This window comes from Ranitomeya variabilis, chromosome 1 (genome assembly GCF_051348905.1).
Source record: "Ranitomeya variabilis isolate aRanVar5 chromosome 1, aRanVar5.hap1, whole genome shotgun sequence".
NCBI lineage: Eukaryota > Metazoa > Chordata > Amphibia > Anura > Dendrobatidae > Ranitomeya > Ranitomeya variabilis.
This window is the reverse complement of record NC_135232.1, coordinates 692,577,871-692,704,845: the sequence shown is the minus strand read 5'-3', so window position 1 is coordinate 692,704,845 and position 126,975 is coordinate 692,577,871. Positions and strand designations below refer to the sequence as shown.

The 126,975-nt window shown below is 42.5% G+C and overlaps 1 protein-coding gene across 6 annotated transcripts; it reads right to left on the bottom strand.

Moving 5' to 3' along the window:
- Positions 1–5,320: 5,320 nt before the first annotated feature.
- Positions 5,321–116,399, bottom strand: AKT1 (AKT serine/threonine kinase 1). 6 transcript variants are annotated; one of them, XM_077266441.1, is made up of 14 exons: positions 115,849–116,399; positions 105,656–105,779; positions 52,424–52,481; positions 49,596–49,707; positions 41,272–41,419; positions 39,875–40,006; positions 34,201–34,266; positions 33,462–33,530; positions 31,776–31,901; positions 29,512–29,640; positions 19,162–19,376; positions 18,050–18,137; positions 15,604–15,706; positions 5,321–5,829 (listed from the first exon to the last, which is right to left on the bottom strand). In XM_077266441.1, exons 4-14 carry the CDS (start codon positions 49,694–49,696, stop codon positions 5,750–5,752), a joined length of 1,257 nt encoding a protein of 418 aa, XP_077122556.1. In that variant the 5' UTR covers positions 49,697–49,707; positions 52,424–52,481; positions 105,656–105,779; positions 115,849–116,399; the 3' UTR covers positions 5,321–5,749. The 6 variants fall into 6 exon arrangements, with proteins under 6 accessions (XP_077122556.1, XP_077122531.1, XP_077122523.1 ...); XM_077266416.1 differs by having other exon boundaries at positions 52,424–52,552; positions 116,153–116,383; XM_077266408.1 differs by having other exon boundaries at positions 52,424–52,552; positions 115,849–116,373.
- Positions 116,400–126,975: the final 10,576 nt, after the last annotated feature.

Here is a 126,975-nt window from a genome sequence, read left to right as displayed (position 1 = left end):
CACACACACCTTAATTAAAATTGCTGAATAATCCACATGTTGAATACAAATTTGGCTGAGCACAGTGATCACCTTACAGACACCAGAGACTTTGGGTAAAGCAGTATTTTTTGTTTATTTTATGCATTGAGAGTGGAAACTGCATCATAAGTAAAAATGCTACTGCTGGAAACAAAGTAATGACAGGGCTTTAGCAAATTGATGTCTCATCTGGGGAACTAATTTTCTGCCCCCCTTACTGTCTGCTGCAAAAAAAAAAACAAACTGCCAACCGCATTACATGATTATACAGTAAAAATGGCAAAATTATGATAAAGCAATCTATACCAGGTACATTCATGTGCAAAACACAGGTTCACGTTCTTGTCTTCCTCTTTTACTATAAAATGTAACAATACAAAATGGAAAAACATTACACTTGGAATGGTACTATAAAAAAAATCCTTTTGTTAGTACATTGGTCAATCTTTATATTTTGGTACAATTTTTTTTTGTGTGTGTGTTTTGATCCCTTTCCATAAAATCGACAAACTTAAATCATGAAAAGTAGGCAGGCGTTTGAACCATATATGGGGATACATAGCAAGGTTTGTAATTAAAGTATCAGACCATAAACAAGGTATATAATCGGCCCACAGGAAGCTGTAATAAATCAGAGACCCGTGGGGTCCTTTCACATCACTCATTCATTGTCCATGGGACAGACACAGTCAAGTACAGCGATCTTCAGTCAATGCCATGTACAATGGTGAAGTGGGGAAATTAGTACTTTGCTATTATTCGGAGTTCTCACTGAATCATTTATGGTCTAACCTCTTGGTTGTCCAGGATTATGAAAAGTTGATGAGAAGCAGGCAGGTAAAAATTGCTTTTGGTATGCAAGATGGCACATGCCATCCTTCCTTGGAATCAAGAAATCATAGAAAGCGCATATGGATTTGGAGTATATAAAATCGTTCATTAGCCAAGCCACATTGGCTGGTAAAAAGTGAAGGTCCATTTTTATTACTTCTGATTGGACTGAAGAGCAAGGCCAGTTTTGGGACTCTCTTGTACCAGTGGTTTTGCTGTCCAAAACATAATTATTGTTACAGCCCTATGAAGTTTCCTTCAGCAGAACCTCAAAGTGTGTATTATTTCTAACACCAATCTGATGGTGTGAAAGACGAGGGTTTGTGATCCTTAGGACAGTTTCAATCATCTGACATTGATTGGCCATGTAAGAACTGTGGTCCTCCTTTCCCAAACTGAACAGCCTCATATGCCCATGACTGTAGAGTTTGGGACAGGAAACTCGTGGCCATATGTAAACCATGAAATGTCAAATGAGCAAAATCTCTCTTTTTCTAGCTCAGATTTGACTCTGGCTACAACATTGGAATTAGGACCTTCTAAAGGGCCATGATACAATATGATAGGGATGCCGAAAACAGTAACAGACATGCTTGAGCATTCAGAAATGGTGCAATTGGAAAATTTGTGAAATAAAAAAAAGGTAATGACAGCAGTTAAGCAGTTACCAAGTCATAGCAGTATCTTCATCTCAACTTGAAAGGCCATAAGCCCATTGACAATATAACGGGCCTTTGAAGGATCATTGTTCTTTAATACCCCTATATGACCCCCTTTTTACACCTACACAATGGAAAAAAAAATTACCTGGCAATATATACCAGCGCTGGTGGGGAAAGGTAAAACATTGTTAATATACAGGCTGGTGCCAGTACTAAAATAAAGTGACAACATGGAACACCTCAGGGGAGAGGGCTTCTGACCATGCCACCTGCATCTCTTGATAAAAACAACTTTCCAAACATTCAGCCTACTGCTTAGCAAACTGGGCCAGGGACAATTTATTTAGGGGCAAATCTGAAGGACCTCATTAATAATTTTTCACATAGAGTTAAGAAAAAATGATTCATGGGACCCTGGTCCAGTGGCCACGTGTAGGCCAAAGCTTCTGGATCACAGCCATCTCTTACGTGTCGGCAACCCCAGTGCTCTTCTAATAGACCTGATAGAATACATGAGCTCACGTTGAGCCTAATAAATCAGAAGAGATGCCATGGATGAAGGTAGGAGAAATTTTACAGATCTTTGGTCATGTAGTACAGATGTGGTTAATGGACTAGGGTGCAATGAGACTTTTCGCTTCATTCTTACATAGGGAACTCAACCAAGACCAAAATGTTCTATTAACTAGTAAACAAATATAAAAAGTTTTAAAAATTAAGGTGGCCCTACAAAGTATTAGGAATCAGCAACTATTGTGAAACCACAACTCCCAACACACTGGGCAACCTTTAGGGTTCTAAAGGCAACTGATTTTTGTATTAGAGGTACATAGGGGCAAAGATACAGATTTGAGCGGAGCTGACCAGTCATCTAAAGGTTGCTAGTGATGAGCGAACATGCTCTGATAAGGTGTTATCCGAGCACACTTGGGTGCTGAGTGACTTTGGCATCCTTTAAAATAATGTTCATGTCTCCGCGGCTGCATGACTTGTGGCTGTTAGGCAATCCCGGCATGTGTTGTAGCTGTCGAACAGCCGTGAGACATGCAGTCGCGAGGACTCTAACATATTATTCAAGCACGTTGAGGACACTCTAACATGGTCACGCATCACTAGTTGTGTCCAAACTGCAGATGCCTGGTGTAACAATTTGGGATTCTACCATACCAATACTTTGTTCTCTCAGGAGGTAAGCTAGTGCTGGAGATGTCCAGCAGAAGCTGGTTTCCTTATCCCCATTGAAGAGGAATGTTGAGGTGTTGGCTGGGTACACACAAGATGTAGCGTTTGCTTTAGAAACAATATAAGGCTAGGCTACATCCAGCCATAGACTGAGTGATCATGTTACAAAACAAAAAATGAAGATGGTGGGTTGACTAAACCCATCCAAAAAATGTAATCTGATAACATTGCATTGATCATTTTCACTTGTCTTTGGAGCCACCAAGACGAAAATGACAGTTCTCTGAAGCATCACTAGCACTGGCTGACTTTACATGTAATATATCTGTAAAACTTCTAATAGTGCTACCTTCAAGGCCACAATTACCACGGTCCTTCAGATGGCTGGAGGATAGCTCAGCAAAAATGGTATTCCTTCCCATGACCCATGCCAGCTATGCAGTAAAGCCACGGAGGTTTCCTGGACACTTCCTCCACTTTAAAAAAAAAAAAATTTGCCTTCCAGTTTCTGGCTCTGGGGATCTAGGAGCCGGACTCCTGGGCCAAAAACATAGGTTGGTTTCAGACATCATAAATCTCGGCTCATACTTAGATTGTGATTTACGAGATTGGCCCTGGGTCTCCGGACCCGAACATACATGAGGCAGAGTTTGAGTCAGGATTGAGACCTAGGATTGGTCCAAATTTGGACCACGATTTGTAGATCTACGAAACTGGCTTTATTCTCATTTTTCCCAGCTTCTTGCCTGAAGAATGACAATTCAGGCCAGCGGTATGTATGAGCCACTGACCTAAATAGATGTCATGCTGAAGCCAGAGACAGCTTTACTTCTGCATCATAATAAAAGGGTGGAGAGACTGAAGTTGAACCTATCTGACAGGCTTTAGAGCAGGGCTTGCAAGTGCTGTGCACCTTGCCTATGAAACCGGCCACCTTCCATTCTTGAAGTTTTACGAGCAATTCTACCCTTTTAGGATTGAGAAAAATCCTTTGGTGCAAGTGGCCACTATTTCACTTTTTGATAGGACGCTCTACAGAGGAACTAAACACCGCGTAGGCTGCTGATTGGTTCTCGTACAATAGCTATGCAATTCAGTATAGCAGTTAAAAAACACAAGACTAGGGCATGTTCACGAGTGGCGTTTCAGCAGCATTTTTTTTTTTCCCGGCAGCAAAAACATTTCACAGTACCAGCAAATTGCATGAAATCTCAAATGTAACGCACTTTTTTTTTTTCATATATTTATCTGCAGCATGTCATCTTTTTTCCACTTTTATTTTTACCCTTTCTAATGAATGGGGGGGGGGGGGGAACACACAAAAGTCATGCGTATTTTAGGAAGCGTTTTTTTCCCCCTACTAACACTTTCTACAGCAAAAACCAAAACGCCACTCGTGAACGCATCAACAAAGTCATATCTACCTTGAAATTGCCACCATGCTTTTCCAGGAAAATAAGTGCTATATTCCTTGTGAAACGCTAGTGCCAAAAAATTGAATAAAAAAAAAAAACTAGAACATTTTGTTAATTTACATAGCGCTGAAATATAGATACAAAAAGTTATTTACGGTTTTCTGGACCCTTTTCTTTAAAAAAAAAAAAAATTTGATTTACTTAAAAACATATATTGTCATTAACAATCTAAGAATTTATGTACAAGAAAAAGTGCATAACACTATTCATTGGTCAAGGTGTAGTGTCGCCTCAAAGCTAAAAGAGAAAATTAAAAAATGCCTTCGAGGGGGGGGGGGGGGGGAGAAAAAAAAGTAAGTATGGGCCCCATTTATCAAAACTGTCTAGATGCCTATAGCAAACGATACAGGTGGGGTTCGGTTGCCATAAGCAGTCGACATTTCTCAAATAAGGGACAATTTTATTTATTTTTTTAACTTGTCAGGGATTTACCTTCTACAACAAAACTATATCTTGTTTTTTTCTTTTTTGCCTTTGCTTGAAAATATTGGCTAGAGTGTGGCATTTGCAAGATGCAGATTTGCAAGCCAGCCCCTTTTTTAACCAAGGCATGCTACAATAATAAAAACTCTAGAAGTTACATTTTTCACATTTTACTAAAACCAATTAACCCGATATGTATTGTCATTCTACAGCAAGATAAGAACTCTTGTTTGATGATCGACCTCACTGAGGCTATAATGCTGGTCCGGTTGTTTGGTCTCTTGCTAGTGATGAGCGAGCGTGCTGGGATAAGGTGCTATCAGAGCATGCTCGGGTGCTAACAGAGTGACTTTGGCGTGTTTCGAGTTCCCGCAGCTCTATATCTTATGACTTTGACAGCCGCAACACATGCAGGGATTGCCTAACAAACAGCTAATCCCTGCATGTGTTGTGCCCGCTTCGAGCACGCCTAAGACACTTAGCACCTGCACATGCTCTGATAACACCTTATCCCAGCACGTTCACTCATCACTACTCTTTGACCCTTCACGGTTTAAAAAAAAAAAAAGAAAGATGTAATTACTCAAAACACGTTCACCTTTGTATTATTGCACTATTCGCTATACCTTCTATTACTTCCTAAATACATCCATTTGCCCACACTTTTTCAATAATTAAAACCTAGGAAATAAATAAACCATTGTGGATGGTACAGTGGGACCAGGGAAGTGAGAAGAGTAACTTTATTTTTTTTTTTCCATTTTTTTTTTCCTTTTTTTGTTACGATATGCTTGTTTTTTATCTCTTTTTTTAATTCATTCTCAAAACTTCAGCTGCGTGGCATTGTCCAACGTAATGTATATGAATGTATGTATATAAAAAAATAATACATACATAGAAAAAATAATGGATGGATTTTTTTGTTTTTTTTTTCCAGTTTTTTTTTCTTTGCAAATGTGAACGGTTTTGTTGTTTTTCATACAGACTGACTTCCCCTTCCCCAGACATTCGTCAAACTTCTATTGTGGTCATACAAACATAGTTTGTAATTTATAGGCTATAGAAAGTCCTGTACAAAGTCTGATGAACTTAGTGCCCAAAAATGAAGTCTGTGTGTTGTAATGAACGAAAACAAAAAAGAAGAAAGTGAGACATCTAAGCGTTTCCACTTGCAGAATACGAAAACTGGGGAAAGTGCGGCCTTCTTTCATTGTCAACAAATTCCAGATTTTCATCTGCAAAAGAAACATGACAAAAATTAAACACAATACTAGAAGCTCAATAAACAAAGATGGCATCAATTTGGGAAAAAAAAAACATTTGTTCATCTTTACTGAATTTTATTTTTATACTTCAGATATTAATCTACATAAACAAGTTACACTATCAGCAAAATACACTTTTTATCTTTTGAACTTTTTTTTTTTTTTTTAAATAAAAAAAAACAACAAAAACTAAATTTTGAATTTTAACTTTTTCATTTACTGTACTTGTCATTAACCCCATTACCTGAGGTGGTGGTTTGCATGGTTAATGACCGAGCCAATTTTTACAATTCTGACCACTGTCACTTTATGAGGTAATAGCTCTGGAACGCTTCAATGGATCCCCTTGATTCTGACACTGTTTATTCATGGCATATTGTACTTCATGTTAGTTGTAAAATTTCTTTGATATGACTAGCGATTATTTGTGAAAAAATTTTAATTTGGCGAAAATTTTGAAAAGTCACAATTTTCCAACTTTGAATTTTCATGCCCTTAAAATCACAGAGATATGGCACACAAAATACTTAATAAGTAACATTTCCCACATGTCTACTTTACGTCAGCACAATTTTGGAACCACATTTTTTTGTTAGGAAGTTATAAGGGTTAAAAGTTAACTAGCGATTTCTCATTTTAAACACAATTTATTTTATTTTTTTTTTTATAGGGACCACCTCACATTTGAAGTCACTTTGAGGGGTCTATATGATAGAAAATACCCAAAAGTGACATCATTCTAAAAACGTCACCCTTCAAGGTGCTCAAAACCACATTCAAGATATTTATTAACCCTTCAGGTGCTTCACAGGAATTTTTGTAATGTTTAAAAGGAAAAAAAAATGAACATTTAACTTTTCTTCACAAAACATTTACCATCCAATCAATTTTTTTTCATTTTTTACCAAAGGTAACAGGAGAAATTGGACCCCATAAGTTGTTGTGCAATTAGTCCTGAGTACACGGATACCCCATATGTAGTGGTAAACCACAGTTTGGGTGCATGGCAAAGCTTGGAAGGGAAGGAGCGCCATTTCACTTTTCAATGCAAAATTGGCTGGAATTGAGATCGGACGCCATGATGAAGAGCCCCTGATGTGCCTAAACAGAGGAACCCCCCCCACAAGTAACACCATTTTGGAAACTAGACCCCCCCCAAGGAACTTATCTAGATGTATGGTTAGCACTTTGAAACCCCAAGCGCTTCACAGAAATTTATAACTTAGAGCCGTAAAAATGAAAATCTTTTTTTTTTTCCCACAAAAATGATCTTTTCGCCCCCAATTTTTTATTTTACCAAGTGTAACAGGATAAATTGGACCCCAATAGTTGTTGTGCAATTTTCTTGAGTACGCCGACACCCCATATGTAGGGGAATACTACTTTTGAGGCACAGTGCAAAGCTCAGAAGGGAAGAGGCGCCATATTGGAGTTCAGATTTTGCTGGAATGGTTTGAGGGTGCCATGCCACATTGGCAGAACCTCTGGGGTGCCAGAACAGCAGAAACTCCCCTATATGTGAACTCTTTTTACAAACTACACTCTCAAATGAATTCATCAAGGGGTGCAGTGATCATAATAACACCACATGTGCCTCACAGAATTTTATACCACTGAGCGGTGAAGAAGGAATAAGTTACATTTCTACCACTAAAATGTTGTTTTAGTCCCGAGTTTGTAATTTTTCTAAGGGCTAATAGGATTTTTTTTTTTTTCTTACAACAAACTGAGGTCCATTTTTTTCCTGAGTGTGCCAATACCCTACATGTAATGCCCTACATGTAATGCCCTACATGTAATCAGGAAATATTTTTCAGGCACAGTGCAAAGCTAAGAAACATTTTTACCACAAACATTTTGTTTTAGCCAAAGATTTTACATTTTCACACAAAAAGTGGGTAAAAATGTCACCAAAGTTTGTCCCACAATTTCTACTGAACGTGGCCTATTCAAGTGAATGAGTCTGTGCAATGGACCGTGTGTCTGTGGGCAAAACACGCTGATGAACATTTATTAATGTCAGCCACAAAACAATCCTGCACATGTGCATACCCATAACACACATGGATGTCATCTGTGTAACATGCATCGGCACAGGGGAAGAAGTGTTACAGTAAGCGCTGCTCCCCGGCATTGGGTGCTGAACACACCTCATCATTCTCCCCTGCTCTGCTGGCGATCGGCACGAGCAGGGGAGAATGAGGAGTTACATTTAAGTGATAAGAGCAGGCGGTGGCTGTTGAGACTATTACTCCCATCAACCTATCCCTGCTGCTGCTAATAACAGTGACAGAAGGAACGGCTGCTGGGGGTATTCATCAGCCACCGCCTGCTCTATAAATAAATGAAAAAAAACGGTGTGGGTTCCCCTGTATTTTCTATAACCAGCCAGGCAAAACTCACAGCTGAGGGCTGCAACCCTCAGTTGTCCACTTCAGCAAGGCTGGTTATCAAGAATAGAGGGGTCCCAACGCTGTTGTTTTTTTTTTGTTTGTTTTTTTTAAATACTTTGTCAAAAATGGGGAGAACCCCACACCATTTTTTTTAACCAGCCTTGCTAAAGCTCACAGCTGGGGGCTGGTATTCTCAGGCTGGTAAGGGGCTATGGATATTGACCCCCCAGCCTAAAAATAGCAGCCCGCAACTGCCCAGAAAAGGCACATCTATTAGATGCGCCAATTCTGGTGCTTTGCCCGGCTCTTCCCACTTGCCCTGTAGGGGTGGCAAGTGGGGTTCATATTTGTGGGGTTGATGTCACCTTTGTATTGTCAGGTGACATCAAGCACACGGCTTAGTAATGGAGAGGTAGACCCCTCTCCATTACTAACCCTATAGTTATATGTTAAATACACAGCCAGAATAAAGTCCTTTAATTGAAAAAATTACACAGACTCAATTCAACCATACTTACTGCAATGCCTAATTCATGCGAAGCCCTCAATCTCCTGTAATAAAATAAAAAACAACAATATACCAATACCTGTCCGTCGTCGTGTCCAACGCCGTAATCCATGTCTGGGGGATAATTAGTCAAAATCAGCTGACACTCGGCGGTGATCGCCCGCTCTCCCCCCGTGAGCGCGGCCGATCGGTCATAATATTCCATCCATGAAAAAAATTGGCCCAGGTCACATGAACGGAATATTATGTCTGATGTCAGAAAGGGGTTAAAGCTGAATGATTTTTTTTTTTTTGTATACTTCCCAGTGCCTAGGAAATTGTTCACTGCTGCAGTAAACCTGTGGTGACTGCTTTCCTAAGCAAGGAGTGCAGCGCTTCCAAGCTCTTGGCTATAAAGCTTTCTCTGGAACTCACTGGATCCAGCCAGTTTCAGTGTGTCTGCACTCTTTCTACGCTGCAGAGGTAACGTTACCTCTGCATACTGCACTGGAGAGCAAACAGTTCAGTCAAGTGGCTCAACCAAACCACTGCGCCAAACTGTCAATCATGAAGCACACCGCCTCCAGACAAGCGAGAAGATGGGGATACTAAAAAAAAAAAAAGAAAAAAAAATTAAAATGTAGTGGCACCATAAATGTGGCCCCTTTCAAAATAGATTTGGGGCCCACATAAATTGGACAATCCTTTTAAAGTGCTATTGAATAATGAATGACCCATGAAAGTTTTTAAGTATTTAAAAGGGCTGTCCGGGAATTCGGATAGGCCATCAATGTCTGATCTAGTTGGGGTATGACACAGCATAGCTGAGTCAATGGAATAATGGCCAGGTACTGCACATCCACTTCATATTGATTTGAAAAGGGGGTGTATGTGCAGTACCCTGTTGTGACCCCTTTCCTCTGACAGAGCTGTGCAGCTCTGTATCGGAGCAGATCTGGCCGACACCAGGAACGGCTGCTTGGCGGGGAATGTCTGGTATCACACCACTACCATCAGACATTAATGACAGATTCTAAAAATGGGCCATAATGCTAAACCCTGGACAACCCATTTTCCTCTTTTTTCCCCATTTCTGCACTACAACCAAGCGTTAACAGACCAACATTAAGTGTTTTTTGGCTTCTTGAAGCACCTATCCAGAGATAGTTTAAAAAAAAACAACACCTTACTCACCCTCCCCAGGTCCGGCACTGCAGCCAATCGGTGCACTCCATTGACTCAGAGCTGCAGCACTCACAGATTGACTGTCGTGCTCACAACAGGACGTCAGCTCTGCACACAATAACACATGGAGAGCTGTGGCAGGGACTCTGCTGGACCTCGGGGAGCACGAGTAAAGCAGTTTAGTTTATTTTTAAGATTGAAATCCCCTGTCTCCAAGCAGAGTCTTTGTAAAACGCTTCAGTATACAAACACAAATGTAGATTTGTCCTCCGAACTTCCGAATTTTCCAGAATAAAATTCTCGGCCTGCTCTACGAAAACTTGACAACGTAAGGTCACATGAGGGGAAAATCACCAAACACACGTGTTGTGACAGGCTGCATTCTGCGCTCCGGAGTGGGTGGCATCGTTAGTCTCTACATCTGACACGTTTATCCTGTGAAACATTATGCCGCTTCTTGAAGTCTCGCATCTGGCATCTGGGTCTTAATAACTTTTGATCAAAGACTGAATTTCGTGAATGCCTGGAGTGCGTCAGAAGCAGAGGGACACGAGTGCAAGTTGGCATAAATCGGACACTTACCACCTACTCAGACTGTGGCATAAAAGCTGGAACCAACTGTTCCAGGACCCCTGCCGACATCCATGTTTAACCCAGTGTAGACGCTTGGTTGTGTATGGTAATAGAGCCAACATGAAAGTCTGAGTGCCCTTCAATCACACGAGTAAGCCATGACATTTCCACTTGTCCCGTGCACTTGGGATAATGGGATTGTCACCCTCGGCAAACCATGTAACAGAAAGTTAGTTAACTGGGGACCTAATCTGCATAGTTAGACATTCTCCCAGATTCTAAGAACAAGAAGAAAGGAATTATTAAAAGTAGCCATAGAAATATGAAATACAGGTTACCAATCTAACCATAAATGAGGATAGTTTACAAGTGTTGGCTGTAATTTTTAAGAATTCCTTTGTTTTAAACAAAACTATGGAAATCTTCCCTACCACCGACCTCTACTCAAAGAGGTGGCGGGAACACCTGACCGTGAGTCTCTGAACAATTAATTACGTTTTTGTCCATAGTGATGGGACAGCCATGGCTACTTTTGGAAGACAACAGCCAAATGACATGGTATAACATGGACAAGTCACATAGGATAACTGAACCCAGCAGCAACTGTTTGCCCCCTTAAAAAAAAAAGTTATTGGAGGAAAAAAATAGCCACTTGTCAATCCTAGTAAAGGACTACGGGCTTTAAATCAATGCCACTAAGTGTAAAAATGTGAGTTTAAAGCTCCTGAAATCTAGCAAAAAAAAATAGGTGAGAAACAGCAAAGGAACCCAACAAACCAGACGGAAGCGGTGTATAACTTCTGTCTTTATAGCTTCTGTCTTATTTCCAGCTTACATTGCACCCAGGATGGCTTTGCCAGTGACCAATGGGACAATTTTCCTTTAACTTGGGCTCCTATGGATGCCTCAATTAGAATAGAAAAATTCAAAATAAAAGGAAAAAACTGTTCCCCAGATACTCAACTTCTTGGAGATATATTAAGAAAAAAGTCTCGTCACACAGTCCCATGTTTAGGAAACAAAAGTTTTAGGGTTGTTTTGTTCAATTTTGTTTTTTCAGTCGGCGTTCTCCACTTTCTGCAGTAAATACTGAAGACCTGCTGGTGGCACTGTTGAAATACTTGAAGCCGGATGTGAAACCTCTTCATAACCTCATTAACAGCAGCGGGTCATAAAAGGTCAATTAAAGCAGACATTTCCATAATCTTTAACAACCCCCTTTAAGCAGTAATATAAAAATACTAGCTGTACTACCCGGCTTCGCCCGGGTTAATGACTGCTGTTAGCAAAATAGAATGTGTTAACAAAAATTTATTCTGCACACAAAAACCACAAAACAAATAGATAGAAATGTAATTATTAAAAGGCAAAAACTAAGCAAATAGAAGCATTTCACAACATATATTAGCTTTGTTATACTGAGAATGTCTTTGTTGCCTATATTAACCAATCAGAGCTCAGGTTAATTAACTGTAGCAAAATAGAAGCTGAGCTGTGATTGGTTGCTATTGGCAGCCTGATAAATCCCCAGCCAACAGGAAGCCCTCCCCCCTGGCAGTATATATTAGCTCACACATACACATAATAGACAGGTCATGTGACTGACAGCTGCCGTATTTCCTATATGGTACATTTGTTGCTCTTGTAGTTTGCTTATTAATCAGATTTTTATTTTTGAAGGACAATACCAGACTTGTGTGTGTTTTAGGGCGAGTTTTATGTGTCAAGTTGTGTGTGTTGAGTTTTGTGTGGCGACATGCGTGTAGCAACATTTTGTGTGTTGAGTTGCATGTGACAGGTTAGTGTAGCAAGTTGTGTGCAGCAAGATTTGTGCATGGCGAGTTTTGCGCGTGGCGAGTTTTATGTGTGGTGCATTTTGAGTATGTGCAAGTTTTGTGTGAGGCAACTTTTGCATGTGGTGCAACTTTTGTACATGTGGCAATTTTTCTGTGTGTGCAAGTTTTGCATGAGGTGAGTTTTCCATGAGGTGAGTTTTGCACGTGTGGCGAGTTTTGCGTGAGCCTAGTTTTGCATATGGCGAGTTTTGCATGTAGCGAGTTTTGAGTGGTGACTTTTGTGTTTCGACTTTTATGTGGCGAGGTTGGTGTGTGTGTGTGGTGAAATGTGTGCTGAGGGTGGTATATGTGTTCAAGCACGTGGTAGTGTGTGGCGCATTTTGTGTTTGTGTTCATATCCCCGTGTGTGGTGAGTATCCCATGTCGGGGCCCCACCTTAGCAACTGTACGGTATATACTCTTTGTCGCCATCGCTCTCATTCTTTAAGTCCTCATTGTTCACATCTGGCAGCTGTCAATTTTCCTCCAACACTTTTCCCTTCACTTTTTCCCCATTATGTAGATAGGAGCAAAATTGTTTGGTGAATTGGAACGCGCGGGGTTAAAATTTCACCTCACAACATAGCCTATGACGCTCTCGGGGTCCAGACGTGTGACTGTGCAAAATTTTGTGGCTGTAGCTGCGACGGTACAGATGCCAATCCCGGACATACACACATACATACATACACACATTCAGCTTTATATATTAGATATACCTGTATGTAATCTCCTGTATATAGTATATACCTGTGTGTCATCTCACCTATATATAGTATATATCTGTGTGTCATCTCCTGTATATAGTATATACCTGTATGTCATCTCCTCCTATACATAGCATATACCTGTGTCATCTCCTCCTGTATATACTATATACCTGTAGGTAATCTGCTCCTGTATATAGTATATACCTGTGTGTCATCTCCTCCTGTATATAGTATATACCTGTATGTCATCTCCTCCTGTATGTAGTATGTACCTGTATGTCATCTCCTCCTCTATATAGTATATACCTGTGTGTCATCTCTCCTGTATATAGTATATATCTGTGTGTCATCTCCTCCTGTATATAGTATATACCTGTGTGTCATCTCCCCTGTAAATAGTATATACCTGTGTGTCATCTCCTGTATATAGTATATAGCTGTATGCCATCTCCTCCTGTATTAGCCCTCGTTCACACGTTATTTGGTCAGTATTTTTACCTCAGTATTTGTAAGCTAAAATGGCAGCCTGATAAATCCCCAGCCAACAGTAAGCCCACCCCCTGGCAGTATATATTAGCTCACACATACACATAATAGACTGGTCATGTGACTGACAGCTGCCGGATTCCTATATGGTACATTTGTTGCTCTTGTAGTTTGTCTGCTTATTAATCAGATTTTTATTTTTGAAGGATACCAGACTTGTGTGTGTTTTAGGGCGAGTTTCGTGTGTCAAGTTGTGTGTGTTGAGTTGCGTGTGGCGACATGCATGTAGGGACTTTTGTGAGATGAGTTTTGTGTGGCGACATGCGTGTAGCAACTTTTTGTGTGTCGAGTTGCATGTGACAGGTTAGTGTAGCAAGTTGTGTGCAGCAAGTTTTGCGCATGGCGAGTTTTGCGCGTGGCGAGTTTTATGTGTGGTGCCTTTTGAGTATGTGCAAGTTTTGTGTGAGGCAACTTTTGCATGTGTTGCAACTTTTGTGCATGTGGCAATTTTTCTGCGTGTGGCAATTTTTCTGCGTGTGCAAGTTTTGCGTGTGGCGAGTTTTGCACGTGTGGCGAGTTTTGCATGTGGAGAGTTTTGCGCGTGGCGAGTTTTGAGCGGCGACTTTTGTGTTTCTACTTTTATGTGGCGAGGTTGGTGTATGTGTGGTGAAATGTGCACTGAGGGTGGTATATGTGTTCGAGCACGTGGTAGTGTGTGGCGCATTTTGTGTGTGTGTTCATATCCCCGTGGTGGTGTGATTATCCCATGTTGGGGCCCCACCTTAGCAACTGTACAGTATATACTCTTTGGTGCCATCGCTGTCATTCTTTAAGTCCCCCTTGTTCACATCTGGCAGCTGTTAATTTGCCTCCAACACTTTTCCTTTCATTTTTTCCCCATTATGTAGATAGGGGCAAAATTGTTTGGTGACTTGGAAAGCGCGGGGTTAAAATTTCACCTCACAATATAGCTTTGACGCTCTCAGGGTCCAGACGTGTGACTGTGCAAAATTTTGTGCCTGTAGCTGCGACGCCTCCAACACTTTTCCTTTCACTTTTTCCCCATTATGTAGATAGGGGCAAAATTGTTTGGTGAATTGGAAAGCGCGGGGTTAAAATTTCACCTCACAACATAGCCTATGACGCTCTCGGGGTCCAGACGTGTGACTGTGCAAAATTTTGTGGCTGTAGCTGCTACGGTTCAGATGCCAATCCCGGACATACATACATACATACATACATACACACACACACACATTCAGCTTTATATATTAGATAGACCTCGAACAATAGCCATAACATTAAAACCGATGCAGTGAATTGCGATTATCCTATTGCAATGGCAACAGTCACGGGTTGGGAGAGACTAGGCAGTAAATGAACACTCAGATCTCGGAGTTGATGTTTGAGAATTAGGGTGGGGAACAAAAAAAAACAAAATAGGGACGGCTAAAAACGCTCATGTGACAGCCTGATAAAGTCTGTAAAGTGCTTCAGGATAGGAGGGCGCTATAAGAAGCAAGCATAATAATGAAATCTCTCTTGTGGGGCGAGTACAGTGGCCACTATGTGGTTGAAAGGAATAAGAAGAAGCGGAGAACTGGTAAAAGAGTGATGTGCGTGGGGAAAAAAAGGCTAGCCTTTGATCACTCCACTAAAGAACTGCTGCAGCAACAGAGTGGTGATCCATCTTGATACTCTGGTGCTTGTTGCAGAAGCTTTCGCAGTAAAGTGGACCATGGAGTGATGCAGGCGGCCTGGTCTGGTGAATCACATGTATATGATGAGGACGGCTGGGTGTGACACCAGGGTGCACTATGGAAAACAACAAGTCCGATCCATGGAGGCCGCACTGAGCAACTTCCATGTTGGACACCAGAAAACCTGAAAATGTGCCGTGTGGTATGTGCCATCTTGTCTTGATGATCAGCGCTGTTTCGGCAACGCAAGTAAGACACACAATGTCAGGTTGGTGGTTTTGTATTATCAATGCAGAACACAACCTTTATGCACAGAACTATGCAGCGATCTATGAAGAACAACCCCTCGCACGAGGAGAATAATCAGGCACATACCTTGGTCTGGGGGGGTTATAGTGATCATTTGCGCTGTAAATTCTTCATCAAAATACCGTGTGTCTGTCTCCGATGTAACTTGTGGCTTAAAAGGTGGTACAAGCTTAAAGAAGAAGAAAAAAAAATTGTTAAACAGGTCAATGTACAAAACCAGTGGCTGGAGGGAGTTTAATCGCATGGTAAATACATTAAAGATTAAATTTTTAAAAAACAAACACATAAACCCCCCCCCCACCAGTTTTTTCTAAGTAACAGGTCAATGGTTGTTTTGATTTTAGCAGTGCTAGCCATGTAGTTTAATTAATCAGCCTCTGGGATTAAGAAGATAATCAAATATGAGGAGTAGACGTTAATCCACTGATTGGTTTGGACAGATGGAAGATGCTCTGTCTGTCGCCCCTTAAATGCCACAGATAATACTGACCACGGCATCTAAGGGGGTTTAAACATTTACTCCGCTCCTGCAGTTGCAACTCCGCAGTCATAGCCTTCCCTCGCCTCCCAGATGATTTGTACGTACTACATTCTGCATTATAGATTGCTTGAAGGGGTTAAGTATAGATGATAACTTTCTGAGGGCGTCCAACTGCTAAGACCCGCAGCGATCAATAGAAGAAGGAAATGCTTATCCCCATTCCAGAATGACATGACAAGTTGGATACCCGATGGCCACTCCATACACATTCTCTATGGAGCTCCCGGAAAAAGCATAGCCATGCCTAGCCTTATAGGGAATGACTGGTGCAGCGGTCGAGCTGATCAGTAAGTTTTAACTCCTCCTGTGGACAGATCAAATTACAACTGCCTGTAGAAGTCTATTAAGAGAGGGGAACAATAGAGAAGTGTTTTATTTCACCCCTGTGCTGGATTCACAGCTACACTCCTCTGTAATGCTGTATAATGTCCTCCATGCCTACCCAACTCTACCCACTAGCTCAGAGACAACTAAAAATTAAGAGAGCTGGCATAGGGGGGAGGAAAAAGCGGTCAAAATTCCAAGACACGCCGGTCATACAAAGACCAGATCGTGTTAATAATAATCTTTATTTAAAATAGCGCCAACGTATTATGTACAGCTTATTCTGAAGAGTCACTCGAAAAGAATATCACTTTATTCTCTACAAATTCCCAAATAGGAAACTGGGTTTAATACATTCAACCACTCAATATTAATTACTATTTTAGACATGATACTTTTCTATGCCAGAACGTTGGTTGTTAAAAGACTATACTGTCAGATTACGCATGAATCCTGCAAACAATCTACGATCAAAACCCCAAACATGGCCAGGCATGAGCTTTGCTACAAAAGAAAGTAACACCTTACCGTAAAGCCCTCACAAAGGCAACCTAAAGCCATTTATTCAGCGCTGAACCACAAACCTGAACAGCGCAGTTCTTTAGGAAGCAGTTATTTATAGGCACGACAGCTTGCCGCACACGCCAGCGACCCCCTCCCTCCCTTGCAGGCCTCTTGATGCTGACTGGCAGGACTACAGTTTGCATTGTGTCATAAATTTGGGACATTCTGCACCATCTTGGTTTCTGGAATCCAGTGTGCACAAGCTGCAGGGTCTCCACAGACTGTGCCAGGACGCTCCACCCCCTTGCCAAGCATGTGTGTGCCAACACAGCTGCCATCAGCAGCAACAGCTGTGCTATTCTTCGCTGTGTAGTGGGGGAGCCATTTATAATGGGGGGGGGGAGAGAATTTGTGTGCAGATGATGTACAAACTGTTCTGCTCCTGCTTTCAGGTTATTTTCAATAGTTTTGAATATATATATATATATATTTATTATATATATTTATTTAATTTCCCCTTTTCTTCATATACTATGGGAAGTCCATAAAAATTATATATATATATATATATATATATATATATATATATATATATATATATATATATATATATATATACACACACACACACACACACACACACACACACACACACACACACACACATACATACATACATACATACATACATACATACATACATACATACATACATACATACATACATACATACATACATACACACGCACGCACACACACACATATATATACTGAAGGAGAATAATACAAACAAAGGCCTAGGTATGTTCACGCAGCTTTTTTTGATGTTTAGGGATGGGGGGGAGTAAGTGGTAAGTGCAGTCTATGGGCAGAAAACAGCAACAAAAATTGGTAAGATTTTTGCAGGTTTTTTTTTTTTGTGCCACATTATTTTGATCCCAAAATGGAAAAAGCCTGCAGTAAAAATGGTTAAATAATTAACATGTGGCATTTAATTCAAACAAAAATGCAAGGACAAGAAATAAAACATGCACCATGTTAATGAGATTTTAGAAACTTATTAATTTGGCCGATAATGAAAAAAAAAAAAAAAACACCCACCCTAAAAACGCTAAGCGTGAATAAACATATTGTAATACTTACTTTTTTCTCATATACATCTTGCCATACAATTCCAGCAAAAAATTTGTGTTGCATGATTTCTTTTGCATCGTCAGGTCCGCCACCTAACCTGTACACATTGAAAGGAATGAGATAAAAATAAACAATTGGGTAAAGAAAAAAAAAACAAGCTGAGCAAATAAACGTCTTAAAGGGGTATCAACATCATGAACATCTATGGCATCTCCAAGAGATACAGGTACGACTGACTCCCAGATACCGGACTCGCGCACCCACCACGAGTCCTGTGAGCCCCAGTCACGGATCCTGTCTAGCCACTCAACCCACAGAAGTAAAGTTAAAGGTAACTTTCATTATACAGTAATAATATGTATCAATAGTGTCACTTGTATGACTATTTTTGCTTTAAATGGGGTGCCTTGTGACCCTGACCTTATTTTTAAGGAGGATTTTTTTATTCAAACTATGAGTTTCCTCCAATTGCTGCTGGAACAGTTTTTCTTTTTTTTCTGCGCCCCTCTGTACTAAAGTTATGCTCCCCAGAAATAAAGGTGCAAACTTTCTCTTTCATCCTACTGGGGGTCTACCACAGAACTTGTGGGAGTGGCTGAGGTTTTCATTGGCTGGACAGGTAGAAAAGTAGACGCCCACAGAGCAACACCCAAATTTGCATTATTATTCCCGTGGGAATAACTTTGGAACAGAAGGACACAGACTAAAAAAAAAAACTGTTTCAGAATCAGAGGAGCAGCGGCAATTGGAGGAGGCACTATGTTTAAAGATATAAAAAATCCTTTAAGACTGATTGCAACAGTGCCTTTCTTTAGAAAAGATGCTTTGAATCTGCATATTTATGAAATTGTGACAACTTTTTTTTTTCTTCCAGTTAAGGTAGAATTAGTTTGTAGAGTAATCCTCTCGCTGGTCGAACGTTATATAAACCCTCAGTTTTGTGAAAGCATGGATGAGCTGCAATACCAAAAACAACCTGTACACAAGAGTGGCGCCGTCTCATCTCCTACAATGCGCCGCTCCCTGGTGCCAAACCTATAGAATTCTGCTTATTAACATTGCAGGTCAAACACATGACTTCATAAAAGTGGACATCAAAGGAGAGGTGTTCACTTTCTTACCTTTGTTTTGGGTCTTTCTTCAATAAACCTGAGAGCAGTGATTTTGCTTCAGGTAATAAAGTGCGCGGGAATCTAATTTCCTCCATTAGGATAAGTTCAAAGAGTTTTTCATGGTCCTGGTTGTAAAAGGGGAGTCGGCCACACATCATTTCGTACATGACTACACCTAAACCCCACCAGTCCACTGCTCGGCCATAGTCATTATCTTCTAGTACCTGTTGAACGAGTACATAATGGGTCAAATATTAACCTATGCGCTTAGTTTTTCCTGTAGGTGATACAATGGAATGTATCTGAAAATCATAAGATAGACAAAATATTTTCCAACAACCAGATCAGTACAAGAAGAGTTGTCTCACAAGACACTGAAAGATTCAAAACTTTTAAATAAAAAGATAAGAGATGTCTTGAGTAACTAATGATATTGATTGGGGAACAGATCAGATTTCTGTTAAAGGGGTTTCCTAAAATCACAAGATATTTTATATCCAAATTGCTGATCGCTTGGGTTCTGATATACTCGACCTCTGCTCCATTCATTGTCTATGGTACTACCGTACAGAACTCAACTATTTCCAACAGTCCCAAATACCATCAATTGTGCAGAGGTGGAGCACAGGTAACTTTGCTCCATTCAAGACTGGATGAAAAGCCCTGTTGGGGGTTTGAGCTTAGACCCCCAACAATCACCACGTTATCCCCTTGTGATTTTTTGGAACACGCCTTGAAAACTCCCCCTATAACAGTTCAAACTCCATAGGGACAACTAACATGAAAATTATCAGGACCCAAATGGTTTCTAGATCCCTTAAGTGTCAAGAAGATTTTCATATCTATGTTAGTCATAAGGAAGATCTGTCAGAGTGACGCTTTAATTTTAGAAGGGATGTTATGTTGGAACCCATTAACCTCCCTCCACCCCCAATATTGCACTAATTATTTAACTACGGAAAAACGTCTTCGCGCCGGCTGCTCCCTCTCAGTCAGGAAACAATCTTCACTTCCCGCTCAACTTTTCAAAAGAGACATTTCCATTTTGGGAATAAACCTTTACAGATTGCCACCCTTTAACACACGGATGAGGTTTCGCCTACTCATGAGGCTGCAGGGGCCATCACCACCTGACAATGATGTGAAGTCTACAGATATGAGAGAGTGATGGTGGATGGGTGGGCTTTGGGGTCTGTTACTACAATGCGGAACTCTTGCCCACCTCCAGGGGTGAATGAGTGCCTGAGATTGTAGTAACACAGAGGTGCTCATCGGCGGGGTCTTTATACGCAACATCCTAGGACCTCAACCTTCGGCTGTCCACACGCAACTCGATTTTCTACCAATCTAATGTGTTCCCCCCCACCCAAGTTGGATACAGGTCGTTGGGGGCTGTGTCATATGGACATCATAGAGGGGGTCCTCGGTTTGTCCTCATGGACTCAAGCCATCTGTATCTATTTGTTGAGATGGCAGCCATACAATACTATATCTCTTCTGCAGTGGTCACCATCGGGCTTGCTGCAGCAATTCCATGCAAGATAAGGGGTTTGTTGGGAGGCTTAGGCCATGTTCACACGTTGCCTTCTTTGTGTGTTTTTTTTTTATGCAAATTAAAAGCTACTTTTTAAGGTATAAGCAAAAGCTATCAGATTTCAGGAATCTCATGCACACATTGGATGGTTTTAATTTTCCTGACCAAATTGGAAAACTGCAGCAAATCAAGTCTTTCAGCATTTTTTCACCATAGAAAGCAATGAGGAAGTGCAAAAACGCAACCATGCAATTTTGCTTCTCTTTTTAGTGAATTAAACCAACATTATTAAACGTGTATTGTAGACAAATGACAATCTGCACTAAAAACCTGCTCTTTGTAAGCAGCTTTTTTTTCTACTCGACTTCACTTTGTATGTATGTATATATATATATATATATATATATATATATATATATATATATATACACACACACACACACACACACACACACACACACACACACACACATATATATATACACACACATGCATACACGCATCCACATCATATATACACCATTTTATGTAATAAAATTAATAGCATATAGTATATATGTAAACTGTAAAGTGCTGTGGAATATGTTGGCGCCATATAAAGATTATTATTACATATATACTGTACATACATATATACAGAATATATACAGACACATGCATACACACTATTAATTTTATTACAAGATTGTGAATGGCTTCTAAGTTCACATTACTGTAGTAAGCGCTGCCAACGATCGCCCCTTCTGTTGGAGATTGCACTTCCCGATCACCAGTACATCTCCTCAATGGATCCCTTGATTGATAAGAGTTATAACAACAGCCTTAAAAAGGCTGAAAAGTGATGAATGGGAATAAAGTGGGGACATCTCGTTTCATACGTGGGATCCCAGTAATGCTGGATTTGTTTAGAGGGCACATTGAACTTTACTTTAAGGTGGGGGGGTAGGGTCCGGTAGTGATCTAAAGTCCCGCAGTAAGGATGCGAAAGCCAAAAGCTGGCAGGTATTAGGTTACTCCACGAAGGTCTATTTACAGCAGCTATTGCCGTATGATTCACAGCAAACGACAGCTGGCGCTGCAGCTGCCCCATATATGTACAAGGCTAGCACAGCTGCCGGTCTGCCAGGAGCCAGCCTCATCCTTTACCAGAAAGCTCAGGAGTTCATGATCTCCCGGTTTATAGTCGCATTTATTAGGGATAGAGCAATGCACAAACACAGGGAAACATTCACGGCACCGGACTGATGGAAATAAAAAAGACAGTCTGTCATTGGAAGGAGTACTAATACTTCCTTATTTATGTTCCTGGGAAAACTGGGGTTCCCCAGTATAACCACTATCACCAGTCCCACTTTGTATCTTGCCTAGTCATGCACTGAGCTAGTCCCCATTTCCGTGCCGTAAACCTACAAATCTTGGCCGCTCATTAGTTAAAGAAGAAGGAAGGATAGCTCCAGCTTCTAGTCCACAATTCCAAGGTATAATTAAAATAATAAAGTCTTTATTTCCAGAGTTAAAATAGAATCAAAGCAAAAAATCCTTTTCTTTCTTGGTTGAATCTCAATGTAATAAAGATGGGGGGACATGGGGGAAAAAATGCATAGGATGCCAGACGTGTTTCGGAAGTGCATTCTTAACCTGGTTTGAATCGTGGATCACGCGCTTCTGTGCAGACTAGGCTACATTGAAGGGCGAGCGGGATTTTCACTTTTCATATGCAGCAATACAGGAGTGCCGGGGACATCAGAAAGGACATTTATTATTATTCTTCTCACTTAGCGCTGTTAATTCCTCAGCACTTTCCTGACACTGTCCCCATTGGGGCTCCCAATCTACATTCCCCATTGGTAGGTCTTTGCAGTGGGGAGGAAACCCACGCAAACACGGGGAGAACATACAAACTCCTTGCAGATGTTGTCCTTGGTGGGATTTGAAGCCAGGACTCCCGCGCTGCAAGGCTGCAGTGCTAACCACTGAGCCACCATACTGCCCAGCCAGGCAAATCCAGATCCTTTGCACCACTCGAAGTTTGTAAGGTTCACCTGGCCACAACATGAGAAAAGCATACAATGGTAACAAAACCAGGAATGACCACTTCCTAGAATCCTCCCACAATGAGGGGCTCCCAGAAAATGCCCCAAGCCAAAATAGATGCAATATGAAAAGCTCTTTTTTTTGCAAGAAATACACATCCCCCCCCCCCCCCCCCAAATGGAAGCATAACCAGAACTTCAAGGGGTTCCAGGTGCCTGTGCAGTCAGAAGCTCCACTGCAGTGACTTGGAGACCACTTATACCAAGTACTTTCAACCATCTCGGAGTTGCATTTTCTCTCTATGTTGCTTTCTATTTCCGGGAAAACTCCTTTAAGAGGAACAATCTTCCTCAAAAATGTGATTGTTTTCTACCATCATTCATTCCCTTCACTATCTTACTCTGTCTTTTCAAAACCAGTGACACAATAAACCAGACCCGACAGATGTGCGACCACAGGCTCAGTCGGCCATATCCAAATGCTAGAAAGGGCAGGTCAAGTGGAAGCACGGAATATTCTGCAATCGGGTATTCCCACACATACAGATGGCTACTTTAGTTCAGAGACCAAAATGTCAGCTCACATCTCTCTACTGAACGTTGTCAAATGGAATATCAGGATTTTACAAATTTAAAGGAGTTTCAACAACAATATAGAATATTTGTAGAGTGCAACTCTGATAATTGAGACCCCCTCCAATCCCATGGTAGTTCCCCCCCCCTCCCCCTTACCATCTTGGCAAAGGTGCGACATTCATTGTGTGATAAATGGATATCTTTTATATATGTCATTTGTTGGATATCACTTTGAAGATTGGCATACCCCTTTAAATCTTTAAAGTCTCAAAAGTTTTGATCTCATCAGAAGAATAAGGTTCTGTGAAACCCCCCACCACCTCAAATTTAACCATTCAAATAGCAACTTTCCCCACATAAATCAAAGCAGCGGGGACTAATGATCCACAAGAAAAGGAATTACAATGGTCAAATCACTTTGTGAAATGTATTTCCACTCAGCTATGGAATATATATATATATATTTTTTTTATTTATTATACACATGCTGTATATATACAGTGCCTTGCGAAAGTATTCGGCCCCCTGGAATTTTTCAACCTTTTCCCACATATCATGCTTCAAACATAAAGATACCAAATATAAATTTTTGGTGAAGAATCAACAACAAGTGGAACACAATTGTGAAGTTGAACGAAATTTATTGGTTATTTTTAATTTTTGTGGAAAATCAAAAACTGAAAAGTGGGGCGTGCAATATTATTTGGCCCCTTTAACTTAATACTTAGTTGCGCCACCTTTTGCTGCGATTACAGCTGCAAGTCGCTTGGGGTATGTCTCTATCAGTTTCGTACATCGAAAGACTGAAATTCTTGCCCATTCTTCCTTGGCAAACAGCTCGAGCTCAGTGAGGTTTGATGGAGATCGTTGGTGAACAGCAGTTTTCAGCTCTTTCCACAGATTCTCGATTGCATGGAGGTCTGGACTTTGACTTGGCCATTCTAACACCTGGATACGTTTATTTGTGAACCATTCCATTGTAGATTTTGCTTTATGTCTGGGATCATTGTCTTGTCGCAGGTCTTTTGCAGACTCCAACAGGTTTTCTTCAAGATTGGTCCTGTATTTGGCTCCATCCATCTTCCCATCAATTTTAACCATCTTCCCTGTCCCTGCTGAAGAAAAGCAGGCCCAAACCATGATGCTGCCACCACCATGTTTGACAGTGGGGATGGTGTGTTCAGGGTGATGAGCTGTGTTGCCTTTATGCCAAACATATCATGTGGCATTGTTGCCAAAAAGTTTGATTTTGGTTTCATCTGAGCAGAACACCTTCTTCCACATGTTTGGTGTGTCTCCCAGGTGGCTTGTTGCAAACTTTAAACAACACTTTTTATGGATATCTTTGAGAAATGGCTTTCTTCTTGCCACTCTGCCATAAAGGCCAGATTTGTGCAGTGATCAGTCTTCTCCTTGTTTGAGATGAAAGTTTAGAGGGACGGCCGGGTCTTGGTAGATTTGCAGTGGTATGATACTCCTTCCATTTCAATATGATCGCTTGCACAGTGCTCCTTTGGATGTTTAAAGTTTTGGAAATCATTTTGTATCCAAATCCGGCTTTAAACTTCTCCACAACAGTATCACGGACCTGCCTGTTGTGTTCCTTGGTCTTCATAATGCTCTCTGTGCTTCAAACAGAACCCTGAGACTATCACAGAGCAGGTGCATTTATACGGAGACTTGATTACACACAGGTGGATTATAGTTATCATCATTAGGCATTTAGGACAACATTGGATCATTCAGAGATCCACAATGAACTTCTGGAGTGAGTTTGCTGCACTGAAAGTAAAGGGGCCGAATAATATTGCACGCCCCACTTTTCTGTTTTTGAATTTCCACAAAAATTTTAAACCACCAATACATTTCAGTCAACTTCACAATTGTGTTCCACTTGTTGTTGATTCTTCACCAAAAAATTACATTTGGTATCTTTATGTTTGAAGCATGATATGTGGGAAAAGGTTGAAAAGTTCCAGGGAGCCGAATCCTTTGCAAGGCACTGTACGTATGGGATTACACCTCCATATACAGCAGATAACAGGATCCACCATTCACAATAGATGATGTCACAGCTCACCTACTCTGCCTCCTGTACAATGACTGATAACAGCTCTATGTACAGTAGATAACATTCACAACAAGTGATATCACAGCTCACCTCCTCCTGTACAATGACTGATAACACCTCTATATACAGTAGATAACACAGGATCCACCATTCACAATAGGTGATGTCACAGCTCACCTCCTCTTCCTGTACAATGACTGATAACACCTCTATATACAGTAGATAACACAGGATCCACCATTCACAATAGGTGATGTCACAGCTCACCTCCTCCTCCTGTACAATGACTGATAACACCTGTATATACAGTAGATAACACAGGATCCACCATTCACAATAGGTGACATCACAGCTCACCTCCTCCTCCTGTACAATGACGGATATCACCTCTATATACAGTAGATAACACAGGATCCACCATTCACAATAGGTGATGTCACAGCTCACCTCCTCTTCCTGTACAATGACTGATAACACCTCTATATACAGTAGATAACACAGGATCCACCATTCACAATAGGTGATGTCACAGCTCACCTCCTCCTCCTGTACAATGACAGATAAAACTTCTATATACAGTTGATGACAGGATCCACCCTTCACAATGACTCAGCACCTCTATATACAGTAGATATCAGTCATTGTACAGGAGGAGGAGGTGAGCTGTGACATCGCCTATTGTGAATGGTGGATCCTGTGTTATCTATTGTATAAAGAGGTGTTATCGGTCATTGTACAGGAGGAGGAGGAGGTGAGCTGTGACACTGCCCGTTATAGGTGGATCCTGTGTAATCTATTGTATATAGCAGTGTTATCAAAAGAATCCAACCATTTACAATAGGTGGTCACAGTTAACCTCCTCCCCTCCTGTATGACAGCCAACACCCCTATATACAGTTTATAACATAGGATCTACCATACAGAATAGGTGATGTCACAGCTATAAATAATATGCTTTGTCAGGAGAGATCTGAGTCCCCTACACATCTTTATTGACGAAAAAAAATTAAAAAAAAAAAAAATTTACCACTAAAAATCTCTAATCGTACTGACTTGCAGAATCCTGTTTCATCTCATTTTTACATTACAATGGATGTCGTAAAAAGGAAAGCCCAAAAAACAAATATGAACAAACTTTTTTTTTTTTTGCACCATTTCATCTCACCAGGAGTTTTTTTCTCCTGCCTTTCCATGCACTGTACCATGTAATGTACCGCGTCACAGAACTATAATTCATCCTGCAAAAGAAAAATGCTCCATATGGGGTTAATTGGCCGTTATTAGCCCAGTGCTCGTCACACACACGATGACCATTCGTCTCTTACCCCATGTACGGCCCTCAGCGAGGCTGATCTATACGGGCCCTGTCTGTGGCAATGTGAGCGCGCGGCTCTATCCCCAGCAGACGTGTTAATGCAGCAGAGTCATGTGCCAAACACGGACGATCATCAATCCACAAGGAGCAGCTCCCGACAGCTGTACCCAGGAATGTACAAGAGACGGCACAACAGCTGTCCCCACTATAGTCACGGACACATCAAAGCGGACGGATCGCCAGCTCTGCTGCTGCAACAGATTCCAACCACGACCACCACAACCACCCGGCAACTGCATAAACACCAGAGCAGGACCCACGGCACACAAAGCATGTGAAAAATCTGCCATACCTCATTATACCGCTACAAGGCGCTACATGAAGGGGAATCATCCAGCAGATCACAGAGACACTTTTTTCGGGAGAGGTAAATAGGGGGGCAATTATTTCCCCCTATGACTAGTGATGAGCGAATATACTCGTTACTTGAGATTTCCAGAGCATACTCGGGGTCCTCCCGATTATTTTTTAGTGCTCGGAGATTTCGTTTTTTTCGCCGCAGCTGAATGATTTACATCTGTTGCTTGATTACATGTGGGGATTCCCTAGCAACCAGGCAACCCCCACATGTACTTATGCTGGCTAACAGATGTAAATCATTCAGCTGCGGCGATGAAAACTAAATCTCCGAACACTAAAAAATACTTGGACACCCGAGCATGCTCGAGAAATCTCGAGTAACGAGTATATTCGCTCATCATTACCTATGACCTTTATTTTTTTTTTACTTTTATTGTCATTCTTTGTTGTAAAAGAACAGAGATCTCCAATAATTCACCATTTCAGACACAGCAGCCAATCTAATCAGGTGACATCACCAACTGTGAATGGTGAATACAGTGTTATCTACTGTATATAGAGGTGTTATCACATTGTACAGGAGGAGGAGGTGAGCTGTGATATCACCTAATGTGAATGTTGGATCCTGTGCTATCTAATGTATATAGAGGTGTTATCAGTCATTGTACAGGAGGAGGAGGTGAGCTGTGACATCACCTTTTGTGAATGGTGGATCCTGTGTTATCTACTGTATATAGAGGTGTTATCAGTCATTATACAGGAGGAGGTGAGCTGTGATATCACATATTGTGAATGGTGGATCCTGTGTTATCTACTGTATATAGAGGTGTTATCTGTCATTGTACAGGAGGAGGAGGTGAGCTGTAACATCACCTATTTGGAATGGTGGATCCTGTGTTATCTACTGTATATAGAGGTGTTATCAGTCATTATACAGGAGGAGGAGGTGAGCTGTGATATCACCTATTGTGAATGGTGGATCCTGTGTTATCTACTGTATATAGAAGTGTTATCAGTCATTATACAGGAGGAGGAGGTGAGCTGTGATATCACCTATTGTGAATGGTGGATCCTGTGTTATCTACTGTATATAGAGGTGTTATCAGTCATTATACAGGAGGGGGAGGTGAGCTGTGATATCACCTATTGTGAATGGTGGATCCTGTGTTACCTTATGTATATAGAGGTGTTATCAGTCATTGTACAGGAGGAGGAGGTGAGCTGTGATATCACCTATTGTGAATGGTGGATCCTGTGTTATCTACTGTATATAGAAGTGTTATCAGTCATTATACAGGAGGAGGAGGTGAGCTGTGATATCACCTATTGTGAATGGTGGATCCTGTGTTATCTACTGTATATAGAGGTGTTATCAGTCATTATACAGGAGGAGGAGGTGAGCTGTGACATCACCTATTGTGAATGGTGGTTCATGTGATCTACTGTATATAGAGGTGCTATCAGTCATTGCAATTCTTCCTGTATTTATAATCAGACTTCATCTGTACAGAGCAGAAAGTATGAGTCTAGTATTAGGCTTAGTGGCTACTGTGAACATTGGAAGATTATGCTGAAAAAAAAAAATCTTTGGCCCTGAGGAAGTGGCAGATTGCTATGAAACGCGTCGGCACAATAAAGCTTTCAAGAACATTTCCATCGTGTGTGGTCAGCGAGGATACATTGAGAAACCCGGTCTTCTCCTTCCTTCTTTGTCACAAAAATAAAAAATAGATAGAGATATATAATATTGAAAAAACGACATTAGAAAAAAAATAAAAAAACAAAGCAGATTTACTTTTTCAGTAAAAGGCTGACGATGAGATTACGAACATCCGACAATTTGAAAAAAAAAAAAATCTGATAATTCAGCACAAAAAGTGGAATATAATGTGGAATACAGAAGACCCAGAATTATTACTTCACAGAATATTGTTCCTCGTGCGGTGTCAATGGGTCACAATGGAGAAGTCATGGAGTAGATAAACGTGTGCACAACTAATGAAGGTGCCAGAGTAGGTTCCCACACAGTTCGCATACAGCAAGAAACTCGGCACTAAACTTGCGTGATCAAATGTTGTCCACTGCCGTAGTAAACAAAACGTTTCGGTCTTCCATCAGACCAGGACCAGCGGTGGACACCGCGTCCGCACACACCACTGAGGCACGGCACACTGCATCTTACATGTGTACAGGGCTGCTTACAGGCCCCATCATCTCCACTTCATTTTTGCATGACGTCAAGTCATTTGATCTAGTGATCTTCAACTGTATCTAGTGGTCCACCTGACCTAATAGACACACTTTAATCGGTAACTGAAGAAGGTCTGATCTAAGACTGAAACGTTTGGTTTACTACGGCAGTGGACAACATTAAATTATCGTTTGATCACTTAAGTTGAGTGCCGAGTTTCTTGTTATATGACAATGGAGAAGTCGTTTGAATGTACAAATAACAATGAAATAGACGTACTTCAGGGGCCAGGTATTCCGGTGTGCCACAAAACGTCTTCATAGTCGCCCCGTCCTTTATACCTTCTTTGCACAGGCCAAAATCTGTTATTTTTATGTGTCCGTCTTTGTCCAGCATAAGATTTTCCAACTGGGGGGAGAAAAAAAAATAATTTGAATTTCCGCCAATTATTTATCGTTAATTAATTAAATTTATATTATTATGAATAAATACCCATAACGCCACAATAATACTTGTGCCGGCAGATGTTCTGCCCGTCCTCAGTTCTCGGCACCCCTGGCCGTCACCTTAGGTAACCCAGGCACCGAGTACAGAAGTTTCCAAAACACAATAAGACCAGTTCTCGGACAATGAGAGGCGGAGCAGCGATGGCGGAGGGGTGTATTTATACTGTCGGCAGGTAAGCGGAGCCGCTCCACCAGATCCTCATCACAGATCGTTTTTTACCTTTTTCAGTTTTGTAAACACTCGGTCCGCACCAGTACTAAATATTGGCATCTAGCACTGGGTGTGAAGCCAAGACAGCAACGAAGAAAAAGGTCAGACTTAAAGATGCAGGGATTTACTCTGCTAGGGTGTAACGTGCACTACAAACCATCTGGTTTAGGGCTATAGTGCACAAAGCAAGGCTTAAAGGGGTTATTCCCATTTTCAGAGGTGGATATTGCCAGATAGTACATGTAAAAACAAGCTCTTCTGCAATCTACCGCTTATTAAAATTTGCAGGCATTCTTGATATATTACCATTTTTCTTTTGTGTACAGCTCGTTGCCTTAGAGACCGACCACCACTGCCCTCTTGCTTGTAAGCACTGCACTGAAGCTGACCGGGATAAGGAGGTTAGCAGCGCCATTCAATGCTCTTGGCCAGCTTAAAAAAAGGGATTTCAAGATCAGCAGAAAAGAGCTGGTGAGCACTGTGCATGCTCTGCTGTCTGGCAGCGGTGGTCGGTCTCCATGGCAATGAGCTGTAAATAAACACAAAAAATGTTAATCTCTCAAGAACGGCTGAAAATTTTACCAAGCAGTAAATTACAAAATGGTTTGCATTGACAAGCTCTGACCATATCCATTTATTGAGATGGGAAGAACCCTCTAAAACCAAGCGAAATTTCAGATTCCAAATTCTGCATCAAATCATTTGGTAAAAAATGAACATCAAACCTAAACTGATATCTTTCCGCAGTTATCTTTCCGCAGTTACTTACAGTCTATTGCTCCCTGTTAGCAGCTATGTAAGGACTGAAAACCATCTGACTAGAAGTGGACGTCTATGGGATTAACAACAGGAAATCCCGAAAATCCTGCCCCCAAGGTCACAACCTTCTCTCCAGTTCTGACAGACTCCAGAAACAAACTGTACAGAAGTAAATAATATTAGCAGCGCGTCCTAACCCCAGCAGCTTAGAAGCGAGCGGCGTCTAAGGTTTAGCGCTCCTTAACCTTCCATTATTGAAAGGGGCTTTACAGGACTGGAATATTGACGGCCCATAATTATAATAAGAAAAGGGAGATTGAGGCAGGTCATTGGTATTGCTAATCAAATCCATTTATTTCAATTAACCCCTGGATGAGATATATACATATTCCTATATATATATATATATATATATATATATATATATATATATATATATATACACACACACACACACACACACACACACACACACACACACACACATACATACACGCACACACATAATTTTTATTTATTTATTACATTTTTTCCGCTTTACGGAATGTACCGTAAGTGGTTTTATTAGTTTTATGTCTGCATGTATTGGACATTTACTAGATCAGCAAAACCAATTGGGTGTAATTTTTTTATTCCATTTTCAAACTGGAAACAGGTGGGGAGGGCACGATTAAACCCTTTAGTTTTTTTATTTTTTACACTTCAGTCCTCTTTGGAGACTTACATCTGATGACATGTTCAATACACTTCAGCAACTGCGTCATGGTGGGGCCGGCGGGGGTTGGAACGGTCACGTGAGAGGACTGCTCCACTTACATGCTGCTGTCAGTCTCTCTGGATAAACAGCAGCAATCAGAGTGAGCTCTGATCCCTGCTGTTAAAAGGTAGGTGCTGGCTGTATATCACAGCAGGCTCAGAGTCTAAACCCACCCCATACACCTCAGTATGTCTAGAAAGGGTTAAGCTGAGCTGCAATACCAAAGACAACCCGTGGACAGGGGTGGCGCTGTTTGTGGAAGGCAACAACCATGCTCTTTTAAATCACAGATTGTCCATGACTGAGTTACCTTTAAATCTCTGTAAACTACATTTTTCTCTGAGTGAAGATAATCTAATGCGGAGACGATCTCTGCGCCATAGAACCGCGCTCGATCTTCAGAAAATATACGTTCCCTTGAGAGGTGGAAGAAAAGCTGAAAATATAAGAAGTGAACAGTTAGAATTAAGGCCGCTTGGGGCAACTGAGAATTCAGTAACCTCCATTTATCCCGCTTTATAGCTGTAATGTGCCTGCTGTATTGTGTAGGGAACCTTCAATCAGCGCTTTTCCCTGCAGCTCCCCCAGAGGATGAGTGAAGTATGACACTTGGGATTCTCATCTATGATCTGATCCTAAGTCGGGCGCTTTAACTTTTTATTTCTTTATTTTTTTAAATCAGACGCATTAAGGGTGTCTTTCATCCTGTAATTTAACTTTAAGCGAAGCAATCATCAGAAAATTACCTACCGTTTAAAAATAGAGTTTTTGTGTTACATGTAGTTTTTAAAAAAAGTTGGCAATTTTTCTTTTCATATCACAATTTTATTTAAAAAATAAAAATAAAAAAATAGTAATCTTGCAATTTTCAGACTGACCACTGGGGCTTTTTTTAGTCCCATACATCCCATCCTTTCAGGAACGGTTTTCATCAGACTCATTATCATCAGAGGCAGGATTATGACAACACGTAACACCACTATACACAGCTGACAACAGGTTTGTAACAGTAACAATTGGATATGTCACAGCTCCCCCTGCTCCTCCTCCTTTGTGCTTGTTCATTAGACCCTTCAGTAGAAAATATAGGGTCAAAGTCTGACTATTGCAGCTAATGTACATGGGTCTCCTGAAACAGGAAGTTAAGAGTCTAGAAAAGCCATTTCCGAAAATAATAATAATAAAAAAAAAAAAAAATTACACAAAAATCCTGACACTCTCCACTGGACTGGAAGCAAGGACATCATGTGAACTGACTACTGAAGTCATCGATTGGCTGCAGGGTCAGATGACCAGAGGTCGGGATGTCATCACTACTGTGAGCGGGATGCAGTAAGCATGGCTTTTCTTTGTTCTATTCTAAAAAGGAAGTCTTCCCTTTATTAGGACTTGATAACGGCAGGAAACCTTTCTACTTCCTTTATTTGCTTTGGTCTGTGACTCATTTGGAGGCCCACGCAACTTATGGATAGAGTTCAATAACATTTTCCAATACAAACTGCACGTTATTTAAAAAAATAAAAATCAGATCTTACACCTGATAAGGCTGGTGTGCTTACTCTGAAAATCATTGTAAAAATGTCTGTACAATCGATATATTAAAATGAGCATTTTAGGAGTCCAACTAAAGAGTAAGAGCTCAAAAGTCCAAGTGTATTCCCATGTCTGCCGCCCACCCAGCCTGAGTAATAGCTGCAGCTTGTACTAAGCAGTGCAATTTCAGCAGCAGGGAGGAGGGACATTGAGGAGCTGACAATCAGGCTAGGTGTGGAGAGACAGCTTAAACTTTCAAAAAAACATAATTCAGACATTCTGATAGGAATTTTCAAAGTAAGCACACCAGCATCGTCAGGTCTATATAAGAAAGTTAAGAGCTTGCATTATAAAATCTAGTCTAGTTTGTTACATTGCGTCAGCCTCCTTCAGGGTGGATTGCACTCGGCCTATACAAATGTTCCTAAAAACAACTTCACAAATTAACAGCCCCGTTACGTACCTCTCCTCCGTTTGCATATTCCATAACAAAACATAAGCGATCATGAGTCTGAAATGAATATTTTAATGCCTGGGGAGGGGAAAGAAAAAAAAAAAAAAAAACAACAAAACTTACAATTCATGGATCATGCAACAATTTTAGAATAAACAACATTTACTGCGACTTCATGCAACCTTCTGATGGATCCCTACACCCCCACCCAAGAAAAGTGATAAAACTACTGTAACTTTTTAAAGAGGGAGGTACCAGTAATAGAAGCCCTCATCCCGGTCACCTCACAACTGCCACATATCAGAGTCCCCTTTTCCACAATATGACAAAAGCTTACAAACAAATGAAGATTCAGGAATTTTTTTTTTTTTTTTTAATCCAAGGACCCAATATTCAAATTAAATTAATAATTGCCCTAGATCAGTGATCGCTCAGTGCTTATGAGTCCAGGGGGCGGTCCCATAGAAAGAAGGCTAGTACATCGAGTAGGACCGCCTCCCGGACCCCTAACCAGAGATGGTCAGGTTGCAGATTCCTGGTAAGCCAATTTGCTGCAGAAAAGTGACGGTTGGGATTACCCGCAATAGGCACTCGACCGAGGGACAACGAGCAAGTGCCTTATTTACTTCTACGTGATCTGGAGCCGCAGCCTCCTGTTTCTCTCATTAGAGCAGATAATATAAAAATGCTCCCATCAGCCACTGCGCAGGTTACGTCTTCAGCTCAGGCAACACCATTTTATACTTACGGTTAGGAAAGGATGCCTAGAATTCTGTAAGACGCGGTTTTCCGTCAGTGTATGCGCTACTTCATCCTGATATTTAAAAAATAAATAAATAATAATAAATGTTACTTTCTTTTTTTTTTTTTTTTTTTTTTTTTTAATTCTACCCCCAGAGCGCCTCTATCAGCAAGGGGAACTGTAGCTTAGCCTTGTTCAGGCAGATCTGCTGCAATACCATTTACAGCAGCAGGATCAAAGTGGCGCTCTTGTCATCTGTGGTCCCCACATATATTTTTTTAACATTTTATGAATAATACATTGAGTAAAAATACGAATAGGGTCCCCTCCCCCATCCAATTGAGAGAGGACAAATACAAAGTGGTGCAATGTGATTTTCCAGCCCACATACACTTCCTAACCTGGTGATAATGCCCCCTTTGTGCCACTCCCCCAAAAAATGTTTTTATCAAGTCCAAGGAAACTGAGTTCAACTCCTCCCTCGAAAACACAACAGACCATCGCTAGTGGTGCCACCAACACCGACGTGGTGCTGCTCTATTGCTTCCTCATCTTATTGCCCATGCAGGTTGCAGGGGTCTTGAACTCCTGCATGATTGGCACTAATGTTTGTTTGTTTGTTATTCTTTTTTTTTTTTTTTATGTTGTGACCTTTCGAATTTCGCATTTAGGGCAACTACCCATGTGTCACCCCACTACACCACTGCCTGCACCTCTGAAGGGCTCAGCAGGTCAATAAAAATTAAAGAGACTTTCCATGATTACAACATGGCCGCTTGCTCCCCACCAACATCCATTCCTGGGTAATATATATATATATATATATATTCGTCTAAGGGGCACATCCGTCTGTTTGTTTGTCTGTCTGTCACGGAAATCCCGCGTCGCTGATTGGTCGCAGCCGGCAGGCCGTGACCAATCACCGACGGGCACAGCCCGGCTGAGAATTAGTCCCTCCGTACTTCCGTCCAGTCAGTGCCCGGCGCCCGCTCCATACTCCACTCCAGTCAGCGCTAACACGGGGTTAATGGCAGCGTTAATGGGCCACGTTATGCCAAGGTGTAACGCACTCTGTTAACGCTGCTGTTAACCCTGTGTGACCAACTTTTTACTATTGATGCTGCCTATGCAGCATCAATAGTAAAAACATCTAATGTTAAAAATAATAATAAAAAAAACCCAAAACCTGCTATTCTCGCCTTCCGTCGTCCGCCGATTCGCGCGCGGCTGCCGCCAGCTTCCGTTCCCAGAGATGCATTGCGAAATTAACCCTTAGCGGTCTCGCGAGGTCGCTAAGTCATTTGGGTAATTTCGCAATGCATCTCTGGGAACGGAAGCTGGCGGCAGCCGCGAGCGCATAGGGACAGCTTCGCTGGACGCCGGAGAGTGAGTATATAACAATTTTTTATTTTAATTATTATTTTTTTTTTTTTAACAGGGATATGGTGCCTAAACTGCTATATACTACGTGGGCTGTGTTATATACTGCGTGGGTGCTATATACTACGTGGGCAGTATTATATACTGCGTGGGAAGTGTTATATACTACGTAGCCTGTGTTATATACTGCGTGGCCACTGTTATATAATAATAATAATCTTTATTTTTATATAGCGCTGACATATTCCGAAGCGCTTTACAGACATTATCATCGCTGTCCCCGATGGGGCTCACAATCTAAATTCCCTATCAGTATGTCTTTGGAATGTGGGAGGAAACTGGAATGCCCAGAGGAAACCCACGCAAACACGGAGAGAACATACAAACTCTTTGCAGATGTTGTCCTTGGTGGGATTTGAACCCAGGACTCCAGTGCTGCAAGGCTGCAGTGCTAACCACTAAGCCACCGTGGCGTGGCCTGTTATATACTGCGTGGGCTGTGTTATATACTGCGTGGGCTGTGTTATATACTGCGTGGCCTGTGTTATATACTGCGTGGCCTGTGTTATATACTGCGTGGCCTGTGCTATATACTGCGTGGCCTGTGCTATATACTGCGTGGCCTGTGCTATATACTGCGTGGCCTGTGCTATATACTGCGTGGCCTGTGCTATATACTGCGTGGGCTGTGCTATATACTGCGTGGGCTGTGCTATATACTGCGTGGGCTGTGCTATATACTGCGTGGGCTGTGCTATATACTGCGTGGGCTGTGCTATACACTGCGTGGCCTGTGTTATATACTGCGTGGCCTGTGCTATACATTATGTGGGCTGTGTTATATACTGCGTGGCTGCTATATACTACATGGCTCCTATATACTACGTGGCCTGTGCTATATACTATGTGTGTGCTATATACATACATACATATTCTAGAATACCCGATGCGTTAGAATCGGGCCACCATCGGGTATTCTAGAATATGTATGTATGTATGTACGTAGCGCTGTGAGTGGGGGTTAAATTCCACGCCAATATCGCTGATTGGTCGCGCCTGGCTGGCTGATCAGCGAAGCGTGGTTCAAATCTGGAGCCAATTCGTGGCCAGACTGCGCCTGTCGCTGATTGGTCACGGCCGGCCGGGCATGACTAATGACCGAAGCGGTGTTTAAATACCGCGCCAATATCGCTGATTAGTAGTTCACGGCCGTCCGCGACCAATCACTGAAGAGGTGTTTAAATCCCACGTCTGGACTGCGTCTGTCGCTGATTGGTCACAGGATGACGGGGATTCGGGGTGCAGGATATAGTACAGCCACGTAGTGTATAACACAGCCACGTAGTATGTAGTATATAGCACAGCCACGTAGTATGTAGTATATAGCACAGCCACGTAGTATGTAGTATATAGCACAGCCACGTAGTATGTAGTAAATAGCACAGCCACGTAGTATGTAGTATATAGCACAGCCACGTAGTATGTAGTATATAGCACAGCCACGTAGTATGTAGCAGCCACATAGTATATAGCAGCCACATAGTATATAGCAGCCACATAGTATATAGCAGCCACGTAGTATATAGCAGCCATGTAGTATATAACAGCCACGTAGTATATAGCAGCCACATAGTATATAGCCATAATACACTCTGTGGCTACTCCAGAACCTCATAATACACTCTGCAGCTACTCCAGAACCTCATGATACACTCGGCATGCTACTCTAGAACCTCATAATACAGTCCGCAGCTACTCCCAGAACCATTTCCTGGTGATCACTGCATCCTTCTTTTCATATAGGTATACATACATGTATGTATGTATATTACGGTATTCATTTATATTTTCACTTACATGTTACCATACAGTGGAGTTTCAAGCTGTTCCACCCCTTTCCTCTTTTTTTTCCTGTTTCTTTATGTTGTGTGGATCCTTTGTATTGTATTTTAAAGCATATTTTTATTGTTAATTGTCAAATAACATGAGGTTTTTTTATACTACTTAACAATCATAGTAATGATTTTCTGGTTATTTTTTTTGATGCTCCAAACAATCTGAAGGGGCTTAAAGGGACACTGTCACCCCCTCCAGCCGTTATAAACTAAAAGAGCCACCTTGTGCAGCAGTAATGCTGCATTCTAACAAGGTGGCTCTTTTAGTTTTTGCTTCTGTTATTCCCTCAATAAAGCGTTTTATAATTTTCCCCAAATACCTATCTTTGTACCTGGAGGCAGGTCTGAAGCCTCCTCTGTGAAGCGCCCAACTGCCGTCACTCTTCTCTTCAGGGGCGATGGTCGCCGTCCCCTTCGCGCTGTTTCTTCTTAAATCCAGCGCCTGCGCTGTGCGTGCCTGCCTGGGGCAGGCGCAGTGTTCATTGGCCGTCCTAGCGCTGATGCCGGGTTCCGTTCTGCGCCTGTGCGGGCAGTGCGGCCACCCTGTTGCTGAATCCCCGCCCCGCACTGTGTTATGCATTATGCACAGCGCGGGGCGGCGATTCCTGGGCAGATTCCTGCACAGACCGACGCTGGAAGGCGGGGAACCTGAGGGGGCGTCTGACAAGCGCAGTGCGCATGCCCAGGAATCCCAGCCCCGCACTATGCATAATGCATAACACAGGCGCAGAACGGAACCCGGCATCAGCGATAGGACGGCCAATGAACACTGCGCCTGCCCCAGGCACGCACAGCGCAGGCGCCGGATTTAAGAAGAACAGCGCGCAGGGGGCGGCGACCATCGCCCCAGAAGAGATGAGTGACAGCAGTTGGGCGCTTCACAGAGGAGGCTTCAGACCCGCCTCCAGGTACAAAGATAGGTATTTGGGGAAAATTATAAAACGCTTTATTGAGGGAATAACAGAAGCAAAAACTAAAAGAGCCACCTTGTTAGAATGCAGCATTACTGCTGCACAAGGTGGCTCTTTTAGTTTATAACGGCTGGAGGGGGTGACCGTGTCCCTTTAATTAGATAAAATAGGTATAGGAAGCATAGGAACTGGACTGCAGGGGACTGGAATAAAGTTATTTTCTCTGATGGAACCACCTTCAGACTGTTTGAGATACTACGTGGGCAGTGTTATATACTACGTGGGCAGTGTTATATACTACGTGGGCAGTGTTATATGCTACGTGGGCAGTGTTATATGCTACGTGGGCTGTGTTATATGCTACGTGGGCTGTGTTATATGCTACGTGGGCTGTGTTATATGCTACGTGGGCTGTGTTATATGCTACGTGGGCTGTGTTATATGCTACGTGGGCTGTGTTATATACTACGTGGGCTGTGTTATATACTACGTGGGCTGTGTTATATACTGCGTGGGCTGTGCTATATACTGCGTGGGCTGTGCTATATACTATGTGTGTGCTATACACATACATACATATTCTAGAATACCCGATGTGTTAGAATCGGGCCACCATCTAGTATGTGATAACTGGTGTGGGAGTTTGAGTCAAGCAAATTTTGTGGCTCAACGCATCCCCTTACAGCAGGGGTGGGGAATCTTTTTTCTGCCAAGGGCCATTTGGATATTTATACCATCCTTCGGGGGCCGTACACACTCCGCCCACAAAGTACATCATGACTGTTTCTTACAGTGAAAAAAGGAAGAAAAACCTCCGCACCGCTGTATCTTGGCTAGACTCCGTTTTTTTGAAATCACCCTTTACTGAAAAGCCGGTGTTAAATCCTTTTTATACAACGGGGTGCATCTTACAAGTAATACATAACAGTCCAGGAGAAGTGAAAAAAAGTTGCTCTTACCCGTGTATACAAAAAGTCACAATTTTATTCGGACATAATTACAGCAAAAGCAACGCAAGGTTTGGACCCGTTGAAGTGCTGAGGCACGAAACGGCCGTTGTCCGTATTTTTCTACACTCTCCGTTGCTTTTGCTGTAATTATGTCCGAATAAAATTGTGACTTTTTGTATACACGGGTAAGTGCACTTTTTTTCACTTCTCCTGGACATCATGACTGTGGCACTGGTTTCAGGACGTAATCTTTCATTGCATGCCCATCAGTGTTCGGTAGGGAACACTGCGTATGTGTGCTAACAGAGCAAGAGGAAATTAATGAGCTGGTTGTAATCAAAATGCACCTTCCTGCCCAAGAATGCGGTCCCTGAGAATCTGCTCGGGGGCCTGATAAAAGGTCATCGAGGGCCATTGGGGCCTGAGGTTCCCCACCCCTGCCCTAAGGTGTGAAACCTCACATCTACAAGAATTTTATATCTATAACTTTATATTTATATTTATTTTTATCTTTCCTTTCTAAAATAAGTTTGGTTGAACCTACCTTTGCAACAATTACTTCTTTTTTTAAAATTTTCATCGCGTAATATCTTCCTGTTGCTTTTTCTTTGACTAAAATTACTTTTCCAAAGGTACCTTTTCCCAAAAGCTTCAAATATTCAAATTCATTCATTGTCTGGAGATATAAAAATAAAGACTTTGAGCTCCCCTGGGTTCAGACGTTTGTACTCTGCCGCACACAAATTCATTCGCCACGGAGGAATCATCACTTCAAAGAGGGAAAAAAAAATCATACAAGTATCTACCCAGCATATTAAAAAGGAGTTCCCTGAAATATAAAAATACGGCTGAACTAATAAAGAGCTGGATGTGCTGATGTGTTACAACTGACTCCAAGATCAGCAGTGTTATTGTATTCCTGTGATCCATGCTGTAGCTTCAGCTCCCCCCATCACCAGTCTCTAGGATTGGCTTTATAGATTATTTGTAGGTTTTTTTTGGTCAGTTTAAAATTTTCACCTTCTGAAAACCCCCTTTAAAAGGTTTGTAGCAAGATTGGAAGTTACTTCCCATTGTTCAGGTGCACATCCTCTCCATTCATAGAGGATCCGTGAGCAATGACGTTTCGGGGACTCCCCATTCCATTAAGATAAGTCACATTTTTGGGAGCAGTAGGACCCCCTACGATCAGTAAGTTATCTTCTATTTTATTGATGGACAACCCCTTTGAAATGGTTTACATCCATTTAAACAGTTTAACCTCTTTAAATAAATAGATATTAATATGTATTGAAGAAATATCCTATTCCTTGGACAGGGGGATTCACTATTGATCACGAGGGGGATCCATCCAATCACGGAGATTGGGGATCTGGAGCCAGATTCTGCAGAGGGGCGCACTCTCGGCTGCCGCTCCATTCATGGATTCTGGGACTGGTGAGGAAAGCGGACTGCAGCGCGTCCCAACTTCTGACAGTGCCATAGAGAATGAATGGAGCCAGGGTAGAGCATGTGCACCTCCGTTCCACTCAAGACCAGCGAATCCCAGATCTTGGGTACCAGAGCCCAGATCTCAAAATCACAATGGGTTTTGCCGCTTTGAGGGGAAAAAAAAAAAAAGCAAAAATTAAAAACTGACATTTTAGCAAATATTGCTGACTTGTTCTGCTTTTCAGTTTGTGTATGTTCAGATCCACTAAACTAAAAGGCTGCACTATTATCTACCTGTGAGCCAATCTAACAAGCCCAAACTGCGAGCTGCTGCAGACAGTGACGCCATCAACACGCCTTGTAATTGCTGCGTTGTCTGAAGGACAGGACGTGCAGCTCTCAGACACTCCGCAGAGCGTGCATATGCTGGCTATGTCAAGCTTATTATATAGGTCAGTCACACACAAGCTAAGCAGCACCGTGCGACTACATAGGACGGGTTTAACTCACTACTTTGTGTTTTGATTTTGGAACAGAGACTTCCATTTCCTCTGCACCGGAATTATCACTCGGGGAGCCAGACCGAAAATCCATCATCTCCTCCTCCTGTTTCTTAAGGCTGTCGGCTACTGCCTGGATGGCTTTTATCCATTCTTCTCTGGAAAAAATAAAAACAAAATTCTTTAAAAAGAAAAAATTTTGAGGCAAGGTGATACATTTTGAGCCCAGTAGTCAGCCAGAACCTGAAGCTTACTATACAGTTCGCCATCAATCGGACTAGAGAAATCTCACGCTTACGGCTTTAAGATCCTTTTTGGATAGAGTTTAGTTACCAGTATCCCAAACTCCCCACACCTCGGTTGAAAAAATAAAAGCAAAATCTATAGCTATTGAAGTAATATTTGGTTCATAAGTAGACTCGGACAGCTACCGCAGGTGTCTATGTATTCCGTACGCTTTGTTTTCATGTACTGTGTGCTTCAGGATTTGCGTCATCATCCATTTCTCTCAGTTGGCAATAATCTCTTCAAGCAAACTCTTTTGTGTCTCAACTATCTACATTTACTTTCTGTCTTATAACTGCAGTTAACCTTTCATCTATTGTAAGCACAAAACTCTTCTCACATGTTGTTCACACTACAAACACTGTTGTAACGGTGTAAATCTTTTCTACAAGTATTCAGTCTGCCTTTTCAATCACTGCTGCTTGCCAATAATTCCTGGACTGCAATTCCTTGACTGACTATACATCTACAGTTCTTGTGTGTCTGCACTCCATGGCTCTGTGTCTTTTTGTATTCCTTGTTACATTTGTCTGCTTGTCATCCTGCAAACCCTGCTGTCCTGGTACTTGGTGATCTACATGTCATCTGGCAAGTCCTGCCTGCTGCACCAACTCCTTCAGCTAGGTTTTTCACCTTTACCTATGGCTTAGAGAACAACTCGCCAAACGAACCCCTGACATACCGGTTTACAACCCGTTGCATATATTTTTTGTCAGAAGGTCAGATGCAGGGTTGGTGTTAGGGGCAGCAAACTAGGAATTTGCCTAGGACTCCCCACTGCCCCATGGGCCCCCAGTGGCGTGACGCTCCCTCTCCCATGATTCCCCCTCTGCCTTTGATGCAGTGGGTGCAATGACATAACTTCAATGATCCACACTGTGCCGAGCAGTGGAGCTGCCGAGTCGCAGGGCAAAGAGGTGAGGGGAGTATGTATTTATTTTTGAATCAGTGAGTACGCGGTGGCCACAATACTGGAGTAATAAGGGGTGTGCATTATACTACTGGAGGCTGCGTTAGACTATCAAGGACTATGTAGAGTACATAACACCATGTGTACTATACTGGGTGACTAGAAAGTGTAGGAAGGGGGATAGCCCATGCAGCACCGGGCGACTGTAGTGGTGGTGGGGGGCCCATGCAGCACTGGAGGTGGCGGTGGGAAAAGCCCATGCAGCACTGTGCAACTGTGGGAAGGAGTGGGGGGGGGGTGTATAGCCCTTGCAGCACTGAGTGACTGTGGGGGATAGCATCACGGGGAGATGTTGGTTGTGCAAGGAATATCTATTCGACCACGCAGCACTGGGCAACTGTAGAGGTGGAGGTGGAGAATAGCCCACGCTGCTGGTGGTTGGGGTAGACCATGTAGCAGTCGGTGACTGTAGAGGTGGTGGAGGATAACCCACGCAGCACTGGGCAACTGTAGAGATGATGGGGGATAGACCACGCAGAACTGGGCAACTATAGAGGTGGTAATGGTGGGGGATAGCCGACGCAGCACTGGGCAACTGTAGAGATGGTGGGGGATAGACCACGCAGAACTGGGCAACTATAGAGGTGGTAATGGTGGGGGATAGCCGACGCAGCACTAGGTGACTGTGGAGATGGTGGGGGATAGCCTACACAGCACTGGGTGACTGTAAGGGTACCGTTACACTAAACGATTTACCAACGATCACGACCAGCGATACGACCTGGCCGTAATCGTTGGTAAGTCGTTGTGTGGTCGCTGGAGAGCTGTCACACAGACAGCTCTCCAGCGACCAACGATGCCGAAGTCCCCGGGTAACCAGGGTAAACATCGGGTTACTAAGCGCAGGGCCGCGCTTAGTAACCCGATGTTTACCCTGGTTACAAGCGAACACATCGCTGGATCGGTGTCACACACACCGATCCAGCGATGACAGCGGGAGATCCAGCGACGAAAGAAAGTTTCAAACGATCTGCTACGACGTACGATTCTCAGCGGGGTCCCTGATCGCAGTAGCGTGTCAGACACAGCAAGATCATATGTATATCGCTGGAACGTCACGGATCGTGCCGACGTAGCGACCAAAGTGCCACTGTGAGACGGTACCCTAAAAGTAGTGGTGGATAGTCCATGCGTCACTTGGCAAAGGTGGGGGATAGCCCACGCAGCACTGGAAGACTGTGGAGGTGGGGGTTGGAGAATAGCCCTTGCAGTACTGAGCGACTGGAGGTGGGGAGTATATCCCACATAGCACAGGCAACCGTGGTGCTGGTGGGAGGATTATATAGCCCTCGCAGCAGTGAGTGATGGTGGGCGACTGTGGTCGTGCGGGGGGGAGGGGGGGGGGGGAATAGCCCCTGCATCCCTGGGTGACTGTGGATGTGTTGGTGGAGGGGAGGAAATAGCCCACGCAGCACTATGTAACAGTGGTGGTGATAACGGCGTCGGGTAGGCCATGTGGCAATGGTGCTGGTGGGGGATAGTCCACACAGCATTGGACGACGGTGGTCGGGACGGGCAGTAACCCAACTTACAAGGCAAAGCATGTAGTTCTGATGGATGATGGTCATAATCAAATCCCAGATGCCGTGCTACATGCAACTAAGAAGTTGATGAAGATCTAGATTCTGTCATTTTGCATGTTAGTTGGCTTAAGCAACTGGACCGTTCAGGAGGCTGCTGTAAAAAAGGGCATGACAGAGGTTTCATAGGGATAGTGGCCAATTTCCCGGGCATCAAAAATACTCCCATTAACCTCCTGGAAAGTAGTGCTACCAGACCATGTTATGTGCATGACGTCAGGATCCTAAATTGCTGTGATCGTACAACTCCCAGCATGCCTTGGCTACCACTGGTTGTTCTTTGGGCATGCTGGGAGATCGGAACAGCGCGTCATCGGTTGTTTCTCCGATAATGCTAGATTTCAATCACCTGACCACTACAGCCAATCACAGGCCTGGACATCTGGAAAGCACAGTTTGCACTACTGGAGCAGAGCACCAGAGCAGCCTGACCGACTGGGGGAGAGCATACCACTGATAATCCAGCCCATGAATTACAGAACAACCCCTTGAAACAAGAGCATAACCCATGTACAGATGGCATAAAAAAAAATTTTCTATAGTTAAAATATATATAATACTAGCTGAAGAGCCCGGCGTTGCCTGGGCATAGTAAATATCTGTGGTTAGTTATAGCACCTCATTTCTCTTATTTTCCCATCACGTCTCTCATTTTCCCCATCACATCTCTCATTTTCCCCCTCACATCTCTCATTTTCCCCCTCACATCTCTCATTTTCTCCCTCACACCTCTCATTTTCCCCCTCACTCCTCTTATTTTGCCCCTCACTCCTCTCATTCCCCCCTAACACTTGTCATTTCGACCTCACATCTGTCATTTTCCGATCACTCCACTATTTTCCCTCACACCTCTCATTTTCACCTCAGTATATACATGTTTGTCATCTCCCTTATATATAGTATACACCTGTATGTCATCTCCTGTATATAGTATATACCTGTATGTCATCTCCCCTGTATATAGTATATACCTGCTGTGTGTCATCTCCCCTGTATATAGTATATACCTGTATGTAATCTCCTCCTGTATATAGTATATACCTGTGTGTCATCTCACCTATATATAGTATATATCTGTGTGTCATCTCCTCCTGTATATACTATATACCTGTAGGTAATATGCTCCTGTATATAGTATATACCTGTGTGTCATCTCCTCCTGTATATAGTATATACCTGTATGTCATCTCCACCTGTATGTAGTATGTACCTGTATGTCATCTCCTCCTCTATATAGTATATACCTGTGTCATCTCTCCTGTATATAGTATATATGTGTGTCATCTCCTCCTGTAAATAGTATATACCTGTGTGTCATCTCCTGTATATAGTATATATCTGTATGTCATCTCCTCCTGTATTAGACCTCGTTCACACGTTATTTGGTCAGTATTTTTACCTCAGTATTTGTAAGCTAAATTGGCAGCCTGATAAATCCCCAGCCAACAGTAAGCCCACCCCCTGGCAGTATATATTAGCTCACACATACACATAATAGACTGGTCATGTGACTGACAGCTGCCGGATTCCTATATGGTACATTTGTTGCTCTTGTAGTTTGTCTGCTTATTAATCATATTTTTATTTTTGAAGGATAATACCAGACTTGTGTGTGTTTTAGGGCGAGTTTCGTGTGTCAAGTTGTGTGTGTTGAGTTGCGTGTGGCGACATGCATGTAGCGACTTTTGTGAGATGAGTTTTGTGTGGCGACATGCGTGTAGCAACTTTTTGTGTGTTGAGTTGCATGTGACAGGTTAGTGTAGCAAGTTGTGTGCAGCAAGTTTTGCGCATGGCGAGTTTTGCGCGTGGCGAGTTTTATGTGTGGTGCCTTTTGAGTATGTGCAAGTTTTGTGTGAGGCAACTTTTGCATGTGTTGCAACTTTTGTGCATGTGGCAATTTTTCCGCGTGTGCAAGTTTTGCGTGTGGCGAGTTTTCCATGAGGTGAGTTTTGCACGTGTGGCGAGTTTTGCATGTGGAGAGTTTTGCGCGTGGCGAGTTTTGAGCGGCGACTTTTGTGTTTCGACTTTATGTGGCGAGGTTGGTGTATGTGTGGTGAAATGTGCGCTGAGGGTGGTATATGTGTTCGAGCACGTGGTAGTGTGTGGCGCATTTTGTGTGTGTGTTCATATCCCCGTGGTGGTGTGGTGATTATCCCATGTCGGGGCCCCACCTTAGCAACTGTACAGTATATACTCTTTGGCGCCATCACTCTCATTCTTTAAGTTCCCCTTGTTCACATCTGGCAGCTGTCAATTTGCCTCCAACACTTTTCCTTTCATTTTTTCCCCATTATGTAGATAGGGGCAAAATTGTTTGGTGAATTGGAAAGCACGGGGTTAAAATTTCACCTCACAACATAGCTTTGACGCTCTCGGGGTCCAGACGTGTGACTGTGCAAAATTTTGTGCCTAATTAAACCACAGGAAAATTGGTGGAAAAAGTCCATACATAACTCAGATTAATGCAAAATAGAAAAACTTTTATTGTTAAAAACATACATATAAAAGACCATAAGACAGGGGCATGACTGGAGTGGGCAATGCAACCAAACACATCATAGGTGAAGAACCACACATGCTAAAGGCATATCATAAGCGCAAGTGCGCAGCATAGATTAGATACCGTGACCGCATGTCAGTACAACATACCAGAAGTCTGTGAACCAAGCCACGTGTGGACCTCACACCCTCCCCAAAATTTTGTGCCTGTAGCTGCGACGCCTCCAACACTTTTCCTTTCACTTTTTCCCCATTATGTAGATAGGGGCAAAATTGTTTGGTGAATTGGAAAGTGCGGGGTTAAAATGTCACCTCACAACATAGCCTATGACGCTCTCGGGGTCCAGACGTGTGACTGTGCAAAATTTTGTGGCTGTAGCTGCGACGGTTCAGATGCCAATCCCGGACATACACACATACATACACACATACACACATTCAGCTTTATATATTAGATAATATATGTACATATACACATATATATACACATCTACTATATAATGCTCTAAGGGTCACTTCCGTCTTTCTGTCCTTCTGTCTTTCTTTCTGTCACGGATATTCATTGGTCGCGGTCTCTGTCTGTCATGGAATCCAAGTCGCTGATTGGTCTCGCCAGCTGCCTGACATCGCTGCCGCGACCAATCAGCAACGGCCACAGTCCGATTAGTCCCTCCCTACTCCCCTGCATTCAGTGCCCGGCGCCTGCTCCATACTCCCCCTCCAGTCACCGCTCACACAGGGTTAATGCCGGTGGTAACGGACCGCATTATGCCACAGGTAACACACTCCGTCACCGCCGCTATTAACCCTGTGTGACCAAGTTTTTACTATTGATGCTGACTATGCAGTGTCAATAGTAAAAACATCGAATGTTAAAAATAATTAAAAAAAATAAAAAATCATCATATACTCACCTTTCCCGCTCCTCGCGACGCTCCGGTGACCGCTTCATGCAAGCGGCAGGTTCCGGTGGCAAGGATGGTCTGCGAGAAGGACCTGCCATGACGTCACGGTCATGTGACCGCGATGTCATCACAGGTCCTGCGCGAGAAGGCCCTGCTGTGACGTCACGGTCATGTGACCGCGACACGGTCATGTGACCGCGACGTCATCACAGGGCCTGCGCGAGAAGGAGGCGACAGGACTACAAGGGGCAATATACTACGTCACTGGGCAATATACTACGTCACTGGGCAATATACTGCGTAACTGGGCAATATACTACGTCACTGGGCAATATACTGCGTAACTGGGCAATATACTACGTAACTGGGCAATATACTACATAGCTGGGCAATATACTACTTGACTGGCCAATATGCTACGTGGCTGGGCAATATACTACTTGGGCTGTGCAATATACTATGTTGTGGACATGCATATTCTAGAATACCCGATACGTTAGAATCGGGCCACCATCTAAAATTATATATATATATATATATATATATATATATATATATATATACACACACACACACACTATATTATATAATATATATATATGCATGCTTACATACATACATACATACACACACACAAACACGTTCTACTTATCTGGACAGACTTTTAGGAATTAAACAAGATTCACTAGCTCTCGTGGCTGGTTTTCCTTTTTTGGCTCAAAGTGTCAAACCTAAACGTCTGTATACATTAAATGTGGCTCCTAACATGAAAAAGGTTGATTCTTCAGCAGCAGCCATTCATTTGTATCCGCCGCTTTACGACTACCTGCCATTATTCTCCCTAATTTACACAGGCAGTGAAACTTCAGAGTCAAAAGCATCACACTCCCAACAGGTCTTTAAAAGGACCCGATAGGAGGTCACAGTTTTGCTGATCTCCCCTCCTCCACCACCTTCAATGTCTGCACCATGGAGTGAGGCCGGTCTGAGGTTACACAGACTTCTTAAAAAAAAAAAAGAGCCAAAACACATGAAAAGAATGTATTAAAGGGTTTGAGGATATTCTCCCAAACGAAGTCCGAAACCTCTACTCTCTACAGGGGAACCTTCAGACATCGCATCACCCGGTCCGGAGGTACCCTCGTTCACCGACACACCCAACGTCCTGACTCCAAGGGAGATGGGAATTATAGTAACCTTGGAGCTACCCTTTATATTTCACCAATTTTCCCACCATCAGACGAGGGGTCATGTCATCAGGACAATCCCTTTTCAGAGCACCTGAAAGTCATGGAGAGGTCTTCCCACCTAGGCCGCACTCTACAAACAGTAACATCATGTGAATGACCACCATTCATCGCTACATTGTCAGCCTTCAGCAGGTAAGCGTGCGACCAGATAGACCTTCTCATGGGGTTTATGAGTGGTTCTCCTGGTGATCTGCTGATCATTAGGTCAACTGCAATTTAGAAAAGGGTTTTAACGTTAGCACAACCCCAGGCTACCAGGGAAGGTGGTCATCAATTTCTCCACAATCCCACACCACCAAGGACCTCCTGAAAACACTAGGGATGCAGGCATTAATCTCTCTTGATGGCATCCATGGTAGTCTATACTAGTAGAGATATTAATGACCACTTCACTGGTGATTGTAATCTTTCCGCATCCCCAGATCACCAAGGAAGCCAGATGGCATTAATCTCTCCACTACCCTAGACAAACAGGAAAGGTGGCATTAACCTTACCATACTCCTAGATTATCAGCGAAGCTGGTATTAATGTCTCCAAAATCCAAGAGGAGCAAAAAAGTCAGCAATAACTTCTTTACTGAGATCAGGGCAGCTGGCACTATGCTCATTTCTACCCTAGCCCACCAGGAACTCTGTGGAGTATATCACATGAACATTTAATCATCTGCCTGCAGTTGGAGACCACCATGTTCACTAAAAAGGGGATCTCAGGTTTCCTTTCCAAAAACATCAAATGGGGCGATGGTCATATATGCGCAGTGTTTATACATTCACCAGCACTAAAACATACATGGTCATGTTTTTGCCATCGTGGGCTAAATGTAAAAAAAAAAAAAATCACATACCTCTCCTCAGGAGAATCCACGTGAAACGTCCTCTCTATAACTGTGGTCCACTGGAGGCATCGGATGATGAATGTGTTTGGTTTTGGTCGTTCTGTCTTCATCAATTGACATTCTATCACATGAGAAATATGGGGGAAAGAGAAAAAAAAAAGAAAAGAAAAATGGTTCCTGAGCTTCTTCAAATAATCATTTGTCTTGATTAGACCTGGCAAACAGGAGTAATCAGCAGCAAAACCCGCACCCTTAGCATAAACGCCATCTACAAATTTGTGCGGCAATTAGCTGACAGAAAACTGAAGGGTTAAATATAAAATATATTATTTCCAAATAAATGTGTACTCACTTATGGAGGTCTACATCCTTCCTCTGTAGCTTAAGACAATAAACCAACGGATATATCCCATTATAGGGGAACACCATACTAAATAAGGAGAGGTATACCCTTTTGAAAAAGGAACTGGCCAACCGGACAGAACTTATTATTAATTTCTCATCTCCGTTGTGGAGATATTAGCTTGTAAACTTTAGTTGGAGTTGGAGATTACTTCTCTGGGGTGATTACTTTTTTCTCCCCTGTATGACACTTCATGCTTATGATTGGACAACATCATACAGGGGGGGAAAAAAAGTAACCGCCCCAGAGAAGAAATTCTGCCCTCTCCCCCTTGCAATAGTTAGTGGAAATTAGCATATATATGTAATGCCCGAAAATTCTGCAGGTTAAAAAAAAAATAAATCACAGCAATGGGGAAGGAACAAAGCACATCGCTCCTAAACTAAACGGTCACAAAAATATGCAAGTTGTTTATTAGCGGGTACAAGACGAGGTAATTAATCAGCTCGGGCGTCTGCAGGGGGTACCTTGCTTTGCGCAGTTATCATATGAAATTATTTTATCGTCCCCGATGATCATCATTTTGCTAAACTGAGAGCTTTATGGTGTGCGAACAGTAAAAACAAAACCAGGTTTAATTACCTTGCAGCGGAAGCATCATTAATTACATGTCAAGTTAATTAAAACAAATGCGGGTTAGCAGATGAGAGAAATAAACAAGTTTTAATTTTAGCCCAATGCACTGCATTTATGAAAATGACCAAATATTATTTTGCATGGGTCCGCGTAACGAAGCCGCTACACCTAAAGTGGCTCATGTCAAAATGTACACTAGAAGGATGTAGTCAACACTACCATCGTAAGTTGTGTTGTAATTTTTACAAAAGAACCTCAACCTGACTGCGACTTGTAATGCGCCCGGTAAGCTACGTGTACACTGGGTCTCAGTTTCTCCTCCAAAGTCACCCACCATTATAAAAAAAAACAACAAAAAAAAAAAAACACACCACTCTGGTTTTACATTGGCTGGAATCAAACATTCAACAATCACGGCCCAAGTTCAATGGACGAGACAGGCTATGAAGCCACTCACCCAAACTCAGCAGCCCCATCGACACATGGGACTACAGAGTTCGGGTCAGGAGAGCAATGGCCAGTCTGGACATGGTGGTCCTTATTCTGACTGACAATGTTGGAAATGTGAAACTGGCCTAAGTATGGCCACTGCCAGGCTTTAACTAAGAATTAATGCCGGTAGATGTCAAGGTCTTTAGAGGTACAAATGTCCACCATCCTTGCAGTAGAAATACTCATACAGTACAAAGGGTGGCTATGTGGTGGCTCACACTGTATTTAGGGAGGCTATGTGGGAGCTCACAATGTACATAGGAGGGCTGTGTGCAGGCTGATATGGTATATTGGGGGGATGTCAGCATTCTTAATTCTGCTCAATAATAAGGGATATAATATTAACATAACAATTATAATATGTTAATAATAATGAGCAGCATTAATTTCAGCCTATTTTTCAGCCATCCACAACAGTTATGGTCTTTCATGTGGCCACTCAGAAAAATGAATTGTCCACGCCTGCTCAAGAGCCATTTCTTCTTGTGAATACTCAAGTATATGGTGCTATATGGAGGTACCAAATGACAATCTGTGGTGCTGTATGAACTCATAAGCTAAAAGGAACTCCCCTTCATGTCCTGGCCTTTAGTTGGTGGAAACAAGGCAGCACAAATGCCAACAGATGTGAACCATTGAAAGGTGGTGAGTTTATGCAAGCCAATAAACTCAATCCGAGTCTGGAGACCAAAGCAGTAAAAAAAAAAAGTGGCTTCCACCTAATTATTCCTGCTCCAAGTGATGATTTTGGCATCTTCATTTTTTAGGAAGCACCATGGGCACAACATTACATCTTCCGGAAACCCATTGAAGTGGCACGTCTCCTCTACATACTAGTGGCAGGACTGACTTCGAGACAAACAATATTTCTAGATATTATTCAAACGTTTCCCATCAACTTCCTGCAGGAAATGGAACACATGGTGTAAATAAAAGCAGAAATTCTTAGAATGTTCGTGATGCGGCCAAGAAAAAATAAAAATAAATGGGAATACATGAGATTCATTATGTCAGACTTTCGAGAGTGCTAACAAATGTCCTGACCATAAACAAAAGTAGGAAGCTTATCTGTGGATGTGGAGAAGAAAGAATAGGAGGAAAGCCAAAAGGAAGGAGGTGATATCGACACCAAAAACCTTAACCCACTGCAAAACAACATGGGCCTTCTATGTGGATGCATTAGACCTTCAGGTGACGTCAGACTCTGAAGCAGCAGAGCTAATTTTATGGTTTGGCACCTTGATAACTCATTGAGGTAAGCCAATCTATAAGAGTCCATAGGTCACCAAAAGCGGTGCCAGAATACATGAATAGTTTTCATCTCTCTCTACCAACTGGAATTTATTAAAAGTGCAAATATACTTACTGGCTACGGAGAAATTGTTCAAAGGGGTTTCTAATTGGTCGACATCTTGAGGACGTTCCTTATAACCAATAAAAGTACCGTCAGTCTTGAGGAGAAAGTAACGGGGCCGCCAGGTCTTTATGTACTCACCTAAAAAATAAAAAATAAAAAGACAAGGGTGGTCATGTCAATATCATAGGATTTAGGCACAGACGTCCTTTATTCATAAGTCCCAACATAATCGGCAGAGCAGTACAAAGTCACTCGTGTCCACATTGGGGCTCACGATCTAAATTCCAAATTAATATAGGAATTTGGAGAGTGAGAGGAAACCCGAGTAGACTGAGGAAAGCCACATAAATATTAGCAAGAACATATAAACTCTATGCAGATGTTTGTTTTTGTTGGATTCAAACCCAGGGCCCCAAATATGCATGGAAACTGTGCTAACCAGAAAACCACCAATTGGTCCACTGACCACCACAAGATTATCACCTCTTCTCAACAATATTTTCTGAACAGGCCCATAAGCTATTTACGAAGATCACTGACCACTTTGGGTGGTGCACCTACACAGTCCACAGCAAATATTCATAACCTGGTTGTGCAAACGGACAGTAAAGTGCTCGCCAGTGAGTAAAATCAGACATCGTGAGGCTTTGCCACACCAGACACAGGCTGTCCAAACAGGTCAAGGACATCACTGACAGCAACTATCTTGTTTTACGTCGAATGGTTATCCATTTATAACTGGAAAGGACTTGGGAAATGACCATTGCCGTTGGCATGTAAATAGTCTTCCATTTTCAAAAACCTGTCCCCCCCGGCGATTTCTGCTTTATAAACCATAAAACTTCTTTAAAATTACAAATGGCTCCTTCATCAGTTGCAAAATCACAGCTCCCAGTCAGCCCAGGCGAGTTGTAACTTGGCAGCGTTGCCGAAGAACCAGAAGTTGGAGACCATTTCTAAATGTCTAAGAGTTTTCTATTGCAAATGTTTTCTCTGTGAAGACCCATAAAGCTTTGTATTCTGCAGATTTGGAAGCGAATACCCTTGTCTTTGCAGTAGCCTGACATTCTCACAGGCTAAACTTTAAAGTAAAATCAAGGCAATGAATTGCTGCTGAAAGATCTGATTGGATAAGGTGCAGCAATTGTCCGGTGAGCTCTCTGGAGAACAATACTGTGGTTTGCCTTTACTTCCGAATTTCTTTAGTTCGTCTGGATAAAAGCCTTCATCGGTGGATAAGACAACCAGAACAATGTGAATTGAGCAGATCAGAAGAAGATGCTGGGAAATGCTATGCAAATGATAAAGGGGTGGCATAAGTTAGCATAAAGTGTGACTTCTGTCCTGGTTTAGATTATCGGAAGACTATTTGCCAAGACCCCAAGACTTCCCAACAAGGATGACCACAATTCTCTGACCAAGACTATGGATACTTTGTGATTTCTATCCCCATAAAGCTACCACATGGGACTGGAGACAGGAAATAACTGAATCAATGAAAAGCAATCTTTTCTAATCTGAAAGCCACCAGCTCGTCCCCAATGCTTCCGGCCAACAGCTGATTGGGCAAAGGCATATAGCGATGGTCCAGAAAACAAACCTTACGAACCAGGTTTCAGCACTGCACATACATGTATGATATATTCCTAGGAAAAATTCGAATTCTCTAATTGGGAGTCCAGCCCAAGTGAACTTTACCAATCCCAGGAACGAGTGTCCCAGTCCTGGTAAATACGATGTTGGTGCGCGAAGCCTCATTCCCACCAACCTAACCTAAGGTCAGTCTACAATTTATGCAAAATAAGCACTGGTTTTCATAAGGGATATGTAAGAGACTGAAAAATGTGCCAAGAGTAATTAGCATTCCCTTAAATTTCAGCAAGTAAGTCGTCAGATTCAGAAACCAAGAAAAAAAATTCTATACACACTGAATGCATAATAAACTATAAACCAAACACTACGATGACGGTATATATGCCAATTTATGTATTCTAGTAACACCTTTTGGTGGTTCACTAACTTATTCCACTCTTCAAATGATTCAGGACTAGTCCGGCAGGGCATTGCTACCCCCAGGCTGGCCTTGCCTTAGGCCCTCTAATCATACTTTCCTGGGCACGATATTTTCCAGACAATCCTGATCATGATCGTACCATAAGAAATCTCAGACAAAACATGCAATGTGCCAGCGGTCCCATAACAGTGACTGCATGGAGGCTATCATTCACTCACAGGGAGGAAAAATTGAGGATACAATAGGCAGAACTAAGATTAAAGCACAACTTCCCCCTTGTTAATGGCTGCCCAAACAGTGTTGCCAACTCTCCAAAAATTAAGAGGATGAGAGATGGGTGGGGCGAGAAAACAGGGGATCAAAGACACATTATTGCTATTGCTGTATAGTAAGTGTTTTATCTCACCTTAGTGCTGGATGCACAGCTACACTGCTTGGTAATGTCCTACATGCTGCCGGTGCTTCTGTACATGCGCTGCATAGAGAGAGAAATGAGGAATTCCTGCTCTCCTATGTGTGCTGTATATTGCAGACACTTTAGATGTTAGTCTCCACTCTCAAACTGTTAACCGAAAATTTAAAAAAATGGAGCCAGCAGAGGGGAAGCTGTATCGAGAAATAAAGGCCATAATTTGCCAGGAATCTTCTTTTTGTTCTTGAGGAATAAAACTAAGGGTCACCTGAGATGATGGATATTCTGCATGCAGATGCAGTTGAAAACCTGTAAGTGGCATTGGTGTTCTGTTTATATGTGGCCCATCAAGTGAAAAGAGCTTTAAAAGGAATCTATCAGCAGATTTTTGCTATGGAATCAGAGAGCTCCATACTGTAGGGGTAGAGACCCAGATTCCAGCAATGTCACTTACTAGGCTGCTTGGTAAAGTGTTGATAGAATCCTCATTTTCTCTGTTGTAGATGTAGCAGTGCTCGTAATGCTGAGCTGTGTAGTACCCAGTCCACACCTCTGATTGGCAGCTTCCTGTTTATACTGTGCATGGTCATTCAAGCTATCAATCATTGATGGGTGAGGAGCTAAACAGATAAACTGGACTGTCCTGCGCGCGAGATCCAGTCCTCTAGTGATCATCTCCTGCTGATAAAATACTGATTATATTGAAACTAGAGCACACACAAAAGGGACATCACTAGAGTTAGGCTCTCAGCCCCTACATAATGCTCAGATTAAATAGCAAAAAACGCTGATACAACCCATTAAATAGGTTGTCCCACAACTGCAATTCATCACCTATCCACAGGATAGGTCATGTGTGTCTGATTGCTTGGGGCCCTTACTTTTCTTTTTCGTTACTATGATGTCACCCAGGTAACAAAGTGCCTTATTTCTGGCCATCATATAAACTTATATCCTAGATTGTCTCCCATACCGAGCACACACACAGATAAAGATCCTGCTCCCCAGAAGTAGCAGTGACATGGAGGACATTATACAGCAGGACTAGCAGTGTAGCTGTGATCCTGCACTGGAATGAGATAAAACACTTACCAGAAATAACATTATCTGCTCCTACGTACGCTATTTCTCTGAACCTACTCCCTCTTCCTCCTCTCCCACTGATAATCCGTCACCATCTCTGCCTCAATAAAAAAAAAAAAATGGATGTTACCACTAAATTATTCTATCATACTGTAGAGGGGAACCAGAACTAGTGCCATAACAGACACCGTTCCCTTTGGGATCTTCGGCCTCACTGTGGGAAGTAATTTGCCCCACCAAAATCCATAGAGATTATGTGCACAGTTTGTGTCTCCAACATCAGCTCATCTTCTGATGGACTTTAAGTCCTACTGGGCAGGGGGCAAAGTAGCACCAATTCCCCTGGGCTTCTGGTAGGCCCGTCCAACCCTAAAAAGAGAGAGTCAAGATAAAGTATGGGAAGCATGAATGTGGAGTCTTCCACCATCATCTCATAAGCAAGCCCTTCACGTGATCAGAAGTTCATAGAGTTTGAGGATCTGATAAGAGTCTTTAAGGCCAAAATATGCAACTCCGTATCCGACCCAAAATCCGGCTTCATGGGGCATCTTGATATGAGAAACAGACTGCTCGGCTGGTGATTTAGCGCCCGCTGAGATGACAGTAGGGTGGCACAATAAAGGAAGTCAAACTGCTTCTTCTACAGAGATAAATAATACAGTGTATGTTTTGCAACATCTGATCCTTAAATGCACAGCAAATGTACGATTCCAAGCAGATGTCCAATGTATTATTTCTGCCATTGTCATTTTTCACTGTGACATACGGAGAACTTTTTTGCGTTTCATTTACATTTTGCAAGGCAAGTACTTTATACAACTAAAAGCAATTTGCTAATCTGCGGAACAGATTTAATAAGCAAGAACGGTCCGTCAGAATATTTGCCAAGGAAGAAAAATTAAAACCATTAAAGACGACATCTTTTTAAACTTTTACAGCTCAACTTTTCAGAGGTTTCTGCGTTTACAATCCATGGCAAAAAGCCCCATTTAATTTTTTTTATTATTTTTTTAATTTTGTAGTTTTTCCTTCAATTACAATTTTAAATAAATTCTAAATCAAATGTAAAAAATAATCTTATGCCGCCACTTGAATATTTTTTCATTGTTTTTCATTTAATTACTTGCCTGTCCTAAGGGTCCTATTCATGTACATATTATAAAAAAAAAAAAAAAAAAAAAAAAAAAAAAAAAGGGCTTAGGCCAGAAAGGCCTTCACAATAGACATGACACAGATTACAGAGATGAAAACGTCTTGGAACAATCCAGTCTTTGTTGCGCTGGATCCTTTTTTCTCTCCCCCCCTTTCAGTTTATCTGTAAGTATCCTTCCTGCCGGAGTATCAAATTTATACTTTGTTTTCAGCTTCTTTTTTCCATCCTACTTTTTTTTCTTTCTTAAATCAGGTTTATACATAATAGATTAATAAGAAGTGAGGACAAAAACAGTAAACTAAAATTTTAAATATAAGTATTTACATTTTTAATAAAAAAAAATTTTTGTTTTATTTTGGACACAAGTCAAATCTTGAGGGAAAAAATAATAATTATCTGAAAATTTGTATCAAAAAGTTTTTTTTTCCTTAATACATGTGCCGCAATATTTGTTGTATGCAAAACAAACATTATACGGGGAGGAGAACTCACGTGCAAGGGCTGAACTAATGCATCTTTGTTTTTTTCATGGTAGGAGTCTAGAGAGACACTACTGCCCTCTTGGCATATGAAAAGTTAATCCTACTGAGAATTTAACAAGAATGCATCCCCCCCCTCCCCTCCAACAATGCCTTCCTGAATTGGAGCTGTCTGGCCCTGATAGAGTACCCAACATAAGAAACAGCTGCCACTCCCTGGGAAGCGCACTGAGTAAGTGGAGTATAACGAGCAGTGAGCACCCGCGAAACAAAAGAATATCCATCTTTATTTACCAACTGCTCCTCTCTTGTTGCTGTACCGAGCCATTTAAGAAAAATCAGCGCGCACTTAATATTAGAACAGTTGGAAGAAAACAAAAAACTAAGATTACTAGTGTTTATTCTCGCAATGCAATTTGCATCTATTTTTTTTTTTTAGCAATTCTTCATTTTGTTTTGTGGCTATTTTTCACTTTTTTATACTGTAAGTTCGGATCCAAATTCAAAGTACAGACAGTGTCTAATCTCCCTACAACTGCGGTTATTTCATCCTGAAATAAATATTATATATATATATATATATATATATATATATATATATATATATATATATATATATATATATATATATATATATATATATATATATATATAATCATCATCAAGAACAGACCCACACAAAAAAAGGGTCCGGTTCATTATTGCATTTGTGCTTTATGTCTAGTTTTTGATGTTTTTTTGCTCTCGCACCTTAGATTTTTTAAATTTGCGCCTATACATTTTATATATGTTTTTTGTTTGTTTTTTGTTCCCTTCTATCCCCCCCTCCCAATAGTTGTTATTTTGGGCGAGGTTTAGGGTGTCCAGGTGTTTTGTCTTCATATATTCATTGTTATTCATATATTGCAATTTTTTTTTTAAAGTTACAAAGTTTTTGTAAAAACATATTCCAGTTTCCCCCCCAAAGAGTGATTTTGTGTCTGTCTGGAATTTGTACAACTTTTTGTACAGTACTTAAAAAAAATTTAAAAATACGATGCATGTATTTATTTTGTGACATTCATGAGCTAGGAGTTATCTTCATGCATTTGGCAAATAAATATATATAAAAAAAAAAAAAAAAGGATGAACTTGGCTTTAAGTCCCTTTTTCTTTTTTTTTTCTCTCTTTTTTTTTACATGGAAGTTACTATGCTAATAACATTTATGTAATGGTCCCCAAAATGAAAAAAATATATTTTATCTATAATTAAACTAGTATTCTTTTAAAAGTTTTTGCTTTTTTTATTATTTATTTATTTATTTACAATAGATTTTTTGAGATACCAACTTCTAAAACTTGGCATGAATGGTTAAAAAGAATGAATGGATTGGGAACTGAAGTGTTGCTCCCATTTCTCGATTCAATAAAGTAGTTTTTCTCCACTTTCCTTTCAAGACGGATATAAAATTGGAAATCCAGTTGCCGGTCGCATTAGGCTTTAGACAGCTTGGGAAAAAATAAAAATTATGCAAATGCCATTCCCAATATGCGCACCAAGAGACGGGGACCTCTGCCTGGTCTGTCTATTCACAGTGGTGCAGAAGGGGGCCAGCTCTTTGTTAATTTTTTCTTCTTCTGGACACTCTCTGGATGTGTTCTCAGCCTTTGCCTCCAGCATACAGCTGCGGACGCTCTGGCTGTGCCCTGAATCTCAATGAGCCAGCTTAGACTGCAGTCAAGGGTGCTTCCCAATGGGGAGGTCAAGCCTGAGTCAGCAGACTGTCTGCACCAGACTGGCGCTTTACAGCTTATCCCGGCTCTGTGCCTTTCACGGCCCATATAAGGCAGCCAGTGTCACAACAAGCTAATTCAGCGCCGGGCAAATCCGCTCTCGCGCTTTATTCTCGCTCATTTTCCATGCAGCTGGATAGTGGCCCATTACGTCTCGGGCCCCTGCAGCAGCATGCATGACAATGATTGACACTGCTGGCAACAGGTTAAGAAGAAACGCTTCTGCCTGAAGGACTGCCCCGTCTATTCTGCGCCCGCACCGTTTCTCACGCTCAGACAAAGCTACAATATCCGGCACCTGCTTAATTATCATATCTTCTGAGCAGGTTTTCCTTTCGCTCCCCCCTTTCCTAATGAGACTGATGTTCAATGTACACAGTCCAATTTGTCAAAAAAAAAAAAAGGGGGGGGGGGAACAAAAAAACAAACAAAACAAAAACGAACAAAAAAAGAAACAGGAAAACAAAATTGTAAGATTTAAAAAAGGAGGAGAACGCAAAAAAAAAAAAAAAGAAGAAACCACAACAACCATATCTCGAGGGCATACAGTACTTTTATCAATGAGCGTTCATAAAAAAAAAGGCCATGTTTTTGCAGCAAGAATGAAAACAAACAAAAAAAAGTAGAGGAGAAGTTAAAAAAAAATAGAACAAAAAACGCTGATCAAGGTAAAAGGAGGCTTTCGAGTCATTTTTATTATTTTTTTCCCCTACATGTACAAAATTGCTCCAAAGTCTCCCTTTATCTTGTTTAGAAAGCACTTTTTTTTCTTTTATTTTAAACTTTTTATTTCTTCATCTTTCCAGAAATTGGACACAGTTTAAGAATGCTCTATGGCAAAGTATGCTCACAGGATATGGGCTACGTTGTGTTTTTTTATATATTTAATGTCCATTAACTTTTTTGTGTGCTTTTCTCTATTTTGTAATATTTATTAACTTTTTTTTTCCCACACAAGTGAATGCCTACAAATAGGAGACCTTATTATGGAGCCATACAGAACTTGGGAGAATATCCCCAGAATACAGCGACAGTTGGGCCGCCTATGGTTTATGTCATCTGGAACCATAGGCAACTTTGCGCCACTCAAGCACTTAGCCACCCTGGGATTAGTTGGCTTGCATCTAGACCACCAACCTAGGAAGGGCAGGACTTGGTGCAGGCTTGGTCACTTATTTCCAGCCACCTAAAACATTTCTATAATGAGCCTCCAATACATGAGGGCATTTTCATGATACATTGGAGGACCGTCTCCAAACGATGGATGCACACAGCTGGGGATTGGTACCAAAGTGCCCAAGCCATGAAAACCTCACATCTAAAAGTTCTTCACCTAACAAGTGTCGCTTTTTAACTGCTGTTCCCCTTTAAGACCGATAGTCATCAGAGAATTTCTTCATAAATATAAGCTAAGAAACCGGATTAGAAGCGCCTTATCTCAAAAGAAACTGAAAATAGTAAAATTATTTATAGACAACAGACAGGAGCGCAAGGGCGATTTAGCCCTCAAGTCCCAACAACAGGTCATAATTTGAGGATATTCCATTGAGAGAACATCTAATGCACTGACAAAACCATATGAACCGCACTGAGATAATCCTGAAAATCTGTCCCGTTAGGAGTAAGGCTATGTGCACACGTTGCGGATTAGGCTTAGGAATTTCTGGTGTGGATTCTGCCTCTCCTGGCAGAAAACGCAGCTGTGGATTTGTCGCGTTTTTGCTGCGGTTTTCTTGCGGATTTGCTGTGGTTTTTACCCCTACGGTTTTCTTGCGGATTTGCTGTGGTTTTTACCCCTGCGGTTTTCTTGCGGATTTGCTGCGGTTTTTACCCCTGCGGTTTTCTATAATGGAGTGGGTACAAAAACGCTGCAGATTCACAAAAAAGAAGTGACATGCTACTTCTTTTAAACCGCAGCGTTTCCGCAGTGGATTTTCCACAAAGTGTGCCCAGCATTTTTTTTCTCATTGATTTACATTGTACTGTAAATCAATTGCGGATCTGCAGCGTTTCTGCACCTCAAAAAACGCTGCGGATCTGCAGAGAATCCGCAACGTGTGCACATACCCTAAAACAATTACAATGCCTTGCGAAAGTATTCGGCCCCCTGGAACTTTTCAACCTTTTCCCACATATCAGGCTTCAAACTAAGATGCCAAATGTAAATTTTTGGTAAAGAAACAACACGTGGAACACAATTGTGAAGTTGAACGAAATTTATTGGTTATTTTTAATTTTTGTGGAAATTCAAAAACTGAAAAGTGGGGCGTGCAATATTATTTGGCTTCTTTACTTCCAGTGCAGCAAACTCACTCCAGAAGTTCATTGTGGATCTCTGAATGATCCAATATTGTCCTAAATGCCTAATGATGATAAATATAATCCACCTGTGTGTAATCAAGTCTCCGTATAAATGCACCTGCTCTGTGATAGTCTCAGGGTTCGGTTTGAAGCACAGAGAGCATCATGAAGACCAAGGAACACAACAGGCAGGTCCGTGATACTGTGGTGGAGAAGTTTAAAGCTGGATTTGGATACAAAATGATTTCCAAAACTTTAAACATCCAAAGGAGCACTGTGCAAGCGATCATATTGAAATGGAAGGAGTATCGTACCACTGCAAATCCACCAAGACCCGGCCATCCCTCTAAACTTTCATCTCAAACAAGGAGAAGACTGATCAGAGATGCAGTCAAGAGGCCCATGATCACTCTGGATGAACTGCAGAGATCTACAGCTGAGGTGGGACAGTCTGTCCATAGGACAACAATCAGTCGTACACTGCACAAATCTGGCCTTTATGGAAGAGTGGCAAGAAGAAAGCCATTTTTCAAAGATATCCATAAAAAGTGGAAGAAGGTGCTCTGGTCAGATGAACGATATGTTTGGCGTAAAGGCAACACAGCTCATCACCCTGAACACACCATCCCCACTGTCAAACATGGTGGTGGCAGCATCATGGTTTGGGCCTGCTTTTGTTTAGCAGGGAGAGGGAAGATGGTTAAAAATTGATGGGAAGATGGATGGAGCCAAATACAGGACCATTCTTGAAGAAAACCTGTTGGAGTCTGCAAAAGACCTGAGACTGGGACGGAGATTTGTCTTCCAACAAGACAATGATCCCAAACATAAAGCAAAATCTACAATGGAATGGTTCAAAAATAAACGTATCCAGGTGTTAGAATGGCCAAGTCAAAGTCCAGACCTCAATCCAATCGAGAATCTGTGGAAAGAGCTGAAAACTGCTGTTCACAAACGATCTCCATCAAACCTCACTGAGCTCGAGCTGCTTGCCAAGGAAGAATGGGCAAGAATTTCAGTCTCTCCATGTACAAGACTGATAGACATAGCAAAAGGTGGCGCAACAAAGTATTAAGTTAAAGGGGCCAAATAATATTGCACGCCCCGCTTTTCAGTTTCTGAATTTCCACAAAAATTAAAAATAACCAATAAATTTTGTTCAACTTCACAATTGTGTTCCACTTGTTGTTGATTCTTTACCAAAAATTTACATTTGGTATCTATGTTTGAAGCATGATATGTGGGAAAAGGTTGAAAAGTTCCGGGTGGGGGGGGCAATACTTTCGCAAGGCACTGTATATATATTCATCTGGACAAGCCCTTAAAATCCATGGACCAAGCATGGAGAGCACACTTGTTATAGCCAATGTGCCAGTGCACGTGGCCTATTTTCCACCCCGTCCAACATCTGCAAGAAAAAAAAAAGCCACGGCATGTGCTAGTGTGGTCCGATTTACAGACCGGACGAATGCCATTTACATGTACCAGTCTCATGTGCGGATGAGCACAAAGAGCCAGTCACGTCCAAGTTCAGACAGAAATCCAAGAACTCCGGACAATCATTCTTCCACATGTCCCAAATTGTTGGAATCGGGCTTCAGAGAAAAATAAATTTGAAGGAAGAACAGATATTGGACTGGGGTAAAGTTATTTTCTCTGATGAAGCCCCCTTCAGACTATTTGGGACATGTGGAAGAACGATTGTCTGGAGAAGAAAAGGTGAACGCTACCATGAGTCTGTGTGATGCTACCATGAGTCTGTGTGATGCCAACAGCAAAGCCTCCCGAGACCATTCATGTGTGGGGCCTTCTTATCCAAGTAGGGGACTCACAATTCTGCCTAAGAACATGGCCATGAATAAAGAATGTAATCGAATCACCATCCAACAACTTTTCCTAACCATACAGGAGCAATGTGGCGACCATGCTTTTTCCAACATGATAGTCATCACTTTTGCCTTGTGACATAGTCTCCAAGTGACTCTGTAAACAAAACATTGACATTTTGGGTCCACGGCCAGGAAATTCCCCAGATCTCCATCTCATTAAGAATCTGATGAATGCTCAAAAAAAAAAAAAAAATTGTAATAAACCTTAAGCTCTGAGTAGACAATAATGGTCTCTCATCAGTCAGGATCCAGCCCAGAAGCAGAGCTGCCAGGGGGATGAAGGGCAGAGGTCTAGAGAAGTAAGGGTCAGCGCTGGAATTATTGAGTGTGTTTGTATAAACTTGAAGCATTTGTCAAAAAAAAAAAAAAAACACACTTGTGAAATGCTGAGATTTGCTCTCTTGATGTTTGGACCCTGCCATTGGTTTACATTTTAAGAACATCTATGGATGACATATTATAAGGACTTCCTGTTAAAGGTGGGAGTCCAAGTATAGGTGGTACAAGTGCCCGAGTCACCCCTTTTGTGACAAAAGATACCAGTATTTTTAACAGTAGGGGGGGGGCACCATTGCAGATTTTGCAGTGCAGACTAGTAGCTTCAGATTTTACCTTTGGGTACAAAGCCGGAAAAAGGTAGCTTCAGGTCAACCGGCTAGAGAAAAGATCTGGACTTTTGTTTGGCAGTTAATTTACTAAGTTTTTGGACAATTCTCTAAACCGAAGACTCTTCATCGTAGTAGATATGGTCTTTGACTGGGGCAAATGACAAACACCATGTATAGTACTCAACGCAATGTAAAAATAAAAAACTGTAGGGCAATGCCGCGCCCAACTTCTGCCGGGTCCTTGGTCACAGAAGAGAAAGAAAGTCTTCGTCCTAATGAAATGCAGACAGCATGAGAAACACAAATCACACGACCACTCGAACAAAAGGGTTGTCCCCGAAACATTCATTTTTCATGGTTCTCCCCCTTATTAGGTTAAATAGATTCAGACCCTTATTTGACTCAGTTCAGGTCCTTTGTTCACGGCCAGCAGTCTAGCTCTGCATCAGTGGTTAAGATTTTGGGGAAAAAAAAAAAAAAAGCAAGGGGTGTGCTGAGGGGTACTCAAAAAAGGTGTGAGAACAATCCCCGTACAATATATGAAGCCAGCACTGAGAAGCGCCAACACTTTATACTGCTGGGAGGTCCTGCAATGCAGCTGTGACAAACAGACTGGAGTCAGCACTCCTCGTACAGAAGAAGAGCAGAGGATGCGGAGGGGAACTGTTGGATCTCCTTTAGCACATCAATAAGCTGCAGCAGCTTGTGTGCGTGCCGAGATACTGATAAACAGGGTGTGAATATCTCAACTGCACTGCTAACTCCCAAAGAGCATCCTCGCTTGTCACCCATGAAGCCTCAAGGACCCCAACTGCTCACATAAGTCTGTAGTATCTGCAGGTTTTATCAGCTGCATGGGTGCACATACAATAGAGGACGAGCGGGGCAGGGCCGGACTGGGACTAAAATTCAGCCCTGGCATTTGAAGTTACACAGGCCCACTTGTCACATGGTGACTGTATAATATCTTTGTACACTTGTAGGCAGGGCTGGTTTTAGGCAAAGTGGGGCCCTAGGTAAAGTTTAAAATGGGGCCCCAAATGCTAACATATCGCACATCACACAAAAGCATTTCTGTTGTATTTACGTGCGCTGAGTTCAGGCCGCTAAATGAGTTTGATCGACAATACTGAAGTTGTTCAACGCTTGTTTCCCGGCCTCTTTCCACCAACTGAGGAATAATGATGGGACAGAAAGATCACTAATAGATCACTAACAGATCACCATACAGTATCATGTTATCAGCAGCACATCTACAGTTTACGCTGGCGATGTGCTGCTGAGAACAATGATTTTTGTTCCAGCAAGAACAATCTGAATATGCAGCATTTTACTTGTTTAGTAAAATACACCCCATAGTCCTCCATATATTATATTGTGCACCACAGTCCTCCATATAGTATAATACACTCCCTATAGTCCTCCATATTAAAATACACTGCTCAGTCCTCCACATAGTATAATACACTCCTCACAGTGCTCCATATAGTATAATGCACCGCCATAGTCATCCATGTACTACAATTCACTTCCCATAGTATAATGCACCCCATAGTTCTTCATATAGTATAACGTATTCCCCATAGTCCTCGATACAGTATAATGCAGCCCACATATAGTATAATGCAGCCACCCCACAGAGTATAATGTAACCCCCCATAGAATATAATACAGCCCACCTACCCATAATATATAATGTAGCCCCCCATAGAATATAATGCAGCCCCCCATAGTATATAACACAGCCTCCCCATAGTATATAACACAGCCTCCCCCATAGTATATAATATACCCCCACAATAGTATATAACACAGCCACACAGTACATAACATGGCCTCCCCCATAGAATATAATATATAATATACTCCCTATAGTATATAGCAAAGCCCGCATAGGATATAGCACAAACCGTATAGTATATAGCACAGCCTGCATAACATAGCCCACACAGCAGTATACAGCACAGCCCACGCAGTAGTATACAGCACAGACCAAACAGTAGCATACAGCACAGCCCACAGAGAACTATATACAGCACAGCCCACAGAGCACTATATACAGCACAGCCCACAGAGAACTATATACAGCACAGCCCAGAGTACTATATACAGCACAGCCCACAGAGCACTATATACAGCACAGCCCACAGAGTACTATATACAGCACAGCCCACAGAGTAATATATACAGCACAGCCCACAGAGCACTATATACAGCACAGCCCAGAGTACTATATACAGCACTGCCCACAGAGTAATATATACAGCACAGCCCACAGAGCAATATATACAGCACAGCCCACAGAGCACTATATACAGCACAGCCCAGAGTACTATATACAGCACTGCCCACAGAGTAATATATACAGCACAGCCCACAGAGTACTATATACAGCACAGCCCACAGAGCACTATATACAGCACAGCCCAGAGCACTATATATAGCCCAGCCCACAGAGCACTATATACAGCACAGCCCACAGAGAACTATATACAGCACAGCCCACAGAGAACTATATACAGCACAGCTCACAGAGCACTATATACAGCACAGCCCACAGAGTACTATATACAGCACAGCCCACAGAGCAATATATACAGCACAGCCCACAGAGCAATATATACAGCACAGCCCACAGAGCACTATATACAGCACAGCCCACAGAGAACTATATACAGCACAGCCCAGAGTACTATATACAGCACAGCCCAGAGTACTATATACAGCACAGCCCAGAGTACTATATACAGCACAGCCCACAGAGCACTATATACAGCACAGCCCACAGAGTACTATATACAGCACAGCCCACAGAGCACTATATACAGCACAGCCCAGAGTACTATATACAGCACTGCCCACAGAGTAATATATACAGCACAGCCCACAGAGCAATATATACAGCACAGCCCACAGAGCACTATATACAGCACAGCCCAGAGTACTATATACAGCACTGCCCACAGAGTAATATATACAGCACAGCCCACAGAGTACTATATACAGCACAGCCCACAGAGTACTATATATAGCCCAGCCCACAGAGCACTATATACAGCACAGCCCACAGAGAACTATATACAGCACAGCCCACAGAGAACTATATACAGCACAGCTCACAGAGCACTATATACAGCACAGCCCAGAGTACTATATACAGCACTGCCCACAGAGTAATATATACAGCACAGCCCACAGAGTACTATATACAGCACAGCCCACAGAGAACTATATACAGCACAGCTCACAGAGCACTATATACAGCACAGCCCACAGAGAACTATATACAGCACAGCCCACAGAGTACTATATATAGCCCAGCCCACAGAGCACTATATACAGCACAGCCCACAGAGAACTATATACAGCACAGCCCACAGAGTACTATATACAGCACAGCCCACAGAGCACTATATACAGCACAGCTCACAGAGCACTATATACAGCACAGCCCACAGAGCACCATATACAGCACAGCCCACAGAGAACTATATACAGCACAGCCCACAGAGTACTATATACAGCACAGCCCACAGAGCACTATATACAGCACAGCCCACAGAGCACCATATACAGCACAGCCCACAGAGCAATATATACAGCACAGCCCACAGAGCACTAAATACAGCAGAGCCCACAGAGTAATATATACAGCACAGCCCACAGAGCACAGCCCACAGAGTAATATATACAGCACAGCCCACAGAGTACTATATACAGCAGAGCCCACAGAGCACCATATACAGCACAGCCCACAGAGCACCATATACAGCACAGCCCACAGAGCACCATATACAGCACAGCCCACAGAGCACCATATACAGCACAGCCCACAGAGTACTATATACAGCACAGCCCACAGAGCACTAAATACAGCAGAGCCCACAGAGTAATATATACAGCACAGCCCAGAGCACTATATACAGCACAGCCCACAGAGCACTAAATACAGCAGAGCCCACAGAGTAATATATACAGCACAGCCCAGAGTACTATATACAGCACAGCCCACAGAGCACTATATATAGCACAGCCCACACAGTAGTATACAGCACAGAGCACAGCCCGCATCTCTTCTCTTCCTCCCCCCCCCCCCCGAGAATGGCCCCACACAGTTCAGTAAAAAAACCAAAACTCTACTCACCCCTCTCCTCTTGCCAGCGTTGCTTCCTGGTTCCTGCTCCTGTCTCAGCAGCTGCAGTCTGCCCGGGACACAGCAGGTGCGCGATGATATGACGTCATCGCGCACCCGCAGTGTCAGAGGCAGAGCGGGGAATGATGGGAGAGGGAGCGTCTGTAGACGCTCTCTCCTCCATCATTGCGTTCAACTGTACCAGCGTCTATACGCCGGTATAGTTCAATGCGGGGGCGGGGGGAGGCGGATCGAGCGGCCCACTACTGGCACCGGCCCTTCTGGCATTTGCCAGAAGTGCCCGATGGCCAGTCCGGCCCTGGAGCGGGGCGACAACTAGCAGCTAGAAAATATGCTGCAAGAAGGTGTCCGTCTATTACGTGGACAATCCACTTTATAAGTTACGTAGACCCTCTTGCAAAAATGGAAACTATATGCTCCCCTCCAGCACCAACGTCTTTCCAGCCATGTCAGCGTCAGGTTTGCCAGGCTTTACGTGACATTTTTGTGCCACTTGAGGCCTACAGCTGATCAGAAGCCACTAGTGGGCTGCTGCGCGCTCGCTTCTTCCTCATCTGACTTAGTACTGAACGAACATTTTCATACAAGGTGTTAACCGAGTGTCTGCGGTGTGCCCGAATAATATGTCCGAGTCCCTGTGGCTGCATGTCTGCGCTGCTGAACAGCTGCAACACATGCAGGGATTGCCAAACAAGAAGAAGGTAATCCCCACATGTGTTGCAGTTGTATAACAGCCAAGAGACATGCAGCCGTGGGGAGTTGAACATTTTCACTCTGATAGCACCCGAGCATGATCGGTTAACACCTTATCCGAGCATGTTCGCTCATCACTATCTGACATTCATCCAAGGGAAGTAAGAGAGCAGAAGCCCAATAGCTGCCGACTTATGGTATGGGAGCCCAATGTAATGCAAACACAGACATTGCTGGAATGGCTCCAGTGCAGGAGGTGAAGGAGTTATTTAACTTTTTTTATTTTTATTATTATTTTGCAAGGGAATGCTGCTTCACAAAAAAAAAAAAAGCCTTGTACAGGTTGTGGGAAACAATTATAAAAAGTGGAAATTATGCCATCCTAACTGGACATGCAGGGAAATGCATTAGGCTGCCGTCACTCTAGCAGTATTCGGTCAGTATTTTACCTCAGTATGTGTAAGCCAAAACCAGGAGTGGAACAATTAGAGGAAAAGTATAATAGAAACATATGCACCACTTCTGCATTTATCACCCACTCCTGGTTTTGGCTTACAAATACTGATGGAAAATACTGATCAAATATTGCTAGTGTGACGGCAGCTTTATATATAGGTCCCAAATCTTTCTAAAAAAATAAATAAATAAAAATAGGGGACAACCACGCATAACTTTCCTTATTTTCAGAACTCCTGTAAAAGTTATTCATACACACCCAACTATCCATTCTCCAATCAATGTAGAAAGCAGTGCTAATGTAAAAGGGGTGGAAAGCGGAAGACACAATTAGTAAACTTTCACAGCACTCACAACCAAATGCCACAATCTGCTGGTTGTACCGGACAGGCAGGAACTGAAGGATGGGGGGGAATGTTCCCAGACGGAAGAGATTGAAGGGGACGCCGGGTCAGGTGACAGCTGTGGTGCAGTTGCTAAATATAAAAGGCCGGGATGATGAAGCAGGAACTCAGTTGGCGCCCATATGTAAGAAAAAGAGGACGTGCGATCAGCGGGATGGAGTTGTGGCTGCCAAGACAGGACAGATTACAGAGGGTGACCTAAACACTTTGCCGGTCAAACCCAGAAGTCCGGACATCGCCTATCAAGCAACGGAGGCCTGATTCCGCTCAGAGCGGAGTGCCTGTCGTCCTTGAAAGAAGCACGGGCCGTTACTTCCAGCGCAGGTTGATGGTACAGGGTGTGGGATGGGGCCGTGCTCAGAAAAGGAGATTGTCAGGGTGGCGAGCATCGTTTGCATCACATCTCTAGGATTTTGAAGATGCCGGGACCACGTACCTTATTTAGCTCCTGAATCCGCCCTGTCTGTACCCTTCCCCCAGCCATGGAGCAATCGTATACAATAATACATCAACCAGACTAACAAGGTAATACAAACAGGGATAAAGGAAAATAACAGTCATGCAAATATTCTCACACTAACAGAAGTAAACACTGGGGAGCGGAGGATGGGGAAAAACCAAAGTAGGAGAAACAGGGGAAATAAACACACCCAAAACCTAGCAACAGTCTTAGATAAATCCACCATACACCTCAAACAATTACAGCAAAGCACCATCTCCTAAACCATGCAGCATGAAGCTAACTCTGGCAATGAGTGCTAGCCAGGGCACAGTTTATATACCAGAGGGGAGTGGCTAACAATTAACAGCTGAGAGCCTTAATGCAGGAAAGCTTCCAGGAGCTCTCAACTAAGCAGATTAACCACTGCACTGCTAAAAGGAACCTGCACCGTTTAATATGAAGGTGAAGTGCTTTCAATCAATACAGAAGTAGGAAAAAAAAAAAATCAGACACTGAGGTCTTCTGGCTTCTCTCTGTTGTGGTAAACCTGTGGTAGTAAGGGTGTACATTTGTTTAGGTAGATTTTTCTTCTGTGTTAGTCAAATACATACATAGTGTTGTTTAAAGTACCACTGTCTCCTCATTGTCTGCGTTGTTGTATCTAAGCATCTATTCACACTTGCGCAAATCACCTGTTTATTCACAGCAGTGCAAGACATAGGTGGAACCTGCATCTATTAAAAACATTTATGACATAGCTAGAGGGGAAAAACAACTTTACTAGCTTTATTCTGTTAAATTTTTTTTGGACCAAACACACCAAAAGGTCTTCAACAAAGCCCAGAAAGAAGGTTTGGCATCAATGTATGGTTGAGGGCAGATTAGGCCCTCCTGAATTTTGAGGATTCATCCTTCGTCTATACAGAACATTAATTAGATATCACAAACATTGAATCATGGGACATTTCATTAGAGTCTATTGGGATGATCCACAAGTAATATCTAAGAAGTTAATGATAAGCGCTTGTCTTTTCCTGGACCTTTGGGTCTCGGCTCACAGGAGGAACCTTATCTCTATTGGGCCAGTCTGTGGAGAGAGTTGGGGTATGTCGAGGTAAGCCGGGGTGCTGCTTAGTATATGCAATGATTTCGGATCAAAATGTACAAGAAAGAAAAAGGGACATTACTGGAGGAAAAGTTTTTAAAGTTTAATGCATGTAGTATTTAACAATTTATTTTTTTATTGGTGGGTATGTTCCAAATGTTATAGTAGCCCCATATCTGCTGGCCAACAAAATACTTAGAAATCCATAAATTGCAAAGGCTTCCTAAATCCATTTTTCAGATGTGCACGTCCATACAGACTGTTGACGATGTGACAGGGACCTTTATGACCTTCATGCAGATGGGTGGGATCAGGTGGAAGCTTTTTGTAAGCAAATGGAATCAGAGGGATGAGAGGAATGCGGACACATGTTGGTAACTGGACACAACTAATATCCTTGCATCTAAGAGGCCACGCAGCTGATACCAAGAGCACAGATGCTGTCATGAGGTCAGGGAGTTTAGATCTCGGTGATCTGCTTCCTTGGACGCTTGGTTTTAATTTTACTTCAGGCAGAGATTGCAAATTGGAACCTGGATCGGATCCACAGAGGTCAATAAGAAAATTGTTTAGAACTCGAGCAATGAAGCCAAAATTATACGTACAGGAACCACGGCCAAAAATGGGTCTATGCAACCCAAACTCAAGAAAATGCTCTATACATCAGTACATGGAAGCCTATAGTTCTGTAATATTGACACCACACGGCAAAATCTAAGGTCCCGCATGTGGTAACTAGGAACAGGAGAAGTATCTGTGAGGAGATAAAGTCCCTGCACCATCAGCAGAATACGAGTCCTGTCTATGACGTCAGTGTTCTGACATGTAAGAGAATTATTTTGGGGGAGGGTCTCATGGTCCTTGAAGTGAAGTGAAAGTCCTTTTATATATTTTTCTTCCAATAAATCAATAGTACATATGAAAATAAGGAACTGTGTAATATATATTTATATAGCTTACCAGAGAAATCTGCTTTTCTCTCCTCCAGGACTGATCTTTCAGTCTCAAAAAAAAAAAAAATCTCAAGTCACAGGTAAAATCTGTCTTTAGTGAGTACAGACTTTATTATTACCGAGGTAGATGACAGTCGGTGCTCAAAGTTCTAAGGAGAATTCGCTCCTCCATCCTGCATAGAATTTTAAAACGCACCAACTGTTATCTCCTCTCTCAGTAATAGGTAAATGTCTCATCACTGACTACAGATTTTACCCATTGAGAGTAAAAAGATCAGTCCAGGAGGAGAAAGAAGCAGATTTTTCTTGTAAAATTAAGCAATGTTGTAATATATTTTACAAGTGCTATTAAAAAAAGAAAAAACACACACACACACACACACACACCATTTACTCTTTAAAAGGTCTAGAAGACACAAAATACAGGATCTTTAAAAAAAAGAGGTTATCCAAGAATATTCCTTTCCAGTCTGGGATATAAGATTGTTCTCAAGTTGTTTTTGATGAAGCACATTGTTCCCCAACTTCCTGCTCGCTGGTGGGCGTGCATGCCTGACGACTGACAGTTTGGGCCAGCGGCATGGGTGCACCTTTGGCCCGATCTACGAGAGCTCTCAGGTTGGGAGCAGAGGGGAATTTGCCTCTGTAGTATTGGAGCAGCGGAGGGACTGTAAAGCTGGCTGGATCCAGGGACTAGGCCAACTTTACATCAAATCTTGAAAGCATGCAAAAAAAATATTAAAGCTCAATTGTGCGGGTATTTGGAGTGTCTAGATCATAGCAATTTTTTTTTTGTAATAAAGCCAAAATTGCTACAATTTTGCCATCACAGGCTTGAAAATTCAACTATGATATGGCCTGGTCATACATCCACTGAAAAAAAAAAAAAAAAAGTTGATAAAGTTTCCCATTGGACTTCAAGCGAATTCTCAGTTAATCCATCTTCAGACAACAATAGACGGCACAACACAAAGGGTAGGGAAGGCAAAATGGTTAATGAAACCCATTTACAAATATGATTTTTAGCCCAAAATACATGCATTTAACAATATAATTGCATCAAAAGTGGACAACCACCTTTAAGGGATATTACTGGGTGTCCCAACACTGGCAATTCAGTGAATAAAGTTATGGCCACACCTGTGAGACACCGGCACTATTTATGGTCTTTGGGACTGCGGAGATCACAGTATACGTAGCGTCGCCATCTCCAGTGGTCCCATCCTTCAGAAATAAATAGATAAGGCTCACAAACCAACAAGTATTCTATTTTGTCCCAATAACTGATGGCCACCAGTTAATTCTCAGGATCTTAGTGGGTTTCTTAATGTCGAAACCAATAAACTGGATTTACTCCATGCCTAATTGATGTAAAAGTCTAGATTTTTAGAGCTCGGTATTGTTAGTTTACTGATACACACAGCAAACAGTGCTCCAGGGGCCGGACATACAGGGGTTTCTCACAAAATTAGAATATCATCAAAAGTGACATCCCAAAGGTGAGCAGAAGACCTCAAGGCTAAATCTAGCATCATCGAAATACAGGGGTTGATCTGGCATCTTCTTATCCAGAAAACAGAAGATTTCACATCACCTTAATAAAAGCACAACTTTGTGTTGGTTGTAGTTCATAAAACTCGACGTTACAAGACAATCCTCACACTTTCGTCGTGTCACCATCTGCCAATTCCTAGAAGAGCCACTTGTGAGACTCGTATCTACAGCTGGGGCTCATGTATGAAGTGATCAAATAAGAAAGCTATATAGAGATCAGCCCGGCTGCTAAATAATAGCCCCCAAACAAAACGGGTCAACACCTGTCCCAGCCGCACTACTACGCTGGCTCAGGGGCTACTGAAAATTCTCACCACTTTCCAAACTTTAAGAGGAAAAAAAATAAAAAAAAAATAAAAAAGGGAACCAGAATATATTAATTGCTCCTACAAAAAAAAAATAGAAATTGATGAATACATAAATTTGTGCAGTGCTTAAACCATTGGAGTTTGTGCACCTAGGAATTTGCAAAAGATGCCAAATTTGTGGGTCATGGAAAAAAAAAAAAAAAGCTCCAGTAGAGCTTTAAACAGGGGCTTAAAGTTAAGAATATTTCCTTGCACAATTTACAGATCCGCTCACATTGACAACAGCGGGCAGTCGATAGTCCCGGGGGTCCCTGAAAAGGATGTTTATCCAAAGGCCATAGTTGAAATACACAAAATACCTTTCACTCTGGGAGGACCCATGTGTGATACACAGACCACTCATCAGGTGTAATACAATGCTTCTTTCTACAGGAAAACTGAACTCTTGCTGCTGGATAATTCTAGAGATTGTTTTCAAGCTGATGAATTTCTGAAAGATTACAATTGCAATAATAAGATCATTCTTCGTAACTTACCTTTTAGCTAATTATCCTCCAGGCATTGCTAAGTTATGAATTTTTGCAGTATACTTTATTACCTTTATTACGGTTTTAATTCCCCATTTAATGCTCCTTTAGAAGCTGCTTTTAACTGCTGCTCGACAAAAATCTGCACAATATATTCACACAGTCTGTGTATGGGATTTTCTCTGTCCGAGTACAGGATGGTAAGCAGAGGGGAAGTTCCATTCATAGACTGTTTGAACAGAGTTTAAGGATTAAAGTTGATCAAAAAGATTCACAGAACCCTGGTTGAGTGGCAACTTTGCTAGTCTATGATTACAATATCAAAGGCAACCTCCTACCTGCCAAAACCCTTCCAATGCCTCTTCTAATTCATAGGTCTGGCATGACAGCATTAGTGTGCCCTCACATTGCGTTTTGGCAGGCGTTTGGTGATCCCTGTTGGGGCTTACATCTGAAGTCTCTCAAAACAGGATTCGGGTGTATGTGCTGACAGGTGCAAGAGAGAACGTGCGCGCTGCCATGCATAATTTTCGAGCGTATACACCTACTGGGGGTGGACACTCAGACGTAGTAGAATGCGTCTGAGTGTCCCCTTCCAGTAGGCGTAAATGCCTGAAAATAATGCACGGCAAGCATACATAGGTCCAAATCATGGTTTGCCAGGGGTTCAGATGTAAGCCTTGACGGGGCCACTGGGCGGGTGCTGTAATGCAACGTGAAAGAACCCTTACAGCATGATGTCAGGGAATATGGCAGGAAGAAGGATCGTAGGGTTCTGGTCTTTTGACCATGGACTACCCATATGGTTGCTGGTCCTGTGAATCTCAAGTACAGATCTACAGCAACAGTTGAAAGCAGCTTCTAAAAGGAGCATGAACTGTGCACTGTAGTAGCGTGTTTGGGGAAGGAAGCAAAATAAGGTAATGAAGTATACTATGAAAATAACTTTGCAATGCCTGGAGAATTAATAAAAAAAAAAAAAAAAAAGTTTAGTTACTTGTTACAGAATTAGCCTTAATTTACTCTGCATTATCACAAAGTATGAATCATTGCTACTGAGGGAGTTCTGGACTTACAAAACTCGATTTGTGATATTGAAGTTAACAGCCGGCATCTTTCACTAGTGTAGAAGTTACATTTATCGAAAGTCACATCAAACGGCCGTATTCAAATGAGGTTTCTTCCTGTTGTTCGCTCATGGTTTTCCATGGACAATAAAATGTCTGGGTGTTACCAATAGAATGGTTATGTATGCATGGGAAAATCACAGCGAGCTCATCCCCACTGGAGAAAGCCAGAGCACTGAAACAAGTTCACAGGGGTTAAACAATGCACAGTGTCTGCGCAAGAAAAATGCACAGTGGGGAGAGGGAAGATAAAAAGGAGGAAGAGAAAGAGTGAGGGGAAAAATGGAAATCGATAAGTCATTACAAAACCTCCTATATAGTGCACGTAATAGTGTTCTTAAAAAAGGATCTACAGTAATATTAAATTAAGAAATTATAGAATGTAAAATGTTGCACGAAAGAGAAAGAAAAAATTAACGAGAATAAGAAAAAGAAAAAAAGAACGAAAGAAAAAAGAGAGACTCTTTAAACAATTAATTGAAAAGTTAAAAAAAAAAACATTACAAAACATTTTTTTTTTAAATACAAACATATTTCCTAATTGAAAAAAAAAAAAACTTGGGGTATTCGGATACTACGGGCATCTATAAGTTACGCCTGCCACCGTTTTAGTGGCAGGAGGATCATTCAAGGACAAGCGATGCACAAAGGGTATTATTTTTCCCCCCATTAAATTAGAAGAGAAGCCTTTGAGTCGAGGGTCCGTGCTCCCTTTAAAAGCCCCCAATAGTCTTTTATTCCCAGAGCTGGATGAAAGCGTCAGTGTTACACTTGTGGCACGGAGCCAAGATCTTTGCCAAACTTCCCAGTTGCAAAACAAGCTGTTTCTGCACACCAAAGTAACCACACAGCAGGCCTGCGGAGCCCGGAGACAGCTGACGGAGATGGCCGCTTCTGTCCTCCATTGTACTCTCATCCATCCAAATACCAACATCTGCTCCACTACAATTTACTTTTTACACAACATTTAGCAAAACTGTGCCTCTCAAAGCGACATCATTAAGGAACCATCAACAAATAAAAGTCGCAAGGAAAAAAAAAAAAAAGGCTGACGACAAATGGAAAACTGAAATGTACGGTAGTTTGTCTTGCATATGTTGAGCCTTAGTTGAGACGAATGTGACACTCGCAACAATAAGACGTCGTGAAGCTCTTCTCCTCCTTTAATGGCAGCGGAGCCGGGACGCCATCAAACTGCAACTCAAAACCACGACCATAACCGTAAAAATGACAATTGTGATGACACTGACGTTTACTGGAGAGAGAAAGCAGATGTTTTACGGGTGCTGCGTATGTGTTCTGCGCAGCCACATCCAGACGACTCAAAATTACAATATTGGATTGTAAAAAATAAAAAACTAACATTTTTGGAAGGATATGAAGATTTTGGCTGGATTTTGTGCATTGTAATGGAAATCTATTTAGAGCTATTGCTGCATGATTGGGACAGTTAAAGGGAACCAGTGACAGATGCGGGCCATAAACACACATTGGGGCCGTTTGAACAGGATTTTTTTTTTTTAAGCAAGAAATATGAAAATTATAGCAAAAAAAAAAAAAACTTTCTGCAGACAATATTTATTTTAACTTGGGACAAACAGAAAAAGGACCAGATGGAAGAAAAACCATTCTCTACCTGCTCCATTTTGAAATGAAAAATAGGCCGCACTTAGAAGTCTTTCTAGTGCAGTCCAATTATTTTTTCACGGCCTCATTGACTTGCATCGGATGAAAAGCACACAGGTCTCCCAATATTTTACACAGGACCATTCAGTCAGAGGGAAAGAAAAAAAAGAAATACCGTATTTACAATCATGGTCCGCACTCGTATGAGTGAATCCAACGGCTCAGTGCAGTTCACAAACTTTAAGGAGCTGATTTCGGAATCAACCTGTTCCAAACAAAAGCATTTTGAAATACTCTTCCTATTCAGGTCTATGGGAAATAGACTTGATTTTTTATTTTTTTTTGCTCCTATGGACATAGTGCTTGCTACTTGCATGTCCTGGTGGAATCCACTCCAAACGAGACATTGTCCAATCAAAAGTGGTTAGTGCTAAGCCCCTGGATCCAAATCCCACGAAGGCCGACATCTGAGTTTTGGTTCTCCCCAGAGATCGATCTATCTATATATATTATAGATATATTTTATTGTTTTCCCCCTCTCTCTTTATAAAGCTGAAAACACTTTAGTAAAGGTGTTTTGGGGAGTTCTAGTAATCTCGTGGTTTTGGAACACAACGAAAAGACTCCATGTGATCACAGTCCCAGGGACCAGTCTCGTCACACTGGAATGGGGAAATGTGGACACTGCATCCGAAGCCGGGTAACTGGCACATCAACAACTTCTACAAACCAGTCAGACTGATACTGGTTATTGGGAAACCCAACGTCCCCCATCGGCCATTCAGCTCCTTTTATAGACTATATGACGTTACAACTTCCTCCCCAGTTATGGGAAACGGCTTCTACTCATATATTGCTTAAAGGGCAAAATCAGCCAAGAAAAAAAAATTAAAAAAAATACACGATTAGATTTACCCCCCATTCATGTCTACTTGGTGACCATTTTAACCATAATCACTTTGTAACCTAAACATAATATTCCGTACATTTTTCAAAAACGGCTCTATACCAATCACACTCCAACTCTTTTTTTTTTTTTTTTTTTAAATGCTGGCCATAATTTTTTGGGGTCAATGAAGCTGCATTGGTGATGTCTTGCTTACTACACGTGGCCAATGAAGCCAATCCCCGGCCTTATTGATCTTGTGTCAATCGTAACGACTGAGAAGTTTTGTTTGTTTTTTTCTCCTTTATTGGACAACCCCTTTATAGAGTAACTCTAGTCTCCATAAACTTTACATGAATCAAAAGACAAACAAACAAAAAAACACTTGTAATATATAACTTATGGTAATATTTAAAACTTCCAATCTCTCCACCTTTTGACCCTGCTCTTATCATTCACTCTCAGTTCCCTGCAAAATCTGACTTGGGAGCAGAAACTTACTGCTGCTGACCATAGAAGCCTATTTAAGAGAGCAGATGAGACACATACAGTGTGAAAAATATTGAAGCATATGATATTGAACTCCATCCTACAGACAAGTGCAAATGGATATAAAATAAAACAGTACAAACTCAGACAAAAATAGCAACTGACTGTTCTGTGGACTGGTACAAGAGCCACCACACTTTCTCTGGATGGAACAGATCTTATTCACATGACCACTACAAGAATCTTCTCTCACATCACGATGGATTCACAGCCACACTGCTCAGCGCTGGATATAGATATATATTATGGATAGATATAGATATATACAGAATGTCCGTAAAGTCATGGTGCACTTTTGACCAGTCACTGGAAAGCAACAAAAAAAATAAAAATACATTTAAAAAACCCACAAGATAGAAATGTGAAATCTGCTCCAAAGAGAAGAAAAACTCTCCCAGTTTCATACCCATCACCTTATCATGCAACAGGCCACATCACACGCTCACTTTAAGGGTGTTATGTTTGTACTCAGCATAGGCATGAGGATGTCACAGACCTGGCAGTGTAGTAATCAGAGTTCAGTTTAACAGGGGTTAATCTGACTGGGGGCTCAGAAACAGCTTAAATGAGTGTGTTTGATTGGTTCTTGTTATCTCCCCTCATGAACAGGTCTGATATGATTGGGCCAGAGAAAGGGCGCCAAAATGTAAACTATAAAAGTGCACCATGACTTTACGGAGATAATATATATGTATCTATATCTATCTATATCATGTAAATGTAATTGGGGCTAAAAATACATTTTTGCCATTTGGTTTCATTTAAAAATGTGCATAGTTTGTCTTTTACAGGCTCTGTGTTTGCCTGTACTATAGATTCAGCTTTGATGCTGCCTGTCATCATAAATCATCAAGAAGGAAAAAAAAGAAAAGGGGTAAAAGAAACTTGGATTGTGAGCATGACCTCACTAACAGATTCTCAGTTAACTCATTCTGCATCAGCAATAGGCCATGCACTACAGAGGATGTAGAAGGGAAACTGCAACATTTTTATTTAAATCCGATTACAAAATTCACTTTAAGCCAAAGAAAGCATTCATTCATTCATTCAAGAAAAATGCATAAAAATTGACCCCGAAAGTAAACAATGAAAAAGGGGGGGGGGGGGAGGGAAACATTTAGTATAGCAATCAGTCACTGTAACCAGCCTCGTAGTGGGAGGAAAACTCTTATTTTGTAGTATCCATGCCAAGAATGATTTCCTGCCGGGACGGTGGAATAGAGAACATTGGCCACAGTAACTCGATCACCAAAAGGAAGTTCTGTTGATTTAACAGCAGTTCCAGATTCAATCAAGCCATCAGTATCAGAGTAATGATTCTGAGCATAGACACAATGTGGCAGCCTGCAACGGCTCACTCTGTGCCTGCCAAAATGGGTTTGTTCTGTACAAAATACTCATTACCTCCGGGGCGATCACATTTCATTAAACGTGAACTATAGTCAGCGTTATGTATTCATGTATGGACTACAGAGACAGGAAAAAAGTGGCAAACGCTGATAATCCAGCAAGTCTAGGAAAATAAAGATGACGGATCACTGCAAATCAACCAACACCATACAGGACCTTGAAAATGCTCTAAGGTTCTACTACAGATTTCTCCTGCACATACTGCATACATTATTAGAATAGACGTTAGTTCCATTTTTTATTGCCGTTTAGTTTTCTGTGGGGAGAAGGGGGAGATAGTCCCCTCCAATAAAGCCTTTTCCAGAGTCAAGAGATGACAGCATTAGGGTTGAGAGTGTGGACAGCTTAGATGTCATTAGCTCATAAGGGAGGGCAATGCAGCAGGTATAGTTCACAAAGGAGGACATGGCAGCAGACACTTGGACTATCCTGTGATACCGCTCTCCAGAATCAAGACGGTAGATCGTTAATTTTTACTTTGTATTTTTTAAACCTAGAAAGTTTCCCTATATGCTTATAGTCACATTACCCACATACATTTCCCACTAGATTACAACTTGCGGGACTGTATACATGTAAGCTACCGAGACATTATTGGTCATTCATCTAATGGAAGACAGACTAAGGTCATCATGACCCACATAAAAAGATGCATCATATGTGAAAATTGCTTTTTTTAACTCATGGATATGCTATAAATTTCTGAATATTTGGAATCCAACTACTGTATCTCCCAACATCCTCAAAAATTATCCTAGGATGATAGGACCCCCCAACCCCCGATCGACAAAGTTTTTGCCAATATTTAGTACCAAGCAATTGATGGAAGTAGAATATCTATTTTTGACTACTTATTCCTAAAAGTACATTGATGGTCTAGTAAACTTGACCACAACACTTCATATTATTCTCATTTTGAATTTTACTGGCGCAAGCAATATCTGAAGACAACGACTCGAGGATCTTAGTAGACATTCATGCTCATTTTAACACAACCACTAAAAATGATGCTGGTTCATAAAATGGGGAGGTAGGTGGTGTCCTGCGAGCAACCCAATCTCTACACTAACCACAAAAACACAACCAACACACACAACAAACAGAGGCGAATGGTGGGCGGCAGATGAATGTAGAAAATGGACAGGTGAGTGGTCTCTGCAGTGGGTGACCAACGACTGGCGCTGTGCTGCTCCACATGCTACAAAATGGGCATCCATTGCAAAAGTCCCTTATTATAGTAACCATGGTCCAAAAAAACAGCAATTTATTAGATTGTGTACACCACACTAAAATCTGCATGTGACGAGCAGGATTATTAGAAATTGTACATGTAAAGTAAGAAAGACGCCAATCCTTGGCAATCGAGAAGAAGCTTCTTCCCGTTTCACTGGCGATACCATTGAAGTAAGCCTGAAGCATCACATTTTCTGCTGGGCACAAATGGACAGAGCCCGAGGAGTTTCAATAGATTTCACTACTGATATAAATCAAAAACCCTGACAGGGAAGAAAAAAAAACCACAAAAAGACCCTAAAACATTTTGGACTCTGGGATAAAGAAAAAAAAAAAAAAAAAAAGGTCAGTCCTATGGGGGGAGGGTGAGAAGAAGACGCAGAGTCAAGAAGAGTTAAATTATGTAGTAATGCATAGTAAAGCTTTATTGTTATTACTCTTTTAAATAAATTTGCATTTTAACCTTTTGGCTGGTTGGGGTCTCGGTTTTCTTGGAGGTTTTACCTCAAGGCCACCCCAGGGGATTTGGGAGGGCTGTCTATAGAGGAACCATTAGGCCATGTGCACACGTTGCAGATTATGCGGATTTGATGCTGCAGATCTGCAGCAGTTTCCCATGCGTTGTACAGTACCATGTAAACCTATGGAAAACAAAATCCGCAGTGCACATGCTGCGGAAAAAAACACGCGGAACCGCTGCGTTGTTTATTCCGCACCATGTCAATTCTTTATGTGGAGCGGTTTACACCTGCTCCTCAATAGGAATCCGCAGGTGTAAAACTGCAGGTGGAATCCACACAAAAACCGGGGTAAATCTGCCACAAATCCGCGGGTAATCTGCAGTGCGGATTTTGCAAAAACAGTGCGGAAAAATCCGCACACCAATCCGCAACGTGGGCACATAGCCTGAGAAGGCATAGGGAATTGGTTGCAGCAGTTGGGTAAGCTATAGTTAACAGCTTGGGGATATCCCGCATATTGGGAGGGGTTAGATCAGATAAAGACAGGAAGCACTTCCTAGTGTAGTAGTAGGAAGTCTGACAGTGTGAGGTGCTACAGGTTCAAGGTCAGCGGATGCATAGCCTCGAAGTGTCCGGTCAATCTCAAGTCTCCCAAACAGCAGGAGGACACATCTGACGTTTTGCACATGGCAGATTCCGGTTTAGAAGACGGGTCTCCGGCAAAGAAAAGACAGTACCTGCCCACAGCGTGGCCCTGGCCTCCCTTCACAGTAACAAAACATTTTATAGCAACTCATTCAATTAAATGGGTTGTTAAATGAAGACAACGCTTGTCAATACATTACAGTATATGGACATCATAGATTGGGCTCCCTACCTCCCCCATCAGCCAAAAAGGAGAATTGCTCAGTAAAGGGCTCTGGTTCTAGCAGAGTTGATCCATCCTGTAATTTTATGGATGCCCATTCATCCGAGTGTCCACCAGGTAATACTACCACTTCTCTGGCGGCTGCCCGTGCTCTCCCCATCAGTTTTTAACCCCCTTTTTGGGTCAAAGATGCTGGGGCCTGATCCTGGGGATCACAAATAGATGGTCCCTCATGGGACAACCCCTTTAGTATGTATTGAGAATTCACCATTGCAGATAAAACTTCTAAATAGTTGGGGAAGAGCGGAAAAGGGAGTTTCTCCATCAAGGGTGGCCGAGGTCACAAAGGCCATATTTCACAGACTGTATATGGCTCAGATTGACAAAGGGTCTCCCTATCCAAATTTACAGCCTCACTTGTCTATGAGACTGGAAGTTTTGGTCAGGAACCTGGAGGTCAGTCCAGGCATTACAGTCGGTATATCCGCCCGTCTGACCAAGATTATGGAAGACAATATACCAGACAATGAATGCTGTCAGACATCCCATCCCACATTTTTACAAAACGTAAACATTTGGGGCAGAGACAAAACGGTTTGTATCCTTAATGGGTTGCTTCAACAGGACAACCTCTTTTCTCTATTAAATTCTTCCCGTGATTCAAATTTCATAAATGACCATTTTTCTTACAGTGTCCTTTACAGGGAAAATGGGGCATTTTATGGCGGACTCAAATTCAATCAATACATATAATGGGGTCAGATTGCCGGAGCCGCTGATTGCAGAGGTTCTCCACCAAATCATATAAAAACCAACCCATCTGTGTCATGTCAAAATGTCTTAATAGGCAATATAGACATGGGTGGTCCTAATGGGAGAAGATTTTTAAAACAGTCTATACAGGATACAAAAACATGACTTTCTTCCAAAAACAGAACCACACCTGTCCCCAAGAACTGAGCTGTAATACTGCATATGAGCCATGGATAGGCACGGGATGGTTTCCAAATTAAGAAATCATGTTCTTTTAATAAATACGTGACAGACGTCAAACCCGGCAGTTATTATACCAAGATTAGAAGAAAAAAGGCCGGCAGCTCCCACTGATGTCCACGAAAGTACCTATTTCCGGACCACTTCAGAAGATAGTCTCCAGGAATGATCCAGGCACTCACATTGGAAACCATCGACAACCTGTTCTTCGATTTACTATAAGAACTCATTCATGTGACCTACATATCTTAGATTTTTTAAATGTCTTACTACTTTAAAAAAAATTAACTAAAAAAAAAGTTTCCCGCAGAATGTTATTGTGACAGATAAGGCGATCCTTCATTCACAAAATACAATGCTGCGCACAGATAATACATGTTGCAAGATCTGCAGAGGCGAAGGAAGTCGGTCACGATAAAAACAATTTTCTGAGAAGTGGTCGAAGGGAATGTTCCTGGTTTTTAAAACACATTCTCTGCCCAGAATTGACAGAGATAACAGAAAACTGTTGTGAAACTGATAAATGGCAACAATCTGGCACCGAGCCTTATCTGCAGAGTACTCGCCAACCACAGACCCGGGCACGTATCCTGCACGTCAGAGACACAAACAAGTACAGTCGTCGCGCCCGAGTATGGCAAAACACGTGGTGGACCTTGGAGCAAAACATCAAGACATTGCAACCACCACCACAGTGCAACTGCAGAATTCATTTGGAGCAAAACCCCAATGATCCACCAATTGAATAATTCCTATACTGCAGGATATTCTGCTTTTTTTCTCTTTCTCACTAAACAGGATAGTCAATTCATGTACAATTGCTGGGGCTACAACTGCTGGGTCTCCCATCGATCCCAGAGAACCCTACATGAATAGAGCACTATAAAGCACTTCTTTGGAAAGGCCATCTTTGTAAGTGACATCATAGTCACTATAATATAAAGTCAAGGAGAAGCAACATAGATTGATCCAAGATCGGGGGTCTCAGAGTCAATGATGACCCCCAGGATGATATCTAATTAAATGGGAAAAAACGTTCAACTTTGTATGAAGTTCTAGAAAACTTATTTGCCAATAAGTGTATATATATATATATATATATATATATATATATATATATATATATATATATTTTTTTTTTTTTTTTTTTTCTTTAATCCTCCTCAAAATTTGGTTCTTGTGATGTATTAAAGTACCAATGGTGTTTCTATTAATGTATTCATGTACCTACCGCTTAAGAAAAAAAATAAAATATTCACCGCCCTTGAGATTGCCATATTGAACCAATGTGACCCTTGGCCCGAAATAAATAAATAAAAAAAAAAAAATTGTTGTGTGCCACCAATTCAGAAGGAAACTAATGTGAGGAAGAAATATTTTTGGTCATAAAGATAAACCAATGACATTCACAGTCCTTATATGGGTCACGATGTCCTGGCTGGTTGAGGGTCTACAGAGGTGAACTTAACAGCTTCAAAAGCAAGGAGGAGCATGTTGAGCTTGGGTCAGAAGGCGCGTGGCCGGTCTTCACTATTCATACTAGGACTGCAAATGTTGGATGTGTAAAACCGGCTTTAAGGTAAGTTTTCTGCACAAACCCATAAGAGGCTGTGCAATACATAGGGGAAATATCTGATGACACTTCAGGATCTCAAGAGTCCCATCACAAGGTGGCTCAGTAATACCTGTACTAGGTCAGGACTACAAAAATGTAGACTATTCATATCTGCGCCTTAGTTTTCATTGCAGGTTTTGTCAAAAATGCCAGGCACCATGATGGAAATCCAATGGATCGGGTACAGCCAGCAAGGTCTGTCGGGTGCTCTTGGCTTCTGGTCCGCTACTGCTGTTACTTTTACAAAGGAGCAAAGTAATTCATGGGAAGGAGGAGGGAGGAGCTCAGCATCTAGCTCCTCCCACCTACAAAGAATCTCATCAGTAACAACTGCCATCTCCTCTCTCAGTAATGTGATAATCCATGTGGAAAAAACAGCAGATTTCGCTGACAAGATATAATACAAAGTTGCTTATTTTCATGTGTGCTATTGATTTATGAAATAAAAATTACAATGATAGTTACACTAGAATTACAATTGGGTGGGGGAGGGACTCCCGATGTTAAGGTTACAATAATCTATCCATATCATATATTGCTTATGTACAGCCAATAGCAACCTGTTTTTCTCCCAGGTCAAAATGTATTTTCCACAGAATAATAATTTCTGGAAATCGACTTCTTTCAGGGTTTCCTTCACATGTGAGGCTATAAACACTTCAACAAAAACAGGAAATTGTGTTATACAAAGTTCGAGGAGAGGAGCCGGTGAGTAGCGGCACTCGAGCAATGAGGGGCTGCTCTCGCACAAGATTACTCACTGGAAAGATCCGCTACCAGGAACTAAAAGTGCAAAAGGCAAAAAAAAATAAAAAGTTTAAATGCAGATTTGAACTCCCCCGGACTCCACTGAGAACGTGGGTGGAACGTTTCTGGAAGTGCAGAAGCCTTATATTCAGTCTTTATTAAGTCAGCATGGTGATAAGGGCACTTTTTCATTCCCAAGAGGGCGTCTTCTACGTCTAGAGGAAAGAAGGTATAAGCACAATCACAGACGCAGATTCTTTACTGTAAGAGCAGTGAGACTATAGATCGCTCAGCCCCATGATGTTGTAATGGTTGTTTCACCTCTAAAACTCAAGAGGGATGCCTTTCTTGAAAAATATTATATTACTAGCTGAAGAGCCCGGCGTTGCCTGGGCATAGTAAATATCTGTGGTTAGTTATAGCACCTCACTTCTCTTATTTTCCCATCACGCCTCTCATTTTCCCCATCACATCTTTCATTTTCCCCCTCACATCTCTCATTTTCTCCCTCACACCTCTCATTTTCCCCGACTCCTCTTATTTTCCCCCTCACTCCTCTCATTCCCCCCTAACACTTGTCATTTCGACCTCACATCTGTCATTTTCCGATCACTCCACTATTTTTCCTCACTCCTCTCATTTTGCACTCACACCTTTTCATTTTCACCTCACACCTCTCATTTTCACCTCAGTATATACATGTTTGTCATCTCCCTTATATATAGTATACACCTGTATGTCATCTCCTGTATATAGTATATACCTGTATGTCATCTCACCTGTATATAGTATATACCTGCTGTGTGTCATCTCCCCTGTATATAGTATATACCTGTATGTCATCTCCTCCTATATATAGTATATACCTGTGTGTCATCTCACCTATATATAGTATATATCTGTGTGTCATCTCCTCCTGTATATAGTATATACCTGTATGTCATCTCCTCCTATACATAGCATATACCTGTATGTCATCTCCTCCTGTATATACTATATACCTGTAGGTAATCTGCTCCTGTATATACCTGTGTGTCATCTCCTCCTGTATATAGTATATACCTGTATGTCATCTCCTCCTGTATGTAGTATGTACCTGTATGTCATCTCCTCCTCTATATAGTATATACCTGTGTGTCATCTCTCCTGTATATAGTATATATCTGTGTCATCTCCTCCTGTATATAGTATATACCTGTGTGTCATCTCCCCTGTAAATAGTATATACCTGTGTGTCATCTCCTCCTGTATATAGTATATATCTGTATGTCATCTCCTCCTGTATTAGACCTCGTTCACAGTATTTTTACCTCAGTATTTGTAAGCTAAATTGGCAGCCTGATAAATCCCCAGCCAACAGTAAGCCCACCCCCTGGCAGTATATATTAGCTCACACATACACATAATAGACAGGTGATGTGACTGACAGCTGCCGGATTCCTATATGGTACATTTGTTGCTCTTGTAGTTTGTCTGCTTATTAAACAGATTTTTATTTTTGAAGGATAATACCAGACTTGTGTGTGTGTTTTTGGGTGAGTTTTGTGTGTCAAGTTGTGTGTGTTGAGTTGCGTGTGGCGACATGCGTGTAGCAACTTTTTGTGTGTCGAGTTGCATGTGACAGGTTAGTGTAGCAAGTTGTGTGCAGCAAGTTTTGCGCATGGCGAGTTTTGCGCGTGGCGAGTTTTATGTGTGGTGCCTTTTGAGTATGTGCAAGTTTTGTGTGAGGCAACTTTTGCATGTGTTGCAACTTTTGTGCATGTGGCAATTTTTCCGCGTGTGCAAGTTTTGCGTGTGGCGAGTTTTCCATGAGGTGAGTTTTGCACGTGTGGCGAGTTTTGCATGTGGAGAGTTTTGCGCGTGGCGAGTTTTGAGCGGCGACTTTTGTGTTTCGACTTTTATGTGGCGAGGTTGGTGTATGTGTGGTGAAATGTGCGCTGAGGGTGGTATATGTGTTCGAGCACGTGGTAGTGTGTGGCGCATTTTGTGTGTGTGTTCATATCCCCGTGGTGGTGTGGTGATTATCCCATGTCGGGGCCCCACCTTAGCAACTGTACAGTATATAGTCTTTGGCGCCATCGCTCTCATTCTTTAAGTCCCCCTTGTTCACATCTGGCAGCTGTTAATTTGCCTCCAACACTTTTCCTTTCATTTTTTCCCCATTATGTAGATAGGGGCAAAATTGTTTGGTGAATTGGAAAGCGCAGGGTTAAAATTTCACCTCACAACATAGCCTATGACGCTCTCGGGGTCCAGACGTGTGACTGTGCAAAATTTTGAGGCTGTAGCTGCGACGGTTCAGAGGCCAATCCCGGACATACACACATTCAGCTTTATACATTAGATAGGTTATGGGCAGTAGATTCTGTGATGGGACGTTGATCCAGGGAACTAGTCGGATTGCCGTATGTGGAGTCGGGAAGGACATTTTCCCCTAATATTGAGTGATAAATGTCTGTCCCATTGGGGTTTTTGCCTTCCTCTGGATCAATGTGTTAGGCTATTGGATGAAGTCGATGGACTTAAGTGTACCTTCAACCTTAAAAACTATGAAACCATCTCTGAACAGTCAGACATTTCTCCTGACGTTCATATAATGGCATTGACAAGGTCAAGGCAGTACCATTTTATCCAGATTATATCTCCAATGTGGCAGAAAGAGGGACTCCCCTAACAGCAGAGCATCTGGTAGATCTAGCCTTGATGGTACAACCATATAATATCTATCAGAGTTTATTGTTTCTTCTATAATGCCATCATAGTCCACAGCACATTACATACATCATCACTGTCCCCTTTGGGACTAAAAAAAAAAAAAAATCTAGATTCTCTATCAGCATGTCTTTGTAATGTGAGAGGAAACCCAAGCAAACATGGGGAGAACATACAAACTCCATGCAGATGTCCTCGATGGGATTTGAACCCTGGACTCCAGCATTGGCAACAGGGCTAACCACTAAGCCACCATTCTGCCCAAGAGGGAACCAGTCAGCCATTTCCCATACAGTACGATCATGGGCCACCAGAAAATAGATTAGATCCAATAAATAGTCAAGTCCTAATCCAGTAGTTCCAGTATATCAAATACAAGTGGATCAATGGTAGAAAACATTAAACAAGGTCAGAATTGTAACTTGTAAATTGACGACTTTAAGGCAAAGACTTGGATAATAAATAAGCAAAACAACATTCACACATCAGTTCCAATACCGGATCTCTTCTTCTGAGTCACTTCCTTATTTTGTCTGGTTGGCACTGATGTATGTATGGAACTAATGTATGACTAATAGTCCTAGCTGCCATGTTCTTGCATGCGCCCATTGCACCTTTTATAGTCAGCAACCTATTTGAAGCCACCATCTGTACCGAGTCACCATACTGTGGGTCATCGGCAGTAGCGGTGAAGAAGTCACAGTGGGAGACATTCTGGTGCCTATCAAGACATGAAGACAAGGAAGGATCTGTAGAGGCTGGTGACATCACACACCCCCTGGTAGCATCGCACACCTCCACTCAACAGGGGAAAGAAGAAGACCCAGGACATTTCAAACATCCACCAATAATCTTCTGTCAATGCCTCATAACCAGCCGTCAACCACCCCACCCCTTCTTCATTCGCCAGTAAAATGGTCCTCAAAATGTGCAGGAAGGAGTGAAGTATAGCAGATGTAACCCTTAAAAAGCGAATCCATAATCAGAAAGTAATCTATTTTTTTTTTAAATTTCATATGTCTAACAAATGCACTAATTTAAAAAAGATGTGGGGAGGGGGACAGTCACTGGGGCTACCCCCCACCCCTGCAACTTATTTCCTGAAAGAAAAGTGATAGATGTAGATTATGTCACCTATTGTGAATGGTGGATCCTGTGTTATCTACTGTATATAGAGGTGTTATCAGTCATTGTACAGGAGGAGGAGGTGAGCTGTGACATCACCTATTGTGAATGGTGGATCCTGTGTTATCTACTGTATATAGAGGTGTTATCAGTCATTGTACAGGAGGAGGAGGTGAGCTGTGACATCACCTATTGTGAATGGTGGATCCTGTGTCATGTACACCTACTGGAGGCAGATGCCTAGACTTGGTCCACCTCCAGTAGGCATATATGCCCAAAAATGATGCACAACGGGGCGCATGTTTGCTCTGCTGGCACCATTATAGTCTATGGCCCCCTTGGGCCATATGCCCAAATCCAGTTTTGCGGGTAATTCGGATGCAAGCTCTGACAGGGTCAAGGAACGGGTGCCTGAACGCAATGTGAACGCACCGCAACACCAGACACAAATCAAGTCCACGGGCATGTGGGGATGACCTGCAATACCCGCAAGCAAACTGAGGACATTGTGTGTTATTGTTCTTTATTAATTGAGGGCACCCAATGCACCGGATGGAGTTGCGGCAGATATATACACATTAAATCGGACGGCAAGACATCTCATTATTTCATAGAACACTACGCAGATGAAACATAACATGCACACAGTCGTGCACGACGGCAACCTGTGGCTCTCCAGCTGCTGCAATACTACAAGTCCCAGCATGTTCTGTCAGACAGAGACTGATCAACAGCTGGCGAGCCCCAGGTTGTCTCTGTATTCATAAACCTGCTGCTAGCGTCAGGTTTAAGACTTGGAATGAGAAGGGGATAGAAAAAAAAAAAAAAAAAATCACCAAAATGAAAAAAATATTTAAATAGTAAACTATGCCTGAAGGACAGAGCCACGGCGGTCAACGGAGCTGCTCTGTACCTAGAAATGCTTCAGAAGGAAATATCCGCCTTCTGTTATATTCTCATTTCCACCTGAGAAAGCTGGGTGACGACGCACCTCTAGGACACTGTACAGCCCCTGTGCTACGGTAAAGGAACGCCTCTGGTGGAGGACACCATAAACAGCTTTGACATCTGACACCATTATTTATTTTTTTTGCCCTTCCAATGTGAGTAAATTATACCTCTGCCTTCATATCTATAGATTAATATCATGGGAGACCCCTTAATGCAGAATATCCCTCGTGCTATCAGTGCAAACAAGCTCAGTGGTAATCTTATACTGATGGAAAGTACCTAGTAGTTACCAACCTCCTCCAGAAACATAAGCCGCAATTCTATAAAAAGTCTATATTATTATTAGTAAAAATGTGTTTACATGGGAAAGGGGGGAGTAAGGAACAAGCGAGCGACACAGTGGGTGGGGAGGCAGAGGGCGCCAGCAAGCGACACAGGGGGTGGGGAGGCAGAGGGCGCCAGCAAGCGACACAGGGGGTGGGGAGGCAGAGGGCGCCATCAAGCGACACGAGGGGGGCAGAAAGCAAGGAATGTTACTAACAACTTATTCAAACATATTTGAGGGAGCATAAAATCTATAATATATATATATACACACACACACACACACACACATATACATACACACACACACACACACACACTAGATGGTAGCCCGATTCTAACGCATCGGGTATTCTAGAATATGTATGTAGTTTATTTGCGGCCGGCCACGTAGTATATAGCACAGCCACGTAGTATATTGCACAGCCCACGTAGTATATTGCACAGCCCACGTAGTATATTGCACAGCCCACGTAGTATATTGCACAGCCCACGTAGTATATTGCAATATACTACGTGGGCTGTGCAATATACTACGTGGGCTGTGCAATATACTACGTGGGCTATGCAATGTGGGCATCATATCCCTGTTAAAAAAAAAAAAAAAAAGAATTATAATAAAAAAATAGTCATATACAGTCATGGCCAAAAGTTTTGAGAATGACACCAAAATTATATTTTCACATGATCTGCTGCCCTCAGCTGAAACAGTTTTAAGATACGGTCCTGGCGCTTGCTGGTCTTTCTTGGGCGCCCTGGAGCCTTCTTGACAACAATGGAAGCTCTCTCCTTGAAGTTCTTGATGATGCGATAGATTGTTGACTGAGGTGCAATCTTTGTAGCTGCGATACTCTTCCCTGTTAAGGTACCTTCACACTAAACAACTTTGCAACGAGAACGACAACGATCCGTGACGTTGCAGCGTCCTGGATAGCGATATCGTTGCGTTTGACACGCAGCAGCGATCAGGATCCTGCTGTGATATCGCTGGAAGTCCAGAACTTTATTTGGTCGTCAGAACGGCATGTATCGTCGTGTTTGACAGCAAAAGCAACGATGCCAGCAATGTTTTACAATGGTAACCAGGGTAAATATCGGGTTACTAAGTGCAGGGCCGCGCTTAGTAACCCGATGTTTACCCTGGTTACCATTGTAAAAGTAAAAAAAAAAACACTACATACTCACCCTCTGATGTCTGTCACGTCCCCCGGCGTCCGCGCTGCTGCTCAAAGCTTCCTGCACTGAATGTGTCAGTGCCGGCCGTAAAGCAAAGCACAGCGGTGACGTCACCGCTCTGCTTTAGGGCCGGCGCTTACACAGTGCAGGGAAGCGGACGCCGGGGGACGCGACAGACACGGCAATATAAGTATGTAGTGTTTTTTTTTTTTTACATTTACACTGGTAACCAGGGTAAATATCGGGTTACTAAGCTCGGCCCTGCGCTTAGTAACCCGATGTTTACCCTGGTTACCTGGGGACTTCGGCATCGTTGGTCGCTGAAGAGCTGTCTGTGTGACAGCTCACCAGCGACGCTGCAGCGATCGGCATCGTTGTCGATATCGCTGCAGCGTCGCTTAATGTGACGGTACCTTTAGGCCATTTTTGTGCAGTGCAATGATGGCTGCACGTGTTTCTTTAGAGATAACCATGAAGAGAAACAATGATACCAAGCACCAGCCTCCTTTTAAAGTGTCCAGTGATGTCATTCTTACTTAATCATGACTGATTGATCGCCAGCCCTGTCCTCATCAACACCCACACCTGTGTTAATAGATCAATCACTAAAACGATGTTAGCTGCTCCTTTTAAGGCCGGTTTCACACGTCAGTGGCTCCGGTACGTGAGGTGACAGTTTCCTCACGTACCGGAGACACTGACACACGTAGTCCCATAAAAATCAATGCATCTGTGCAGATGTCATTGATTTTTTGCGGACCGTGTCTCCGTGTGCCAAACACGGAGACATGTCAGTGTTCGTGGGAGCGCACGTTTTACACGGACCCAATAGAGTCAATGGGTCCGCGTAAAACACGGACCTCACACGGACATTCTCCGTCTGGGGTCCGTGTGCGTGCAGGAGACAGCGCTACAGTAAGCGCTGTCCCCCCCACATGGTGCTGAAGCCGGTATTCATATCTTCCCTGTAGCAGCGTTTGCTATAGAGAAAATATGAAGAATAGTGTTAAAAATAAAGATCCATGTGTCCGCCGCCCCCCCACCCCCTGTGCGCCCCCCCGCTGGTCAGAAAATACTTACCCGCTCCCTCGCTCCTTCCTGGTCTGGCCGCGCCTCCTACTGTATGCGGTCACGTGGGGCCGATCATTTACAATCATGAATAGTCGGCTCCGCCCCTATGGGAGGTGGAGCCACATATTCATGACTGTAAATGATCGGGCCCACGTGACCGCATACACTAGAAGCCGCGGCCAGACCAGGAAGGAGCGACAGCCGACGGGGGACCCGGGTAAGTATTTTCTGACCAGCGGGGGGGGCGCACAGGGGGTGGGAGGGCGGCGGACACATGGATCTTTATTTTAAACACTATTATTCATATTTTCTCTGCAGCAAACGCTACTGCAGAGAGGATATGAATCGCGGCTTCAGCATGATGCAGAGTGGGTACCACACGCTCCGTGTGGTACCCACTCGCCATACAGGCGGCACTCGTGTGCCGCACGTATGGCCTCCGTGAGTTCCCAGGCACACGGACACGGATAACTCCGGTACCGATTTATTCCGGTACCGGAATTATCTGGACGTGTGGGACAGCCCTAAGGCAGGACTGCAATGATGTTGAAATGTGTTTTGGGGGTTAAAGTTCATTTTCTGGGCAAATATTGACTTTGCAAGTACAGTAATTGCTGTTAAGCTGATCACTCTGACATTCAGGAGTATATGCAAATTGCCATTAGAAAAAATGAAGCAGTAGACTTTGGAAAAATTAATATTTGTCTCATTCTCCAAATTTTTGTCCATTACTGTACTCACCTTCCGTTGGCCCCTGGATCCAGGCGAAGCATTTACCGATGCTCCTCACGCGCTCCAGTCCCAAGAGTGCATTGCAGTCTCGCGAGATGATGACGTAGCGGTCTCGCGAGATCCCCTACGTTATCATCTCGCGAGATCGCAATGCATGGAGCGGTCACCGGAGCGTCGCGAGCAGCGGGAAAGGCCTGTTCTGGATCCAAGGGGCCGACGGAGGGTGAGTATATAACTATTTTTTATTGGTTTTAATTATTTTTAACATTAGATCTTTTTACTATTGATGCTGCATAGGCAGCATCAATAGTAAAAAGTTGGTCACACAGGGTTAATAGCAGCGTTAACGGAGTGCATTACACCGCGGCATAATGCGGTCCGTTAACGCTGCCATTAACCCTGTGTGAGCGCTGACTGAAGGGGAGTATGGAGCGGGCACTGACTGCGGGGAGTAAGGAGCGGCCATTTTGCCGCCGGACTGTGCCCGTCGCTGATTGGTCCTGGCTGTTTTGGCGCGACCAATCAGCGACTTGGGATTTCCGTGACAGAAAGAAAGACAGACAGAAGGACAGACAGAAAGACGGAAGTGACCCTTAGACAATTATATAGTAGATTCAGTTGGTTATGCCTTAAGAGTTACAGTCAGAGTTTGCCACGGATTCCCTTTCCTCAGTCGTCAATTTATATATTTCCAGGAGGCATAAAAAAAAAAATAAAAAGTAGATGATCGGCCACGTCCTCTTTAAAATTTCCCAATAAAAAGGGTAATTCTATAAAACGATTCGGGTATTAAAAATATGTAAAAAGTACAAAGAGAGCGATGTACGTCAGCACAGAAGGAGATCATGACACCTGATAGCAGCAAATGCTAGAAGCAATGACTTACAGGCTCTTCCTCATTTTTGTCAATTCAAAAAAAATAAATAAGAAAAAAAATTATATACAGCCAGGAAGGACAAAAATTAAAAGACCACCACATCAAAACCCTGTCATGGGCAGCCCAATCTCCAGACCTGAACCCCACTGAAAACCTCTGGAATGTAATCAAGAGGATGATGGAAAGTCACAAGCCATCACACAAAGAAGAACTGCTTACATTTCTGCACCAGAAGCAGTGTGAAAGACTGGTGGAAAGCATGCCAAGACGCATGAAAGCTGTGATTAAAAATCATGGTTATTCCACAAAATATTAATTTCTGAACTCTTCCGGAGTTAAAACATTGGTATTGTTGTTTCTAAATGATTATGAACTTGATTTCTTTGCATTATTTGAGCTCTGAAAGCACTGTTTTGTTTTTTAATTTTGACCATTTTTCGGTCAGAAAAAAAAATGACAAAATGTATTGCTTGGAAATTCGGAGACGTTGTCAGAAGTTTATAGACTAAAAGAACAAATTTACATTTTATTCAAAAATATACCTATATAAAGAAAAATCAGGCAAACTGAACATTTTGCTATTGACAGATCTTATGGTTTTCCCCTCTTATACAGATGATCAGCCAGTTGTCCAGTTTAATAATACACTTAGGCTGATTTTACACTTGCGGTGTTTTTTCGGCACGTTTTTGCGGCCCCAATGCATTTCTATGGGGCTGCAAAAATTCGTTGGAGCGCCGTACGGCCCGTCTTTATGGCCATGAAAAAATATCGAGCTTGCTTGATATATTTCACAGCTTACAGACACAGGCCTCATTGAAAATCATTGACTTCCGGTTTTGCGGAACACTTTTTTCCCCCCAATAAATTTGCCATAGTATTGGCAACCCAAAAAATGGCGATCCGCAAGTTTTTTGCGGTCCGTTATTGCGGCAGACCATGAAAATTGCGGCAATACGGCCCGCAAAAAAGGCCTGCAATAACGGGCTGCAAAAAAACCAGCAAGTGTAAAAGAAGCCTAATATTACAGGTTAATAAAAGTGGAAAAAAATTAGTAATATGACTTATTTGGAGCATTTAAAAAGCAGGTGGCAGAATCGAGGGCGTTCTTGGAGGGTTCTCTCCCACCAAATAGAGACGCCATAACGATATGATTAAAGAGGTCTGATCACAACAAATCCAAAAAATAGTGGATGTTCCTTACCCAGTCATGGATGTGTATAGGAGACAAACACCAGTGAGAGCGGTAAAGAGATGTTGTGGACAGTTTAAAATCAGCCATTTAGACCCACAACAAAAAGTACCATAAAAGGTACCAAATAATCACTTATTAAAGAATATAAGATCTGTCAACAGCAGCTTGGTGACCATTTTCAATAACAGGCTATGCTCAGTTGTAATTAGAATTATTCATCCGCCCCCATTATAAGTTCAGCTCATTATAAAGGGGACGGTTTGCAATAAACAAATTTAAAACACATAAGTGGTTTCTCTAAATTTAGCACAAAGTTCCACTTCTACCGATTACTGCAGTCTCAGAATTAATCAACCCACTGGCGGACACAGACCAAAAACGGCCCCTGTGCAAAAGCAATAAATATATGGGCCCTTTGCAATCCAATAGCTTATCATCCCGCTTTGGAGGAGTTAGTGGCCCCATAGCTCCTGAATCCCTGTGCAACTGCACAGGTTGCACTAATGATAATGTCATGAAGGCACAAGCCTTCAATTGAAACCCCTGGCTAGGCAGCATATCTGCAGCAGGTCATAAGAGCCAGGCACAAGCTTCCACCAGCCTTCCTGAGCAATCTTAGGGTACCGTCTCACAGTGGCACTTTGGTCGCTACGACGGCACGATCCGTGACGTTCCAGCGATATAAATACGATATCGCTGTGTCTGACACGCTACTGCGATCAGGGACCCTGCTGAGAATCGTACGTCGTAGCAGATCGTTTGAAACTTTCCTTCATCGCTGGATCACCCGCTGACATCGCTGCATCGGCGTGTGTGACACCGATCCAGCGATGTGTTCACTTGTAACCAGGGTAAACATCGGGTAACTAAGCGCAGGGCCGCGCTTAGTAACCCGATGTTTACCCTGGTTACCATTGTAAATGTAAAAAAAAAAAAAAAACACTACATACTTACTTTCCGGTGTCTGCCACGTCCCCCGCCGTCAGCTTCCCGCACTGACTGTGAGCGCCGGCCATAAAGTAAAAGCAGAGCACAGTAGTGACGTCACCGCTGTGCTTTACGGCCGGCACTGACACAGTCAGTGCGGGAAGCTGACGGCGAGGGACCCGACAGACACCGGAATGTAAGTATGTACTGGGTTTTTTTTTTTACATTTACAATGGTAACCAGGGTAAACATCGGGTTACTAAGCGCAGCCCTGCGCTTAGTATCCCGATGTTTACCCTGGTTACCCGGGGACTTCGGCATCGTTGGTCGCTGGAGAGCTGTCTGTGTGACAGCTCCCCTGCGACCACACAACGACGCTGCAGCGATCACGGCCAGGTCATATCGCTGGTCGTGATCATTGGTAAATCGTTTAGTGTAACGGTACCCTTAGGCTACTCTCCAAGGACAATGCCCCCAGATCACTAATATTCTTGGGTTGTCTTGAGAGTGATAAAAAAAAAAAAAAAAAAAAAAAAGGAAGAAGAGATCGTGGTACAAACAAGGATAATTGTACAAAAAAAAATAAAAAAATATATATACAGTACAGACCAAAAGTTTGGACACACCTTCTCATTTAAAGATTTTTCTGTATTTTCATGACTCTGAAAATTGTAAATTCACACTGAAGGCATCAAAACTATGAATGTTTAACACATGTGGAAATATATACTTAACAAAAAAGTGAGAAACAACTCACAAGTCACCTGACTTGAACCCTACAGAAAATCTTTGGTGGGCTTTAAGACAGTATACTATGTCACTGGGCAATATACTACGTGGACATGCATCTTCTAGAATACCCGATGCGTTAGAATCGGGCCACCATCTAGTGTATATATATATATATATATATATATATATATATATATATATATATATATATATATATATATATATATATATATATATACACATACATACATACATACACACACACACTAGATGGTGGCCCGATTCTAGGTATTCTAGAATATGTAGGTAGTATATAGCACAGGCTACGTACTATATTGCACAGTGACGTAGTATATAACACAACCGACATAGTATATAACATAGCTAACATAGTATGTAACACAGCCACATAGTATATAACATAGCGACGTAGTGTATTGCACAGCTACGTAGTGTATAGCACAGGCCACGTAGTATATAGCAGAGCCACAAAGTATATAACACAGCCACATAGTATATTGCACAGCTACGTAGTATATAACACAGAGCAAGTAGTATATTGGACAGTCACGTTGTATATTGCACAGCTACATAGTATATAGAACAGAGATGTACTGTATAACAGAGCCCACGCAGTATGTAACACAGCCCAAGTAGTATATAGCAATGTGGGCACTATATGCGTGGTTAAAAAAGACTTAAAATAAAAAGTAAACATATACTCCCCTTTCCGAAGGCCCCTTGAAGTCCTGGCGCCTGTGTGCGGTGCACGCGGCAGCTTCCGGTCCCAGGGTTGGTATGAGCGCAGGACCTGTGATGACGTCACGGTCACATGACCGTGACGTCATGGCAGGTCCTTCTCGCATAGCATCCTTGGCACCGGAACCTGCCGCTTGCACTGCCGAGGACAGCGCGCGACGTCGGAAGGTGAGAATAACCTTTTTTATTATTATTATTTGTAACATTAGATCTTTTTACTACTGATGCTGCATACGCAGCATCAATAGTAAAAAGTTGGTCACACAGGGTTAATAGCTGCATTAACGGAGTGCGTTACACCACGGTCCGTTAACGCTGCCATTAACCCTGTGTGAGCGCTCAGCGCTGACTGCAGGGCAGTAAAGCAGCGGCCATTTCGCTGCCAGACTATGGCCGTCGCTGATTGGTTGTGACAATGGTCGTAGGCGTTTTGCCATGACCAATCAGCGACTTGGATTTCCATGACAGAGGCCACGACCAATGAATATCCGGGACAGACAGACGGAAGTACCCCTTAGACAATTATATAGTAGATATATATTAGTTATATATAACTGATCTTGCCCAGAATGATAAAAATTGGCATAAGTGGCTATGCATCATGTTTGCAGCAGGTCCTATCAGCCAGAGGGGTCCAACTAAGCACTAAAGACGCTTGTCATGAAGAGGTGAAATATTCCGCAGCTGCAGTAGTCAATAAAAGTGGCATTTTGTGCTTAACTTGGAAAAACCATTTGTTATATTCGTTGTGTTGAGACAATTTGTTCTCGTTTGGTTTATTGCAAACAGCAAAAAGTTTGTACATTTTCCTAATAAAAACAAAATTGCACTGGTGGGGGTTGAATAATTTTGATTGCAGATGTATATATCCCATATATTTAAGGACTCCATCCAGCCGGCTATACCATGTACGGGTGGTAGGTACCAAGTCCTTGGCGCTTTACACCACATATCTGCACAAGAAGAGGTAATTGGCGCACATGAGTTATTCCTAGGCAGTACACTATTCCCAAGCCTAAAACTTCAATAATCCAGTCTGACTTTAGCCACTTTCCTAAATGAAAACTGCAAATATTTTCAAACAATGGGGGTCATAGTGGTCGTGAGCCTCTACCCCCTCACAAATCCCACTTTGGTGACACGCAGGGGCCGAGCCGTGAGTCATCCATGTACTGAATGAGGCAGCGCAAACAAGGGAACTGATGACTCACGTGCGTCTGATACTACAGGATGGATTTTAACAAAGATTTCTACATGCCGTGAAGAGAAAAGAAAGTCATGTACAGAAGCTTCTGGCCTAATGCTGCACAGGCTAAACTCCGTCCTAGGTAGTCAGCAAGGAGGAGGAACATGACTGCAGGGGCGCCACCATGACTGGACCACAGGTGTAGGGGGACATCCATAGAGGGACTTCCAAAACACAAAAGATCTTCTATAGTCTGCATTTTTGGACAAGACTATGACATCTACTAGGGCCCCCGACACTGGCCAGAAAAACAAGAGAGTTATAGGGCCCGATGAAAAGCTGTCTGCAGAAGGATCAGAATGGGGACTTAGAGCTTGTGTCCCTGATCCCACGCTTCTGGCACAAAGCTACAGGGATAGTCGCCTAAATAACACTTCGCAACTATCTGGCAATAATATTTCACCACTGTATGGCGGTAGTATTCTTGGGCACTATATGGTATGTTTTAAGAGGTTTCAATAGGAGGTTCTGCACTAAACCCAAGGAGGTCACAAAATATGAGATATCGTGCTGCTCACAAGGGGGCCAACTGCTGGAATATCCCGCCAATCACAGGAACGGTGTTCTGAAGCGGCACAAACATGGTACCACTCCATCTTACACCAGGGAAGTACCAAGATCGCTAAGGGGCCAAGTTGTCAGACCACCAGCAACGTATTAACTACCCTACAGATAAGCGATCATTTGCTTAAAATGCAATTAACCCTTTAAGAAGGGTTTGTCTACATTTGGATTTCATTAAAGATGTTGCCTTTTGCCTTCAGTAGCCTCTGTGTTGCCCTGTATTATCGGCTTCACAATGAGTTAACAGAGATTTGGTCAGTGAGCTCACTTTGACAGGACAGTTTGTGACTTTAAATTGGTATTTCTGAGCTCCTCTCAGCTGGTTTAGGACCGCAGAATAGAACAAAAGTTGGATGTGCAGGGAAACAAGGAGCCTCTAAAAGCAAAACTGTGCAAAATATTGGTGAAAAACACAGACTCTGGAACCGAGAATTGGTCAGATTTCCCTCTTCAGTCCCCTAATTGGCAGCCATAGAACAGTCAGGAGACCTCCTGCCAAAATTACCAGGAGAGAAGGATCACAGGTGACCACAGTATCTTACAGACATAGAATAAGACACTTTCCGTATAACCCACTGCCCTATCTTGGCCAAATGTGCAATACTGCATGAATGAAATCAGCAGATGCATTCTAGCAAAGCTGGAGACTTTGGGTTTAGTGCTCCTTTAAGTTCCTCAAAATGCTTTTAATTAGCGGATTGGGTTCAGCACCAGGAGCTTGCCCTGACTTACAAATCAGCCTTGGAAGAGGAATTATTTCCCAGCCTTTGATGAGGTCATAGCATTTTCCAGGAGAGTGAGCGTGCACATACCTGTGCATCAAGAAAGAAATCTAAAACATGTCTGATAAAAGAAAAAACATAAATTATATTTAAAAAGGAATCCCAATGAAAGTTCAAATTTCGCTCCCTGATTGACCATTACATTTTTCCCCTAGACCCTTGATGTCATGGTGAACATCAAATATGAAATCTAAAGGGTGAAACTTCTGCAACCAGCTAATCACAGTAACTACCTGCAACTACCTGCAGGTGTCTGCTGTGCAAACTAGCTGGCACTTGCTGGGTAGATTTGGTTCAGCCCATGCAAATCTTTCCAAATTCTGCCGTACATATACAGTGGATGTTGGGAGAAGTTGGCAGATGTCAGGCGGGGAGTGGCCATTTGATACAGGGCTGACTCCATAGACAAGTGCAGCGTTGATGGTACACCACTGATATAAGGCATTCAATAATAGGGATCACAAATAAAGATCACAGATTTCAGGACCTTTGGGCTAACAAATAGTTAGCGAGTATATTGCACCCCTCCCTACTGTAATTCTCATCCCTCAAAAAGGACTCTGACATCCTACAACTCTACAGAGCACACAGTTCCCAACCCCCCAATTACACTTTGAATAGGTGTCCCCCATATCATAGGGTAGGACCTCAAAAATTTCCACCAAGAACAACTGGAAGGTACCATTGCCTTCTCTATATTTTTCTAGATGTGAAGGGTATGAAAAATTAACATTTCACTGCCTAAAGTTGTATTATACATCTGAGAAAGTCTGCGAAATGCTTGTTCGGAAGATATCATGTCTCCCAATTCTCTCATACTCACGCAATATCAACAGGGAGAGAGGAGAAAGTCACTGACAAAATCTTTAGCGAGCGGCTTTTCTTCTCTAAAAACAAAAATTGAAATTTTATGTGCCCAAACCTTCTCTGCCCAGTCATCATCCATTGGCAGGAGGCCTCCACACACATCTGATGATAGGAAGGTCCCACCAAAATTGTCCGGTTCAGCAAACTTTCATCTATTGTGACTTGGGGCTTTGAGATCACTGAGCAACGTAAATAACCCTTTCATTACCGTAGACCACCAGGGACTGCAAAACAAGTGAAACGGTCTAAAAAGTGGTGAGTAGAAGGCCCTAGTCTTATTATTGACCAGGACCCCATGTTGGATAAAACAAGCTTTTTGACTAGCACCCGACCTTCTCCTTCCTCTCCAGTCTAGTGTGACAGAATTGACCTAATTTTAGTAAGTAGATAACTTTTACATATAAAAAAATTTGTAACCGAGTGATAATACAAGAAGATCATGATCTGAGACTTCTCATCATGACAGCCCTCACATTACACGACTGCTCGTTGTCAACTATAAAACTTCCCACACAGAATTCTCAAGGCATCTCCTTCACAAAGTGAGAAAAGCAACAAGAATTTGGAGGTACATGTGAACACTATTGTTCGCACCCAGTCACAAACACTTCTCTAGTTATCAAAGGGTTTTACCACCTCCGGATGACTTTCAATAATCGCTCGAGTTGTTCTGTATAGATAGAACAAAGTTCTGTGCACGTATGAAGAAAATCAACGAATAGTTAAACGGGTTTTCGAGTCACAAAATCTCTGTCCAGCTCAGAGCCGATATGACTACCAAGGGTCCAGTTATTAATACCATTGGAAACGCAGATTTTGCTGTGGGAAGTGGTGGTCAGACTGGAATTAAGCCTTTGTGGATGACTTCAGTACCACAGAATGTAGCCCCATTGGATCATCCTCTACGGGATATCATGCTAAATAATCCCATGGGTACAAGATCACTATGAGTCCATTTAAAATAACCAATATGCCATCGACCTACTTAACAGTCTTTATGGACAACAAATCAAAAATAACCTTCCAAAAACACAAAAAAACACCGAGAGGACTTGTAACATATTTTGATGGACTGGAGGAGTCAATGAAAACAATTTGGATGTTTGAGAATTTTTATTTTTTTTTAATGTCAGAGTTTGGAAGGAACAGTGGACAACATTGTATTTCATTGGGCAGATGCTGATCCACATCGGTGCCATCAGTTCATTTAGGATTCATTAAACTAGGGGTGAAATGCCCTTGCTGTCTAGTCATTATGCGAGAACATTCTGGATACCAGCAAACAACAGGAATTCCAGTGGTCCCTATACTATACATTTTATTTCTTTCCACGTTCCATGCTACTTTAAAGTAAACCAAAAAAGCCCTATAAAGTCTGGAGTGTGTACCAGAAACAAAGGGTACTGGCATGATTAAATCAGGAGATCTTGTATTTCTGATGATTGACAGGACACACAGACAGCAGTCATCGTGTGGCTGACAGCTCTTCTCCGGCTACCCCATACACAGAAACACTTTCCTTGGCCAAGCGTTCCTAAGTTCTCCAGGAGAGAGCCACTGTCAGACTCCCATCCTCCTCCAGACTCTTGGCAGCAGGTTATTTCTGCACCAAGTAAACGGATTGGCCATTGAAATTCCAAAGATTGGATCAGTCTCGCCCTCAACATTATCTAATGTGTACGAGGGCCTCCACTCTCTTCCCCCACAGATTGTTTGCAAATTCTGCTGAAATTCATGGGTAGACAACTTTTATAAAGTTTATGGGGACACAAACTTTAACTTTTTGCTATCCCAGTGGATTCCAGCTGGACACGTCTTTGTTTCTCCTGGGAGTGAAAAATTGACTAAACTTGCAAAGAATGAACAACACGAGTTACCAGCCTGGAATAGCCTTGGGAAAAGTCCCCAGCAATAGTCTAGTTTGCCAATTTTCTATCACGCTACCAATGACACTCTTCTATTGTCTAGGGAATGCAAGGTCCTCCAAAAGGACAGCCACAACAGAATGCTTTTGCTAATATAGAATGGGGCCCAAGACTATTTGAATGTATATGCCCAAAAGGGGGTAACTAAACCAAACCACCATCTTAATGGGACGCCAATACTTAAACTATCCACATGATATAGCTGTCAGACGAAGGACGCTTCTGCAGATCACTTGCCCAACAGTCACCTCAGTTGGATACATCAAACACAAGAGCGCTTGTTTGGTTGAGCTGCTGTCAAACATCTTGGGTGGGTGCTCATCTCAGAGAGAAGTCTGGTCAGACAAGCTAGATCCTTGACTTCCCCGAGAATTGGTTGTTCGTGGCCCAGTTGGACAGTTGGCTAAACCTGTCTATATTGGAAACTTCAGCCAACATTAGTCTAATGGGGAGGTGGAGGCTTTAGGAGTCCTTCACTATTTGGAGGACATCACACATTTCTCAAATGAAAATCCATAAAAAACAGTACGTCCTCATGACACACACAGTACATTTTGGGCATTGGCTAGGAAGCATTTATGGCTCTACATTTTAATACAGAGATCTTCAATAGGGAGGGTGAAATACATTTTATGTACAAGTAATGTGTAGAGTTTATCATGTCCATGCTATACCCACGTCAGTGGATCCACAGAGTTGATAACCAAATCTACAAAGGATTGGGTCGTTGCTATGCTGATGCTGGTGGCAGTCAATGATTATGGGTCTGACACTTAAATCGACATTTTAGAAAAAAAACCTATTGTGGAGCTAAAGACACCCTGTACATTAACAGCCTCCCATCAGAAGCGGCCTTGAAAGACATAACTATTAATATTCTGAGTAGTCAATTTTTAGAGAGTCAAAACTTTTTTTGGATGGGATTTTCTTCCCCCCTCACCACAGGAAACAGGAATTTTCTTTACAGAAGGTTTTCCATTTCTTTGGATCAACATTAAATTATTGATTCCATTGCGGAATTTTCTGCAGCGGTTTTGATAAATCCGCAGTACAAAACCGCTGCGTTTTTTCCTGCGGATTTATCACGGTTTTTATTGCGGATTCCGCTGTGGGTTTTCACCTGCAGTTTCCTATTGGAGCAGGTGTAAAACCGCTGCGGATTCCTCACAAAGAATTGACATGCTGCAGAAAATAAACCGCTGTGTTTCCGCACGTTTTTTTCCGCAGCATGTGCACTGCGGATTGCATTTCCCATAGGTTTACATGGTACTGTAAATGCATGGGAAACGGCTGCGGATCCGCAGCAAAATCCGCAGCGTGTGCACATACCCTTAAAGGATCTTTCAAGCCAACACCCAAAGAACAACTCTTAAAAGTCCACCATTCTTCAGTAGGATATCGATGCCCACCCACAACATTACCATGAAATGTAAACTAGCCATAGGCTTTCTTACCTCGTTTGTGAAGCCAACCTTCTTTTACAATCGCTACTTCATTCATAATGACGGCAATGTAACCCAGTGGATCTGTTTCACCAAGATTTTGAGTGAAATCTGTAGCAGCAAAGGTAACTTGTCTCTAAAATGCAAAAGAGAAAGAAAAAAATTAGCAAAAAAAAAGTGCCAGTGGTCTCACACAAAAAAACAAACAAACAAACAAACAAAAAAGAACAGCTTGGTCTTTTGGCACCACATGTCAAACTTCTTGTCACAACTCTTGTCGGGTGTCCCAGGACCAGGGGCTCCTTCCCTGTCCCAAACGCTAAAGGCACCCTGGTTTCCGGATTACTTCTGATGGTGAAGATGCCGGGCCCACGTACCTTGTCTTAGCTCCCGAATACACCCTCAGTCTGTACCCTTCCCCCATACAGGGAAGAGGGGAGTAGTAGTGTACCATAATACACCAACCAGACTAACAAGGTAATACGATCAGGGATGAAGGAAAATACCAGTCATACAAATATATTTACACAAACAGAGATAAAAACTGGGAAGCGGAGGATGGGGTTTAACCAAAATATGAGAAGAAAGGGAATTATCACACTCAAAACCTAGCAACAGTCACAGATAATTCCACCAACCACCTTCTCCAATAATAACCAACGACCTCCAGCCATGCAACAAAGCTATCCCTGACAATGAGTGCTGGCCAGGGCCCAGATAGATAGATATATCTGGCTCCTGTCTGCAGCGGTAAACCCGTGACACTTATGTCACGAGATCCAACATAGACCCCCCTTAGAACATCCAAGAAACCGTGTTACTTTGCTTTCTACTTCACAGCCATTTCTTGGATATGTGTAGCCCTGTTAGTTTCAAGCTGAAGAGAACTTAAAAAAAATTGAAGATTTGAAACTAACTGTATTAGGAAATTGTAAAACTTTCCATCACACATAAATAAGGCAAGAAAACTCCCCTCACTTCTGCATTGGAAGGAGAGAAGTGCCAATAATGTTGCATGGACACACGCCTGGCCAGCAGGCATCGTGAACCCGTCCAAGAAGCTCCTGTTGGTGCAACATCATCAGCAATTCTAACCTGCCAAAATGCAATCAAGAGGAGCTGGAGAACCCCTTTATTGTCCCTCTTTTTTGAACAGGGAAACAGATGTGCATTACTTTAATAAAAATGTCTACCTACACGCATGAAACATGTCATCTGCATCCCCAAGCCATTTTTTTGCATTTTTTTTCAGCCAACTCCATTAGAAGTTGGATTTCAATCCCAATCACAATGGCAGTACATCCCATCCATTGGGCCATGGTCAGCTGGTAAATGTTTGCACGAATGCTGAATACATACCAGACTTGTGTACAGTAAATACGCGCTCAATGACGTCTCCTTCAGATTAAACAAATAATCATTTTCTCTCATAAAACATCATTATATTTTTACTGCTCGCTAGAACCCTCGAGAGCTTCCTCAGTAAACAGTGGCAAATCATACCGCCTTTGTCTGCCTCAGTAGTCTGGGTGCGTGGTATGTGCCCATCTTGCAGCTGATGACAGTCATTGAACATTGCCGCCTAAGCTGGTGTCTGCGAATGCCTGGCACTGATAACCAGTGCTCAAAAAATAAGTATAGCGGCAGTCAGAGGAATATGGGCACCTAGATTATACCTGGCAGTTTGTAGTTGCTCTGAGGTATATAAAGGTCTCCACGCATCTCCCACCGTACTACTGAAATAACACGCAAGCTTGTCCAAGAAAAAAGAGTGTATGTTACAGATGTCTATGGCTCCCTTAAAGGGACTCATCACCTGCCATAAATGTATTTTTTTTCCCCTGGTGTATATGCCACTGTTTTCCTGAATCCGGCGCTGTTATTCTTTTTGTTCTGCGCTTCTCCGTTCCGGAGATATAGTCATCTCCTCTCTGTACGTAAATTGTCTTTTTACCTAAGTGGGCATGTGCCTTAACTCTTTAAACCACGCCCAATTGGCTGAAAGGCTAGATTTATATACGGAGGAAAAGGAGGCCTTATCTCAGGAACAGAGAGAAAAACAACGCCGGACTCAGGAGAACAGCGGCATTTACACCAGGTAAAGTAATTACATATTTATGGCAAAGTTACAGGTTCTCTTTAAAGGGTCTCTCACTTCTGTACCTTATTTTACAAGGGGTCCCATGGAGGTAAAACACCCCACCCAAAAAAAAAAAAAAACAAGAAAAACAAACAACAAAAACACAATACATCACATACTCACCTCTTGGGTCCCCATATGTGCCCACTCTTCTTGTAGGGGGATGTCACATGACCACTGCAGCTAATTAACAGGCACAGATCAGCTGCAGCTGACAGTCCATGCAGAAGAGATACAGTCACTACTCAGATTGACTGCAGTGGTCATCGAGATCTCCCACTGGAAGAGCGTGCAAAGAGATGGGGGGGGGGGGGGGGGAACATAGAGAGAAGCTTTGAATTAAATTAAAAAAAAAAAAAAGCGCATATTTTTCTTGTGTTTAGGCATGCTAGATTTGTCTCTTGTGCGTGCTGATAAAGTTTAGTGAAGAAAAAAAGTCCTATTGCATAAAAACAGTTTTTGGCACAAAAAAAACAAACAAAAAAAAACAAAAAAAAAAAAACAGTAAAACCTGATGCCTGCATTTATGTGGATTTTCAGCATTTTTTCACCACCCATTCATGTCATGGGTGAAAAAAAGCTGAACAAAACCATGAAAAAAGTGACATGCTCCATGTCCAAAAACCATGCAAAGCACAAAATACTGACAAAAAAACAAACAAAAAAAACCAATGTGTGTGCATGAGATTTCTAAAATCTCATATACATAGCTGGTATTGAAAAACACGCTGAAAGAACGCCACGTGTGAACAAAGCCTTATTGTTGTAGGACCACCATGGGCTCATCTGTAAAATAGAATATGGTGGACTGCCCATGACCACTATGGCTCCATCGTCTGTACCATCGTATGTCATTGATTTCAGTTATTTTTTTTCTCAGCGATTTATATGGAATTGAAGAAAAAAATAAGTTAACAGGAGTCCTTAGTGTCTAAAAGTAAAAGGTGTGTGTGTGTGTGTGTGTCCAACTTTTATTCTTTAAAGGGCCACTGTCACCCCCCCCAGCCGTTATAAACTAAAAGAGCCACCTTGTGCAGCAGTAATGCTGCAGTCTAACAAGGTGGCTCTTTTTTTGATTAAGTTATTACCTAAATAAAGCGTTTTAAAATTTGGCCACACATACCAGATATTGTACCAGGAGGCGGTCCCAAGCGTCCTGTATGAATCTTCCAACGGCCGTCACTCTTCTCTTCAGGGGCGATGGTTGCCGCCCCCTGAGCGCTGTTATCTTCTGAAATCCGGCGCCTGCGCTGTGCGTGCCTGCGCAGTGTTCATTGTCAGTGCGGCCGCCCTATTACTGCTGAATCCCCCGCCCCACACTGTTATTCATTATGCACAGTGAGGGGCTGGGGTTCCTGGGAAGGCGGGGGAGCGTCGGAGCTGGGAAGCGTCAAAACAGCGCAGTGCGCATGCCCAGGAACCCCAGCCCCGCACTGTGCATAATGAATAACAGTGCGGGGCAGGGATTCAATAATAGGGCGGCCGCACTGACAATGAACACTGCGCAGGCCCCAGGCAGGCACGCACAGCGCAGGCGCCGGATTTCAGAAGATAACAGCGCTCAGGGGGCGGGTACCATCGCCCCTGAAGAGAAGAGTGACGGCCGTTGGGGGATTCATACAGGACGCTTCGGACCGCCTCCTGGTACAATATCTGGTATGTGTGGCCAAATTTTAAAACGCTTTTTTGAGGTAATAAATGAATCAAAAACTAAAAGAGCCACCTTGTTAGACTGCAGCATTACTGGCTCTTTTAGTTTATAACGGCTGGGGGGGGGGGGTGACAGTGGCCCTTTAACCAAATCACTTTCCTGAAAGGAGTCACCTTTTTAGAGTATTCTCCATAACATATTGGTCTGTGCCCACAGGTTTCATTAAAGAGGGCCAATCCTTTGCTTCATGGGAGATAAGCTGCCGCCATAGGTGCATGGTTCTAGCCTACTCTCCTGCACATCGCGAGAATGGGCGAGGGGGTTCGGAGGATACCGCTGTCAGACCAATATAATATAAACATAAGGGTGAATGACCTCGGGGAGATCAAATCATCCAACACCGCGGAGACACCATCACGTGTTTCTCAACGCAGTGATCCACAACACTGCCCCCATCCCTAATGAGAAATATGCAAATGTATGTAGAAAAGCAGCAAAGACACCATCACGTGTTTCTCAACGCAAGCAATGAATAGCCAGGTCTTTCACCGGGAAGGAACAACCACGGGAAGGGCAGCATCCAAGAAAGGAAAACCACCTATGCCAAAACATGGTATCCATCCACAGACAGCTGTTTCGGGCTATTTGCCCCTCATCAGTGTGGAGTAGGAAACTGGCTATTAGGAGCAGTGCCTAGTGAAAAGACTATAAACATGAGGATGCATGTAGAAAAGCCGCGGAGACACTAGGCACTGCTCCTAATAGCCAGTTTCCTACTCCACACTGATGAGGGGCAAATACCCCGAAACAGCTGTCTGTGGATGGATACCATGTTTTGGCATAGGTGGTTTTCCTTTCTTGGATGCTGCCCTTCCCGTGGTTGTTCCTTCCCGGTGAAAGACCTGGCTATTCATTGCTTGCGTTGAGAAACACGTGATGGTGTCTCCGCGGCTTTTCTACATGCAAGACCAATATAATATAGCAGCAGCACAGTTAGATTTCCCTATATAGGATGGAGAGGACATGTCCTAGAGTGCAATCCTTAGGAGAGAATTTCAGCCAGGGAGGAATGATGGGAGATTTCAAAGTCTGCAGCAGTTTGAATGCTGCTCTGGAGTATTATAAAGGCTGCAACAAAAGTAATGTATTTACTGTCATTAAACCTACATGTTGGCCATTTGAATGAATGATCGATTATGCCAGAGCGAAAGGCTTCATTGTACTTTGCTCAGAGTCAGACTAACACAGAAGGGTCCCGAGTGCCCCCGCCCTTTTAAGAAACCATAAGGCACATGTGACTTAAGTACAGTCATATGAAGGAGGTGACGTCACGTCTTGTGGCTGAGGGCCATAGTTGTCTATGGGAATGATGAACACATCCACGTCACATCATAAGGAAAACCACAGGGTGGTCGCGTCCCTACAGAACACCACGACCATAGGGCCAAATCATCCACATATTTCCTTCATTTACAAGTAGTTATCATCCAAGGATAACAGGGGGGGGGGGGGGTATTGGTATCATCCTGAAGGGATAATTGGGGGGAAAAAAACAACAAAACGACAACTTCTACAGGGGTCGTATTGGAAGTTAAATACCCAGCTTCTCAGAAGAAGAAATGGGCAAGAAATTTTTTTGGGGGGCACATTCTATGGGTAGATACCAGGGAAGAAAAACAGGTCTCCTAGGATAGCCGCTTTATGGCTTATATAGGGGTCCTAAGCAAAGGCCCCCCACATAGGGAATAAGTTGGGGATGTCTAATCAGTTCCCAGAGTCAAGAATCATTTTACAGTCAGATCGAATTATTTGCCGCCTCAATTAGATAAAACATAAGTAAGCGCAGGGTGTGCCGGTGCCTGGAGCTACAAACCTGGACCTCTCGGTACGAGCAGCCGCGCCACGCTCAGGTTACAGAGAGCAGCAGAGACTGCGCCTCTCATCTGATCAGCGGCACCAACATAAGATTTGGCACCGCCGAATAGAAGGAAAGGAGCCGAATGGTCACGTTAAAGTACCTTATGGCAGATTATCAACTACATATACACCTGTCGAAGGGTGGTAACACCTGTGTATTTTTTTGTATCCATAAATGTCAGCCTATGATGGGGGTCAAATGACCTGAAATGACCCCATTATAAGGATCCAGGTCATTAGATCAGGGGATTTATATACAATATGACAATAACTAAAAGGTCACATCATCAGACGCTGCAGAACTACAATCTCCAGCATGCTCACCAGTAATTACTGGATTATCGTCTAGTCTCCACCTGCATAAGGCAAAGTGACATATTGGCAGAGGACGCAATACTCCATAACATTGAAGATCTGCCATTCTGGAGACTGGAAAAGCTGGGTAACAACTTTCAGTATGAAGCCAATTGTCAGGGAATGCTGGGAGTTGTGGTGTAAGCAAAGCTGAAGAACAGTGCTGGGAGATTGTTTGGACATAGAGCGGAAGTACATAGTTTTCGGGAGTTTTAACCTGCGTCTGCCATTCACCCCAATATGTCCTAAAAAGTTTTATTTTCACTGTTGGGAACTTTTTTGTTTTTAATCATTACAATCAGGCCGGTCATTATGTTTCTAACTTCAACAAGCGAATGTTTTACAAGTTACTCATCAGTCACTTGACTACTTTCAGTTTTTGCCTTGGGGAAGGGAGGGGGGGTAGATTGACAAAGCAAAGCAAGGAAAAAAGGACCCAATTATGTAGACTTTATGGTGTAGGGGTAAAGTGTCACATTGGGGATCAAAGATGGTTGCCATCATTGGAATGTGATTGCACAGTCCAGGCCTTCCATCTCTCTGGTCAAAAGAACGTTTCTAAAGGCCCCGTCTCACATAGCGAGATCGCTAGCGAGATCGCTGCTGAGTCACAAGTTTTGTGACGCAACAGCGACCTCCATAGCGATCTCGCTATGTGTGACACGTACCAGCGATCAGGCCCCTGCTGCGAGATCGCTGGTCGTGTCAGAATGGCCTGGACCTTTTTTTGGTCGTTGAGGCCCCGCTGACATCGCTGAATCGGTGTGTGTGACACCGATCCAGCGATGTCTTCACTGGTAACCAGGGTAAACATCGGGTTACTAAGCGCAGGGCCGCGCTTAGTAACCCGATGTTTACCCTGGTTACCAAAAAAAACAAACACTACATACTCGCCTTTCGGTGTCCAGGTCCCTTGCCGTCTGCTTCCTGCTCTGACTGAGATCCGGCCGTACAGTGAGAAGTGAGAGCGCAGCAGTGACGTCACCGCTGCGCTCTGCTCTCACAGTACGGCGGCTCAGTCAGAGCAGGAAGCAGACGGCAAGGGACCTGGACACCGAAAGGCGAGTATGTAGTGTTTGTTTTTTTTGGTAACCAGGGTAAACATCGGGTTACTAAGCGCGGCCCTGCGCTTAGTAACCCGATGTTTACCCTGGTTACCCGGGTGCTGCAGGGGGACTTCGGCATCGTTGAAGACAGTTTCAACGATGCCGAAGTCGTTCCCCTGATCGTTGGTCGCTGGGGAGAGCGGTCTGTGTGACAGCTCCCCAGCGACCACACAGCGACTTACCAACGATCACGGCCAGGTCGTATCGCTGGTCGTGATCGTTGGTAAATCGCTTAGTGAGACGGGGCCTTAAGGCTGACGATTATAGGGCAGAAAAACTAGGGTACTGAAAATTTGCAATATTTTGTCACTCCAATATGCTGGCATTGCTGACACATCTCCCAATTTGGGACAGAGTCATCAAAACTTCTATGCTTCTGGTGTAAAAAGTTTTAAAAAGTCAAAAAAATTTGGCCGAACGTTGTACTAAAGTTTTGCGACTTACGGCGTTTTCATGCATTTTTGACCAGCTCAGATAAAGCAGGCAGTGCTGGGGCGGAACGAGCGGTGGTGTTCCTTATACCACAAATTCTACTCCGGCCCCTGATGACTGGAGTAAGACTAGTGGCATGCCACTGTTCCAATGGTCCTGAATCATTAAGGTGTGTGCGACTTTGACTCCAGCATGCCCTCTTATCAAGATCGGCAAGTTAACCCCGGTCTTTATGAAAATCGGGGCCAATGTGTCCAAGCCCCATAAAGCCAGAACAACCTGATGAAACCCATTTATACAGATGGCAGTTGTCAGGTGAACATATGGCAGATGCTCCCCAAACAGCAGTGTTTTTTTCAGTCATTCAATGGAATCTGCTTTACAACACTAAAGGCGAGGGGTACAGGGTGACAAGTGTCGCCCAACACAACATGGCATATAATGATCTCCTATGGTTGCGACCTGCAACTTGGCTGTTTTATTTACAGCAAACTCAGAGCTCTAAAATTGTTGATGTACAGCAGGTCACAGACAGGTTGCACAAATGTTTTTGGTTGTGCAACTTGTCACCGAACTGCTGTGGCCCAACATTATGTCGCCCCAGACTAAGGTCTCATTCAGATGTCCATTTTTTTTTTTTGCTCATATGTTGGGGAAAAAAAATAAATAAATAAAAATGTAAAAGCTTCTCCAACCCATAATAAAACTGATAGGCACAAAAAAGGAACTAGTGTGTGGTCCAGTATTTACATAGACCTACGGGAGTTGCATGGGTCATGCACAGTGATAGTGATGGCGAATATACTCGTTACTGGAGATTTCCCGAGCACGCTCGGGTGTCCTCCGAGTATTTTTTAGTGCTCGGAGATTTAGTTTTCCTCACCTCAGCTGAATGATTTCCATCTGTTAGCCAGCATAAGTACATGTGGGGATTCCCTAGCAACCAGGCAACCCCCACATGTACTTATGCTGGCTAACATGTAAATCATTCAGCTGAGGTGAGGAAAACTAAATCTCCGAGCACTAAACAATACTCGGAGGACCCCTGAGCATGCTCGGGAAATCTCGAGTAACGAATATAGTCGCTCATCACTAGTCATGCATAGAATTATTATTATTATTATTATATAATTTTATTTATATAGCGCCAATATATTCCGCAGCGCTTTACATTAATTTTTTCTCTTTTTTTTTTCAATACTTCCTTTCGCAAAACAACAAAAACAGATATGAAAAGAAAACTTCAACTAAGGGTACATGTTTTTAAAAAAAAAAAACATGTTCGTTTAAATCAGACATCTGAAAGAAAAAAAAATTGCTGGTTAACTTAATCACACTTTTGGAGGTCATGACACTTTTTGTAGCGATGTGTCAAAACTGCAAACACAATGCTTCCAAATTTAAAAAAAAAAAAAAAAAATTGCACGACATACCTGCAGTGTGAATAAGTCCTTACTATGTATAGTACAATACTGAGCAGTCGTCTCCAACCTGTAGCATTTCCAGCACTACAATTCCCAGCTGCAGGCCATCAGTGCACGGTGGGAATTGTAACCTCGCACACCTGAAGAGCCTCAGGTTGGCAAGCACCGCTCCAACCTTAGCATTCGTGGTTTCTAAATCTCATTTAAATGTATATATATATATAATTAAATGCAATAATGTTTTGCCAGCGTTCCATCACTTCGTTGTGACGCGTGTCAGGCTGGGGCTGTAGATCTATGACATGGATGTCACATAATGCTGAGCGGCCGGAGGAGCACCTACACACAAGCACGCCTATCCCGTGACCCCAGGGTACGGTGCCAACCTCCACATACCGCACACAACCCAACACATCTACGTCTATTTTGCAGGTAAACACTGGCCGCCTTCCTCTTTCTATTCTCCTGGATTCCTAGAAGGCTGGGTACCCGGAGCAAGGGATTCTGCTCCACATAGCTGGCTGGCTGCACAGGCCGGAGTGGGATGTGTCATGGTGAAGCCAGCACAGCCATACATATTACAGTATGTGCGCAGGAAGTGGGCATAATTGGGAGGGGTGCATAGAACTGATAACATTAATGCTGGATGAAATAAAGGGGTTTAGAATGTGGAGAATATGAATTCTCCTCTGCTGGAACAATGGATACATTGTACACAAAGCAGCACAACAGGACAAGATGTTTATTTACAAACAATGTATCAAGCTGTGAAGCCGGAGGAGCACCGGATACAATGTGTCTATGCCAATGGATGGCTGGTGTACTGGAATATTAATACAAGACTGCTCATTTCCTGGAAATAAAACATTGTTTCAGCAAAGCCATGGGAGGAATAACTATCCCTCCTGCATCACTATGGAACAGCAGCAGTTCCAAGGATCTGCATCCTCAGCAGTCAGACACTATGCAGTCTATGTGACAGGGAGGAGGCATCCTATACACTGGGCCTATGGGGAAGGTGGAAGCAGAAAACAAGCAATGTGGACCCCACAAGGGGAGATGCTGGGCATGTGCACTGGCTCTGCAGCAGGGTCCTGCACTGGTGGTTGATGCTTTACTATGGGGTGTGTGCATGCATCAGAAGACATACAAGGAGGAGGGTGGGGGGGCAATTGACTTACATGGATGGAAAGAGGTATATAGGAGCTCTTGTCTGCAGGAGGAGAGCCACAGGGCCTAGTGGTGGATTGCAGCCAGCTGAAGCCTCACCATCACCGAGGGGAGCATGAGAGGGAAGGGAGAGGAAAGAAGGAAGGAGGGGGGAGGAGAGGAGAGAGCAGACAGAGAGAGGGGGAGAGGGTGGGAGGAGGAGGAGGAAGAGGGGAAGGATAGGGCTGCTGCTGCTTGTAGTGTTGCTGCTGCTGCAGATTCAGCCCATTGATTGCATGGAGGGATGGGAGGATCAGTTGCTTTTTTTGCTGTCACCTTGCTGGGTGCAGTCTTCAGCCCTGGATCATCCTTGGTGCAGAGGATCAGCTGCTTGTCCTTCTCTCTTCCTCTCTGGTGGCAGCGTGTGTAATAACGTCTCTTCCTCCCTTCTGCACAGTGCGATCCTCCTCCTGCCTTCTCTGCCTTTCTCCAGCAGCCTCTCTGTGTCTCCCTTCTCTGCCTCTAACGATGACCACTGGGTCCTACCGCCTGCAGCTGGCTCTCTGCTAGGAAATCCATCACTGCACACTGAGTGCACTAGCAGGGAGGAGTCTCTGGTGTGTGTGTGTGTGTGTGTGTGTAACAGCGCTTGTATGTGTGTGTGTATATGTGTGTGTGTACAGCAGCGCGTGTGTGTATATGTGTGTGCACACAGCAGTGTGTATATTATGTGTGTGTGTGTACACAGCAGTGTGTGTATATGTATGTGCACAGTAGCGTGTGTATATATGTGTGTACAGCAGTGTGTGTATATATGTGTGTGTACACAGCAGTGTGTGTATATGTGTGTACAGCAGTGTGTGTATATGTGTGTGCACAGCAGTGTGTGTATATGTGTGTACACAGCAGTGTGTGTATATGTATGTGCACAGCAGTGTGTGTATATGTGTGTGCACAGCAGTGTGTGTGTATATGTGTGTGTACACAGCAGTGTGTGTGTATATGTATGTGCACAGCAGTGTGTGTATATGTGTGTGCACAGCAGTGTGTGTGTATGTGTGTGTACACAGCAGTGTGTGTATATGTATGTGCATAGCAGTGTATGTGTGTGTGCACAGCAGTGTGTGTATATGTATGTGCACAGCAGTGTGTGTGTATATGTGTGTGCACAGCAGTGTGTGTATATGTGTGTGTGTATATGTGTGTGCACAGCAGTGTGTGTATATGTGTGTGTGTACACAGCAGTGTGTGTATATGTGTGTACACAGCAGTGTGTGTGTATATGTGTGTGCACAGCAGTGTGTGTATATGTGTGTGCACAGCAGTGTGTGTATATGTGTATATGTATGTGCACAGCAGTGTGTGTGTATATGTGTGCACAGCAGTGTGTGTATATGTGTGTGCACAGCAGTGTGTTTATATGTGTCTACACAGCAGTGTGTGTGTATGTGTGTGCACAGCAGTGTGTGTATATGTGTGTGCACAGCAGTGTGTGTATATGTATGTGCACAGCAGTGTGTGTATATGTGTGTGCACAGCAGTGTGTGTGTTTATATGTGTGTGCACACAGCAGTGTGTATATGTATGTGCACAGCAGTGTGTATATGTGTGTACACAGCAGTGTGTGTGCATATGTATGTGCACAGCAGTGTGTGTGTATATGTGTGTACACAGCAGTGTGTATATGTATGTGCACAGCAGTGTGTGTATATGTGTGTACACAGCAGTGTGTGTATATGTGTGTGCACAGCAGTGTGTGTTTATATGTGTGTGCACACAGCAGTGTGTATATGTGTGTACACAGCAGTGTGTGTATATGTGTGTGCACAGCAGTGTGTTTATATGTGTGTGCACACAGCAGTGTGTATATGTATGTGCACAGCAGTGTGTGTATATGTGTCTACACAGCAGTGTGTGTATATGTGTCTACACAGCAGTGTGTGTGTATGTGCACAGCAGTGTGTGTATATGTGCACAGCAGTGTGTGTATATGTGTCTACACAGCAGTGTGTGTATATGTGTCTACACAGCAGTGTGTGTATGTGTCTACACAGCAGTGTGTGTGTATGTGTGTGTACACAGCAGTGTGTGTATATGTATGTGCATAGCAGTGTGTGTATGTGTGTGTGCACAGTAGTGTGTACACAGCAGTGTGTGTATATATGTGTGTGCACAGTAGTGTGTGTATATATGTTTGTGTACACAGCAGACAGGTGAGCTGTAACCTCTGAGGTGCTGGACGAAATCACACCTTAAGGTGGTAGACTCCTAAAACCTTTCACAGTATTTTTCTGCAATATCACATGGGCTTTATACTAGGGAGAATGAACAATGACCTGACACTGGAAGGTAAATAAAGAAAACAATAGTGGCTGTGCCAATAAAGAGGCGTGCACACACCGCCATGGTCATTACAAGCCAACCGTCCCCAATATCAGCTGCGGGCACACATTGCCTATTTCACACGGACGATAATCCACAGAGCCATATAGGACAAGCAAAGGAGAGTTTTCCAAAAGAAATCTCATCTTAATGTTGCAGAAATTAGCCCAGTGTAAATTTCCCAGCGCAGGATGGATGTTATAATCCGCAGCACGTCTTTTCTTTTTGCAGATTTCGCCCTTTGTATTGTACTGGGTGTCATCCGCTGCAAATGTACACATAATTCTGCGCAGATAATCCACAGCTTCATTCAGATTCACATGTCCGATTTTATCACATATAAGAAAATTCTCCCGATTATTCTCATCAGACTTAGATCACAGGGTCATCCGATTTTTCTCGTATAGTATGTGGAGAAATTTAACCCCTTAGCGACAGAGCCAATTTGGTACTGAATGACCGGGCCAATTTTTCCAATTCTGACCACTGTCACTTTATGAGGTTATAACTCTGGAACGCTTCAACGGATCCCGGTGATTCTGAGACTGTTTTTTCATGACATATTGTACTTCATGTTAGTGGTAAAATTGCTTTGATATAACTTTATTTATGAAAAAAAATAAAATTTGGCAAAATTTTTGAAAATTTTGCGATTTTCAAACTTTTAATTTTTGTACCCTTATACCTTTGGTGTCACACAAAATAGTTAATAAATAACATTTCCCACACGTCTACTTTACATCAGCACAGTTTTGGAAACATGATTTTTTTTGTTAGGATGTTATAAGGGTTAAAAGTTGACCAGCAATTTCTAATTTTTCCAACAAAATTTATAAAACCATTGTTTGTGAGTTTGGGGGGTCAATATAACAGAAAATACCCAAAAGTGACACTATTCTAAAAATTGCACCCCTGAAGGTGAGCAAACCCACATTCAAGAAGTTTATTAACTCTTCAGGTGCTTCACGAGAGCTAAAGCAATGTGGAAGGAAAAAAATAACATTTTACTTTTTTCACAAAAAATTTACCTTGGAACCAAATTTTTTTTATTTTCACCATAGTATAAGGAGAAAATGGACCACAATTGTGCAATTTCTCCTGTGTTCGCCAATACCCTGTATGTGGGGGAAAGTCACTGTTTGGGCACATGGCAGGGCTCAGAAGGGAGGGAGCACCGTTTGACTTTTTGAACGCAAAATGGGCTGGAATCAATGGTGGCGCCCTAACCCCAACACACCCTTAACCCTAATCCCAACCATAATCATAATCCCAACCATAACCACAACCCTAACCCTAACGGAAAAATTTGAAATAAATACATTTTTTAATTTTATTATTTTTTACCTACTGTAACTAAGGGGGTGATAAAGGGGGGCTTGTTTGATTTACTTTTTTTTAAAATTTTGATCACTGTGATAGGGTCTATCACAGTGATCAAAATGAACGAATAGGAAAAATTTTCTATTGCTGTCAGGTGCCGGCCAGGAGATCTTGGCGGGCGCACTGCACATGCGCCCGCCATTTTCTTCCCTGAAGAAGATGCCACCGGCCAGGGGACATCACAGGGGGATGCAGAAGGATACAGGAACACCGGAGGTACTGGGGGGGGATCAGAAGAGGGAGAAATTAAATGGGAAACCTGACTTTTTTTTTTTTTGCGCTTGCCATTATTCCATTAATAACAACGATCACAACACTGGGGTCAGTAAAAATCGACCCGAATCATATTCTCTGGGGTCTCAGCTACTCCCGGTAGCCAAGACCCTGGAGAAATTCCGACGCTGGTGGGCGCTATAGACTTATTTCTCAGTGCCGTTAAAAAGTGGCGCTGAGGCATAAGTACCCTTAAATGCCGCCGTTAAAAGGCGTATCTTCGATCGTTAAGGGGTTAAAGAAAAATTGTCTCCACCGTCTCCTTTCTGACAGCCTGTCAAAAATCGGACTGCAATTGGATGTCATTCAAGAACTGTATAGTCCAATTTTTTCACGGACCCATTCACTTGCATTCCTAATTTTGATCTGACCCTCTGAAATAAATTAGAACAAACAGAAAAATTAGGTTTGGCAACTTAAATGGAATGAAAGAAATCTGTGTATAAACATATACTATAAATAATAGTGGCATATACGTCCTAAAAAAATCTATGGCAGACCATTAGAACATGCAAAGAACCAAAGAAACCATTAGGCATGGACCGAAAAGAATGGTCAGGACGAAAGACTAAGCTCCTAAATCGGGGACCACCATTAGACCACCACCAGGTAACGCCTATTGCTGCTTTTCACATTCCCTTTTTCCTATATACACTGCAGTCCATACGCTCTATATTTTCTTTCTATGATTGCTATCCTTATATATAATTAGGGTGATTGATATATTGCATCAACTATTGGATAAATGAATGTATTATTTGCATACTTTTTATCTATAGGTTTATCCTCTATGGGACTATTATTGTTTCGTACTCTAATCATCAAAGCACTTTAACTCCTTAACCCCCAAGGGTGGCTTGCACGTTAATGACCGGGCCAATTTTTACAATTCTGACCACTGTCCGTTTATGAGGTTATACCTCTGGACATTGTTTCCTCGTGACATATAGCACTTCATGATAGTGGTAAAATTTCTTTGATATTACCTGCGTTTATTTGTTAAAAAAACGGAAATTTGGCGAAAATTTTGAAAATTTCACAATTTTCCAACTTTGAGTTTTTATGCCCTTAAATCACAGAGATATGTCACACAAAATACTTAATAAGTAACATTTCCCACATATCTATTTTACATCAGCACATTTTTGGAAGCAAATTTTTTTTTTTGTTAGGGAGTTGTAAGGGTTAAAAGTTGACCAGCAATTTCTCATTTTTACAACACCATTTGTTTTTAGGGACCACATCACATTTGAAGTCACTTTGAGGGGACTATATGATCAAAAATACCCAAGTGTGACACCATTCTAAAAACTGCACCCCTCAAGGTGCTCAAAGCCACATTCAAGAAGTTTATTAACCCTTCATGTGTTTCACAGGAATTTTTGGAATGTTTAAAAAAAAAAATTAACATTTAACTTTTTTTTTTTTCACAAAATTTTTTAAATTCAGCTCCAATTTGTTTTATTTTACCAAAGGTAACAGGAGAAACTGGACCCCAAAATTTGTCCTGAATATGCTGATACCCCATATGTGGGGGTAAACCACTGTTTGGGCACATGGCAGAGCTCGGAAGGGAAGGAGCGCCCTTTGACTTTTCAATGCAAAATTGACTGGAATTGAGATAGGACACCATGTCGCGTTTGGAGAGCCCCTGATGTGCCTAAACATTGACACAAGTGACACCGTTTTGGAAAGACGATCCCTTAGGGAACTTATCTAGATGTCTTGTGAAAACTTTGAACCTCCAAGTGTTTCACTACAGTTTATAATGCAGAGCCGTGAAAATAAAAATTCTTTTTTTTCCCACAAAAATTATTTTTTAGCCCCCAGTTTTGTATTTTCCCAAGGGTAACAGGAGAAACTGGACCCAAAAGTTGTTGTCCAATTTATCCTGAGTACACTGATACCCCATATGTGGGGGGGAACCACCGTTTTGGGCTCATGGCAGAGCTCAGAAGGGAAGGAGCGCCGTTTGGAATGCAGACTTAGATGGATTAGTCTGCTGGCGTCACTTTGCATTTGCAGAGCCCCTGATGTACCTAAACAGTACAAACCCCCCACAAGTGACCCCATATTGGAAACTAGACCCCCCACGGAACTTATCTAGATGTGATGTGAGAACTTTGAACCCCCAAGTGTTTCACTACAGTTTATAACAAAGAGCTGGGAAAATAAAAAATCTTTTTTTTTTCCACAAAAAATATTTTTTAGCTCCCGGTTTTGTATTTTCCCAAGGGTAACAGGAGAAATTGGATCCAAAAAGTTGTCCAATTTTTCCTGAGTATGCTAATACCCCATATGTTTGGGTAAACCCCTGTTTGGGCCCACGGGAGAGCTCAGAAGGGAAGGAGCACTGTTTTACTTTTTCAACGCAGAATTGGCTGGAATTGAGATCGGATGCCATGTCGCGTTTAGAGAGCTGCTGATGTGCCTAAACAGTGGAAACCCCCGAATTCTAACTGAAACCCTAACCCAAGCACACCCCTAACCCTAATCGAAACCCTAACCATAACCCTAACCACACCCCTAACCCTAATCCCAACGCTAATCCCAACCATAAATGTAATCCAAACCCTAACTTAGGCCCCAACCCTAACCTTAACTTTAGCCCCAACCCTAACTGTAGCCCTAACCCTAACTTTAGCCCCAACCCTAACCCTAACTTTAGCCCCAACCCTAACTCTAACCCTAACTTTAGCCTCAACCCTAACCCTAAGCCTCAACCCTAACCCTAAGCCCCAACCCTAACCCTAACTTTAGCCCCAAACCCTAACCCTAACTTTAGCCCCAACCCTAACCCTAATGGAAAAATGGAAATAAATACATTTTTTAAAATTGTATTATTTTTCCCTAACTAAGGGGGTGATGAAGGGGGGTTTGATTTACTTTTATAGCGTTTTTTTGGCAGATTTTTATGATTGGCAGCCGTCACACATTGAAAGACGCTTTTTATTGCAAAAAATTGTTTTTGCATCACCACATATTGAGAGCTATAATTTATGCATATTTCGGCCCACAGAGTCATGTGAGGTCTTGTTTTTTGCGGGATGAGTTGATGTTTTTATTGGTACCATTTTCGGGCATGTGACATTTTTTGATCGCTTTTTATTCCGATTTTTGTGAGGTAGAATGAACAAAAACCAGCTATTCATTAATTTCTTTTGGGGGAGGCGTTTGTACCGTTCCACGTTTGGTAAAATTTATAAAGCAGTTTTATTCTTCGGGTCAGAACGATTACAGCGATACCCCATTTATATTTTTTTTATGTTTTGGCGCTTTTATACGATAAAAACTATTTTAAATAAAAAAGAATTACTTTTGCATCGCTTTATTCTGAGGACTATAACTTTTTTATTTTTTCGCTGATGATGCTGTATGGCAGCTAGTTTTTTGCGGGACAAGATGACAAGATGACGTTTTCAGCGGTACCATGTTTATTTATATCCGTCTTTTTGATCGCTTTTTGTTTGGAGGTATGATAATAAAGCGTCGTTTCTTGCCTTTTTTTTACGGTGTTCATTGAAGGGGTTAAATAGTGGGACAGTTTTATAGGTCGGGTCGTTACGGACGCGGCGATACTAAATATGTGTACTTTTATTGTTTTTGGGTTTTTTTTAGATAAAGAAATGCATTTATTGGAAGAATTTTTTTTTATCTTTATATAGGAATTTTTTTTTTTTTTTACACATGTAAATATATATATATTTTTTTACTTTTTTACATTACCCCAGGGGGTGGGGCATCACATTATATTGACAGATCGCTGATCTGACACTTTGCAGTGCACTGTGTCAGATCAGCGATCTGACAGGCACAGCAGGGAGGCTTCCCGGCGCCTGCTCTGAGCAGGAGCTTGCAAGCCACCTCCCTGCAGGACCCGGAAGGCCCCTCGCGGCCATTTTGGATCCGGGCCTGCAGGGAGGAAGAGGTAGGAAACCCTCGGAGCAACGCAAACACATCGCGTTGCTCCGAGGGTCTCAGGGAAGCTTATATAAGGATACTTCCCTGTGGCGTCAAAACTCTGCGATCATCTTTGATCGCAGTGTGCCGCGGGGTTAATGTGCCAGGAGCGGTCCGTGACCGCTCCTGGCACATAGTGCCAGATGTCAGCTGTAATAATCAGCTGACACCCGGCGGCGATCGGCCGCGCTTCCACCGTGAGCGCGGCCGATCGCCTATAACGTACTATCGCGTCACTGGGAATTAAGTCCCAGGTCACCTCGACGGGATAGTACGTCATATGGGATAAAGGAGTTAATAATTATCCACCATCTTTTTCCCTGTGCCCCCCTTCTTCTGAATTAATTATATTTTGTGTACATATTGTCTTTTTAAATTGCTTCTTTAATCTAATTATTGTACTTGTGCGGGCACAAGTGCCAACTTTTGCCACCCACTGTTTAATAAAGGTGTTTTACTTTATCACTATTGTCCCATCACCATTCTTTTATTTCCATGCCTGGTGGTTGGTCACTGATATTTGCCACAGACTGCTCAGTTCAAGGAAAAAAATCGGACAAGTGAGTGGCCCCATAGAATATCACAGGTACAAATGCTATCCGTGAAAAACACAAATAACACTTGTATGTGAAAATTGGACGACGTGTGAATAAGTCCTACATCTGCTACATGTGCAAATAGCGCAAGTGCAGCTGATTTTTGGCACTCTGTTCCCTCAATGCCTCTGTGCACATGGAGTCTTTTTAAGGAGAAATTGAGTAGAACCTCCAAGTTTTTGAAAAGGATTTGGCGAGTTTCTGCTCCAAAAAGACTAGAGCATATGGGCAGTGTCAATCCCACGTTGCGGACAAAATCTGCTTCTGAAATTGCCATACTTTGTGGATGTGAAATTATCCTGCAGAAGTCGGTGCACATTTCATGCTTTGCAATACTGTGGGTGCAGTGCTCATAAGATTACGTTTCTTCAGATATTTTCATCAGAGTTTGGTCCTATTTTTATCAGTGTTTTTCCTATTTCTCTGGCTTCTATCTAACAGTCTGTAAAGATCGGACCACACTTAGATAGTATCTGAGTGCTGTCCAATTTTTTTCACAGACCCATAGACTTACATTGCAGAACTTGATCCAATACTTGGAGCGAGACATGTCTCCATGATTTTGCACGGACAAGTGAATGGCCTCATAGACTATCACAGGTACGAGTGTTATCCATGAAAGACACAGATTGCACTCGTATGCAAAAACACTGACAAGTGAATGAGGCTTAACTGAATGGTATTTTCCCCATACAATCAAGGGCCTCATTTACAAGACCGATTTTTCCATGTGCGAGAAAAACGGACCAACTGTTCTGATCTGACTATGATCAGAGTTTGGTCCAAACATTATCTGGTTTTCTCATATGTGGAGACTCCTTTCTGACAATCCATGAAAATTGCGCTGCACTCAGTTGTCATCCGAGTGTGATCTGTTTTTTCACCTGTTGACTTGCATTGCCAATTTTAACCCTATACTTGGATCAAAAATCGGACACGTCTCTACGATTTTCCGTGGACCTCTTGGTCCGCAAAAAATAACGGACATACAAATGGCCCCATAGACTATCACAGGTACGAGGGTTTTTCACGAACAGTAATCGTATGTGAAAATCGGACATTTGAACAAGCCCTATAAATATATTGAAATATAGAGCATATATCAAGTTTAGAATGGCACAAAGATAAATATATATATTTATTTGGCTGTCTCAACTGTGTGTGTATATATATATATATATATATATATATATATATATATATATATATATATATATATATATATATATAGTACAGACCAAAAGTTTGGACACACCTTCTCATTTAAAGATTTTTCTGTATTTTCATGACTATGAAAATTGTACATTCACACTGAAGGCATCAAAACTATGAATTAACACATGTGGAATTATATACTTAACAAAAAAGTGTGAAACAACTGAAAATATGTCTTATATTCTAGGTTCTTCAAAGTAGCCACCTTTTGCTTTGATGACTGCTTTGCACACTCTTGGCATTCTCTTGATGAGCTTCAAGAGGTAGTCACCTGGAATGGTTTTCACTTCACAGGTGTGCCCTGTCAGGTTTAATAAGTGGGATTTCTTGCCTTATAAATAGGGTTGGGACCATCAGTTGTGTTGTGCAGAAGTCTGGTGGATACACAGCTGATAGTCCTACTGAATAGACTGTTAGAATTTGTATTATGGCAAGAAAATAGCAGCTAAGTAAAGAAAAATGAGTGGCCATCATTAATTTAAGAAATGAAGGTCAGTCAGTCCGAAAGTGTCCCCAAGTGCAGTGGCAAAAACCATCAAGCGCTACAAAGAAACTGGCTCACATGAGGACCGCCCCAGGAAAGGAAGACCAAGAGTCACCTCTGCTTCTGAGAAGTTTATCCGAGTCACCAGTCTTAGAAATCGCAGGTTAACAGCAGCTCAGATTAGAGACCAGGTCAATGCCACACAGAGTTCTAGCAGCAGACACATCTCAACAACTGTTAAGAGGAGACTTTGTGCAGCAGGCCTTCATGGTAAAATAGCTGCTATGAAACCACTGCTAAGGACAAGCAACAAGCAGAAGAGACTTGTTTTGGCTAAAGAACACAAGGAATGGACATTAGACCAGTGGAAATTTGTACTTTGGTCTGATGAGTCCAAATTTGAGATCTTTGGTTCCAACCACCATGTCTTTGTGCGACGCAGAAAAGGTGAACGGATGGACTCCACATGCCTGGATCCCACCGAGAAGCATGGAGGAGGAGGTGTGATGGTATGGGGGTGCTTTGCTGGTGACACTGTTGGGGATTTATTCAAAATTGAAGGCATACTGAACCAGCATGGCTACCACAGCATCTTGCAGCGGCATGCTATTCCATCCGGTTTGCGTTTAGTTGGACCATCATTTATTTTTCAACAGGACAATGACCCCAACACACCTCCAGGCTGTGTAAGGGCTATTTGACCAAGAAGGAGAGTGATGGGGTGCTACGCCAGATGACCTGGCCTCCACAGTCACCAGACCTGAACCCAATCGAGATGGTTTGGGGTGAGCTGGACCGCAGAGTGAAGGCAAAAGGGCCAACAAGTGCTAAGCATCACTGGGAACTCCTTCAAGATTGTTGGAAGACCA

Bases quoted from the DNA above. Each gene is read 5' to 3' on its own strand.
- AKT1 (XM_077266416.1), bottom strand. From the start codon at position 105,701: ATGAATGAAGTAGCGATTGTAAAAGAAGGTTGGCTTCACAAACGAG. The intron at 40,007-41,271 runs GTGAGTTAAACC...TTATATCTCCAG, and splicing joins CAAAATCAAAACACAAAGTA to ACAATGAATGAATTTGAATA. The intron at 34,267-39,874 runs GTAGGTTCAACC...TTTAAATATCAG, and splicing joins AAGAAGTAATTGTTGCAAAG to GATGAAGTAGCGCATACACT.